The sequence below is a fragment of the Hemitrygon akajei genome, chromosome 9 (assembly GCF_048418815.1).
Source record: "Hemitrygon akajei chromosome 9, sHemAka1.3, whole genome shotgun sequence".
NCBI classification, from domain to species: Eukaryota; Metazoa; Chordata; class Chondrichthyes; order Myliobatiformes; family Dasyatidae; genus Hemitrygon; species Hemitrygon akajei.
Genome location: NC_133132.1, coordinates 162,576,483 through 162,720,661, shown reverse-complemented (window position 1 = coordinate 162,720,661; position 144,179 = coordinate 162,576,483).

The following is a 144,179-nucleotide window of genomic DNA, read 5'->3' as shown; positions in this document are numbered from 1 at the left end:
GTGTTTTCTTTATTAGCTACCTCCCATTCCTAATAAAGTGCCAACTGAGTGTATGCTCATGGTCTTCTGCTGCTGTAGCCCATCTACGTCAAGGTTTGATGTGTTGTGTGTTCAATGTTGTTCTTCTGTACGCCACTGTTGTGAGTGAGTATGTGAGGCCTCCATCGGTCAGGGTCAACCATGGATGTTGCGTCCTCGCTGTTTAGATACAGAAGCTAGGGCAGTAAGATATGGAGAACAAGCTGTTGCCCGTGTAGCAAGCTCCACCTCTCCATGCATCTGATGAACCCAAAGGAACGGCAGAGACTGATACAGTTTGGTACCAGCAGCATCACAGGAGTCACCAGTCGGTGTTGAACTCAATGTAGGACTGCCTTAGGGAATTCAGCTATGGATTTTTTCTTCAGGGTTTACTCCCAAAGCCTTCCCCATGAGTGGGTATAGCTGCCAGACAGTGGTGGTTTGAGATCAGAGTTTTCCTTCTTCTAGATGAGCTGCCAACCATGGCTGAATAACCCCATCTGCACGAAGTGACTGGTTTTAAGGCCCCAGTAACCACCGTCACCCTTTCTCCTGTCAGTAGAAATGACTTTGCTGGGCTTAGTAGATAAAGCTACAAGTGAAGGCCAGGAGCTGGACTTGGTTGTCAGGGGCTATTTAAGTTGCACACCATTGGAAGCTTTTATTTGGTAACTGGAGCTTATCCCCATTACCACCCACAGCTGTAACAACCTTAAGGAACCAACCACTGTTGTAACGCATGGTTATTTGAGTTACTGTCACCTCCTTGTCAGCTTGAACCAATTTGGCCATTCTCCTATGCCCTCTCTCAGAACTGCTGCTCACTGGTCATTTTTGGTTGATTTACTCACCATTCTCTGTTACCTCCAGAGAGTGTTGTGTGTGAAAATCCCAAGAAAGCAGCAGTTTCTGAGATACTCAAATCACCCTGTCTGGTACCAACAAACTATTGCACGGTTCAAGTCATATAGATCACATTTCTTCCCCGTTCTAATGTTTGGTCTGAACAACAACTGAACCTCTTGACCATGTCTGCACGATTTTATGCACTGAGTTGCTGCCACATGATTGGCTCATTAGATATTGGCATTAACAAGCAGGTTCACCTAAGAAATTGGTCACTGAGTGTAGGTAGTAATATAGAGGATCATTATAGTATGTGAGAGAATTGATGTTTCAAATAATATTTACAAAGTAGTCAAATTGAAGCAAAACAATCTAAATTAACTTCTGCATTTGCTGCTTATATTAAGGCAGACTAGATGAAATTTATAAGACAAAGCAGATGGTTTAATTTAAAGGAATATTATGATAAGTTTTTGATCTGTCATACTGTAAAGGGCAAAATGCTTCTTTGTCATTTGTCCAAAGTAATTATAACTGTGACTTAAACATGTCAAGCTGCACATATTTCTTGATTAGTTGTCTGCATGCTGCAAAATTGTTTTCCAAAGACATCATTCAATAGTTATCTGGGAATTGACGTATGAATACAGGGTAACTATGATATACCTCCATGCCCAGATTTTCTCTGAAGCTTCCTAAAATGCCATGAAAATCACTTAATTTGTGACAACTAAAATCAACTCCCAGAGCTATATTTTCTTTAACATTGAGATGAAAGGTGCAGTGAAAAGAAATAATTTCCTAACCCAGTTATCCGAGTTATGTGGTGATGCTGCTTCAAAGAATCTCACAAATGCAAAGAATTAAAGCTTTTTTTTCCCCATGAAGGGAGCTTTCAGTAGTGTGTAGGTATTGAAGGCAGAGCTTAAACAGGAGAGATTAATAGCTGAGATGAAAATAGAAATGAATAACATGAATATATTTATTTTTCCTTTAATTTGAATTTAGGATGATTGGAGGTGGATTTCGCCTGTCAATAACATAAGAGATTCTGGAAATCCAGAATAACAAAACGCTGAAGGAACTCAATAGGTTACGCAACATCCATGAAGAGCAATAAACATTGATTTCTTTAACTTCCAGTAATTTCTCCCCTCTCCCCCTTCTCTCATTTTCTATTCCCCATTCTGACTCCCCTCTTGGTTCCCCTTCTCTTCTCATCATCTGCCTATCATCTATTCCCCACTAACAAGAGAAATTCTGCAGATGCTGGAAACACGCACAAAATGCTGGAGGAACTCAACAGGCCAGGCAGCATCTATGGAAAAAAAGTACAGTCAAGGTTTCGGCCTGAAATATCGACTGTTCGTTTTTCCATAGATGCTGCCTGGCCTGCTGAGTCCCTGCAGCATTTTGTATCTATTCTCCACCCTGGCCTCTTATCTTTTCTTCTCACCTGCTTATCACCTCCCTCTGTTTCCCCTCCTCCTTCCCTTTCTTCCATGGTCCACTCTCCTCTCCTGTCACAGTCCTTCTTGTTCAGCCATTTACCCTTTCAGCTTCTTACTTCATTCCCCCCTCCCCCACCCACTCACCTTCCTTATCACCATCCAGTTTGTACACCTTGAACTCTCACCACCTTCAAATTCTGACTTCTTTCACCTTCCTTTCCAGTCCTGATGAAGGTTCTCGGTTGGAAATGCTGATTGTAGATGCTGCCTGAGTTGGCTGAATTCATCCAGCATTTTACATGTGTAACTTTGCTATTCAGTGCAGTGCTCAGTGCTCAGGGTGAAGTTAGAATATAATGCTGGAAGGCAACAGGTTATCAAACTCTTGACATCTCATGAAATATAAAACTGAGGACAAAATTTGCTCTAATTTACAAGCTCGAAACAGGCAACTGTTTCTCGTGGGCCATGAATTCCTGCCAACTGCAATTTCAGTATTTGTGTGCTGTGCATACTTCTGCTGTGGTTCATTGAGATTTCAGAATGTGCAAAATAATGTTTGAAAGCATGCTAAAATTGCAAGATTTGTTCTATAATATTATGTAGAGTAATGACTCATGTTGGGAGTTCTATAATATCCCCTTCCTGCATTACATTCTAACTTTACTTTTAATATTAGTCAAAATCCAGCTACCATTGTCGCACATTCAAAGAGGGAAACACGTCTATTCCTGAATTCCTAATGAGATTTTGTTGTACTATCAAATGTATTTTCAGACCTTAGTACACCTAATGAAAAATGACGACGACTTTTCCCTGACATTTGCTCTTAAGTCAAATCAAGTCAAGTTTATTGGCATTTAACTATATATATGTATATAAAGTATATAATCATATAATGTATATAGAAACAAGACAACATTTCTTCGGACCAGAGTGTAAAGCACAGTAGTACACATAACACGCAATAACTTATGAAGGTACGTTATGAACCCAATTTCCCTCGGGATCAATAAAGTACGTCTGTCTGTCTGTCTGTAAGGATAACATCTACAGATGAATCACACATAAATAACTAACTAAAGTGCATTAATATTAAATATTTTAGGGTATGGAACAGATTAACTAGGGACACTTCGAATACGATGCTGCAGGGAGTTCAGAAGCCTAATGGCCTGTGGGAAGGAATCATTTCTCACCTTGACCGTTCTTGTTTTTATATATTGTAGTCTCCTGCTGATGACAGAAAGTCAAAGAGGATGCTGGATGGATGGATGGGATCCTTAATAATAGAGATTAGTATTCCAAGAACATCCTTCAAGAGGACCACAATCTTGTGGTTTGGAGGCTTGAGAATCTCAATGACCCAGAGAGCTTGTTTGGCTGGGATCAGGGCTTTATGCTTTGGCTCTTGGGAGGGTCAGCCATGCCAAACAGGCCAAAAGGCAGAGGCCAGACTAAGAGTGGTCTACTGGTCCTCCAGGTTTGGGGGTCCAGCTCAGGGTTAACAACTCTGACTGGTAAAAACAGAATTGTTACAGGAACAGCAATGAAGAGGCCTTCTACATCTGAGTGTGATGATTTTGCTGAGTCTCCACCCGGGTTGCATGACTGACTGTTGGGAAAACTGAGAGGAAGCTACAGACACAATGAAGGAAGCCCTGAACACTGCTAGAGATGGACGACCTTCATTGCTGTCCTAGATGCCAGTGGTGTAACAAGCAGTAAGTAAGTAAGTATTCCATGAACATAAATGTGATGTGCTCTTGTTAGCAGATTGGCTGTCAATATTGCGGAACATGTGTTGAATGGAACTCCTATTGCAGATTAACATTGCCACTCAAGTTTTAAAAAATGCACTGAATATGTTATCTCAAAAGATCGCCTCTCATATGTTCAATACAATAGAATTTACCTGAAAACCAATTGCTTATCATGGTTGGCTTTCTTTAGAAAATGGTTCAAGAATCTTCATTGTTATGCAAGAAGTCCACTGGGACCGCAACAAGGATGTCAATCCAACTCGAATGTAAGATTGGTGTCAGGATATACGTCTCTACCAAAGGAGGTGTAAGGCGCTCCTTCCCTCTGCTAGTCTGCAGATCACCCTGAGGCATATCACAAGTCCTGGTTATGTAACCACTGACACCAGGCAGACAACCACCAAAGTGTATTGGTAATGGCTTGTCTTGTGAAGACACTGCCCAGAAGAAACCAATGGCGAACTACTTCTGTAGAAAAATTTGCAAAATCAATCATGATCATAGATTGCCCATATCAAATGACACAGCACATAACAAATAAATGAAAATTGGGGTGGTTACTACAAAATTATAGTATGAGACTGCATTTTGCCTCAAATACCTCAGATTACGCCTTACCAAAAGAAACGTCTGTTATAAAATAGTGTAAACCCTACCTGCAAGAATTCAGCAGGTCGGGCAGCATCAATGGAGGGAAATGAACAGTGTATAGATGGGGTTGAGACCATATATCCAGACCAGGTGAAGGGTCTTGACCCAAGACATTTCCCTCCAGGCCTGAGCTTGACCTGCTGATTACCTGTGACATTGTGTGTGTTCCACCACCTTCGATCTCTTGTGTCTCCATTCCTACCTAGGCCACTGCTGGGAGAAAATGGTTTAAGACCAGAAGACTATAAGCCATAGGAGCAGAATTAGGCTGTTCGGCCTATTGAGCCAGCTCCACCATTCTATCATGGCTGATTTATTATCCTTCTCAACCCATCTTCCTGCCTTCTAGCCATAGTTTTGGCACCCTGACTAATTAAGAAATTATAAACCTTGGCTTTATTCACAAAGCGCACAAAGGCTCTGCTTATTTGTTTCGGATAGCACTGTTTTGATTGCTCACTTGACCAGTATGCACCTCCAGAAACATAACGAGTCATTAGCTTCCTCGGACACAACACTCTCTCCCTCCTCAGGACAGTGCCACCTGAAAGTGGTCCTACAGACTGAAGTTCAGTTTGAAGTTTTTTCCACCACTCTGCTGGAACAAAGTTGTGCCTCTCATGTGGTTTTTGCAGCTGATACAAGATTTATAAATGATGACTGGAACCTGTAACACTAACGTGCACAATGAGTTACACTTTGTATGTGCGACAGGGCGGGCTTCCCCATGAACTGAAACAAAACTTGTATGAGTTTCACTGGTAAGGAAGGCAAATGCAATGTTAATATGCATTTCAAGAGGACTAGAATACAAAAGCAAGGAGGTAATGCTGAGGTTTTATAAGGCATTGGTCGGACCGCACTTGGAGTATTGTGAGCAGTTTTGGGCCCCTGATCTAAGAAACGTTGTTCTGTCATTGGAAAGAGTCTAGTGGAGGTTCACAGGAATGAAAAGGTTAATGTATGAGGAGCATTTGACGGCTCTGGGACTGTACTCACAGGAGTTCAGAAGAATAAGGAGAGATCTCATTGAAACCTACCAGATATTGAAAAACCTAGATAGAGTGGATGTGGAGAGGATGTTTCCTATACTGTGAGAGTATTCTGAGGGAACAGCCTCAGAATAGACACAGTCCCAGTGCCACAGTAGCATAGCAGTTACAGCTCGCAGCTCGGGGTACTGGAGACTAGAGTTCAATTCCGACATTATGTGTAAGGAGTCTGAACGTCCTCCTTGTGGAATGTGCGCATTTCCTCCCACAGTCCAAAGACACACCAGTTAGCAGGTCATTGTAAATTGCCCCATGATTAGGCTAGGGTCAGATCGGAGTTTGCTGGGCAGCTTGGCTCAAAGAGCCAGAAGGGCCTACTCCATGCCGTATCTCAATAAATAAAAATCAATAGAGGGAAATGAGGAGGAATTTCCTTAGCCAGAGGGTGGTGAATCATTGCCACAGATGGTTGTGGGGGACAAGACATTAGGTATATTTTTAAAGTGAAAGTTGATAGGTTCTAGTAAGGTTACGGGGAGAAGGTAAGAGAATGGAGGTGAGAGGGATAATAAATCAGCCAAGATGAAATGGTGGAGTAGACTCAATGGGCTGAATGGCCTGATTCTGCTGCTATGTCTAATGATCTTATGGAATACCATACGTAACACAGCTCTAACATGCTGAAGAACTGCATTTCCGTACAGTGTGAAAATTTTTAATTGACGATTTGTTTGTGTGGAGGAGCCATATCCTTGGAATGATGTGTCTGATCATCTTGCCGTAGTAAGAATATTTTTGTTTTTCAGCTTATACGCTTGTAGTTAAAGAAAATAAAATGGAAGTATTATTTGGTGAGGTCAATAGCCGGGGAGCTGTGTGGTCTCAGGTCACTGTGCGGCGGCCACCTGTTACAGTCACCCAGTGGAGGAGGAGGAGGCACCTGAGGCAGTGTGGGAGAGAACAGTGCTGCGTTGGGGGCTGGCCCCAGCAGGCCAGATCTCCTGTCTTTACTGCTCTCCGGTGTTTGGTCCCTGGAGGATAAGACGGATTGTCTGAGTCTGAGACTGGTCCAGCATGAGATGAGGAGATGCTGCATGCTTGTTCATGCAGAAATGTGGCTTCAGGATAATATCCATGCACTATCAATTTTCAGGCCATGACACTCAGGGACTTGTGCTAATATTATTTTGTGACTGTATGTGCTATCATATCTATATGTGCTGTGTGTGACTGTGTGTATTGTGATTTGCACCTTGACCCTGGATGGATGATGTTTTGTTCAGCTGTACACAAGCATATGGCTGAATGACAATTAAACTGGAAGTTGAACTATTATTGATGCAGCCTGCTGGAAAAAGCAAAGCAAACAAAGGAATGAAGTTCATGCTTCTCCCTCCGATTTCTACTGTCAACATTTCTACAGCAATACGACGGATAGAACTAAATAAGGAAAATCAAAGTTGACAACTTATAGGAAATGTATTATGTTTGAAAATGATTATAATAATTTTCTCTGACTTCACTACAAGAAAAAATTCCACGGCTGTTAGATATATTCTGACCACATTTTCAACTGAGAGATAGGAGTAGAGTCAAGCCATTTGACCCATTGAGTCTCCTCAACCACTTCTTCCTGGCTGATCCATTTCTCCACTGTCTTACCTTCTCCTTGTAACCTTTCATACTCTAACTAATCAAGGACCTATCAACCTTTGCCTTAAATACACCCAATGACTTAGCTTCCACGGCCACCTGTTGCAACGAATTCCATGGATTCACCACCCTCTGACTAAAGAAATTCCTCCTCATCTCCATTCTAAATGGACTGAGGCTGTGCCCTCTGGCCCTAGACTCCCCCACCATAGGAAACATCCTGTCCATATCCACTCTATCTAGGCCTTTCAACGTTCAGTAGAGTTCAATGAGATCACCCCTCATTCTTCTAAATTCCAGCAAGTGTATGCCTAGAGCCATCAATTGCTCCTCGAATGATGATCCTTTCATACCCGAGACCATTCTCATGAACCTCCCCTGAACCCTCTCCAATGCGAGCGCTGCTTTTCTTAAACAAGAGGCCCACAACTGCTCTCAGTACTCCAAGTGAGGCCTCACCAATGCCTTATTAAGCCTCAGCTACATTTTTAAACCTACACAGTAAAAGTAATTTATTTTATTTTTATCTTATTTGGAGATAACAGCACAGTTACAGGCCCTTCTGGCCCAATGGCCCCAAGCTGCCCAGTTACCCCCTTGTGACCTATTGGGCAATCTGTACATTTTTGGAATGTAGGAGGTATCCACAGTACCCAGAGGAAGCACACAGTCATGGGAAGGGTGGTTAAACCCCTTACAGAGTGTGGCAGGGACTGAACCCACATTGCAGACATTGTAAAGTGTTACGTTAACCACTAGACTACTGTGCCACCCCTAATTCATGATAAAACACCATATACAACTTACTTAACAATGTAAATTATTGAATAGGTGCAATAAATTGCAGTTGTATGCCACAGAAATGGTTCCAGGATTGAATATGAAGAGTGTTTAATGGCTCTGGGCCTGTATTCACTAGAATTCTGAAGAATGAGACAAGGTGACCTCTTTGAAACCTATCAACTGTTGAAAGGCCTTCATAGAATGGATGTGAAGAGGATGCTTCCTCTGGTGTGGCAGTCCAAGTCAAAAGGACACAGCCTCAGAATAGAGGGGCATCTATCTAGACTGGAGATGAGAAGCAATCTCTTTAGCCAGAGGGTGGTGAATCTATGGAATTCTTTCCACAGGCAGCTGTGGAAGCCAAGTCTTTATGTATATTTAAGGCAGAAGTTAATAGATTCATGATTGGTCAGGGCACGCAGGAATAGGTGGAGAAGACAGGAGATTGGGGCTGAGAGGGAAAAAGGATCAGTGATGACTCACTGGGCCAAAAGGTCTAATTCTGCTCCTATATCTTATGAATTTTATAATAGGTTATTTTCAAATCACTTGACTTCAATTCTGTCACAATAGGGCAGGGTTAAAGCTGGGCCTTAGGTCTTATATTCTTTCTAATTGACCTTTCTTATTAAATTTTGTGGCTAAATGCCATGATTATGATGTGGAGAAGTTTACAAAAGCCTCACTGTGAAGCCCCAGTGTATCCATGATTCAGAGCTACAAGGTCACCCGCAATCACCTCATAAGCTTCACTGCTCATATTGTGCCATTGTCTGCTTTGTGGAAAACAGCGTGAGCTAATTTATATCTCTGGCTCAACCTTTGATATCTGGAGATATCATCCCCCACGCCTATGCACAACATGGTAAGCTTTATATACTTCACAATTTAATTCTTCAGTAGCATTACTACAGTAACGTTTAAACATAGTGTTGGTTCAGTAATTACCTTGCATAAATTATTTTACTGTCCTGATAAGAGGAGCCATGTTCCATATTGGAGATTTAAGCGGATACTCTCCACAAATATAACATAAAGTATTGTGGCTGTGGCAACACTGGGGAGGCCTTTTGCTATCACAAGTACTCCTGAAAAACAATCATTTTTTTATACGGAGTACTCACAATACGCTATGCGCTAAGAGCATGTGCATCAACATGCGCAAACCGATGTACATGTAAGCACAATGCACGGAGCGGTGTGTACGTGATGCTTTTATAGCCTTTCTAAAACCTGTCCTGCCGCGCAGTATCCACCCTGCCTAAGCACGGCCAGGCACACCTGGACAAGATAGAAAACTTCACAGCTTACACGGCAACATTTTAATTGACTTGAATTATGAATCGAAATAACAAATATAGGTGACTTTTTTTTAAAAAATGGTATGTGATAGGGACATCGCATGGTGATTTTCATGATCAGCAGCCCAGAATTCATAAGGTACACCCAAAAATATTCATTGTTGTTCAGTGTTATGGAATCAATCTGACACCAGCTACTGCCTTGGATTGTAATACAATTCTGCTTATGTGTCTTATGATTCAAAGAAATTAATTGGGTAGAGAGGCCATTTTGTTCATTGTGTTCATCATGGTGCAAGAGAACTGGTTAATAATTCCCATTTCCCATCTCTCAATCTACAGGTGTATAAGATGATGAGAGGCATTGATCGTGTGGATAGCAAGAGGCTTTTTCCCAGGGCTGAAAGGCTAACATGAGAGGGCACAGTTTTAAGGTGCTTGGAAGTAGGTACAGAGGAGATGTCACGGGGTAAGTTTTTTACACAGAGAGCAGTGAGTGCGTGAAATGGGCTGATGGCAATGATTGTGGAGGTGGATACAATAGGGTCTTTTAAGCGATTCCTGGATAGGTACATGGAGCTTAGAAGAATAGAGGGCAATAGGTAACCCTAGGTAATTTCTAAAGCAAGTACATGCTCGGCACAGCATTTGGGGCTGAAGGACCTGTATTATGCTGTAGGTTTTCTACGTTTCTATGTTTCTGAAAGCTAAGATTAGCAAGAGTTCTTTCATGTGAGCTTTTCAGTGAAGATATCTGTCACCAGCACCAATTTGGATTGTAAATCCAGGATGCACTGAAGAAGATGGTGGGCCACAGCTTCATGGCACTTGAGCCAAGGGTTTAGTACTGAGGCAAAACGCACAAAGTGCTGGAGGAACTTAGCAGGTCAGGCAACATCTATGGAAATAAATAAGGAGTCAACATTCATCAGGATGAGAAACAAAAGATGGGAAGTCAAAGCAAGAACATGGGGGAAGTGGGGAGGAAGAAGTACACGAGGGAGGGGTTGAAATAAAGAGCTAGGATGTTGATTGGTGAAAGAGATAAAGGGCTGGAGGAGGGGGAATCTGATCGGAGATTATGGAAGAAAGGGGAGGAGAATGAACACCGAAGGGAGATCTGCCAGAGCAAAAGTGTTCATTCCTGACCTTGGGCATTCCTTGTGCAGTGATAACATATTCTCCATGTGAACCTGTGGGCTTCCTCCCACATCATAAAGACATGAGGGTTGGTAGGTTGTTTGGCCATTGTAACTTGCCCTGGTGTTTAGGTGAATGGTGGAATCCCCAGCATCCATCATTAAGGACCGTTGCCATCTGGAAAATGCCCTTTTCCCATTGCTTCAATTCAGCTGGGAGGTATAAGAGCCTGAAGACCTTAAATTATTATTTTGTGGAATAGTTTCTTCCCCTCTGCCATCAGATTTCTGAAAGGTCCACGATCCCATGAACATTAGTTCAGTATTGCCCTCTCTTTTTGCACCATTTATTTATAGTTTGTATATTTCTTATTGTAACTTCTAGTAATTTCACATGTCCTGCACTGTATTGTTGCTGCAAGACAACAAGTTTTATGCCAGTGATTATAATCCTGATTAAGAATTTAGGGGAGTGTGATGAGAGTGTGGGGAAGTTAAGAAAGGAATTAAGATAGGATAGTGTATGCGAGAGGCTGATGTTCAGGAGGCCAAAGAGCCTACCTCCCTTCTGCATCTCTTTATGATTCTACACCAACAATCCTAGCATGAAAAGGATTTCCCTCAACTCCTCAAAATATGTTCTTTCAATTAATTTCTATCTCTGTCTACAAATAATGTTGTTCTTAGGGAAATTAGTCCTTCTCATGAGACTTTCTACAAATCCATGCATCTCGATTAAATCTCCTGACAAACTCCATTGTTCCATGAATATTCCCTCCTGATAATTAGAATTCTCCAGCTCTGGCAATACTTCTATAAATGTAACATTATTACAGTTTTCTCCTGAAATGTACTAAGTAGAATATCATACAGTATTCTAGCAATGACCTAACTATTGTTTATTTCAGTCAGCTATGTTTCTGAAGTCAGAGAGTGATCAGGAGTGACTTGTATGGTTAAAATATGACAGTTTTTAAAAGCACCACTATTTAATTCCAATGCTATTCTTTTTGAAAAGCTTTCTGTCATCAAGAAAGACTGTTGACTAACAAAGCAGGTGCACTGTGCATGTGGACTTATGTTTGCCTACACTCAATGTTTCATTCATGTTGTTGATTGAAACTACTTAACACCTAATGGTGAATTTTAAGTCACTGAGGCCCTCCTTTGGTCAGGGTTGACCATGGATGCTGTGCGTTACCTGTCTATGTGATATACAAGCCAACACACAAGCAAGCCAGCGCAGTACGATATGGAGAGAGAGCTGTTGCCCATGCTGCAGACTTCCCCTCTCCATGCAGCTGATAAATCCAAAGGAATGGCAGAGACTGGTACAGTTTGGCACCAGCGGTGTCACAGGAGCTGCCAATCATCGCTGAGCTCAACATAACACTGCCTTAGGGACTCCAGCTACGGATTTTTCCTTGGGTTTTACTCCCAAAGCCTTCTCCATGATAGCCACAAGGCAGAAAAGGTTTGAGACTAGAGTTTCTCTTCTGCTATAGATGAGCTGCCAACCATGGCTAATGGGCCCCATCTGCCCAAAGCGACTGGTTTTAAGGCACCGGTAACCCGCCTTTGCCCCTTCTCCTATTGGTAGAAATGGATCCACCAGGCTTAGTAGCTAATCCACACGTGAAGGCTAGGATCTGGGCTTGGTTGTCAGAGGCTGTTTGAGGCGCATGCCTTTGGGAGCATTTAAAAGGTTGTAGGAGCTTATTTCCCACTACCACCCTTGGCTATAACAACCTTAAGGAACCCAAACTTCAAATATTAGAAAAGTAATGACATTTGCAGTGAAAATTGAAAGTGTTGACAAGACTCTGCTACAAATGTAAAAGTGTTTCAAGCTGAAAACACGTTTGTAACTGCAATAATGAAGTAACTACTGAGCATTTAATCTGATTCTATCTTGCAAAGAGATCTTTCTATTTATATCATGATAACACCCTTCAGTATCTATGGTGATCTTAACCCCACAGCTCCTGATACACCTACGCAACAAAAGCAACAAAATTCACAGCAGGTCTGATTTTTAAAATTAGCTAATGTGTGCTATTGTGACGAGCAAAATAGAGGCAAAAGGTTTACACCCATAACACCCATCATGGTTAAAGCCCTCCCCACTACTGAGCACATCTACATGGAACCTTGTCACAGGAAAGTCCATTAAAAGAGATCACCACCACCCAGTCCATGCCTGTTTCTCACTGCTGCCATCAGGAATGAGGTACAGGAGCCTCAGGACCCACACCATCAGGTTCACGGTCAATTATTACCCCTTGACCATCAGGCTCTTGATCAACTGAGGTTAACTTCACTCTACATCACTTGCTCCGTCACTGAACTGTTCCCACAACCTACGGACACACTCACAAGGATTCTTTGCCTTATTTTTCTCATATTTATAGCCTTTTTTTCTTTTGTATTTGTACAGTTTGTTGATTTTTGCACACTACTTCCTTGCCCGTCCTATTGGGTACAATCTTTCATTGATACTATTACGGTTCTTGGATTTACTGAGTACGTGCACAAGAAAACAAATCTCAGGGCTGTATATGGTGACATATATGTACTATGAGAAAAAAAATTACTTTGAACTTTGCAAATAGGTTTGCTGGGTTGTCATGGCCATTGAATAATAATGTAAATTCCACATAAAACACATATCATGACTCGGAGACAGAAATCAGAATACAACCTTTAAGGAGTCTTCAGACTAGTTCCTTCAGAAGCATTCTGGAACTAACCATTCAAGGAAGGAGACATGTTTGGCACATACACTTGACTTTTTGATGATTTCACTGCATGTCTCATCAATCTTCTCACCCCAGTCTACAGCAAGACCCTCTGGATAAAGCAGACAAGCAATACAGCAAACCATGGAAATGATGCACAGAGAAAAAAACACATGAAGAGAACTTTTTTTTTTGTCTTTCAGACTTCCTTATGAAATTAACCTTTCACCACACACACTGGTTATATTGAAATCTAACTCCAGAAACACAGAAATCTAACATCCTACCAGATGCAATACTTTATTTTTCTCGATAATAAGACCTATATGCTCTTGAAAGTTCAGCTTCTATATTCCTGAACTTCCTCCCCTTATTAGATTTTGTGAAATGTTGAGATCATAAGGCCATAACAGCACAAGACATAGAGCAGATAGGCCACTCAGCCCATCGAGTCTGCTTCGCTATTTCATCATGGCTGCTTTATTAATCCTCTCAACCCCATTCACCTGCTTTTTCCCTGCCACATTTGACACCCTTACTAATCAAAGACCTATCAACCTCCGCTTTAATACCTAATGACTTGACTTCAACAACCATCTGTGGCAATGAATTCCACAGATTCACCACCCTCTGATGAAAGAAGTTCCTCCCCATCTCTGCTTTAAAGGGATGTCCTTCTATTCTGAAGCTGTGCCCCCTGATCCGAGACTCCTCCAATATAGGAGGCATCCTTTCTACATCCACTCTATCTAGGCCTTTCAATATTCAATATGTTTCAATGAGATTACCCTTATTTTTCTAAACTCCAGAGTCATGAAACACCATTACAGCCAGCAATGAGTTGCAGAGACTTGTTAAGAAAAGGCTTTGTAATTTTAATCCCCATTATAAATAAATGTAAGTACCAGTCCATAATGTATTTACAGTCATAAACAATCTACATCAGATTTTGCAGATGTTGACATGATAATAATCTTTCTTACTCCCACACATAATTCCAGTGGTCCGCAATGAGAGCTCTGTTTAAAGGGAGTATGGGAACACTGCGTGGCTGCAATGTTTAGAATCAATTATTTTTAGAAGAGATTCTACAGATTCTGGAGTTCCAGAGCAACACGCATAAAGAACTGGAGGAACTCAACACGTCAGGCAGCAGAAATGCAGGGGAGACCCCTTCATCAGGACTGGAAAGGAAGGGGGAAGAAGCCAGCATAAGAAAGTGGAGGAGGTGAAGAGGTGAGAAGCTGGGAGGTGATAGGTGGAAGAGGTAAATGGTTGAAGAAGAAAGAATTTGATTGGACAAGAGAGTGGACCATGGGAGAAAGGGAGGGAGGAGGGGAACCAGAGGGAGGTGATAGGTAGGTGAGGAGAAAAGAAGGCGTAAGGTGGAATGGAAAAAGAGAAAAGGGGGGGGGGGGAGAAAATACCAGAAGTTAGAGAAATCAGTGTTCCTGCTGTCAGGTTGGAGCTATCCAGATGGAATATGAGGTGTTGCTTCTCCGTCCTGAGAGGGCAGTACAGGAGATCATGGACTGACTTGTCAAAATGGGAAAAGGAAGTAGAATTAAAATTGGTTGTCACTGTGTTACTCTGGATTTCCAGCATTCCATAGGTTGTGCTATCAGTTTAGACTTAAGGTGAGTGAAGTTCTTCATGCTGGTTCAGGAGCCTGATGGCTAAACTGTTCCTGAACCTTTTGGTGTTCGAGCTAAGACAGCAATACTTCCTGCCCAATGATGGTAGTGAGAATAGTCTAGATGGTGGGGGTCGTGGATGCTGGATGCTGATTTCTCGTGGCAGTGCTCCGTGTAAATTTGCTCATTGGTGGCAAGGGCTTTCCCTGTGGTGGCCTGGGCTGTGTCCACCACTTTGTGGCCTTTTCCATTCCTAGGCATGGGTGTTTCCGTACCAGGCTGCGATGCAACCAGTTAGGATATTCTCCACTGGGTATCTATAGAAGTTTGTCAGAGTTTTAGAAGACATGCCAAATCTATGCAAATTTCTAAGAAAGTAGAGACACTGTCATGTCTTCTTTGTGATAGCACTTCAGCGCTGGTCCCAGAAGAGAATGGTAATAAGACAATATTTAATAAGATACTGTAATATAATGGATATTTTATCAAATATTCACCAAGCAGTGTGAGCACTGATAAAGTAGCTGCCTTAATATAGGTACTGTACACTTTTTTTTGCTCTGTAGTTTTGGCTTGATATATTATATCTTCAAATTTTGAAGAATATTTACTACCTTAAAGTATTGTTGTATTGTGACAATTTATATTTTAACTAATAATCACCAATCCTGTAATGTCATATTGCTTTTAGTCGGAGGCAAATATTTTCAACAAATGAGGCAGAGAAAGTTAGGAAGTCTTTGCAACTTTATGATCAGTTCGTCATAGACAAATAATACACCAGAATACTTCCATTTCCAGTTTGTCCTGGAATAACAGCTGCTGCCAAGGTCATTTTAAATGCAACTGCCTGGCAAAAGATTTTAATAAATCAAGACATAAAATCATTAATTTTGCAGACAAGTCAGAAGCTAGTGGGAAATTATCAACTTAGAAGCCATACGACTGTAGCTTTGTAGAGAACCAATGGGCATTTGAAATCACAGCCTGTCAGATCAGGTTTTTGTCAGGCCTGTAATGTCCCCTTTGCGGAATTGAGGACTTGTCAAATGCTGCAAGAACTACACTTGAAAAGACAACTTTAAAATCTTAAAGACAGAAGATGCAGTCAACTAAAGTTTATATGCCAAGGCTTGAGGGACAATGGGACGACATTGCATTCAGTTGGAAATCAGGTGCTTTATCTTGAGGCATGATGGGCCCCATGCCAGTGGGAGCCAGAGCACCATAGATATAAACTTCATGCTCTAAGGTCACTATCATGATTTCAGCACGATTATATTTTTTAAGTAAAGTTTGAATGGGTGGTGCTGATTATGAGATCACAGAATGATTACAACACAGAATAGAGCCATTCAGCCCATCAAGTCCATGCAGGTCCTATCTCAGTCAGGGGTTCCCAAACTTTTATATACCATGAAGCAAGGAGTCCATGGATCACAGGTTGGGAACTTCTGCTCAAAGTGGTGATGCAGGGTCTTGGCCCATAATATCAACTGTTTAATCTTTTCCATTGATGCTGCCTGGTCTGCTGAGTTCCTCCAGCATTTTGTGTGTATTCAGGGTTCAATGCTGACTGGTCAAATAAAACTGTAACAGAAACAGCAGTGAAGAAGCTTTCTCCATCTGAGTCCAATGGTATTCCTGAGTCTGCACCAAGGATTTGCATGACTGACAGCAGTGAAAACCGAGAGGAAGCTACTAACATGATGAAGGAAGCCCTGAACACCGCCAGAGATGGACATCCTTTATTGCTACTCTAAATGCCGTAATGGTTGTCAGTGAGTAAGTGATTACTGTCTGCAATTTGCATTAAGAACTGAAGCCTGGTTCTTGTTTGCAACAAGACACTGAGCCAGGAATATTGTTTACAAGTTTTACTTTTTCACAAACAACTCTGACCCTTTAGAAGGACCATATTGCTGGGTTAGAAAGCTGAGGTTAGCAATAAACCTTTTGAGCCCTGTAAAGTGAATATCCATCACACAATACCCATGCCCTTTCATAGCAGGAATGTAATGGAATACTTGTCACTTGCCTAGTGGTGTATGTGATGAAATGTGCTCTTAAAGAGGCGAGGGGATCAGACAAGTAATTAGCAAGCATTAACCCAGGGGCTTCCAACCTGAGCTCCCTGGACCCCTTTCTTAATGGTACAAAAAATTGGCAACCCCAGGTGTAGAGGAAGACAAACAAGATGATGGAATTTGCAATAAATGTGAAGCACTGAGGAACAGAGGCAATCTTTGGCTACGTGGCAACAGATTACATTAGACGACAAGGCAGATAAGTGTGCACTTGCTTGTCATCAGTCACCGCACTGCAATCAGTTCAGAACCTCTTGTGCCCAGATGACAGGTGCTAAAGAGGCAGATTCTGCAGCCTAATTCTTGTTACTTGTCTGGCCTTTTAGGATTACGTTATCGTAAATTAACAATTGACTAGCATTCAATCATCGTTACTTTTGACATGAATCATCTGGCTGGCGAGCACACTGACTGCTTTGTTTCCAGATATGCCCATTTCTGAATATTGTTCACGGGCAGGATTCAGTTCAACTTTAAATGGGAAGTTTAAAATAAATCTCAGGCACGTAAGCCAATGTTAGGCCATTAATCAACTTTCACTGTCAGAAGTTTCATGAGCAGTTAGAAATGAGTGATCAGGGTTCTTTGTTTGTGTTTGAATGCTTGAATATTGAGGGCTGCTTTCTTCTGCACAACAGTAATGCAGGCATAGCAACAAGTATGTCTCTTCACGTCTGTGTTAAAATGGATTGACTGACAGTGAAATTGCAAACAGGGAAAAATAATGTGAAAGACACTTTTCTACCCCATGAATGAAGCCTTTTAACCAATTCACATGACTGATAGCTAGAAAAAAAATGCTGTCTTTAAAAATGCAAAGTGATGAGTTAGTCTTGTTTCCTCTTAACCTTCGATAGTATAAAAAATACAAATATCTCTAAAGCATATAGGTTTATATTTAATTTGATTTTTTTCCTGAACATTAATTACATTGGAAAAGTAAATGATATTTGGAAAGGGTAAACCATTTATCTAAGCTCCCACTGTTGATTAAATGTCTTTAACTGAACATTTGAAGAGAGCAGAGATGAGAAATGATCTTTCGTATGAAACAATAAGTTGTGGAGAAACAACACTATATATTCTGTTTGGGTAGCCTCCAACCTAATGGCATGAACATCAATTTCTCGAACTTCCAGTAATTTCTCCCCCTTCTCCCTTCTCTCTTCTTCTGTTCCCCTTACACCTTCTCTTTTCTTCACCTGCCAATCAGCTCCCTCTGATGCCCTTTCTCCCACAGTCAACTGTCCTCTCCTATCAGATTCCTTCCTTGTCAGCCCTTTAACTTTTCTGCCTATCACCTCCAAGCTTCTCACTTCATGTTCTCTCCCCAGCCACCTAAGTACCTTCACCCTCACTTGGCTTCATCAATCACCTTCTAGCGTGTACTCCTTCCCCTCCACCCAGTTTCTTATTATAGCTTCTTCCCCCTTCCTTTTCAGTCCCAAAGAAAGGTCCCAGCTTGAAACGTTGATGGTTTACTCATTTCCATAGATGCTATCTCTTCTGCTGAGTTCCTCTAGCATTTTATGGGTGTTACTCTAGATCTCCATTATCTGCAGAATCCTTTACATCTATGACAAATGGAGATAAATAATTGTTTTCCTTGGCCAGTCTTTACCAGTGATGTCTCACTTGTTTGACCAGGATGACAGTAAGTGACAGAGAGAAGGCTGGTCAACAACTTTACAGATGAAAGAGATGCAGCAGTTACCCAGTTAGTGGTGTAAAATGGTGTCAGTGAAGAAGACAAAATGTGAATGACAAACTATTTCACCACTTCTCGCTAATTAAAATGTCAAACAAGATTGAAATCACTGAGGACGGGAGTGGAAGTCAAGTGGGTGTTTAACGCCATCTTCCTTCATTTGACCATTCTCTCTCTTCCTCACACTCTTGCTCACTGCTCCTCGAGGAAGATGCCTGTCCGTATTTGACTGATCTGCCTCTCTCTCTCTCTCTCTCTCCATCTTGCTTGATGCTGCTGGAGGATGGTGCCAGAGTCTTGGGTCTTGGACACTTTTGTTTGGGGCAGACTGGCTCTGCGGCCTGCAGTCAACAAACAGCGCAGTGTTAAATTGGACTGAACTGAATTAACCTGACCATACCATGACTATTTTATATGATGTTTTTATACACTGTTTTTTGCTCAGTTTTTCCCATTTGTGTGTTATTTTTGTACTTTGGGTGTTTGATGTTTTTCTTTTAACAGGTTCCATGGTGTTTCTTTGTTTTATGGTTGTCTGTGGGAAGACAAATCTCAGGGTTGTATACTGCATACATACTTTGATAATAAATTGACTTTGAAACTTTGCTACTTGCAAGATGCAGATTGGAATTTTGAGCACACTCTGTTTTCTGTCTCCCTCAGGTCTTGGTGTCTTATGGAACTCTCAATCTTGGTCTGTCTTCCCCAGATTGAATGATTAGGGGAAAGGTTCTCCCACTTTCCAGTAAGTAGGCTGAATTTCTTGATGTCTTGCTTGATTTTGTCATTTTGTTCTAAGCTATGGCCATTCCCAATGCAGTAGGCTGATCTTGAGTTGGATGTTACTAATGCATGTAAGACATCTGCATATGCCTGCAATATCAGGTGTGGCTGACAAACACTCTAGGTCAGCTTTCTCAAAGATCTTGTCGGTGGTAATTCTTACTTACTTACTGCCCATTACACAACTGGCTTTTTGGGCAGCATTGAAGGTCCTCACTCTGGTGGCACTTAGGGCTTTCTTCTTCACGTCTGTAGCTTCCTCTTGGTTTTCAGTACGATCAGTCATGCAAGTTCCAGGTGGAAACTCCAGAATACCATTGCACTCAGATGTAGAAGGATTCTTCATTGCTGTTTCCATAATAATGTTGTTTTACTGGTCAAGGTTGTTAGCCCTGAGCCAAACTTTTGAACCTGGAGGACCAGTGGACCACTCTTAGTCTGGCCACACCCATTGACCTATTTGGTATGGGTGACCATCCTAAGAGCCAAAACATAAAGCCCTGACTCCAGCCAACATAGATCTCAGGGTCACTGAGGAAAACAAGTCTCCAAACCCAATGACAAGGTTGTGCTCCTTTTGGAGGGGTACTGATGAACTGGTCCCAAATTATTTCAAGGAATTTACTCAGAGATTGAAGGTGGAAGCTGTTCATTTTCTACTTCTGCAAAACCCACCTATCACAGCTGTGAAGAAGCATGATCCTCATGCTCAGGTTTAGAGCTATATTTACCAAGGTAACAGGCTTAGCTTGTTTTTGCTGTGGCCAAAATTTGTACAGAAATTTTCACATCTGATACACATTTTGAAGAATATGAATTTGGTGACATACATTTTGCTCTCAAATTGTTGACTTAATTTCTGTTCATTCTCATTTCAATTAGTAATTCTAATAGATTCAAGACTCAAAACTGGTTATTGACATTCTTCAGTCAACATCATCATCATGTGCCGTGTTGTATGACATGGGCGATCATAGTGAATGACCATGATTCTGCTTGGCAAATCTTTCCACAGAACAGATTTACCATTGCCTTCTTCTGGGCAGTGTCTTCTTGAGCAAGAATCTGCCATTCTGCAGTACATGAGTGTAAAGGAGAACAAAAGGATTGTTCTTCTTCAGCATTAAAAAAACAGTGACCATAAATAAAAAACACAAAAAATATAATAAATATGAATATAAAGGCAATCTTAAAAACAAAATGTGCAAGTAGCTGTTATATACGTAGTCTAGATGTATGCACATAGAATGACGCAAGGTGACATATACGTAGTGATGACGAGTTTAGTGGGATTGACCATGATTGCAAAGAATAGTTCAGAGCTAACATTATTCTGTTGGTTTTGAAGTATTCAATACTTACTTATTTTTGCAAATCATAAATTCTAATTTCCTCTCATTTGTGCGTGTAAATTGTTAATACAGCTCAGTTTATTTTTAATCTAAATGTAATGAGAAACAGGAATGAAATTTAATCACATACAACTTCCTAACTTTGAATGTAATTCCCTTTAAATTAAAGGGCAAATCCATTCATTGTTAGCTATAAAATATTTTCTCGATCATTTATTTTTCTTTAATTGTGGTACTTTGAGAAAGACTGTAATTCAAAATTGTATGAACTGTAGATGTATCAACTCCTTCCACTTCTGAATCAGAATTTTATTTATGTCAGTTTATTATCACTGACATATGTCGTGAAATCAACAGTCCAGCACAAGACATAATAAAATTACTAAAGTTACAGTAAGAGATATATAAAAAGATAAGTAGAGCAAAAAAAAAGAGCATAAAGTGAGGTAATGTTCATGTGTTCATTGTTCATTCAGAAATCTGATGGCAGAGGGGAAGAAGCCATTCCTAAAACATTGAGTGTGTGTCTTCAGGCTCCTGTACCTCCTCTTTGATGGAAGCAATGAGAAGAGGGATGTCCTGAATGGTGAGGGTGCTTAATGATGGATGCCACCTACTTGAGACATTCCCTGTTGAAGATGTCCTCAATTACTTCAATTAACTATTCACTAGTTATTGTTCTCTCAGTTGAGAGATGATTCCTTTCTATTCACTCTGTCGCAGCCTCACATAGATTTCTGTTTGCAATGCTTTAGCCATTGAGAGTGGAGATTTTTGGACAATTCCACTATTAATTATGTCTGATAGCCACAATGATGGAAGTATCTGAGATTAATTATTTTTACACATAAGTAGATGACATCCTCTATCCAGTCACTGTTCGGTTATTAGGAGACAGTTTTAAACTTGTCACTGGAGTTTAGAAGTATGAGAGGGATCTCACTGAAACCTAAAGAATAGTGAAAGACTGAGATAGAGTAGATGTAGAGAAGATGTTTCCTATCGTAGCACAATCTAGGATTAGAGGGCACAGCTTCAGAATCCAAGGAATGAATTCTTTTAAATTAGAAATGAAGAGGAATTTCTTCAGGTAGATGCTGGTGAATCTGTGAATTCATTGCACAGACAACTGTGGAGGCCACGTCATTTGGTATATTTAAATTTGAGGTTGATCGGTTCTTGAATGGTAAGGGTGTCAAATGTAATGGGGAGAAGGCAGGAGAATGGGGTTGAGCAGAATAATAACTGAGTCATGGTGACATGGTTGTTACTGATTGTTACCAGCTTATCAATTAGAACTGAATAAAAATGCTTGCGCCTTAGGCTGCAACTCTCCTTAACTTGCTTTGCTTTACAGAAAAGTACATCTAACCCTTTCTCCAAGATTTTTGTTTCCATCCCATAAAATTCCCCTGTAACCTTTCTCTGGAGTTATCACATTGTCTGGTGACAGGGCAAACAACATGTAGCCTCGGTTGTAGCAGGGACAAGGCCTTAAGCCTCAGGCTTGCCTGTGGCTGCGGACCAGGGTGGAAGACATGGAAGCGTTTACAGTGTGGCGTCTGAGCTTGGCTGGGGCCTGGAGTCTCCCATCAGTACAGCCCTTCCGTGTTCGATGTTGGAATTACAGGCTGGATTGCGTGTGTCTACACACTGTTCCATCGATCGCTGGACATTGTCACTCTGAACCTTGGTCTATATATTTTTTTTTAAGTGAATATGCTTCTTTTATCGCTATTTTGAATTATGTAAGCTGCTAGTTTGAATGTTACTTACTATTTTTGAACGTTTGTTTACTACTTTGAATGTTTTCCACCTAATATCCAGAGGAACACTGTATCTGTGTATGCTTTGGAAGGTAATTAAACTTGGTTTGATTTGATTTGATACTTCCTGCAAGTACTGGTCACAACTATAAGGAGTACTTGAGCTGTGGTCCCACTAATATTTTATATAGTTTTAGCAAAACCTTCATTCTGATGTACAGTTTTCCTCAGAGAACAAAGCATGTATACATATTGTCTCATCTTATCTACCTGTCCTTTCGTCTTTAGTGATTTACAGCTGGGCTTTTCCTCTGCACATTTCTGTATCCTGCCGTTCATTCCCTGTTTTGTATTTCCAAATATATTACCATGCTCTGCTCACACTAAGATTACATTTGCCACTATTCCTTACAGCTAACCTGTCAGAATCAGAATCAAGTTTAATATCACCATCATATGTCGTGAAACTTATTAACTTTGCAACAATACATAACAATAGACAGAAAAAAAACCTGTGAATTACAGTAAATATATATATTAAACAGTTACATTAAATAAGTAGTGCAACAAACAGAAATAAAAAATGTAGTCAGGTAGTGTTCATGCCCATTTAGAAATTGAATGACGGAGGAGAAGAAGCTGTTCCTGAATTGTTGAGTGTGTGCCTTCAGGCTTCTGTGTCTCCTTCCTGGTGGTAGCAATGAGAACAGAGCATGTCCTGGGGTCCTTAATGATGGATGCCGCCTTTTTGAGGCAGTACTCCTTGAAGATGTCCTGGATATACAGAGGCTAGTGCTCGTGATGGAGCCGACATAAGTTTACAATTCTCTGCAGTTTACTTTGATCCACACACCATTCCCCACCCCGACCAAATACCAGACGGTACTGCAGCCAGTTAGAATGGTCTCCACAATACATCTGTAGAAATTGGTGACATACCAAATCTTCTCTAACTCCTAATGAAATATAGATGTTGTTTTGTCTTCTTTATGGCTGCATCGATATGTTGAATTCAGGTTAGGTCCTCAGAGATACTCATATTCTACTAAATCTAGATTTCATCCTCACTACAAATCACAGAACCAATTTCCAAGTGTATTGCAATGTGCCCATGCAATATGGGTACGAATCACAGAGAAATGATGAAATGGGAATTGGAAGTGAAATTGTTTTATTATGGTCATATGTACCGAGATAAAGGAAAAACTTGTCTTGCATGTTGTTCATACAGATCAGATCATTGAGAAGAACAAGATAAAACAATTACAAAATGCAGAATAAAGTGTAATAGTTCAGAGAACATGATATGCAGGTACGTAATAAGGTGTAGATCATACCATGCTTAATGGTGAGGTTAAGATGCCAACTTACCATATTAGGGAGCTAGTTAATATTTAGTAGTCATTAAATTTGGGTGGCACGGTAGTGTAGAACAATGCACTGCAGTACCAGCAACAGGGGTTCAATTCCTGCTGCTGCCTGTAAGGAGTTTGTCTGTACTCGCCGTGACCGTGTGGGTTTCCTCCTGGTGCTCCAGTATCCACGCACAGTCCAAACACGTACCAGTTAGAAGGTTAATTAGTCATTGTAAATTGTCCTGTGATTAGGCTAGGGTTAAATTGGGGGTTGCTGGCAGTGTGACTCAAGGGGTCAGAAGGTCCTTTTGTGTGCTGTATCTTAATAAACAATGGGTTAGAAGCTGTTTGTGATGTCTGTCTAGTGGTGTGTGTTTTCAGGGTTTTGATTCCTCTGCCAATTGGGAGAGGGGAGGAGAGAGAATGTCTGGGGTGGGTGTGGTATTGGAGCCATTTCACATTTCTTCTGCTTTGCGACTTTAATTCCATCCCAGCTTACAAACACCCAATTTATGGATGTGAATGAGCATTTGTGAGGCCAGTGGCACAGACTTGCCACAGGCATCTTCTGTCATGTGGGAACGCACTTCGAGGCATTTCCAACGTGACCGTTTGGGGTCACCGTCCAGCCACAACCTGGGGAGGAAGCTGGCTGACATGCTTCCTGTTCAGCTGGACCCAGTTGTGGATCCAACCCACCTCTTTCCCATCTTTCCCTTTGGTCTTCATTTTTTTGAATAGTTCAACAAACATCATGTTAAAATCCACGTATCATAAATTAAGAGTGCTACACTCATCCATTCTCTTAAAGCATCTCAATAATTTTAACATAGCTGTCAAGCAAGCTTCCTGTTTTAATAAATTCATGTTTATTGTCCTTGATTAAATATTATATCATTACAAATGACAATGTAAATAGTCCTCTGTTTGCTGACAGATAAATTGCTTTAAAAGAAATTTAGGTTTCTGGTCTATAGTTATTTAATTTATTTCATTTTCCTTCTTTGTATCATGCAGCACAACACATGGATATGATTTCATTTTTTAAGAAACTTCATTTTTAATACTTTTGCAACTTAAGATAACATCTTTGAGAAATTACAATTTTCTTTCAGCTAAAGCTTTGTGAATTAAATTGCAGAAACTGATGTAACAGGCTGTAAGGTTTCACTGCTAATGTAATGGCTTCTCTGCAATGTTCCACTGCTGAGGTAATGGTTTCTCTGTAGCAGCAAAGTTTGGGTTATGACTAGAGATACGGGGCATGCTAGCCAATGAGTGGGATGTTGTTCTTTCTTGTGTGTCTGGGAGCTGGGAATTCATGGTCTTTTGCCGGGGAGAGATGAGGAGAGAAGACACGAATGGAGAGAGTTGGTAGACCTCGGACGGAGTGGACTTGGAGTGAGGGTCCAAAGGTCAGCGACGATCGGAGGAGGTCAATGGTGGATGAGCAGCCTTATCAGTGACCTCCAACATTGTGTATTAGACTGATTCATGAAAATGGGTCCTTTTTCTTATTTTTGTTTTCTTTACTAACCTTATAGACAAATTAAGAATTATAAAGCTTTCTCGTTTAATCACATATTGTGTACTATTTGTTATTTTGTGGTACTGATTTGTAATAGGGGACAAATCATGCAGCACCCACCCAAATGAGATTTCTTAAGTTTGGCCGGGCCAGGGCGGGGCTATCATCCCCTATATTAATCAGCTAGCCAAAGCAAGAGTTACACTGAATCAGAGTCAGAATCAGGTCTATTATTACAAACGTATCAATAGTTTCAATAGGTACATTAAATGTCAGAGAGATGTATACAAATATAATGGCAGAATATAGTATTAATGGTAAGACCCTTGGCAGTGTGGAGGATCAGTGAGATCTTGGGGTCCGAGTCCAGAGGACGCTCAAAGCAGCTGCAAAGGTTGACTGTGTGGTTAAGAATGTGTATGGTATATTGGCCTTCATCAATCGTGGAATTGAATTTAGGAGCCAAGAGATAATGTTGCAGCTATATAGGACCCTGGTCAGACCCCACTTGGAGTACTGTGCTGGTCACCTCACCACAGGAAGGATGTGGAAGCCATAGAAAGGGTGCAGAGGAGATTTACAAGGATGTTGCCTGGATTGGGGAGCATGGCTTATGAGAATAGGTTGAGTGAACTCGGCCTTTTCTCCTTGGAGCGACAGAGAATGAGGGGTGACCTGATAGAGGTGTACAAGATGATGAGAGGCATTGATCGTGTGGGTAGTCAGAGGCTTTTTCCCAGGGCTGAAATGGTTGCCACAAGAGGACACAGGTTTAAGGTGCTGGGGAGTAGGTACAGAGGAGATGTCAGGGGTAAGTTTTTTTACTCAGAGAGTGGTGAGTGCGTGGAATGAGCTGCCGGCAAAGGTGGTGGAGGTGGATATGATAGGGTCTTTTAAGAGGCTTTTGGATAGGTACATGGAGCTTAGAAAAATAGAGGGCCATGGGTAAGCCTAGTAATTTCTAAGGTAAGGACATGTTTGGCACAACTCTGTGGGCCGAAGGGCCTGTATTATGCTGTAGGTTTTCTATGTTTCTAATATACATCCTGAAATTCTTTTTCTTTACAAACATCCACAAAAACAGAGGAATACCCCAAGAATGAATGACAGTTAAACGTTAGAACCCCAAAGACCCCCCCACCAGTTCCCCCCATGCACAAGGTAATGATTCCCCCAAATGTCAAAAAATTAATTGTTTTGTGACTGCAGACAGTGCAATGCATAAAAGTACTTTAGATTACAGTAAGAAATGTATATTAAAAAATAAATTAGATAAGTAATGCAAAAGTAAACCAGGAATAGTGTTCATAGGTCATTGTCCATTCAGAAATGTGGTGGCAGAAGTGAAGAAGCTTTCTTTAAAATGTTGAGTGTGCATCTTCAAGCTCCTGTACCTCCTCCCTGATGGGGGTAATAAGAAGAGGTGGTGGTGCTTTTCCTGTCTTGGATACCACTGAATTGCTGGTTGCTTAATTCTACCAGGATGTATATTATGAACACAAGAGATTCTGTAGGTACTGGAAATCTAGAGTAACACACATAAGCTGTTAGAGGAACTCAGCAGATCAGGCAGCATCTATGGAGAGGAATAAGCAGTCAACATTTTGGGCTGAGACATTTTGTCAGTCCATGGCTTCTTTTATACTAGCCCCGATGAAGGATCTCTGCCTGAAATATTGACTGTTTATTCCTTTCCATAGATGCTGCCTGACCTGCTGGGGACATATCTTTGCATTATTTATATTCCTTTAGAAGATTTTAGTACCCTACTAATTGCCAGAATTCCCCAGTTTGGAAAATTTCTGACTTAACTAATTCACAAAGAAAATTTCTGTTCCTGTAAATTCCAATTATGCAGTTCATGTAGAGACGTTACTCTGTTTCAAAAAAATGCAAAGAATGAAGTTCCAAAGCATTTTATGTGGAAAGTAGTATGACTTGCTTAGACATTTCCTGTGGCATTAATATCTTTGCTATCTTGCAGCATTATCGACAAAACCATTTAGAATGATTCAATAAAGTAGACTCCAACAGAACAGAGGAACACCACATCCTCTTACATTTATTCATTTCTGAGTTCACCAGGATTAAAAGGGCTTTATGCTTCTCCACAAAGAGATTATGGAACGGAATCCAACATGTATGAACTCTGAGTTTGTCATTCAATATCTGTATATGGGTTTTTTTTGTAACCAGGAAGAAAACTGATGATGTATCTATTGCACAAACATAACTTGATTGTATCAAAGCGATTATTGCTCAAAATAAAATGGATTTCATTTAGTAAATGCCATCCCAGTTAAGGCATGAAGATATTTGCAGTGAAGTCTGTGTTATCAAGCAAAAAAAAATCCTGTCTTTGTGGAATTTTAGGATTAATGCATAATATTTTTTCATTATATGGTCGTGTAAAATTTTACACAATATGATAAGTTAATAGAGTCTCACACAATAGAATGATAGAACGAGGTGAATTAGCTGTTTTTGCGTTTATCAGATCTTTGAAAGAGGTGCATGTTGTGTGAAAATTAGAATATATTTAAAATGATTAGTCTTGTAACTTTTCTTTAGTTTGTCTTCTTTCCAGGCCATTCAGTTCAGGGATCCACCTTCAAGTCTGAATGTATAAGCCTCAGTTGTCACTGGCTTCATCAAAACCTTTGTGAATGAGTGTGTGCCTTCAAGAACATACTGAACATTCCCAAATCAAATGTCATGGCTAAACCAGGACATTTGTAGACTACGGAGGGCTAGACCTGTGGTATTCAAGACTGATGATCCAGAGCTATACAAGATCTCCAGGCTCGACCTATAGAAGGCTATCTTAAAAGTAAAAAAAACAATTCTGATTGAGGATAGAGAAGGAATCAGATGCACGTCAGGGTAGAGTTTGTGGGCCATTATTTCCTAACATCATGAGATGAGCTCTGAAAAGGGAGAGTAAAACTATACCCATGCAAATCCCTGAAGCACACGATCACCCTGTGATTTCTGTCCTGGAGGCTGATGTCAGAGCATCTTTCAAGAGGTTGAACCCTTGTAAGCCCTGACTGTGTACCCGGTAGGGCACTGAAAACCTTTGCCAACCAACTGGCAGAAATGTTCAAGGACATTTTCAGTCTCTCAATGTTGCAGTTAGAGGTTCCCACCAGCTTCAAAAGGAGCACAGTCTTACTAGTGCCGAAGAAGAGCAGGGTGAGCTGCCTCAATGACTATTGTCCAGTGGCACTCACATATACTGTGATGAAGTGCTTTGAGAAGTTGGCCATAGATCTACATCGGATGCAAAGGTACGTGCTCTCCATTCATCCTTGTATCACCTGGACAATAATAATAATTATGTCAGGTTGTTGTCTATTGACCACAGTTCAGCATTCAACACAACCATACCTTCAGTTCTAATCAAAAAGCTCCAAAGACTGGGCTCATCTGCAACTGAATCCTTGACTTTCTCATAGTCTTAGTGGATTGGAAATAACATCTCCTCCTCACAGACCATCAATACTGGTGCATCTCAAGGATGTGTGACCCCACTCCTCTATTCTCTCTACACCCACAACTGTGCGGATAGGCACAGTTCAAATGCCATCTATAAATTTGTCGATGACACAATTATTGTTGACAGAGTTTTAAAATTGACAAAGATAACATGACATTAGGACTTTGAGATGAATTGGTATGTCACCAAAATAACACTTGCAAGTTTCTACAAATATACCATGGAGAGAATTCTAATTGGTTACATCATTGTCTTGTGTAGAGAAGCCACTGCAAAGGATTAGAAAAAGCTGCAGAAAGTTGGAAACTCTAGCCAGCTCCATCATAGGCACTAGCCTCCCCAGCATCCAGGTAACCTTCAAAAGGCGATCCGTCCAAAAGGCAGCATCCATCATTAAGGACCTTCATAACCCAGGTCACCCTCTTCTCATTCCTACCATCTACTGTAGGAGGAGGTACAGGAGCCTGAAGACACACACTCAACATTTCAAAGGTTCAAAGGTCCAATTTAATGTCAGAGAAATGTATACAATATACATCCTGAAATGCTTTTCCTACACAAACATTCACGAAAGCACAGAAGTGCCCCAAAGAATGAACGACAGTTAAATGTGAGAACCCCAAAGTCCCCCCCACTCCCCCTTCCCGTGTGCAATCCCCGAGCAGCAGACCCCCACCGGCAAATAAAACAAGCATCAACACCACCCCCGAGCACGAGCATGAGCTAGGCAATAGCAAAGACATAGATTTGCAGTTACCCCAAAGACTTTGCATATCATCCGGCATCCGACAAACCACAGGTTCTCTCTCTCCCTAATAAGGAAAAGGGAGGTGTCCCCCGTTTCAGGAGCAGCTCCTTCCCCTTCACCGTCAGATTTCTGAATGAACAATGAATCCATGAACGATTTCTGTATTTTCTCCTTCTCTTTTTGCACTACTTATTTAATTTATTTTTAATATAAACTTCTTATTGAAATGTATAGATTGTATTACTATCTACTACACTCTACTGCTGCCACAAAACAGCATGTTTGACGACATAATTCCGGTGATATTAGACCTGATCCTGATTCCTTTCCTCAGGATCAAAATTATTTTGCCCTCTGGGGTTCTGTGGGTGACTTATGAGGATCCATGTAGGAACCACTGACTCTTCCAGAGGATGGGTGGCAGGTAGTTTGAGAAGTGAGTGGGAATAAAGGGGGCCTTTTCTGACTAGTGGCGCACCTCAGGCATTAGTATTGGGAACACTACTTTTCATACTGTTTGTCAATGATTTGGATAACGGAATTGATGGTTTTGTGTCAAAGTTTGCAGAATGATACATTTCCCAACACTGTATCCCATCTGTCACCTTATTGCCCATTCTTCCAAGTTGTCTAAGCCCTGCTGCATTTGCATTGCTTCCTCAACACTATCTACCCTTCCACCTATCTTCGTATCATCCGCAATCTTTGTCACAAAGCCATCAACTCTATTAAATAAATCATTGCCAAACAATGTGAAAAGTTGCAGACTCAGTACTGACCCCTGAGGAACTCCATTCATCATTGGCAGCCAACTGGAAAAGGCCCCCTCTATTCCTCTACCCATACTAGTATATTTCCTGTAATGCCATAGGATTTTACCTTGTTAAGCAACCTCATGTGTGGCAACTTATCAAATGCCTTCTGAAAATCCAATTTAATGACATCCACTACCTCTCCTTTGTCCATCCTGCTTGATACCTCCTCAAGGAACTCTAAACATGCTGGTTTCTGTAGTGGTGTGTATTAACAGTATAGGATTGAGAAAGGCCAGCATAGATTTATCAAAGAGAACAAAGAGAAGTAGTATTTGACATCTTGCTTTCAAATCTTTGAAAATATAGTACCACGCTAAAGTCTTGGGTATATACATGTGTGTATAGTTAGGGTGCCTAAGGACTTTTGCAAAATACTGTAATAATTTTATGTATTGCACTGTACCGTTGTCACAAAACACAAACAAATTTTGTGACATTTGTGAGTAATGATAAAGCTGATATTGGTCTGCATTGTGGATTGAGTGGGATGGGGCAGGGGGAGGAGAAACATGGTTGGGAAAAGGGGGAGGGAGAGAGAAAGGAGAGGGAAGCACTAGAGAGATGTTCTGCAATAATCAATAAACCAATTGTTTGGAATCAAATGACTTTGCCTGGTGTCTCAGGGCTGGGTGTGTCTACACCTGCATCAACCCCCCGCCCCTGGCCCTCCTTCTCTACCACCTGTCTCACACCCCTCCCACAGCTCTCCACCATTGCCATTCCCAACATCCTTTGCTCCTGTCAAATTTACAAACACGCACTCCACTCCATGTTGACAAATGCAGTATTGTGCAAAAGCCTTTAGGTACATATATATAGCTAGGGTGCCTAAGACTTTTGCACAGTACTGTACTTATAGCAGAATTGATAAAGAAAAGCCAGTGGATGCAATATTCATTTGGGACATTTTAAAAACTCTTGAATAGGCACATCATGAAAGAAAACTGGAGGGTTATGGGCTATGGAGGAGGAAAAGATTATGTTGATTGGAGTGTTTAAAGGTGGGCTGAAGGGCGTTTGTTGTGCTGTACTTTTCTATCCTCTATGTACTATGTTCTAATATTTCGGATTTGCACAGTAGCTTAATCAATAAGGTTGGAATACATATGACTAGAGGTAAAATACTGACACAGATTGAGAAATGTTTATCATAAAGAAAGTAAAATGCAATTGTGAATAGATTATTCTCAGATGACAGGCTGTGACAGGCTGTCTGCTATAAAACATAAAGTTTCACGTCATATGTCAGTAACAATAAATCTGATTGTGATTCTGATTGATGATATAGACATGAAAAGAAAAAAGAAGTTGAAATATCTAAGATTGGTCCCTGGCCCTTTGCTTTTCACTATTTATTATCGACTTTTAACACCAGTGCCCTTGAACCATTGAGCACGTCTACGTGAAACGCTGTCGTAGCAAGGCAGCATCCATCATCAGGGAGCCCCACCACCCAGAACATGCTCTCCTACTGCTGCTGCCATCAGGAAGAAGGTACAGGAGCCTCAGGACCCACAGCATCAGGTTCAGGAACAGTTATCAGCCCTCAAAGATCAGACTCTTGTACCAAAGGGGGATAACCACTCAACCTCACTTGCACCATCATTGAAATGTTTCTGCAACCTAGGGACTCTTCATCTCCCCTTCATGATACTTATTGCTTATTTACTTATTATTATCGTTTCTTCTTTTTGTACTTGCAGTTAGTTGTCTTCTGTACTCTGATCAAATGCCTAAGATTGGCAGACTTTCATAGATACTGTTATTCTACAGATTTATTGAGCATACCCACAAAAAATAAATTTCAGTGTTGTTTATAATGACATATATGTACTTTGATAATAAAATTTACTTAGACAATAGACAATAGGTGCAGAAGTAGACCATTCGGCCCTTCGAGCCTGCACCGCCATTCTGAGATCATGGCTGATCATCTACTATCAATACCCAGTTCCTCCCTTGTCCCCATATCCCTTGATTCCCCTATCCATAAGATACCTATCTAGCTCCTTCTTGAAAGCATCCAGAGAATTGGCCTCCACTACCTTCCGAGGCAGTGCATTCCAGACCCCCACAACTCTCTGGGAAAAGAAGTTTTTCCTTAACTCTGTCCTAAATGACCTACCCCTTATTCTCAAACCATGCCCTCTGGTACTGGACTCTCCCAGCATCTGGAACATATTTCCTGCCTCTATCTTGTCCAATCCTTAATAATCTTATATGTTGCAATCAGATCCCCTCTCAATCTCCTTAATTCCAGCGTGTACAAGCCCAGTCTCTCTAACATCTCTGAGTAAGACAGTCCGGACATCCCAGGAATTAACCTTGTGAATCTACGCTGCACTTCCTCTACAGCCAGGATGTCCTTCCTTAACCCTGGAGACCAAAACTGTACACAATACTCCAGGTGTGGTCTCACCAGGGCCCTGTACAAATGCATAAGGATTTCCTTGCTCTTATACTCAATTCCCTTTGTAATAAAGGCCAACATTTCATTAGCCTTCTTCACTGCCTGCTGCACTTGCTCATTCACCTTCAGTGACTGATGAACAAAGACTCCTAGATCTCTTTGTATTTCTCCCTTACCTAACTCTACACCGTTCAGATAATAATCTGCCTTCCTGTTCTTACTCCCAAAGTGGATAACCTCACACTTATTCACATTAAACGTCATCTGCCAAGTATCTGCCCACTCACTCAGCCTATCCAAGTCACCCTGAATTCTCCTAACATCCTCATCACATGTCACACTGCCACCCAGCTTAGTATCATCAGCAAACTTGCTGATTTTGTTCTCAATGCCTTCATCTAAATCGTTGATGTAAATTTTGATTTGGCTGAAGAAACCAAAATTATATTTGTTGACAGTACAACATTCGGTGGGATTATAAATTGGAGGAGGATGTAAGGAGCTTTTAATGGAAAAAAACAAGTTGAGAACATGATAAGTGGAATATCATGTGGAAAACGAGGTAATTGACGCTGGTGCAGAAAAATGAAGTATTTGTTTAAATGGTGAGAGATCATTGTTTAATGGCTTGTATTTGTTTGAGATGTGTAGAATGAGAGGAGCATTCATCAATACTGATTAAATTGCAGGGAAGCTTTTACTTCTAGCTTAAAGGTGTTGACTATTCATCAACTGACCTAGATTAGGCAATTAACTACACAATTCTTAATTAATCCAAGCTCGCACTTTATTGTCTCTGAACAAGCAACAATAGAACTATGTTGACCCCGGGCCAACAATTTCGAACATGAATTCTACTGTTCCCTCTGTACCATTACTCACTGAGACCACTTTTCCAATTTAGAAAACTGGAATAGAGATCTCCTGTTGGCTAGATGATCAATCCTTTCTTCTCCCAGCCCTGGGCGTGGCGTGGTAGGAGTTTCCAGAGTTCCCACTGCTTGCATTGGAAATTCCTTGCCTTTAAACACTTCTTATCAGTTCAAATGTTGTGCTTCAAGCTTGTTAGCTCTAGGTCATTTTTTAGTTTATTGAGATACAGTGCAGGACAGGCCCTTCTAGCAATTTGAAACATGCTGCTCAGGAATCACCCAATTTAAACTGAGCCTAATCACGGGACAATTTACAATGACCAATTAACCTACCAACCAGTACGTCTATGGACTGTGGGAGGAAACTGGAGCACCCGGAGGAAACCCATGTGGTCGTAAGGAGGACATACAAACTCCTTACTGGCAGCAGCGAGAGTCTGATTGTCCAATGTCAGAGTCCCATTGGATGTAGTCTAAGGATGACACAACTTTGTGCCTTAAGTGACTTGTTTTGTTCTATTCATCTCTGGTTCAAACCAACCACACCAGGTCACCCAGACATTGGGAGATAACGAGATTACTTCTGCAAACCTGCCATTGTACCCAATAAATGGTTTATCTGAGAATGCTCTCAGGTTTAGCAGATCAACAGCAGAAACTCCTTGTCTTCACATTCAATTGTGCTGATTTCGTTATCCCAGAACAAGAAACAGTTCATCAAACATTTCACAAAATGGAGGTTACAGAGCAGCTTCACAAAATAACATTGCAAGTACAAAGACAATTGGTTTGTCTACTTCTACTGACCTTGACTTATTTGAGTTCGATGTTTTCTTCCATGTATTCAGGGCCACTAGAGGTTCAGGGCCCAGGTACTGAGCGATAAGTCATTTAATACTGAGATCAGTAAAGTTAACCTTTGAGATTCTCTACCTGAGAAGGTTGCATTGGCTCAATCAAAATGCCGGAAGAATTCAGTGGGTTAAGCAGTATCTATGGAGAGGAATTAAGGGTCGACATTTCTGGGATGAGACCTTCCCAGGTGAGTTAGAACTCAGCAGAGATTTTATGAATGGCAAAACAAGTTCTGGAAGATGGATGGGCTACTCCTGCTCCTAGTTTTCCTGATCTTATCTAATCTCACGCTAAGGCTATGAGATGTCCCCAGCCGTTAGGTTTGTGTGTGTGAACTTTGTGGGTGATTTGCCCCTCTAATATGATGAACTGAGTACCGAGGCTTTGGGCCTACTCTGGGCTGCCCCAGGGACTTGGATTTAAGGACTCGTTTTAGTTCAGAATGCTGTTGTTGCTTGCTTCTATTGTTTGCATGATTTGCTGTGTGTTCTTTTTCTCTTTCCTTGTGGGCATTGGTGGGTGGGTGGGTGGGGGCAGGTCTTATTCTTTTTAATTGGGTTATTTTGCATTCCTTGCTTTGGGACTACCTATAAGCAAACAAATCTCAAGGTTGTATAATTTACACATTCTTTGATAATAAATGCACTTTGAAACTTTCAATCTTTAAATTCCTTGTCAGGGGTGAACTCCTTGCCATTTATCATTGAAGGACTGCAAAATAATACATTGAAAAATCCCAGTCACCAAGCAACTTAAATAAAGGGTATGTGGTGGATTTCCAATGTGTGCTATGCACAAATTTAAGAGAATAACATTTTAAATCTCTCACCAAATAGCAAATCTGTAATTCATTTATTGAATAATAGTTTACTGGAAACATTTTAAATAGATTTTTTAAATAATGATCAGGTGAATTTTATTTAATATAATGAAGCATGTGCTTTTAATTAGTAATTCCAGTTTTGTGACCTAAGTTTCTCCCCTTCTCAGCTTGCAGGTAAATTAACTATTTAACTATTCTTGGAGTGGAGCCAAGCTTAAAAGCTGTAGAAGTCAGTAATTTTGTGTTTTTAGTCTCCTAAGCCTGTTTTTGACCTAAGATGGCAGCCCCTCTCATGTGAACATATCATTTGTGAAATCAAGCCTTTATTTTTATTTTACTCTGCTCTCTTTCTTTCACACGCTTATTACAACATAACTGCTGGATGTAATACTGTAAATAGATATAAATCTGATTAAAAGATTCTTGGCAGCCGAGAATTAATTCCTGTGAGAAATAAGAAAGCAATGTTGATTGAAAAATGCTCTTTTCTTTGCTCACTCAATAGAAAACTGTTCTGGGATGACAAGCTGCTACTCAACTATGCTACCCAACATATTTTAATTTTTATTTAGAGATATTTATATTTATTTGGAGATACAACACAGCAACAGGCCCTCCTGGCCCAATGAGGCCGACTGCACAATTACTCCCATGTGATCAGTTAGCATACTAACCCACACATCTTTGGAACATGGAAACAAACCGGAGCACCCGGAGGAAACCCACACAGTCACATGGAGAACACATGAACTCCTTACAGGCAGTGGCAGGAATCAAACCTGTATTGCTGGCACTGTAATAGCTTTATGCTGATGTGCCTCCCCAAAGGGTTGCAGATGGTTAAGATTTAGAGTTATATTCATACAGTCATAGAGTATATACATCATAGAGTTATACATCTGAGAAGCAGGTATCTTGGCCCAATTTGTCCGTGCCCATCAAGAACTCTATCCAAGTTAGTCGCACTTCTCTTGTTTTTGCCATGAAGGTATACCAACATGCTGATACTCTGAGTGAAAAGTGACCCAGTGGAAGTGGCTTTTTTACAAAAGCAGGTTTGAGGAGTTTCAACAGAGAGCAGAAGCTAACTCAACAAGAATGAATCAAGGGTAGGCCTGACTTTGGTTTTGCTCCCAGCCCACTTTTATAATTCATGGGTTGGTGGGGTGGAGATACGACAATCTAAGGAGGTATAAAGTGCTCCTTCCTTCCACTAGCCTACAGGTCACCTTTGGGCAAGGTGTAGCACCTGCTTAGTCAGTGGTGGATGGTTGCCTGAGTAGCTGGTGCGTATCACAAGTCCTGGTTATGCGACCACTGATGCCAGGCAGACAATCTCCAAAGGGTATTGATAATGGCTGAGGTCACCTATCTTGTAAAGACACTGCCCAGAAGGAGGCAATGGTAAACCACTCATGTAGAAAAATTTGCCAAGAGCAATCATGGTCATTAGACAAGGCACATAATGGAGTCAGAATTAGGTCTTGTATCTCAAAACTAGGATCAGTAAGTGTGAAAAATTGGAATTTTATACTCATATTCTCTAGGTGTTACAGTTGGTGTCAAGAATTAGGCTTGATAGGGATGTAAGCTGTAATCCTGTGGAGTTTAACATGGTCTTCCTCTGGGAATGGAGGTAATTAGTTCCTGACAGTGAATTCCAATGTCAGCAGTGGGTAAGTGAGGTTGTTGACTGAACGTGAATGAAGTACATTTTCTGGGATTGCATCCAATAAAAGAGGATCATATTGCAGTTTCTGTTCCTGAGGCAGCATTTATTTCTGTCATTTAGAATCGTAATACCAAGCAAGAACACTTAGCTCTCTCTCCTGTTGGACTGTCCATTATCCTGCCAAATGAAAATCAGGTGCCTAATTCAGAGAAGACTGGAGCTGCAGTTTACTTAGATTATAAAACTTCAGGGAAAATGCAGAGCCAGTGAGCTGGTGGGAACATCTGATACATTTTTACAAACTCCCTTAGAGATGCATTATCATCATAAGCTGATTTCCCTTCACTTGTAAGATGCTGGTACGATAATAAAGGAAACACAAACCTTGTGGCATTTTTAATAGTTAACATCTGGAAAACATTTCACGATTCGTCTATTTGCACAGAACCAATTCCTGCTTTCTTCAATGAGGCCTTCATTTGAAGGGAGTGAACTTCAGCCTACTTTATTTATTTACTTATTTATTTATTAACATACAACTTGGAACAGGTCTTCCCCGTCCCTTCAAGCCATGCCACCCAGCATCCCCTGATTTAACCCTAGGCTAATCACAGGACAATTTACAATGACCAATCAACCTACAAATTGGTACGTCTCTGGACTGTGGGAGGAAACCGGAGCACCCGGATGAAACCCACATGGTCACAGGGAGAACGTACAAACTCCTTACAGGTAGCAGTGGCAATTGAACCTGTGCCACTGGTACTGTAAAGCGTTGTGCTAACCACTACACTACTGTGCCGCCCATTGAAGAATGTGGACACAATAATACTCTTGATACATGTCACCCTCTTTCAAGAGGGGATTTGTTTCAGAGTAGAAAGTATCTACTGAATATTGAAAGCATAGATTGAATGGAGGAACAAAGAATGTTTCCAATAATGGGAGATTCTGAGGCACAGTCTCAGGCTACATCCACACGAGACTGGATAATTTTGAAAAGGCTGGTTTTGCATAAAAACAATAGGCGTCCACACCAAGCGTTTTTGAAAATACCTCCGCCCACATTAAAATGGGTATTTGGGCGATCTCTTCCTACGGGCATGCGCAGGACACATCTACAGAAAACAAGCGACATGTTTGGTGTCGAATCTCGCAGTGAAAGTGTGTGTTTGTCCAGTTACAGACTAGAAAAACTTAAAAGGAAATTGCCAAATGATGGATAGCTGTTGGCTCTCGCGCAGGACTTAAAACTGATAAAAGTAAATACTGGAGCGTATGGAAGCAACTGACAGGGAGTTCACGGACAGTATGACCCAGCTGACAACGAACATTGAAAAACTGACTAACTCTGTCGCATTAATAAAGCACCTTGTTAAATGTATAAAACATGTCTGCATCAGTGTTATCTTGTATTTCCATACAATGTTACATTAGGCTGTTACACATCTATTGTCAGAGAAGTCCTTGCACAAATAGGTAAACCACCTTCATATGAGCAAGGACAGAAAACAGGGCAAAGTGAGTATACTTATTTATTCAGTAAGTTATGGGTCAAAGTATTTGGTGAGTACGTTTCTAACTCTTCTGGCTTCAGTCTTGTTGCCATCTGTTCTGAAATTGTTAGGTTGTGTGGGGGGGGGGGTTGCGTTCAGGAAAACAATGAAATGCTGCCATCTGTTCTGGCACGTCATGACACCGTTTCTAGAAATCTCTGGTTACCCCATCCACACTGCTCCTGCCCAAGCGGTGTTTTCAAGTTTACACACTCTGGAGGGCGTTTTAGAAAACCTCTGTTTTCGGTGGAGGAAAACGTTGTTTCAGTCCAGATTTATCTGGTCTAGTGTGGATGTAGCCTCAGAATAAAAAAGCATTCCTTTTGAAAAGAGCATGGTGAATCTTTGCAATTTATTGTCACAGACAGCCATGAAGCCATGAAGGCCAAGTCATTGGTTATATTAAAACCGGAGGTTGATGTGTACTTGATTAGTAAGGGCATAAAAAGTTGGCTCCTTCAGGTTCTCATCACCAGGGAGAAGGGTTTGTGGAGATAAGCTGTAATTAAATTCTCCCAATGGTGCGCGTCTCAAATAGAATCTGACTACCAGGTCCAGCACCTGACCTTCATATGTGTCTTCGTTACTTAGCGCAGAGGAACCGTTTCTACTGACAGGACAAAGGCAGGTTACTGGGGTCTCAAAACCAGTCACTTCAGCCAGATGCGGCTTGTCAGCCATGATTGGCAGTCAGTCTAGGAAAAGGAAAACTCTCATCTTGAATCTCAGCTGCCTTGTGGCTAAACCCTCAGGGGAAAGGCTTCAGGTGTAAACCCCAGGAAAGCATCCAGAGATGGAGTCCCTAAGGCAGTCCGAGGTTGAGTTCACTACTGACTGCCAACCCCCATGACCCTGCTGGTGCAAAACTGTGTCAGTCGCCGCCATTCCTTTGGGTTCATCAGTTGCATGGAGAAAGGGAGCTTGCTGCATGTGCAACAAATTTCTCTCCATATTCTACTGCCCTAGCTTCTGTACTCGTGGCGCAGTTAGAGATTGTGGGCATCACTGAGTTATGGCTGAAAGGTCATGGTTAGGACCTTAGCATCAAAGGATATACTTTGTAGTGAAAGGAGAGGCAGGAGGGCACAGGCGGTGGTGTGACTCTGTTGGTAAGAGATGGAATTACATCTTTAGAAAGAAGTGACACGGGGTCAGAGAGTGCTGAGTCTTTGTGGGTGGAGTTAAGAAACTGCGAGGGGAAAAAAACATTATGGAAATCATATATAAGCCTACAAGTAGTAACAATGATGTGGGGTTGAGATTAAAAGGGGAGCTGGAAAGGGCGTGTAATAAGGGTAGTAACACAATTGTAATGGGGGACTTCAATTTGCAAGGGGGTTGGGAAAATCAGGTTGGTGTCAGATCGCAAGAAAGGGAATTTGTTGAATGCCTACGAGATGGTTTTTTAGAGCAGCTTGTGCTTGAGCCTACTCAGGGAAAGGCTATTTTAGATTGGGTGTTGTGTAATAACCCAGATCGTATTAGTCAGCTTAAGGTAAAGGAGAGAGTGTTCATAATATGATTGGATTCATACTGCAGTTTGACAGGGATAAGCATAAGCAATGTGTATCAGTATCACAATGGAATAAAGGGAATTACAGAGGCATGAGAGAGGAGCTTGCCCAGGTGGATTGGAGGAGGATACTGGTGGGATGACAGCAGAGCAGAGATGGCTGAAGTTTCTGGGAACAGATCACAAGGCACAGGATAGATACGTCCCACAGAAGAAGAAGTTCTCCAATGGCAGGAGAAGGCTGACAAAGGAAGCTAAGGACTGTATAAAAGCCAAGGAAAGGGCATTTATAGTAGTAAAAGTGAGTGGGAAGTTGGATGATTGGGAAGCTTTTAAAATCCAACTAAACGCAACTAGAAAGTTATAAGAAGGGAAAAAACTGAAATGTGAGGGCAGACTGGCAAACAATATAAAGCAGGATACCAAAAGTTTTTTCAGTTACGTAAGGAGTACAAGGGAGGTGAGAGTTCATATTGAACCATTGGAAAATGATGCTGGTGAGGTAGTAATGGGGGACAAAGAAATGGCAGATGAACTTAATGGGTTCTTTACATCAGTCTTCACTGTGGAAGACACTAGCAGTGTGCCAGAGGTCCATGAGTGTCAGGGAACAGGAGAGAGCACCATTGCTATTACAAAGGAAAAAGTGCCAGGCAAACTTAAAGATCTTAAGGTAGATAAGTCACCTGGAGCAGATGGACTACATCCCAGAGTCCTGAGAGAGGTTGCTGAAGAAATAACCGATGCATTGGTCATGATCTTTCAAGAATTATTGGATTCTGATATGGTCCTGGAGGACTGGAAAATGGCAAAAGTCACTCCACTCTTCAACAGGGAAAGGAGGCAAAAGAAAGGAAATTATAGGCCAGTTAGCCTAACTTTAGTGGTTGGGAAAGTGTTGGAGTCTATTATTAAGGATGAGGTTTCGTGGCACTTGGAGACTAATGATAAAATACTTCAAAGTCAGCATGGTTTCTTTGAAGGGGAATCTTGCCTGACAAATCTGTTAGAATTCTTTGAGGAAGTAACAAGCAGGGTTGACAAAGGAGAGGCAGTGAATGTCGTTTACTTGTATTTTCAGAAGGCATTTGATAAGGTGACACACTATTTTGTTAAGGCTGCTTAACAAGATAAAGTCCTATGGCCTTACAGGAAAGATAATGGCATGGCTAGCGGATTGGCTGACAGGCAGAAGGAAGTGAATGCGAATAAAAGGAGCCTCTTCTGGTTGGCTGTCAGTGAGAAATGATGTTCCTCAGGGGTCAGTATTGGGACCCCTACTTTTCACATTGTTTGTCAATGATCTCAATAATGGAATTTATGACTTTGTACCAAAGATTGCAGATGATATTAAGATAGGCGGAGGGGAAGAAGTTTGATTGCAACCGGACTTAGGCAAATTGGAAGAATGGGCAAAAAAATAGCAGACTGGGAGATCAGTACACTGACCAGTGTCTCTCAGTCCCTCTCACTGACTGGGAGGTCAGTACACTGACCAGTGTCTCTCAGTCCCTCTCACTGACTGGGGTCAGTACACTGACCAGTGTCTCTCAGTCCCTCTCACTGACTGGGATCAGTACACTGACCAGTGTCTCTCAGTCCCTCTCACTGACTGGGAGATCAGTACACTGACCAGTGTCTCTCAGTCCCTCCCACTGACTGGGAGATCAGTACACTGACCAGTGTCTCTCAGTCCCTCTCACTGACTGGGAGATGAGTACATTGACCAGTGTCTCTCAGTCCCTCTCACTGACTGGGAGATCAGTACACTGACCAGTGTCTCTCAGTCCCTCTCACTGACTGGGAGGTCAGTACACTGACCAGTGTCTCTCAGTCCCTCTCACTGACTGGGGTCAGTACACTGACCAGTGTCTCTCAGTCCCTCTCACTGACTGGGAAGTCAGTACACTGACCAGTGTCTCTCAGTCCCTCTCACTGACTGGGATCAGTACACTGACCAGTGTCTCTCAGTCCCTCTCACTGACTGGGATCAGTACACTGACCAGTGTCTCTCAGTCCCTCTCACTGACTGAGAGATCAGTACACTGACCAGTGTCTCTCAGTCCCTCTCACTGACTGGGAGGTCAGTACACTGACCAGTGTCTCTCAGTCCCTCTCACTGACTGGGGTCAGTACACTGACCAGTGTCTCTCAGTCCCTCTCACTGACTGGGAAGTCAGTACACTGACCAGTGTCTCTCAGTCCCTCTCACTGACTGGGATCAGTACACTGACCAGTGTCTCTCAGTCCCTCTCACTGACTGGGGTCAGTACACTGACCAGCGTCTCTCAGTCCCTCTCACTGACTGGGAAGTCAGTACACTGACCAGTGTCTCTCAGTCCCTCTCACTGACTGGGATCAGTACACTGACCAGTGTCTCTCAGTCCCTCTCACTGACTGGGATCAGTACACTGACCAGTGTCTCTCAGTCCCTCTCACTGACTGAGAGATCAGTACACTGACCAGTGTCTCTCAGTCCCTCTCACTGACTGGGATCAGTACACTGACCAGTGTCTCTCAGTCCCTCTCACTGTCTGGGATCAGTACACTGACCAGTGTCTCTCAGTCCCTCTCACTGACTGGGAGATCAGTACACTGACCAGTGTCTCTCAGTCCCTCTCACTGACTGGGATCAGTACACTGACCAGTGTCTCTCAGTCCCTCTCACTGACTGGGATCAGTACACTGACCAGTGTCTCTCAGTCCCTCTCACTGACTGGGATCAGTACACTGACCAGTGTCTCTCAGTCCCTCTCACTGACTGGGAAGTCAGTACACTGACCAGTGTCTCTCAGTCCCTCTCACTGACTGGGATCAGTACACTGACCAGTGTCTCTCAGTCCCTCTCACTGACTGAGAGATCAGTACACTGACCAGTGTCTCTCAGTCCCTCTCACTGACTGAGAGATCAGTACACTGACCGGTGTCTCTCAGTCCCTCTCACTGACTGGGATCAGTACACTGACCAGTGTCTCTCAGTCCCTCTCACTGACTGGGATCAGTACACTGACCAGTGTCTCTCAGTCCCTCTCACTGACTGGGAGATCAGTACACTGACCAGTGTCTCTCAGTCCCTCTCACTGACTGGGATCAGTACACTGACCAGTGTCTCTCAGTCCCTCTCACTGACTGGGAGATCAGTACACTGACCAGTGTCTCTCAGTCCCTCTCACTGACTGGGATCAGTACACTGACCAGTGTCTCTCAGTCCCTCTCACTGACTGGGATCAGTACACTGACCAGTGTCTCTCAGTCCCTCTCACTGACTGGGAAGTCAGTACACTGACCAGTGTCTCTCAGTCCCTCTCACTGACTGGGATCAGTACACTGACCAGTGTCTCTCAGTCCCTCTCACTGACTGGGATCAGTACACTGACCAGTGTCTCTCAGTCCCTCTCACTGGCTGGGATCAGTACACTGACCAGTGTCTCTCAGTCCCTCTCACTGACTGAGAGATCAGTACACTGACCGGTGTCTCTCAGTCCCTCTCACTGACTGGGATCAGTACACTGACCAGTGTCTCTCAGTCCCTCTCACTGACTGGGATCAGTACACTGACCAGTGTCTCTCAGTCCCTCTCACTGACTGGGAGATCAGTACACTGACCAGTGTCTCTCAGTCCCTCTCACTGACTGGGATCAGTACACTGACCAGTGTCTCTCAGTCCCACTCACTGACTGGGATCAGTACACTGACCAGTGTCTCTCAGTCCCTCTCACTGACTGGGATCAGTACACTGACCAGTGTCTCTCAGTCCCTCTCACTGACTGGGATCAGTACACTGACCAGTGTCTCTCAGTCCCTCTCACTGACTGGGATCAGTACACTGACCAGTGTCTCTCAGTCCCTCTCACTGACTGGGAGATCAGTACACTGACCAGTGTCTCTCAGTCCCTCTCACTGACTGGGATCAGTACACTGACCAGTGTCTCTCAGTCCCTCTCACTGACTGGGATCAGTACACTGACCAGTGTCTCTCAGTCCCTCTCACTGACTGGGATCAGTACACTGACCAGTGTCTCTCAGTCCCTCTCACTGACTGGGATCAGTACACTGACCAGTGTCTCTCAGTCCCTCTCACTGACTGAGAGATCAGTACACTGACCAGTGTCTCTCAGTCCCTCTCACTGACTGAGAGATCAGTACACTGACCGGTGTCTCTCAGTCCCTCTCACTGACTGGGATCAGTACACTGACCAGTGTCTCTCAGTCCCTCTCACTGACTGGGAAGTCAGTACACTGACCAGTGTCTCTCAGTCCCTCTCACTGACTGGGATCAGTACACTGACCAGTGTCTCTCAGTCCCTCTCACTGACTGGGATCAGTACACTGACCAGTGTCTCTCAGTCCCTCTCACTGACTGGGAGATCAGTACACTGACCAGTGTCTCTCAGTCCCTCTCACTGACTGGGATCAGTACACTGACCAGTGTCTCTCAGTCCCACTCACTGACTGGGATCAGTACACTGACCAGTGTCTCTCAGTCCCTCTCACTGACTGGGATCAGTACACTGACCAGTGTCTCTCAGTCCCTCTCACTGACTGGGATCAGTACACTGACCAGTGTCTCTCAGTCCCTCTCACTGACTGGGATCAGTACACTGACCAGTGTCTCTCAGTCCCTCTCACTGACTGGGAGATCAGTACACTGACCAGTGTCTCTCAGTCCCTCTCACTGACTGGGATCAGTACACTGACCAGTGTCTCTCAGTCCCTCTCACTGACTGGGATCAGTACACTGACCAGTGTCTCTCAGTCCCTCTCACTGACTGGGATCAGTACACTGACCAGTGTCTCTCAGTCCCTCTCACTGACTGGGATCAGTACACTGACCAGTGTCTCTCAGTCCCTCTCACTGACTGAGAGATCAGTACACTGACCAGTGTCTCTCAGTCCCTCTCACTGACTGAGAGATCAGTACACTGACCGGTGTCTCTCAGTCCCTCTCACTGACTGGGATCAGTACACTGACCAGTGTCTCTCAGTCCCTCTCACTGACTGGGAAGTCAGTACACTGACCAGTGTCTCTCAGTCCCTCTCACTGACTGGGATCAGTACACTGACCAGTGTCTCTCAGTCCCTCTCACTGACTGAGAGATCAGTACACTGACCAGTGTCTCTCAGTCCCTCTCACTGACTGGGATCAGTACACTGACCAGTGTCTCTCAGTCCCTCTCACTGACTGGGAGATCAGTACACTGACCAGTGTCTCTCAGTCCCTCTCACTGACTGAGAGATCAGTACACTGACCAGTGTCTCTCAGTCCCTCTCACTGACTGGGATCAGTACACTGACCAGTGTCTCTCAGTCCCTCTCACTGACTGAGAGATCAGTACACTGACCGGTGTCTCTCAGTCCCTCTCACTGACTGGGATCAGTACACTGACCAGTGTCTCTCAGTCCCTCTCACTGACTGAGAGATCAGTACACTGACCAGTGTCTCCAAGTCTCCTCTCACTGACTGGGAGATCAGTACACTGACCAGTGTCTCTCAGTCCCTCTCACTGACTGAGAGATCAGTACACTGACCAGTGTCTCTCAGTCCCTCTCACTGACTGAGAGATCAGTACACTGACCGGTGTCTCTCAGTCCCTCTCACTGACTGGGAGATCAGTACACTGACCAGTGTCTCTCAGTCCCTCTCACTGACTGGGATCAGTACACTGACCAGTGTCTTTCAATTCCTCTCACTGACTGGGATCAGTACACTGACCAGTGTCTCCAAGTCTCCTCTCACTGACTGGGAGATCAGTACACTGACCAGTGTCTCTCAGTCCCTCTCACTGACTGGGAAGTCAGTACACTGACCAGTGTCTCTCAGTCCCTCTCACTGACTGGGAGATCAGTACACTGACCAGTGTCTCTCAGTCCCTCTCACTGACTGGGATCAGTACACTGACCAGTGTCTCTCAATTCCTCTCACTGACTGGGATCAGTACACTGACCAGTGTCTCCAAGTCTCCTCTCACTGACTGGGATCAGTACACTGACCAGTGTCTCTCAGTCCCTCTCACTGACTGGGAGATCAGTACACTGACCAGTGTCTCCAAGTCTCCTCTCACTGACTGGGATCAGTACACTGACCAGCGTCTCTGAGTCCTTCTCTCAGAGAGATACCTGTGCACTGACTGTGGTCTCCCAGTTCCTCTCTCTCAAACATTACAAAGGATGTAATGTTGTGGCTTTACAAAGCACTGCCAAGGCCTCAAATGGAGTATTGTAATTAGTTTTAGGCCTCCTATCAAAGAAAGGATGCACTGGCATTGGAGAGGGTTCAAAGGAGGTTCATAGAAATGATTCTGAGATTGAAAGGCTTGTCATATGGGGAGGCTCTGATGACTCTGGGCCTCTACTCACTGGAATTCAGAAGCATGATGGGGATGTCATTGAAATTCCTCGATTTTTGAAAGATTCTCATGATGAGAATATTAATGCCTGCTGTTAAACATTTACTGAAATTTTGTCTGTCTGAACATTGGATCTATTCTCATTCCAACATGTCGGTCCCTGACCTCCTCTACTTCCATGATGAGGCTTCTCTCAGGATGGAGGTGCAACACTTCATATTCTGTCTGTGTACTCTACAACCCAATAGCATGAAAATCAATTTCTCTAAGTTCTGGTAACTCTCTTCTCCTTCCCCATCCCTCTTCCTCCATTCATCACTCTGGCTCCCCTCTCACCTCTCTTGTCCTCCTCACCTAACTATCACCTCCTCCTGATCACCATCTCATCCTACACTTTCTCCAATGGTCCCGTCTCCTGCCAAGTTCCTGCTTCTCTAGCCCTTTACCTTTTCTACCTGTCACATCCCTGCTTCTTACATCCTCCAGTGCCCAACTGACTTCACCTACCTCCTTCAAGCTAGTACTCCTTCCCCTCTCGCCACCTTCTTATTCCGCTTTCCTCCTCCTTTCATTACAGTCGTGAGGAAGGGTCTCGGCCCAAAATGTCGGCTGCTTATTCATTTCCATAGGTGCTGCCTGACCTTCTGCGATCCTCCTGCATTTTGTTGCTCAGGATTTCCAGCGTCTGCATAACCTTTTGTGTTTATGAACATTGATCTGATGCGCTCAGGACGATTAACTCTGCAACCGATGATTAGAGAGACAAACCAGGGGCAAAACTTGGTGATACACCGATCACACAGAGTGATAAACACCTCAGGCAGATTCTTTTTATTTCTTCTTTCACTAACTGGGTTCGACCTCATTGAGGAAAAATGTGAATAATCCATCGAAATGGAATCGAAACATTACAATAACTTTAAGCATGTGATCTGCATAATATGCCTGTAATAAAACATGATGCAATATTGGCTGATTGTTTTGAAGCAAACTCTGAAGTACGAATCTATTTCAAACAAGCTCAGCGTGCCATTTCTCTGATTTTCTTATAGCTTGGTCCCTGGGGGCTGAGAAGAATTGGATGCAAAATCTGATGCTGCTTATTTCATGTACCTTCTATATAATCAGATGTTAGAGACAGACACAACAAACAAGATATTTATAGCAGCTCTCCTTTGGACTCCTGAAATATTTCATTTCAATGTAAGTTAGAAGTTAATGGACTATTTTTTGCTATGTCTTTAATTAAGACTGGTGCAATGTGGTCTCATAATCTGCTTAATTAATTACAATATTTTTACGTAGTAGTAAATTTGGCACTGATTCAGAATAGAATGCAAATTAATTGTAATGGCTTGTAGAGCCTTAATGATGGTGCTATTCACTAAAAGAACACCCTATGACCAGCTGGGATTCTGACTAAAAAGGAATAGTGTCAGCAACAGAAATCTCCATCAACTTGCAAAGGCACTCAAACTGTATCTGGTCATGATAACTATTGGGAGCACTGGTCAAGTGATGAAAGAGCATGTAAAATACTGGTTTATTGTTAGATGCAAGTTACATGAGAAGGAGCAGCATGGTAGCGTAGCGGCAGTGACCGGGGTTCAATACCTGCTGTTGTCTGTATGGAGTTTGTACGCTCTCCCCGTGACTGCTTGGGTTTCCTTCAGGGCCTTCAGTTTCCTCCCACTTTCCAATTATGTAAGGGTTAGTAGGTTAATGGTTGCATGGATGTAATTGTGTGCTGCGATCACATTGGGCCAGAAGGGCCTGTAACCATGCTCTAAGTAAAATAACTGAATAAAAATAAATAGGTCTATTTCTCTGATTAATATTGTTTCTATTTTGTCTTAGCTCAAGCAGGTAAAACCTGAGGTATGAGCATATCCAAGCACACTCATTTCTCAATCGCTAGGGACTTTCAGACAATTCTAGTAGTGTTTAGTGTCGTGGCTTTCTGGAAACTTACATAGATATTGCTGTGTAGGCCTAATTGTTTAATGCTATTGTGTATTACCTTTGGGCTGACACCAGTACTGGAGTACTGGAGAGTTTAACATCGGTAGCTGAGCGAAGGGCGCTGAGTAGGCTACGGTCAATTATGGAAAACTCTGAACATCCTCTACATAGCACCATCCAGAGACAGAGAAGCAGTTTCAGCGACAGGTTACTATCGATGCAATGCTCCTCAGACAGGATGAAGAGGTCAATACTCCCCAATGCCATTAGGCTTTACAATTCAACCGCCAGGACTTAAGAACTTTTTAAAAGCTATTATTAATGCTTTTTGAGATAGTGATCTAGATGCATATCATATTTTTTACTGAGTTAAGTATTGTATGTAATTAGTTTTGCTACAACAAGTGTATGGGACATTGGAAAAAAGTTGAATTTCCCCATGGGGATGAATAAAGTATCTATCTATCTATCTATCTATCTATCTATCTATCTATCTATCTATCTATCAGTTGCAGATATTACTATTGGAACAATGTATACCCTGTTAATGTTCCAAACTCTTTCAATTTTCAATTTTAATTCGGCATATTTCTGCTGTTTTTCAGATATTGATTTATGTATGTTGTGTGTGTTTGAAATGGCTATATCTATTAAATAAGTTGTTCTTGCTTCTTTATCCTGTAATATTATATCCAGATGGTTATTATGGATTGTCCTCTCTGTAATAATGGCTTGGTCGTAATATAATTTGTGGTATTCTGACTCTAAAACTGGATCAGACTTATAGTTATAGTAAGGTATGGTGAATTTTATGAGTTTGTATTTTAAAGCAAGATTTTGGTGAATGGTGTTTGCCACTTGATTGTGCCTGTGTAAGTAATCAGATTGAGTTAAACTGCTGCAGGATCCTGTAATATGTTGGATGTTTCTGGTTTCTCTTGGTATTTTCTGCATTTATCATCTTAAATTTGTTCTTTTGTTATGTATTTTTGATATTTTTGTGTAAACCACCAGATCCTGTATTATTACAAGGAACTTCTCTGCTTCTGGGAAGAGGTCCCCAACTTTGAACGCAGTGTTTGAAACTTCCTTGTTGACATCTAGTCCATCCATCCACCAATCCATTGAGCACATCTACATAGAGTGTTGTGCGGGAAAGCAGCATCCATCATCAGGGATCCCACCACCCAGGACATGCTTGATTCTCACTGCTACCATCAGGAAGAAGGTACAGAAGCCTTGGGATTATCACAACTAGGATCAGCTGCAGTTATCGCACCTCAACTATCAGGCTCTTGAACCAAAGGGGATAACTTCACTCAACTTCACTTGCCCCATCACGGAACAGTTTTCAAACCTAATGGTAGTGAGGGAAGAGGTGTAGGGGCAGGTGTAGCACCTGTTCCGCTTGCAAGGATAAGTGCCACAGGGAGATCAGTGGGGAGGGATGAATGGACAAGTGAGTCTTAGACTTTAACACTCCTCTCTCCTATTTCATCTTTACTCCTTCCAAATGCTCAGCTCTCCACTCCCTCCGTACTAATCCTAACCTCACCATCAAACCTGCAGATAAGGGAGGTGTTGTAGTAGTCAGGCGTACTGATCTCTACCTTGCTGAGGCCCATCACCAACTCTCAGACACCTCTTCTTACTTCCCCCTTGAACAGGACCCCACTAAGGAACACCAGACCATTGTCTCCCACACCATCATCACCAACCTTATTGACTCAGGGGATCTCCCATCCACTACCACCCACCTTATAGTCACTGCACCCTGCACCTCCTGTTTCTCCCTCCTACCCAAAATCCTGAAACCCACTTGTCCAGGTTGACACATTGTTTCAGCTTGCTCCTGCCCCACTGAACTCATATCTGCAATCCTCAACTCTGTTTCATCCCCCCTGGTTCAGTCCCACCCTACCTACATCCGTGACACTTCACACGCTCTTGATCTTCTCAAGGATTTCAGATTCACTGGCCCCCATCTTGTTTTCACTATGGATGTCCAGTCCCTATACATCTCCATCCCCCAGCAGGAAGGCCTCAGTGCTCTTTGTTTCTTTCTGCACACCAGACCCAACCAGTTCCCCTCCACCACCACTCTCCTCTGCCTAGCAGAATTTGTCCTTACTCTAAATAATTTCTCATTTGGCTTCTCCCACTTCCTTCAAACAAAAGGGGTAGTCATGGGCACTTGAATGGGTCCCAGCTATGCCTGCCTGTTTGTCGGCTATGTGGAATAGTCTATGTTGCAAAAGCCTACACTGGTGACCATCCCACACTACTCCTATGCTGCATCAATGACTGTACTGGTCCTGTTTTCCTGCACCCGTACTGAACTTGTCAATTTCATCCACTTTGCCTCCAACTTCCACCCAGCCCTCAAATTCACCTGGTCCATTTTCGACACTTCCCGTTCTTGATCTCACTGTCTCTATCTCTGGAGACAGCTTATCCACTAATGTCTATTATCAACCAACAAACTTTCACAGCTACCTGGACTAATATCTCATCCCACCCTGCTACTTATAAAAATGCCATCCCCTTCCCTCAATTCTTCCATCTCCGCTGCATCTGCTCTCAAGATGAGTTTTTTTTCATTCCAGAACAAAGAAGATGTCCTCCTTTTTCAAAGAAAGGGGTTTACTTTCCTTCATCATCAACACTGTCCTCAATCGTATCTCTTCCATTTCACACACGTCTGTTCTTACCCCATCCTCCAGCACCCTACCAGGAATAGGGTTCCTCTTGTCTTCACCTACCACCCCACCCACCTCTGTGTCCAGCACACAATCCTCCAAAACCTCTGTCACCTCTAAAAGGATTCCACCACCAAACACATCTTTCTCCTCCCCCCCCCCCAATTCTACAGGGATCGCTCCCTACCCGACTCCCTTATCCATTCATTCCTCCCCACTGATCTCCCTCCTGGCACTTAACCTTGCAAGTTGAACAAGTGCTACACCAGCCCCTACACCTCCTCCCTCACCACAATTCAGGGCCCCAGACAGTCCTTCCACATGAGGCAACATTTCACCTGTGAATCTGTTGGGGTCATGTACACCATCCAGTTTTCCCGGTGTGGCCTCCTGTATATTGGTGAGACCCAACATAGATTGGGAGACCTCTTCATCGAGCATCAACACCCCGTCCGCCAGAATAGGCAGGATCTCCCAGTGGCCACCCATTTTAATTTTACTTCCCATTCCCATTCCGATATGTCCATCCACGGCCTCCTCTACTGTCATATGTCATGAAACTGTGCCAGCTGTACAGTGTAATGCATAAAATTACTATAGTTCTGTGCAAAAGGCCCATGCATCCCAGCTTTATATATGTGCCTAAGACTTCTGCATGGTGCACTACATGACCAAATGTTGAAAGGAGTGTTCACTTTGGAGGTGGCATGGTAGCATAGCAGTTAGAGTAATGCTAATACAGATTCAGTGACCTGAGTTTACATAAATGATTCCATATACTATCCTGAGATTCAATTTTTGCAGACATTTCCTGCACCCGTACTGAACTTGTCAATTTCATCCACTTTGCCTCCAACTTCCACCCAGCCCTCAAATTCACCTGGTCCATTTTCGACACTTCCCTTTCTCGATCTCACTGTCTCTATCTCTGGAGACAGCTTATCCACCGATGTCTATTATCAACCAACAAAGTATTATAATAGAATCAATGAAAAACTACACACAAAGACTGGCCAGCAACCAATCTGCAAAAGAAGACAAACTGTGAAAATACAAAATAATAATAAATAAGTGAATAAATAATACAGAGAACAGGAGTTATCGAGTCCTTGAAAGTGAGTCTATAGGTTGTCTTCAGTGATTAGTTCAGTTCTCATGTGAGTGAAGTTCACTTTGAAGAGCCATGTCTTTCAATCACTAGTTTGTTGTCTGTACAAATTTGTCATTTTTATTGGCAGCTCAGCCTTGTTGATGACATCACTTCTGCTGTTCCCTTTATAGTAACGATGTCTTACAGCTAACCGCATTGGAAAAATGAGGTACTCACACTACTGAGATTGTATGCAAGGTCAGAGATGAATGTTCTGAGCTGCATTGTTCCTGCTTTACGGCTACTGATTGGCATGAATCAGTTAAGAGCATAAAAACAATACAAATATATTAGAGTCTTGAAGAAGGATTTTGTCCCAAAACATTGATTATCTATTCATTTCCCCACATGTTGCCTGGCCTGCTGAGTTCATCCAACATCTTGTGTGTGTTGCTTTGGATTTCGAGCATCTGCAGACTTCCTTGTGCTTACAAATATATTGTTTTAGCTGCTCATAAACAGATTAAAAGACAGATTAGCTTTATTTGTCACATATACATTGAAACAGTGAAATGATTTGTTTGAATCAATGCCAACACAGTTCAGCGATACACTGAGGGCAGCCCACAAGTGTCGCCACACTTCTTGTGCCAGCATAACACGCCCACAACTTACTAGTTTAACCCATATGCCTTTAGAATGTGGGATGAAACCAGAGCACCCAGAAAAAACGAACCTGATCATGGGGATAGTGCAGAATCTCCTTACAGGCAGTGGTAGGAATTACATAAAAACATAAGAAATAGGAGCAGGAGTAGGCCATCTGGCCTGTCGAGCCTTCTCCACCATTCAATGAGATCATGGCTGATCTGGCCATGGACTCATCTCCACCTACCTGCCTTTCCCCCATAATCCTTAATTCCACTACAATGCAAAATCTATCCAACCTTGTCTTACATATATCTACTGTGGTGGCCTCCACTGTTTCATTGGGCAGAGAATTCCACAGATTCACCACTCACTGAGAAAAGCAGTTCCTCCTCATCTCTGTCCTAAATCTACTCCCCTGAATTTCAAGGCTATGTCCCAACTTAGATGGAATTGAACCTAGATAGCTGGCACTGTAAAAACTTACCACTACACCACAATGCCATGGTTAGCTTTAGGAGTGGAGATATAAACTCTACAAACTTCTAAATTACAATAATTGTATATTTTATGCTTTATGTGTAAATTTATTTTAAATTTCTAAAATACATACTTTTTCACATTTTAAATAATTCAGGTAACTGTAAATAAAGAATAAATCTTTTAATGCTGCCTGATTAGTCATGTTCCTGAATGGATTAATGGATAATAATCTCATGTGGCAACATTTAAACACACATTTGAACATTCTATCATCTATCATCTCATCTACTATGGCACATTTGAAGGTGATGATAAGGATTAGCAGGCAGTGAAAATCTAAGCCAATTATAGATTTATATTCCGTCTCTTCATTCACATGTTTTCGATACAATTTGCATGATAATTTATTAGCTTTCTGAATGAGGCAGCTGACAGCAAGTGAATTACACAGTCGATGTATTGGCCAGAGTTGCTTAGCAATGCCCAACCGCTCACATCCTCTGTTCCCGTACCTCAAAGGTCCTCAGTTAGCTGGAACAGATTGTACAGTTGTGATTTCTTAACTAAAGCTGTTCCGAATTGGAAAGACCTGGAAAGTGTAGAGTATAATGTTTCCTTGTTAAAAAAAATACTCACCTACAAATGTACTTTGACAAAAGATTTCATACCGCATTCTCTAGAGTTTAAATGGTGGCCAAAACTGTCAAACAGTATCATATCATTAACTTTTTGAAAATTGGTACAGTTAAATACTTCAAACATTTCAAAATGTTAAAATACCCCACTTCAGTTACTTAAATATAAATGTTATTTCAATTAAGTCAAAAAATGTAAATTACTTGAAACTTACCTCTCTTTGTTGCTGCCATTCCTCTCCATTATAACAGAATTACAGGAGTGTGAGCAAATTCCTTAGCATAACTGCTGAGAAGCTGCAGGAAGTTGGTGTCTGCTGCTAGATATCATGAAGAATCAACACAAGGAACCAGTGAGGAATAGCCAGTTAACCCTCAGGATGTTCTGGACTTCCAAACATGGAACATAACACTGCCTCATTTGGCTGTATTCATGGGTATTCATGTCTGGTTGAATGGCAATTATGCTCGTTCGACTGTATCCTTGTATGTTCTGAATGATAATTAAATTTGATTTGAGGAGAAGGGATTGTGTTACCGGTGAGGAAAAATGTCGCGGCACTGCTCAGTCAGGGCAGACTGGAGAGCTAGTTTATTGAGGCATTATGGGTGGAACTGAGAAGTAAGGAAGGCATGACTACGTATGTTACTGAGGTTATATTACAGACTACCCAAAAGTCCAGGGGATTTAGCAGAACAATTTTGCGGAGATATTACAGTCTGTTGCAAGAAACAAATAAGGTTGTTACAATAGGTGATTTTAACTTTACTTTATACTTTACGTTATTGCCTCATTGTCGTCAAACAATCGATACTAGGGCGTACAATCATCACAGCGATATTTGATTCTGCGCTTCGTGCTCCCTGTAGTACAAATCAATAATAAATATAATAAAAATTAAAATTATAAATCATAAATTTAAAAAATAGAAAAGGGAAAGTAAGGTAGTGCAAGCCAGGTCCGGATATTTGGAAGGTATGGCCCAGATCCGGGTCAGGATCCGTTCAGCAGTCTTATCACAGTTGGAAAGAAGCTGCTCCCAAATCTGGCCGTACGAATCTTCATGCTCCTGAACCTTCTCCCGGAGGGAAGAGGGACAAAAAGTGTTTTGGCTGGGTGGGTCGTGTCCTTGATTATCCTGACAGCACTGCTCCGACAGCGTGCGGTGTAAAGTGAGTCCAAGGATGGAAGACATCATGAAGAATGATGAAGATGTTAAACTTTGTGTGATGTGCTGGGCTGTGTTCACGATCTTCTGCAGCTTCTTCTGGTCTTGGACAGGACAACTTCCATACCAGGTTGTGATGCACCCTAGAAGAATGCTTTCTACGGTGCATCTATAAAAATTAGTGAGGGTTTTAGGGGACAGGCCAAATTTCTTCAGCTTTCTCAGGAAGTAAAGGCGCTGGTTGGCCTTCTTGGCAGTGGACTCTGTTTGGTTAGACCAAGTCAATTCATTTGTGATATTGACCCTGAGGAACTTAAAGCTTTTGACCTGTTCCACCTGTGCACCACCGATGGAGATGGGGGTTTGCGGTCCGCTACTCCTTCTGAAGTCAACAACCAATTCCTTCATCTTGCTGACATTGAGGGATAGGTTATTGTCTTCGCACCATGCCACCAGGTTTTTAATTTCCTTTCTGTACTCAAACTCATCATTACCCGAGATACGGCCTACAATTGTGGTGTCATCAGCAAACTTATATATTGAGTTCGATGGAAACTTGGCTACACAATCATGGTTGGACAGTGAGTACAGCAGGGGGCTGAGTACACAGCCTTGTGGGGCACCGGTGCTCAGAGTGATTGTGGAGGAGAGCTTGTCCCCTATTTTTACAGCCTGGGTCCTGTCTGTGAGGAAGTTGAAGATCCAGCTGCAGATCTGAGTGCTAAGACCCAGGTTCCGGAGCTTAAGAATCAGTTTATTTGGAATGATGGTATTAAAGGCAGAGCTGTATTCAATGAAAAGGAGCCTTACATATGCATCTTTATTCTCCAGGTGTTCCAAGGAGGAATGTAGTGCCAGAGAGATGGCATCTGCCGTTGACCTGTTGCTCCGGTAGGCGAATTGCAAAGCGTCGAGGTTGACCGGCAGGTTATGGTTGATGTGTGCCATAACCAATCGCTTGAAGCACTTCATAGCAATTGACGTCAGAGCCAAAGATCGATAGTCATTCAGGCATGCCACCTTACTCTTCTTTATCATTTATAAAGAATTATCGTTGTCTTCTTAAAACACGAGGGGATCTTAGACTGAAGCAGGGAGCATTTGAAGATGTCAGCAAGCACTCCAGCTAGCTCGATTGCACAGGCCTGGGGAACCCATCTCGGGATGCCATCTGGGCCCATCGCCTTCCTTGGATTTATTTTCAGGAAGGCTCTTCTAATGTCCTCCTCGGTGACGATGAATCTCAATGCCACCAGGTCCGGTTCATCCAGAGGAGGCAGGACGCTCCTCTTCTTTTCGAATCTTGCATAGAATACGTTAAGTTCGTCAGGAAGATGAACTTAACATATTGACTGGGAATCCCATACGAGATGAGATACTGTTTGACAAATGTGTTCAGGGAAGTTTTCTTAATGGGTACATAGAAGTCCCAATGACAGAGTGTGCAATACCCGATCCGTTACTAAGGAACGAGGCAGGGCAGGTGACAGAGGCTTGCATAGACACTCTGCATCTAGTGATCACAAGGCCATTAGTCTAAAAGTGAATATACAAAAAGATAGGTCTCATCAGTGAGTTGAGTTTCTAATTTGGAGAGAGGCCAGTTTTGATGGCATCAGAAAGGATCTGGCAAGTGTGGATCAGGACTGGCTATTTCTGGCAAAAGGGTACTTGGTAAGTGGAAGGCTTTCAGAAGAGAAATTTTGAGAGTACAAATCTTGTATGTGCCTATCAGAATAAAATGCAAAGTTAACAGATTCAGGGAGCCTTGGTCCTCAAGAGATATTGAGGGGAAAAAAAGCAGGTAGGAACAAATGAATTGCTTTTGGAGTATAAGAAATTCAAGAGAACACTTAAGAAAGAAAGCAGGAGGGTTAAAAGAAGGCATGAGGTTTCTTAGCAGACAATGTGGAGGAGAATCCTCAGGGATTTGGCAGGTAAGTTAAGAGCAAAAGGATTACAAGGGCCAAAATTGGTCCTCAAGAAGATCAGAATCCACATGTGGAGCCAAAAGAGAAGTGGGGAGATTGTAAATGAATTTTTTGCACAGAGTGTCTGCCTTCAGGCTTCTGTACCTCCTTCCTGATGGTAGCAATGAGACCAGGGCATGTCCAGGGTTGTGGGGGTCATTAATGATGGACGCTGCCTTTTTGAGGTGCTGCTCCTTGAAGATGTCTTGCATACTACAGAGGCTAGGACCCAAGATGGAGCTGACCAATTTTGCAAATCTTTGCAGCCTACTTTGATCCCCTCCCCCCCCCCCAATACCAGATGGTGATGCAGCCAGTCAGAAGACTCTCCATGGTACATCTGTAGAAATTTTCAAGTGCTTTACTTGACATATCAAAGCTCCTCAAACTCCTAATTAAATTATGCCACTGTCTAGCCTTCTTCACAGCTGCATCAATATGTTGGGACCAGGTTAGGTTCTCAAATATATTAACACCCAGGAACTTGAAATTGTTCACCCTCTCCACTTCCAATCGCTCCACAAGGATTGGTTTGTGCTCCCTCGTCTTACCCTTTCTGAAGTCCACAATCAGCTCTTTAGTCTTACTGACTTGGAGTGTATGGTTGTTGTTGTGACACCACTCAACTAGCTGTATTGAGTATGGGAGATGAGGTGGTATGTTGAAGTTGCATACAAAGTTGGTGAAGCCTCATTTGGAGTATTGTGTGCAGTTTTAGTCACCTACCTACAGGAAAGATGTAAATAAGGTTGAAAGAGTACAGAGAAAATTTACAAGGATGTTGCTGGTTTGGGAGTATCTGAGGTATAAGGAAAGACAAAATAAGGAAGGATTTATTCCTTGGAATGTGGAAGATTGATAGAAGATTTGATAGAAGTATACAAAATTATGAGCGGTATAGGGTAAATACAAGCAGATTTTTTCCACTGAGATTGAATGGGACCAGTGGTCATGGGTTAAGGGAGCAAAGTTTATTTCAGGGAAACATGAGGGGAAACCTCTTCATTGAGTGGGTCGTGTAAGTATGGAATGAGCTGCCAGCACAAGTGGTGCATGCAAGCTTAATTTCAGCGTTTTAGAGCAGTTTGGATATGCACATGGATGGCAAGGGTATGGAGGGCTATGGACCCAGTCAATGGGAGAAACCAAGTTTAAATGGTTCAGCATGGACTAGATGTACTGAAAGGCCTTTTTCTATGCTGTACTAGTCTATGACTCTAAAACAGTACAGCACATAAACAGGTCCCCTGGCCCATAAGTGAGATAATAATGTCTAATTATACTAATCCTTTCTGTCTGCACATGATTCAGTTCCCTCCATTTTCTGCATATTTATTATCTGTGCATGATGCTCTATATGGGTTGCACTACCCATCTTCTGTGAACTTACTTCCCCTCATCTTCCATACGAGGCCTCTAGTATTAGATAATTTGACCCTGGGAAACAGAAACCAGCTGTCCACATTATCCATACCGCCCATAAATTCATAAACTTCTATTTGGTCTGACTTCAGCCTCCTGCGCTTAGGGAAAACAATCCAAATTTATCCAGTCTCTCAAAGTCAAGTTCAAAAGAAATTTATTGTTGATGTACGTATATATCGCCATAAAGAGCTTGAGATTCATTTTCCTGCAGGAATTTACAGGAAAATAAAAGAAACATGATAGAATTTATGCAAAAAAAAACTATATATGAATAAAGGCTGGCAAGTTGTGCAAAAAATAAATGAAAAAATAATAAATAATACTGAGGACAGGAATTGCGGATTCTTCGAAAGTGAATATGAAGGTTGTGGAATTAGTTTGGAATTGATATGAGTGAAGTTATCTGTGCTATTTCAGGATGCTGACAGTTCTAGGGGGAAAACAGTTCCTGAACCTGATGGTGAGGGACCCGAGGCTCCTGTACATCCTACCCAAAGGTAAGAGTGAAGAGAGAGCATGGATGGCCTGGATTGTGGTGGATCTTGATTATGAATGATGTTTCCTCGAGGCAGCATTCCTTGTAAATGTTCCCAATGGGGGTGGGGCTTTTCCTGAGATGGACAGGACTGCATCCATCACTCTCTTAGCCTTTTGAATTCTGGGGGATTGATAGTTCCAGGTAGGATGTTATACAACCACTTAAGATACTCTAAGCTGTGCATCGATAGAGGTTTGTCAAGATTTTTGGTGACATGCCAAATCCGCGCAGACATTCCAAGGGAGTAGAGACACTGTCCTGTTGACACTTACACTTGGTGGCCACTTTATGAAGTACCTCCTTTATCTAATAAAGTGGCCAATGAGTGTATGTTTGTGGTGTTCCCCTGCTGTTGTCCATCTATTTTAAGGTTTGAATTATTCTGCCTTCATAAATGCTCTTCTGCATACCACTGTTGCTAAGCATGGTTAATTGAGTTACTGTTAGCTTCTTTGTCAGTTTGAACAAGTCTGGCCATTCTCCCCGATCAAGGCGTTAACAAGGCATTTTTGCCTCAGAACTGCCACTCACTGGATTTCTTTTTGTGCTTTTCACACTATTCTTTGTAAACTCTAGAGATTGTTGTACATGAAAATCCTAGGAGATCAGCAATTTCTGAGATCCTTAAAACCATCCCATCTGGTACCAACAATCATTCCACAGTCAAAGTCACTTACATCACATTTCTTTTCCATTCTGATGTTTGGCCTGAACAACAACTGAACCTCTTGACCAGGTCTGCATGCTTTTGTGCATTATCACATGATTGGCTGATTAAATCTGTTCGTTAATGAACAGGTGTACCTAATAGAGTAGCCACTGACTATACATGCTGGTCCCAGGACAGATCCTATGAAATATTAACACCAACAAGTTTAAAGCTATTGACCCTCTCCACTTCTGATCATCTAGTGAAGACTGACTCCAGCTTCTTCCTGTAATCTATTATCATCTCTTTGATTTTAATGCCATTGAGGTTGTTGTTGTGACACCATTCAAACACATTTTCATCCTCCCTCTTATATGTCAATTCAGTAACACTTTTGATTCGGCCAACAACAGAAGTGTCATCAGCAACCTCTCATTATAACACATGCCCTCTAATATAGGCAGTATCTCGGTAACTCTTATGTACCCTTTCCAAAATCTCATCATCCTTCCTATAACAGGATAATGAGAGTTTTATACAATATCCCACGCAGAGTTTGATAAAGCTGCAACGTAACTTCCTCATTCCTGCCATGCACGATCTTCACCACCCTATTAGCCTGTGCAACCACTTTCAAGGAGCTCACTACATCAACACTGTAAAAGGCCCTGCCATTAACTGTGAGTGCAAAATGACCCTATGTTTGGATGATTTAAACACTGGGCCAGATGGATTGAAAAGTCCCGGTGTCAGGAAGAGAGGCCAGGGTCAGTCCGGCTGTCAGGAACAGAGGCCAGGGTCGGGCCGGCTCTGCTCTCTGCTCCACGGTGTGCTGAACCGCAGCTGGGGCTGTGAGTCTGTTTGCTGCTCTGGGCTTCGTGTCTGTTGACTCGCTTTCCTTCTAAATGCTACTTATTCCGTTTTATTGTTCACACAATTTTTTTATCTCTCCCCTCTGCACATTGGATGTTTGTCAGTCTTCTTTTTATGGGTTCTTTTGGGTCACTTGTTTTGTGGCTGCCTGTAAGGAGACGAACCTCAAGGTTGTATATATCATACATACTTTGATAATAAGTATACTTTGAACTTCCCTTTACAGTTGATCTGCCAAAGTACAACACCTCATGCTTGCCTGGACTAAAGTCCATCTTGTATTTCTCTGCCCAAAACAGCAATTGATGTATACACTATTCTTTGGTAGTCTTTTACCCTATCCACAATACCACCAAACTTTGAAACATCTGCAGACTTACGAATCTACACATCCACATTTTCACTCAAGTCATTTATAGTCTGTATATCATAAACAACAAGGATCTGAGTGTGGATTCCTGTGAAACACCACTAGTTACGGACCTCCCTCCAGAGTAAGACCCATCGACCACTGAACTCTGTTGTCTGTGGCGAGCTAATTCTGAGTTCAAATTGTCAAATTGTTCTGATGAAGGGTCTGAGCCTGAAACATTGACTTTTTGCTCTTCACAAACAAGACAATCTGTAGGTGCTGGAAATCAGTCCTGCCGAAGAGTTTTGGCACGAAACGTCGACTGTATTGTTTCCATAGATGTTACCTGGCCTGCTGAGTTCCTCCAGCATTTTGTGTGTTTTGCTTGGATTTCTAGCATTTGCAGATTGTTTCATGTTCAAATTGTCAAGTTGCTATGGATACCATACATTTTAGCCTTTATAGCTCAACTGCGACAATATTCAAAATAAAATATGCTATTTGTAACACCTGGCATCTCTCCCCATATTATTAGGGATATACTGCTCTGTAAGGCCGTCATACTAAAATATCTGTAGAATTACTTAGATCAATAGATGTAAAGATGTTTGTTGTGCTAATAGGGTAGTCCAGTTAATTAGACTGAATTTAATACATTTATTTGATTATGCAACGTAAGCATTGATTAGATACAACTTTGCTGTCCACTGGTAACACAGCTTACACTAGCTTCCTTCAATTTGATATATGGTGTTTGAAAACTGCGAGAAGGACACCTTAATGAACGTGCAAGGTGATGCTCATCTGAGCAAGAAGTTTGGAGACAATAAAATTGGGAAGTATTCCTTGAGAGATGCCTACTAGGGACTCTGGTCATTCAGTATGGCTGCAGCCACCAAAATAAAGGTAGCGCTTTAACAAAAGTGGGCAAGTTACAATCCCAGATCACGCAAACATTTCTCAGTAATTGCACTGTTCATAGCATCACAATCTTAGCAAATGTTATACGCCATTCAGTTATACAGTGATGTTCACAAACCTCACACATAAGCATCTTGGCATGCTCATAGATAGACAATCCATATAACATTAAAATAAATTGCTGTTTGTAATTGTGATACATTGCATTCTCATTACCTGGAAAACAATTACATACCATAGAGAAAATTCTGACTGGTGCGAAGGTTCCAAAAGTGGCTGCAGGGGATTGTGGACTCAGCCATCTGCATTATGGGCACAAACCTCGCCCATCGAGGACATCATCAGAAGGCGGTGCCTCAAGAGGTAGCCTCCATCATGGAGGAGCCTTGCCAACCAGGAGATTGCCTCTTTTTATTACAGGGAGGAGGTGTAGAGGCCTGAGGATGAACACTCACGTTTAGAGGAGCAGCTTCTTCATCAGATTTCCGAACAGCCCATGAAATCACAAGCACTACCTCACTATCCCTCTTTTGCACTGTTTATTTTTATGTTTTGATTTGTAACTTGTAATAATTTGTCATGTCTGGCACTGCTCTGCTGTCACAAAACAACAAATTTTATGACATATGTCAGCTAACCTAATTCTGTTTCCTAACAAGGGGAAGAATTACAACCTACTGAAGACATTCCCTGAGGAGATAGAGTTGGCTGCAAACCAATACGGATTATAAGGTGACATGCAGGAGACAGATCACTAAAAGATATATGGACACTTGAGCTTTCTAGTCACTTATGCTACTTTGACCTTGGCAGATATAAATCACAGATTTTGGGGGAAAGCGTAGATTCATCATACACTTGTCATTGGACAGTGTTTCTAGATAAACAGATCCTCCTGTTCAATGTCTCTCTGCCCTCCTGCCCCCACTCCTTTCCTTTCTCCAACAGCAGCTTTACTCATCTGGTTAGTTTTACTTATTTCTCCAATTCTTTCCACAATCATGAATTCCCTTTCTCCTGGTGACGACTGAATTTTGTTCAAAGAGATCTAGCAGCAGAGTGCGTGCCCTTTTTAGGTGAATTCAAAGTACAAAATACAACGTAAACTTTATTATCAAAATACATTTAAGATGAGTGAAGTTATTTCTTTTGTTCTAGAGCCTGATGGTTGAGGGGCAGTAACTGTTCATAAACCTACTGGCTTGAGTCCTGAGGCTCTTGTATCTTTTTCCAGATTCCAGACAAACTATTCACAAAATGCTGGAAGAATGCAATAGATCAGGTGGCATTCATGAAAAAAAATGTAGAGTTGACATTTCAGGCCGAGTACCTTCGTCATTTTTCATCCATGAGTCCCAACAGAGAGTCTCGGCCCAAAATGTCCACTCTCTTCATTCCTGCCCATAGATGTTGCCCGACCAGATGAGTCCCTCCAGCATTTTGTGTGTGTTATTCTGGATTTCCAGCATCTGCAGAATCTCTGGTGTTTATATTGAGAAAAGCAATGGAGTATTAAGTCTTGACAAAGTTTTCCCAAAGTGTCTCAAGAGTTCTCATCAAAAGCAACATAGTCAGTCACTCTGAACGGTGAAAGCCGACCATGGGTTATCTTTATGAATCACTTGTTTACTCCTATTTGCTGGCTACTATTAAAAGTGGCTATTAAGTGAAGAATGTGCAGCTTTATCAGTGAGCTGTAGCAAGCAATTTAATTGTCAATCAGCTTTTTACTCTTCCCCCGGGTTTTCATTCACTACAGGCATTACTACTTCATTCAAATATGCAAACTCCTGTAATAAAATTGAACTATTAAGTTCCACTTAACTTGTGCCATGAAAATAATGTTTTTGGGAAATGGACACACACTCTGAAGTTAAATGCTGGTGTCTCCAAGCTACTAGAAACTGGAAGAGGTGGGGAAGTTGGTAATGACTAAGTTTAAATAGACTAGGCCATCCATTGAGATGTTCCCACAACCAATGATCTCACTTTAAGGACTCTTTATCTTTTGTTTCATTTTATTGCTCTTCATTTATATTTGCATTTGCACAGTTTGTTGTCTTCTGCACTCTACTTGATCTTCCATTGATCCTTTTATAGTTAATATTGTATAAATTTGCTGCGTAGACATGAAGAAAAATGAACCTCAGAGTTGTATGTGGTGACATATATGTACCTAATAATAATATTTATTTTGAACTGTGAACTTTAAATATTTTTTCACTTTCCTTTAACAAATCTATAACGAGAAAACTAAGGGAAGAATGAAAATGGAAATCAACACTAAAACAAAGCTGCCTCTCTGTTTAGAAAACACCTATCCATCTGTAACAACATTGTCCATTTGAAAACCTGCATTCACAATACCCTGATGAGATTCCCATTCAGATTTTTTTATTTATCACACAAGAGAAGGGGGTGTGATAAACAAGGTGTTTGCCTGGCTTGCTTGTGGAGTGGTTGTTCTAGAGCAACAAATTGCTGTATGGGGAATGGGGTGGGGGGCCCTTGAGTTGGTGTGCTGTAGAGGGATTTTTAGTGGGAAATGTACAGGGCTGTATATGAATTCAAAGAAAACATACCTTCCCTTTTCGGCCCGAAATGTCGTCACTACCTCCTCCCATAGATGCTGTCTGGCCTGCTGAGTTCTGCCAGCATTTTGTGTTTTTATTTATTTCCAGCATCTGCAGATTCACTCGTGTGCCTTCCCTACTTTGTGCTGTTTTTGGTGATATCTTTTGTATCAGAGTGAGTCCCCACTCTGGATTAACAAGGTTCACAAGGTTAATTCCTGGGATGTCAGGACTGTCTTACGCAGAGAGGTTAGAGAGACTGGGCTTGTACACGCTGGAATTAAGGAGATTGAGAGGGGATCTGATTGCAACATATAAGATTATTAAGGGATTGGACAAGATAGAGGCAGGAAATATGTTCCAGATGCTGGGAGAGTCCAGTACCAGAGGGCATGGTTTGAGAATAAGGGGTAGGTCATTTAGGATAGAGTTAAGGAAAAACTTCTCCCAGAGAGTTGCGGGGGTCTGGAATGCACGGCCTCAGAAGGCAGTGGAGGCCAATTCTCCTAATGCTTTCAAGAAGGAGCTAGATAGGTATCTTATGGATAGGGAAATCAAGGGATATGGGGACAAGGCAGGAACCGGGTATTGATAGTAGATGATCAGCCATGATCTCAAAATGGCAGTGCAGGCTCAAAGGGCCGAATGGTCTACTTCTGCATCTATTGTCTATTGTCTATTAAACTAATAGAGAACAGTCCTATTCCTAATGCTCTGATTTTATAGATCCAATCAGCACCTTTAGGCCCAGTTATTAGGCTTAGATTCAACTATTCGGGAAGTTGGTTGCATTCATACTTTGATATAGCAGGGGCTCTGACAGAAATATTTCAAATGTCATTAGAAACGGGGATGGTGCTGGATGATTGGCGTATTGCTCATGTGGTTCCATTGTTTAAAAAGGGTTCTAAGAGTAAACCTAGCAATTATAGGCCTGTCAGTTTGACGTCAGTGGTGGGTAAATTAATGGAAAGTATTCTTAGAGATGGTATATATAATTATCTGGATAGACAGGATCTGATTAGGAATAGTCAGGATGGATTTGTGCATGGAAGGTCATGTTTGACAAATCTTATTGAATTTTTTGAAGAGGTTACGAGGAAAATTGACGAGGGTAAAGCAGTGGATGTTGTCTATATGGACTTCAGTAAGGCCTTTGACAAGGTTCCACACGGAAGGTTAGTTAGGAAGGTTCAACCATTAGGTATTAATATTGAAGTAGTAAAATGGATTCAACAGTGGCAAGATGGGAGATGCCAGAGAGTAGTGGTGGATAACTGTTTGTCAGGTTGGGGGCTGGTGACTAGTGGTGTGCCTCAGGGATCTGTACTGGGTCCAGTGTTGTTTGTCATATACAATAATGATCTGGATGATAGGGTGGTAAATTGGATTAGTAAGTATGCAGATGAAACTAAGGTAGGTGGCATTGTGGATAATGAAGTAGGTTTTCAAAGTTTGCAGAGAGATTTAGGCCAGTTAGAAGAGTGGGCTGAAAGATGGCAGATGGAGTTTAATGCTGATAAGTGTGAGGTGCTACATTTTGGTAGGAATAATCTAAATAGGACATACATAGTAAATGGTAGGGCATTGAAGAATGCAGTAGAACAGAGTGATCTAGGAATAAAGGTGCATTGTTCCCTAAAGGTGGAATCTCATGTGGATAGGGTGGTGAAGAAAGCTTTTGGTATGTTGGCCTTTATAAATCAGAGCATTGAGTATAGGAGTTGGGATGTAATGTTAAAATTGAACAAGGCATTGGTAAGGCCGAATTTGAAGTATTGTGTTCAGTTCTGGTCACCGAATTATAGGAAAGATGTCAACAAAATAGAGAGAGTACAGAGAAGATTTACTAGAACGTTACCTGGGTTTCAGCACCTAAGTTACATGGAAAGATTGAAGAAGTTAGGTCTTTATTCTTTGGAGCGTAGAAGGTTGAGGGGGGACTTGATAGAGGTATTTAAAATTATGAGGGGAATAGATAGAGTTGACGTGATAAGCTTTTTCCATTGAGAGTAGGGGAGATTCAAACAAGAGGACATGAGTTGAGACTTAGGGGGCAAAAGTTTAAGGGTAACATGAGGGGGAATTTCTTTACTCAGAGAGTGGTAGCTGTGTGGAACGAGCTTCCAGTAGAAGTGGTAGAGGCAGGTTCGGTATTGTCATTTAAAGCAAAATTGGATAGGTATATGGACAGGAAAGGAATGGAAAGTTATGGGCTAAGTGCGGGTCAGTGGGATTAGGTGAGAGTAAGCGTTCGGCACGGACTAGAAGGGCTCAGATGGCCTGTTTCCAACTGTAATTGTTATATGGTTATATAATAAATGTACATTAAATCTTTGAATCAACATTGAAATGCAATGTTCGCATTAACAACCCGCACAATCTAAGGATATGCTGGATGCCAGCCGCCAAGTGTCACCACACATTCCAGATCCAACCTAGCATGCTCACATTGTTCAGTAGAACACCAGAGAACACAACAGCAGTGAAACAAGTCCTTTCCTCCCAATATTAATGATGCAATTATACTCACCTGAAGCACTTCGCTGGCAGTTCATTCCAGGTACTTGTAAAGAAGTTGCCTTTAAGCAATCTTTTAAATTTCTCCTCCCTTATCTTGTCTTTGTACCTTGCAGTTTTGGACTCCCCAACCCTGGAGAAAAGATTATGTCTGTCCACCTTATCTATACAGCTCATGATCTTATAGACTTCCATGGTCACCCCTCATTCTCCTGCACTCCAAAGAAGAAATATCCAGCTTGACCAACTTCTGCCTATAATTCAAACCTTCTATTTCAAGTAGCATTTTTTGCAAATTGCTTTTGCACATTCTCCAGCTTGACAATTTCCTTAATATACCACGGTGACCAAAACCGTACATTGTACTCCAAGTAAAGCATCCTCACGAAAGGCTGATGTAACTGTAACATAATGTCCGTACTCAGAAGCTTGATGTCCTGATTGACAAATGCTAGTATTTTAACCCCTTATTCATCACCCTGCCAGTTTGTGTGAACTATTTAGAATCATGCAGAGTTATGGTCACTATCTCCAAAACGATTCCCTGCTGACTGTCCCCCCATTTGAACAGCTACATTCTTCAATAATGCTCCCTCACTTGTTGATCTATCTGCACACTGTATCAAAAAGCTCTCCTAAACAAACTGCAAAAGTTCTGATCCTCTGAGCCTTTAATACTGAGGCAATCCCATTTAATGTATCAAAACTGAAATCCCCAGATACAATAGCACTAGTTTTATTGTGCCCCCCCAGATATTGTTAACATATCTGATGCTCTGTTTCTTGGTGATTGTTGGGATGCTTCTAATACACCCCAGCAAAACTGCAATACTCATTTTGTTTCTAATCTATCCATTTGGCCTTATTTCAGGAGCGTTCTGCGATATTTCAGAATGCAATCTCTGACTAACTTGTGCCATGCTTCCACTCTCTTGACATTTTTGCAGGTGTCACTTAGAGGCCCACGTGGAATTGTCTGAATTTTTCACTAGGCTTCATGAGATAATTTTTCAAAGCATGTACCTGCACGATTTTCCGTTTTGGGTGGCAGGATGGAGATATGTCTCTGCCAAAGGAGGTGTAAGAGACTCTGTCCCTCTGCCAGCATGCAGTCCACCCTCAGGTATGGTACACCATCTGTTTAGCCCCTCTCTCCCCCTGATCAAGGTCATGTGAAGCCATGGGAGTAGGTGGTGGATAGTCGTATGAGCAGCCGGTGCACATCACAAGTCATGCTTATGTGACCACTGATGCAAGGTAGACAGTCACTGAAGGTATTGATAATGGCTGGGGTCACTCATCCTGAAAAGACACTGCCCAGAAGAAAGCAATGACAAAACACTTCTGCAGAAAAATTTGCCATGAACAAGCACGAGCAAAGGCCATAGCTACCTACATCATATGACATGGCACATAATGAAGATGATGATTTTCCCGTGGTCGACTCTTCGTCTAATTGTTGTGAAGTTTCATGACATAAAATCCACTTAGGAAACTGAAGCTCTTCTTGCAGCTGATGTTGTGATATTTTCTGTTGGTTACATTTAGGCAGTACAACAGCCAGAGTCCTCTTAATGAGTCATCTTAAACACCAGCATTTCCACTGGAAAGTGTTGATGTCATGTATGTGGCATTGTTTTCAGGTTTGGAAGACTCTTCAAGGATTGTCTGCCTGACATCAGTGGTTGCATAACCTGGGCTTCAGATATCCACTAACTGTTCATGCAGCCATCCAGTACCTGCTTCCATGGCTTCACCTGACCCTGATCAGGGGCTAAGCAGGTGCTACACCTTGTCTAAGAGTGACCTGCAGGCTAGAAGAGGGGAGGAGCGTTGTACACCTCCTTTGGTAGAGGCATATTTCCACTCTGTCACCCATACATGTGGTGAATAAAGTTGATCCTTGACCTTTTCTTTATCCTTTGTTTCCTTGTCACTTCACCCACAGCTTAAGGACAAATGAAATAGTGCTTCATTCTCCTGTTCCTCAGATAATTCTGAAATCTACCAAGGACATTTACTTAGTGACCCATGCAATAAGTTCATAATTTTCTCTAACAAAAATGTTTTTCGTGGAAACTGTATTACATTGTAAACTGAAAACTCAAAGTGCATTATCTGAGTTCATACATATCACTACATTGAACCCTGAGATTCTTTTTCCAGCGGGCATATCTATAGAACAGTGACTGTAAACTATATAAATTCTGTGCATTACCATGAATTTTGCACAGTACCACCCTATAACGTAAATTCACAATGATCTTCATCTATCATACTGCATTTTAGTTCAAGCCAAGTAAATCAGTTATTAAATTGTTTCAGAGAATCCAAATTAAACAATAATGTGTTGAAGGCAGCTGTTACAACTCACTTATCTTGTGCCAGGAAAATTTTCATGCAATGTTATCACTGTTCTAAGCATTTATTTATTTATCCACAACTTCGAGGTTCAGAAAACAACATAATTCTATTGTAGTTAAACTGCATTAAAGCAATTTAAATCAGTAGAGCGATTTATTTGACCACCCCGATCCCTGAAGTAATATTAATCCATTTTAAGTTTCTGTAACTTGCTCCTAAAAACTCTCTTTTGTAAAAAGAGCATCAGAATCGGAATGAGGTTTGATATCACTGGTTTATGTCATGGCGTTTGTTGTTTAGTGGCAGCTGTACATTGCAATACAGAATTATAAAGACTATAAGTTACAATAAGTAGTGCTCAGATCCAAACCAACTTGACTGTTGAGGAAACATGTTAATAAATATAGAGGCACAACAAATTAACTTAAGCCTAATTTTTTATTGTTAAACAGAATGCACAAATGAACCACACTAAATGCTACATAGTAAGTTACAAAGATTTCCACGATTCTCAGCTGGTACTTGATTGTTGCCATTGATGGAGGGTGCTCCGAGTCCCAGCTTGTGAAATCACCCTTGGTCCATCCTAGGCACCTAACAATCGTAGGTGAAATCCCAAGAACTGAGTGAAAGGTGCCTCAATAAATAGGGATTCAATCCACAAGCATTGAGAGACACGCAGAGACAGATAAATTATTTGGTAAATAAAAACACAAAAAGCTGGCAGAACTCAGCAGGCCAGACAGCATCTATGGAAGGAGGTAGTGATGAAGTTTCGGGCCGAAACCCTTCATCAACCCTCCTGATGAAGGGTTTCGGCCTGAAACGTCATCACTACCTCCTCCCATAGATGCTGTCTGGCCTGCTGAGTTCTGCCAGCATTTTGTGTTTTTATTTATTTCCAGCATCTGCAGATTCACTCGTGTTGCCTTTAAATTATTTGGTCTTTTGTTCTCATGCCACTGGTGTCTGAGGCCAGGAAAGGATCTGGAGGTTAATAGTAAACATTTACCAAACGTATAATGTAAGAATACAGCTAATATTAACAAGCATTTGACAAACCTACTTTTTTTTTAAACTTGTACAGATGCCTTATATACTGTAGGCTCACAGGGAGCTAAAGTGTCACTTCAGCTTTAAATTCTGAAGGTATTCAGGATTTCATTTAAGATTTTTACAAATATTTGATACACCACAACATACCATATATATGTGTATGTATGTATGTGTGTGCATATGAATACACACACACACATATATATATACATATATTACATATATACATACACACACATTATATATATATATATAAAATTAAATAAAATCAAAAAGAGGGTAAAAATACTGAGGTATTCACAGGTTCATTGTCCATTTGGAAATGTGGGTAGAAATCTGGGATGGAGAGCATATAAAAGGTGGAAACTTTACAATAAGTTGAAACAAAGAGACAACACTGGCTTGATAATGCTGGACTTCTCTTTCCTTTCATCTCTGGAGGTATCGGCTTCATTTAATGGGTAAGCTAGGGAAAAAACAACAGTGAAAATGGACACAGAGATCCATCACCACAACTTTGCCGACAATAATTATCAAGTCATTTATTCCTTACACTGTGGTAGTAAAGCTGAAGGTACAAGAATGATTTATGAATGAGCATTCAGGAGGGATTTTCAGAAAAATGACCTGATGTGTTTTATTTATACAAGTTCAAAGTAAATTTATTATCAAAGTATGTTTGTATCACCCTATACTATCCAGAGATCCATTTTCTTGCAAGCATTCACAGTAAAACAAGAAATACAATAGAATCAATGAAGAACTACATGCAAAGACTGACAAATGACCAATGTGCAAAAGACAAACTACATATAAAATAATAACAAATAAATAATACTGAGAACAGAAGTAGTAGAGTACTTAAAAGTGAGTCCATAGGTTATGGAATCAGTTTGTTGCTGAGGTGAGTGACGTTATCTATGCTAGTTTTGGAGCCTGATGTTTGAATGATAATAACTTTTCCTGAACCTGGTGGTGTGGAACCTAAGGCTCCTGAACCTTCTTCCTGACGTCAGCAGTGAGAAGAGAGCATGGCCTGGTGAGCGTCCTTGTTGATGGATGCTACTTTCTCATGGCAGCACTCCTTCTAGGTGCGCTCAGGGGTGAGAAGTGCTTTGCTCAAAGCTGGGAAGGGCTGTATTCATCACTTTCTGTAGGCTTTTCCATTCTTGGGCATTGGTGTCTCCATACCAGGCCATGATGTAAACAGTCAAGACACTCATCTGCTTGTATTCAAATCACCTTGCTGGTTGAACCTCAAATGTATTTTAAAACCATCACTCTCAGTTGGAGTGTGGGATCTCTGACAAGCCAGAGGCTCAATTTAGGAGAATCACTGAGAAAAAAGTGCAACTTTCTAACAGAGCAGCTACCTGACACAATACTAGTCATGCTTGTGGAGCAGACGTGAAGATGCAGAAAGGCCTACTGATTGCTCTCAGATTGAAGGAAAATGCCAGGTCGCTGCAGATCCCTGAAGTTAATGAACCAACAACGTCAACCCTTGTAACCTGTGTCAACAACTCTGGAATTCTATCAAGGGCCCAACTTATTGATGCAATTTGAAGAAAGCACGCCAGCACCTATACTACATTGGGAGTTTGAAGAGATTTTGTATGTCACTAATTATAAAGTTAAATCAAGTAAGTTGTGTAAAAAGAGAAAAATAGTAGTGAGGGTGTGTTTATGAGGTTAATGGGTCAGAACCAAGGATGCCTTAATCATGGACACAACCTTCTAGAGGGATCCGTCTATTGAAGATGTCCTCGATGGTAGGGAGGCTAGTGCATATCAGACGGTGATGCAACCAGTCAGACACAACTAAACAAGCCTCCTCTTGCATCTCCCTCCTGTACACCTCCTTTTCACCATCTGAGATTCTGCCAACAATAGTCACTTTATCGGCGAATTTATAGATACCTTTTGAGCTGTGCGTAGCCACGCAGTCACATGTGTGGAGAGAGTAGAGCAGTGGGATAAGCACGCTTCCTTGAGTTGTGCCTGTGTTGATTGTCAGTGAGGAGGAGACGCCTAATATAGATACTGGAGGTACCTAATAAAATGACCACTGTGTGTACTTTTTAAAGAAAAACAGAAAACATCTTCCTTAATTTGGATTGTACTGTTCTGTTCTAATACAAAGAAAAGTGCAATTAAAGTTCAAAGTTAATTTATTGTCAAAGGATATACATGTCACCATATACAACCTTGAGATTCATTTTCTTACAGTCATACTCAATAAATCCAAGAACTATAATAGAATCATTGAAAGACTACACCTAACAGGACTGACAAAAACTAATGTGTAAAAGACAACAAACTGTGCAAATACAAAAGGCAAAAAATTATATTAAATAATAATAAAAAATAAGCAATAAATATCAAGAATAAGCAATAACGAGTCCTTGAAAGTAAGTCCATACATTGTAGGAACATTTTAGTGAAAGGGCGAGTGAAGTTAGGTGAAGTTATACCCACTGGTTCAAGAGCCTGGGTGATGCCTCTCCTGAATGAAGAGACATCCTCCCTTCCAGTTCTTCAAGTTTTGGTTCACTCACTCTGGCTCCATTAAATATGACATTTATTTGAGTGTCTTTTGACAAATGGTTTTCAAATCTTTCGGAGAAAAGAACATTCAATGTCATTCTGCTTAATTTGACATCAATTAATGGATTTATAGAGCCATAGTGTCATAGAAAAATACAGCACAGAAACAGGCCCTTTGGCCCATCTAGTCCATGCTGAACCATTTAAACTGCCTACTCCCATTGACTCCTCAATGAAAGGGTAGCTCTCGGTATCCCTACCATCCACGTACCTATCCGAACGTCTCTTAAATGATGGAATCGAGCTGGCATGCACCGCTTGCACTGGCAACCTGTTCCATACTCTCACGACCCTCTGAGTGAAGAAGTTTCCCCTCATGTTCCCCTTACACTTTTCACCTTGTACCCTTAACTCATAACCTGAATGTGCTCCTATCCACCCTCAGTAGAAAAAGCTTGCTTGCATTTAACCTGTCGATATCGCTCAGAATTTTGTATACCTGTCAAATCTCCTCTCAATCTTCTACATTCCAAGGAATAAAGTCCTAAACTATTCAATCTTTCCTTATAATTCCTTGGTATTCTTGGTATTCTGTCAAATTATTTACATCTTTCCTGTAGGCAGGTGACCAAAAGTGCACATAACTCTTCAAATTAGGCCTCACAAATTAGTCATGAACATTTTGCTAAAAGAGCAAAACCCAGAGAATTATATTACAAGTTTTATGGCTGACATGTTGTGAAAAACTAATTATTTCATGTGGTATTATGTTTTGGTGCATTATATTAAATACTTCTTTCAAATACTTGCTGTTTTAACTGTGTGGGCTATGAAGCTGTGAGGTACAATAAGTACTAATAAATATTTTGGTCAACACTACTTCTCTGAAGTTCCACTATGAGAATCTCACAGGAATAGAGAATAGCAATTGCTAAGCAATTCAACCTCAGATTAATCTGTGAACAGTCAAGTCTCTCAGCGTAAAGTTTGAGAAACAAATTTACATTCCCCTTGCACTGTTCAGTCTTTACAGGGACTTCTCTCTGTTCCTATTTGACTTCATCTGCATCTGTTTTATTCTCATTGGTTTTAGCTTTTCTCTCGAGTTCAATTCATATTAGCTTATAAATAAACTGAACAGCTCTTCATTGTTCACTGCAAAGTACTTCACACATGCTTCGGCTATTAACTGTATGATTGTGTATTCCTGGTACAATCTCCTCCTTTGGAAGAAATTATTGTCTCAACCCTGTTGTATTTGTTGTATTCATAAACAATTAATTTCATAGGCAATGTAGCTACTCATAAACAATTAAATTGTCAGATTGGTTCCACAAAATCAATAAACAGGTGAGAAGGATTTGCAAAATTACCCACCCAATGAGGAAACCATCGAGACTGGCCGATGCAAATACACAAATTCATGAGATGAGCAGACGAAAATTCCATGTAGACCTCAGTGGGGCATATTGTATGACCTTGCAGAGAGGTATATAAAATTATGAGGGCTTAAATGAGGTGAAAGGAATGCGGTCTGCTGCTTTACCAGTCCCCTCTACCTTGCCCATCCAACTGGCTTCACCTATCACCTTCTGCCTCTTCACCCACCTTTTTATTCTGGCTTCCCCCTTCCTTTCCAGAAGGGTCTCAGCACAAAATTTTGACAGTTTATTCCTCTCTATAGACGCTGCTTGACCTGCTGAGTTCCTCCAGCAATTTGTGTGTGTTGCTTTGGATTTCCAGCATCTGTAGAACCTCTTGTGATTTTGATCCATTGTTATAGCTACTCAGTCTTTGATTTGGCATCCATTTCTAGCAATGCTTTTGTGAAGGGGTTTTCAACAACAAAGGTAGTATATGATGATAAGTTATTGCTGCTTGTCCTACTTTATGTTTCAATCAGCAAATGATTTTCAAGTAGATTTTAATGCCTTCAAAGGGAGATAATCTTGTAGGCAGAGAGAGGAATTTAATGGTACTCTGGATTTAGTACAGAGGTTGCAAAGTATTTACTCTGTTTGCTTCCACAAACTTCAGCAAACCTTAAGAGTCACTTTAACATGCATTGCATAGTTGCTAATATTGACTTTTCTTTAATTACTTAATAAGCCTGTTTGCCAAGTAAAACTCAAGTTGAATCTGCTACAATGGCTGCAGCCTTGCTATAGGAAACCACTTGGGTTTCCTCCAGGTGCTCCAGTTTCCTCCCACTGTCCAAAGATGTACCAGTGGGTAAGTTAATTGGTCATTGTAATTGTCCCCTTGATTAGGCTTGGATTAACTTGGGGGATTGCTGAGCAGCACAACTAAAAGGGCCCATTCTGCACTGTATGTTAATATATAAATAACATATTACATCAAAAACACCATCAAATACATAGCATCTAGAATCAAGTTGAGGTTCTGCTGTTCATTCCCTTAAGTAAATGAAATTTTATTGAGTCATTTATTGACATATATCGCAGAATAGGCCCCTCTGGCCCTCAAGTCGTGGTGCCCAGCAACCTTCCTGGCCTAATCATGGCACAATTAACAATGATCAATTATCCTACCAACTGGTACATCTTTGGACTGTCAGAGGTCCTAGAAGAAACCCACGCAGTCGTGGAGAGAACATACAAGCTCCTTACAGGCAGCGGCAGGATTTACACCCCAGTCACTGGAACAGTAAAACGTTGTGCTAGCCATTACGCTACTGTGCTGCCTTACTGACTTTAGATTTGTGGGCTCCAAAGATGCTAAAAGCAACAGTTTTACCATGAAAATAGCCCGAGAAATGAATCAAAACTACTGATGACATAGTAGAGAAAAGGTATCGCAAAACTATAGCCAATTAAAGGAAAATGCTATTATTTGAAAAGAATAAAGTTGACAAGCAGTGTAAATTAATAACAGAATAATTGCCATCTAGAATGATTTAAAATGTTTATCAGAGCTCAAATATGTGTACAACAGGATAGAATTGGCTTAACTAGCAGATGAGGGGATTAGATAGTGTTCACTCCTGCTGATTAAACTTGAATTTGAACTTGATATCAAATAGACTACTAGACGGGTATATGGAGGAATTTAAGTTGGGGGGTTATATGGGAGGCAGGGTTTAAGGGTCAGCACAACATTGTGGGCTGAAGGGCCTGTACTGTGCTGTATTGTTCTATGTTCTATAGTGATATTGGAGATCAGAGAAACCCCCACAAAACTTATGGGCTTCAATATTGGAGAGTTATAAATATTTCATCTTGATAAGTTCTTTTCCCTCAGTGAATAAAGGAACTTCTGTTGGAGGCTAATCTAAATGTTCGAATGTTACTGGCAAGAATCCCTTGTTAATGAGAGAATGGCCGGATTAGTTCAAGCTGATTGGAAGGTGACAGTAACACAAATAATCACATGTTACAACAGTGGTGTGCAGAAGAGCATCTCTCTGAACTCACAACACACCAAACCTTGAAGTGGGTGGGAAAAAGCAGCCGAAACCACGAGCAGACATCTAGTGGCCATTTTATTAGATACAGAAGGTACCTAATATATTGGACATTGAGAATATAAAAGTATAGGAATTCTTTGTTTTAGGAGAATACAATACAACTGGGACTGCAGAAACTGAAAACAAAAATCACCCTGATCCTAGTACTACACCATTCCATTCATAATTCACTGTCAGAACTCATTTGGAAAATTAACCTTACAAAGGCACGGGACAGATGAAGGCTGTAACTGTTTCACTGACAGATGTTTCCTTTGGAATATTACCCACAAATTACAATAAATAAATCAATCCATTGATAAACAGCACTTGCCAAGTTGAATACAAAAGCAATATCACCTTTGAACGCAAAAGTGAATGAAAGGACAAAGACGTAACTCAGAAATTAGCAGTAATTGCTTTGTAGAAATAATTAAAATGCAACTGTTTTCTGTAAAAAATAGAAATTGAAATTATGCTTTCAGAGTCTAGTAAACATCTTTTTAATGAACTTGTCCTCAATTCTTCATTCCTTTATGATAGTGGGAATAATAAGCTATTTATTTTGTTTAGAAGCATTTCATAGCATAGTTTCAGTGTCATAAATAGAGGTATAGAAAAGTACATCACAGAAACAGGCCTTTTAACCCACCTAGTCCAGGACAAACCATTTACTCCCATCGACTTATGCTGGGACCATAGTCCTTCCTATACCTACCCTCCAAACTTCTCTTCAATGTTGAAATCAAGCTCACATGCACCATTTGTGCTGGCAGCTGATTCCACACTCTCAATACCCTTTGAGTAAAGAAGTTTCTCCTTATATTCCTATGAGGTTGTGGCCATTACAGAGACTTGGATGGCTCAGGGGCAGGAATGGCTGCTGAGTGTGTTGGGCTTTAGATGGTTCAAAAAGGACAGGGATGGAGGCAAGAGGTGGGGGAGTGGCGCTGCTTATCAGGGATAGTGTCACGGCTACAGAAAAGGAGGAATTCATGGAGGGATTGTCTAACTGATTAATTGTCGGTGGAAGTCAGAAACAGGAAGGGACAATAACTCTACTGGGTGTTTTTATAGAGCCCCCAATAGTAATAGAGACATCAAGGAGCAGATAGGGAGGCAGATTCTGGAGCAGTGCAATAATAATAGGTTTGTTATCATGGACAATTTTAACTTGCCTAATATGGACTGACATCTCCTTAGAGCGAGGGGTTTAGATGGGGTGGAGTTTGTTAGCTGTGTTCAGGAAGGTTTCTTGATGCAATATGTAGATAAGCCAACGAGAGGAGAGGCTGTACTTGATCTGGTATTGGGAAATGAACCTGGTCAGGTGTCAGATCTCTTGGTGAGAGAGCATTTTGGAATGATCACAACTCTTTCTTCTTTACCATAGCGCTGGAGAGGGATAGGAACAGAAAATTTGGGAAAACATTTAATTGGGGTAATGGGAAACATGATGCTATTAGGCAGGAACTTGGGAACATAAATTGGGAGCAGATGTTCTCGGGGAAATGCACGGCCGAAATGTGGCAAATGTTCAGGGAATATTTGCACGGCATTCTGCATTGGTGTGTTCCATTGAGGCAGGGAAAGGATGGTAGGGTAAAAGAACCATGGTGTACAAAGGATGTCGAAAATCTAGTTAAGAAGAAAAGAAAAGCTTATGAAAGGTTCAAGAAACTAGATACTGTTAGAGTTCTAATAAAATTACAAAGGTACCAGGAAGGAGCTCAAGAATGAAATTAGGAGAGTTAGAAAGGGCCATGAAAAGGTCTTGGCGAGCAGGATTAAGGAAAACCCCAAAGTATACTACTATTAGGTGAAGAGCAAGAGGATGAGCTGTGTGAGAATAGGATCAATCAGGAGTGAAAGTGGAAACATGTACATGGAGTCGGAGGAGGTAGCGCAGGTACTTAATGAATGCTTTGCTTCAGTATTCACCAGTGAAAAGGACCTTGGCAATTGTGGGGATGACTCAAAGCGGACTGAAACTCTTGAGTGTATAGACATTTTAAAAAAAGAGGATGTGCTGGAGCTTTTGAAAGGTATTAAGTTAGATAAGTCACTGGGACCGGATGAGATATACCCGAGGCTCCTGTGGGAAGAGCGGGAGGAGAGTGCTGAGCCTCTGGTGTTGATCTTTGCATCAACAATAGGGTTGGGAGAAGTACCAGAGGATTGGAAGGTTGCAAACATTGTTCCCTTGTTCAAGAAAGGGAGTAGAGATAACCCAGGAAATTATAGACCAGTCAGTCGTACTTCAGTGGTGGGCAGGTTGTTGGAGAAGATCCTGAGAGGCAGGATTCATGAGCATTTGGAAAGACATAATCTGATTAAGGATAGTGAGCATGGCTTTGTCAAGGGCATGTCTTATGAACATGATTGAATTCTTTCAGGATGTAACAAAATATATTGATGAAGGTAGAGCAGTGGATATAGTGTATATAGAAACATAGAAAACATACAGCACAATACAGGCCCTTCGGCCCACAAAGCTGTGCCAAACATGTCCTTACAGTAGAACTACTTAGGCTTTACCCATAGTCCTCTATTCTTCTAAGGTCCATGTAGCCATCCAGGAGTTTCTTAAAAGATCCTATCGTTTTTGCCTCCACCACCACTGCCAGCAGCCCATTCCACGCACTCACCACTCTCTGCGTAAAAAACTTATCTCTGACATCTCCATACCCACTTCCAAGCACCTTAAAACTATGAACTCTCATGCTAGCCATTTCAGCCCTGGGGAAAAGCCTCTGACTATCCACATGATCAATGCCTCTCATTATCTTGGACACCTCTATCAAGTCACCTCTCATCCTCTGTTGCTCCAAGGAGAAAAGGCTGAGTTCATTCAACCTATTCTCATAAGGCATGCTCCCCAATCCAGGCAACATCCTTGTAAATCTCCTCTGCACCCTTTCTATGGTTTCCACATCCTTTCTGTAGTGAAGCAACCAGAACTGAGCACAGTACTCCAAGTGGGGTCTGACCAGGGTCCTATATAGCTGCAGCATTACCTCTCGACTCTGAAACTCAATCCCACATTTGATGAAGGCCAATGCACCCTATCCACAACAGACCCAACCTTTGTGTCATCAGCAAATTTACCAACCCATCCCACCACTTCCTCATCCAGGTCATTTATAAAAATCACAATGAGTAGGGGTCCCAAAACAGAAAACCTAAGCCACACCACTGGTCACCAGCCTCCATACAGAATATGACCTGTCTACAACCATTCTTTTCCTTCTGTGAGCAAGCCAGTTCTGGATCCACAAAGCAATGCCCCCTTGGATTCCATGCCTCCTTACTTTCTCAATAAACCTTGCATGGGGTACCTTATCAAATGCCTTGCTAAAATCCATATACACTACATCTACTGCTCTACCTCCATCAATGTGCTTAGTCACGTTCTCAAAAACTTCAATCAGACTCGTAAGGCATTACCATGACAAAGCCATGCTGACTATTCCTAATCATATTATACCTCCCCAAATGTTCATAAATCCTGCCTCTCAGGATCTTCTCCATCAACTTACCAACCACTGAACTTAAGACTCACTGGTCAATAATTTTCTGGGGTGTCTCTACTCCATTTCTTGAATAAGGGAACAACATTCACAATCCTCCAATCCTCTGGATCCTCGCCCATCCTCATTGATGATGCAAAGATCATTGCCAGAGGCTCAGCAATCTCCTCCCTTGCTTCCCACAGTAGCCTGGGTCCGGTCCCGGTGACTTATCCAACTTGATGCTTTCCTCCGGTTCCATACACACTTTTCCATTGTCACACTTGATAGGTCCTATTCTGTCACATCCTATCCTCTTGCTCTTCACATAGTTGTAGAATGCCTTGGGGATTTCCTTAATCCTGTCTGTGAAGGCCTTCTCATGGCCTCTTCTGGCTCTCCTAATTTCATTCTTTAGCTCCTTCCTGCTAGCCTTATAATCTTCTAGATTCATATCATTACCTAGTTTTTTGAACCTTTCATACACTCTTCTTTTCTTCTTGACTAGATTTACAACAGCCTTTGCGCACCACGGATCTTGTACCCTATCATCCTTTCCATGTCTCATTGGAATGTACCTACTCAGAACCCCATGCAAATATCCCCTGAACATTTGTCACATTTCTTCTGTACGTTTTCCTGAGAAGATCTGTTCCCAATTTATGCTTCCAAGTTCCTGTCTGATAGCCTCATAGTTCCCCTTCCTCCAAGTAATTGTTTCCCTAACTTGTCTGTTCCTATCCCTCTCCAATGCTGTGGTAAAGGAGATAGAATTGTGATTACTATCTCCAAAATGCTCTCCCACTGAGAGACCTGACACCTGACCAGGTTCATTTCCCAATACCAGATCAAGAACAGTCTCTACTCTTGTAGGCTCATCTACATATTGTGTAAAGAAACTTTCCTGAACACACCTAACAAACTCTGCCCCATCTAAACCCCTCACTGAAAGGAGATACCAATCAATATTTGGGAAATTAAAATCTTCCACCACAGCAACCTTGTTATTATTAGTCCTTTCCAGAATCTGTCTCCCTATCTGCTCCTTGATGTCCCTGTTACTATTGGGTGGCCTATAAAAAACACCCAGTAGAGTTATTGACCCTTTTCTATTCCTAATTTCCACCCACAGAGACTCCATAGACTTCCTCCTTTTCTGCAACCATGACAGTATCCCTGATCAACAGTGCCATGCCCCCACCTCTTTTTCCTCCCTCCCTATCCTTTCTGAAACATCTAAAGCCCGACACTTGAAGTGGCCATTCCTGCCCCTGCACCATCCAAGTCTCTGTAATGGCCACAACATCGTAGCTCCAAGTGCTGATCCACACTCTAAGCTCATCCATTTTATTCATGATACTCCTCACATTAAAATAGACACTTCTCAAACCATCAGACTGAACACCCCCTTCTCTATCACCTGCCTATCCTCCCTTTCGCACTGTCTCCAAACTTCCTCTCCATTTGTGAGCCAACCTCCCTTTCCTCTGTCACTTCAGTTCGGTTCCCACCCCCCAGCAATTCTAGTTTAAACTCTCCCCTACAGCATTTACAAACCCTCCCAGCAGGATATTTGTCCCCCTCACATTCTAGTGCAACCCGTCCTTTTTCTACAGATCACACCTGGCCCAGAAGAGGTCCCAGTGATCCAGAAATCTGAATCCCTGCTCCCTGCTCCAATCCCTCAACCACTCATTTATCCTCCACCTCATTCCATTCCTATACTCACTCTCACGTGGCACAGGCAGTAATCCCGAGATCACTACCTTTGAGGTCCTGCTCCTCAACTTCCTCCCTGTAGTCTTTTTTCAGGACCTCCTCCCTTTTCCTACCTATGTCGTTGACACCAATATGTACCACGACCTCTGGCTGTTCTCCTTCCCATTTCAAGATATCGTGGACGCGAGCAGAAACATCCCGGACCCTGGCACAACCTACCATCCACATTTCTTTCCTGCATCCACAGAATCACCTATCTGACCCCCTAACTATAGAGTCCCCTATCTCTTCTGCCATCCTCTTGCTTTCCCTGCTCTTCTGAGTCACAAGGCCAGTCTCTGTGCCAGAGGTGCGACCACTATTGCTTCCCCCAGGTAGGCCATCCCCCCCCCCCCCCCCCCACCGACATTACTCAACCAGGAATGCTTATTGTTAAGGGGGACTGCCATTGGGGTACTCTCTAGTACCTGCTTCTTGCCCTTCCCTCTCCAGACTGTTACCCACTTCTCTGTCTCCTGTGGTCCCAGGGTGACTACCTGCCGATAGCTCCTTTCTATCACCTCCTCACTCTCCCTGACCAGATAAAGGTCATCGAGCTGCAGCTCCAGGTCCCTAACACGGTCTCTAAGGAGCTGCAGCTCGATGCACCTGGTGCAGATGCGGCCATCGGGGAGGCTGGGAGTCTCTAGGACTTCCCACATATGACACCGAGCACAGAAAACTGGCCTCACACACATACTCTGTCTTCATTTTAAACTGATAACCTACCTTGCCTCAACCCTTTATTGCTGAAGCCCCATTGAGCCAAAGCCTTCCTACTCTGTTTCCCACTTCTCCGATGCCCGCTCTGTAAATCTGTCTTCCTTTGAAACTCTTCCCGCTGTTCTCAGTGGCTGACCTCCATGTGCTTGCGCAGCCATGTCCCGTTTAAACTGCCGAAGAAATAAGAATGGATTTCCATAAGGCATTTGATAAGGTTCCCCAGGCAAGGCTCATTCAGAAAGTAATGAGGCATGGGATCCAAGTAGACCTTGCTTTGGGGATCCAGAATTGGCTTGATCACAGAAGGCAGATTGTGGTTGTGGATGTTCAGTTCTGGTCACCTCATTACAGGAAGGATGTGGATGCTATAGAGAGAGTGCAGAGGAAATTTACAAGGATGTTGCCTGGACTGGAGAGCATGACTTATGAGAATAGGTTGAGTGAACTTGGCCTTTTCTCCTTGGGGTGACTGAGGATAAGAAGTGACCTGATAGAGGTGTATAGGATGATGAGAGGCATTGATTATGTGAATAGCCAGATTCTTTTCCCAGGGCTGAAGTGGCTAACATGAGGGGTCATAGCTTTAAGGTGCTTGGAAGTAGGTACAAGGGGGATATAACCATATAACCATATAACAATCCAGCACGGAAACAGGCCATCTCAGCCCTCCTAGTCCGTGCCGAACTCTTAATCTCACCTAGTCCCACCTACCCGCACTCAGCCCATAACCCTCCACTCCTTTCCTGCCCATATACCTATCCAATTTTACCTTAAATGACACAACTGAACTGGCCTCTACTACTTCTACAGGAAGCTCATTCCACACAGCTATCACTCTCTGAGTAAAGAAATACCCCCTCGTGTTTCCCTTAAACTTTTGCCCCCTAACTCTCAAATCATGTCCTCTCGTTTGAATCTCCCCTACTCTCAATGGAAACAGCCTATTCACGTCAACTCTATCTATCCCTCTCAAAATTTTAAATACCTCGATCAAATCCCCCCTCAACCTTCTACGCTCCAATGAATGTCAAGGGTTAGTTTTCACACAAGTGTTGGGTGCATGGATTGTACTGTCAGGGAAGATGGTAGAGGCAAATACAATAAGGTCTTTTAAGAGACTCTTAGATAGGTACATGGAGCTTAGAAAAACACAGGGCCATGCGGTAAGGAAATTCTAGAGTAGGTTCCATGGTCAGCACAACATTGTGGGCCGAAGGGCCTGTAATGTGCTGTAGATTTTCTATATTCTTTCTATGTTCTAACCTTTTCACCTTTCACCCTTAGCCCATGACATCTAGTCCCACACAACCTCAATGGGAAAGAGCTTGTTTGTATTTACCCTATCTATACCCCTTTTTTTTGTATACATCTCATCCGTTTTTATATAAAAATATTCAAATGATGATATTATTATTGGTTTATTATTCTCATATGTCATGAAGTAGAGTGAAAAAACTTGTTTGACATGCTGTTCATACCGATCAATGGATTACAACAGTACATTGAGATAGTACAAGATCAAACCATAATTGAGTGTAGAATAAAGTAAGAATAAATAGAGAAACATGCAGGTAGACAATAAGATGCAAGGTCATGGTGAGGTATAGTGTGAGGTCAAGAGTCTATCTTATATTAGGGTACATTCAATAGTCTTATAATAGTGGGGTAGAAACTGCCCTTGAGCAGGTAGTACATGATTTCAGGCTTTTTTTAAATCTTCTACTCAGTGGGAAGGAAGAGAAGAATGTCCAGGATGGATCTTTAGACTGTAAGACTTAGAAACAGGAGTAGGCCATTCAGCCTATCGAGTCTGCTCCGCCAGTCCATCATGGCTGATCGCAGGTCCCACTCAACCCCATACACCTGCCTTCTCGCCATATCCTTTGATGCCCTGACCAATCAAGAATCAACCAACTTCTGCCTTAAATATACCCACGGACTTGGCCTCCACTGCAGTCTTTGATAGGGCATTCCACAGATTCACTAGTCCAGCTAAAAAAAAAATTCCTCCTCACCTCAGTTCAAAAATAGTTGCCCCTCAATTTTGAAGCTGTGCTCTCTTGGATAACCTCACCATAGGAAACATCCTCTCCACATCCACCTTATCTAGTCTTTCAACATTCAGTAGGTTTCAATGAGGTCTCCCCTCATTCCTGTATATTTCAGTGAGTACAAGCCCAAAGTTGCCATCTACTCCTCATATGCTAACTCTTTCATTCCTGGAATCATCCTCGTGAACCTCCTTTGGACCCTCTCCAATGACAACACATCCCTTTTGAGATATGGGGCCCAAAACTGTTGACAATACTCCAAGTGCAGCCTGACTAGTGTCTTATAAAGGCTCAGCATTATCTCCTTGCTTTTATATTCTATTCTCCTTGAAATAAATGACAACATGGCATTTGCCTTCTTTACCACAGACTCAAGCTGTAAATTAATCTTCTGGGAGTTTTGCATGAAGACTCCTAAATCCCTTTGCACCTCTGATGTTTGAACCTTCTCCCCATTTAGATACTAGTCTGCACTATTGTTCCTTTTACCAAAATACATTATCATACATTTTCCATTACTGTATTCCATCTGCCACTTTTTTGCCCATTCTTCCAATTTGTCTAAGTCCAGCTGTATTCGCATTACTTCCTCAGCACTACCTACCCCTCCACTTATCCTTGTATCATCTGCAAACTTTGCCACAGAGCCATCAATTCCATTATCTAAATCACTGACAAAGCGTGTGAAAAGAAGCCGACCGAATACTGACCCCTGGGGAACACCACTGGTCACCTGCAGCCAACCAGAAAACTTTGGGGTCTCATTATGCTGGATGATTTATCGAGGCAGTGGGTAGTATGGGCAGAGTCTATGGAGGTGAGGCTGTTTCTTGTGCTGTGCTGAGCTGTGCCCAGAACTCTGCAGTTTCTTGCAGTCATAGACAGAGCAGTTGCCTTACCAAGCAGCGATGCATCTGGATAGGACGTTTCTATAGCGTATTGATAAAAATTGGCAAGCATCAAAGACAATATGTCAAACTCCCTGAGCCTCCTGAGGAAGAAGAGGCACTGGTGAGATTTTTTGGCCATTACATCAATATGGCTGCTTCAGGACTACAGGCAATATTCACTCCTAGGAATTTGAAGCTGTCAACCCATTGACGTAAAGAGGACCAGCCTCTCTCCCTTCCCAATGTCAACAACCAGCTGTTCTGCTTTGCTGACAATGAGCAGTAAGTTTTTGTCATGGCAACATGTCACCAGGCTATCACCTTCTTGTACTCTGACTCAATGTTATGCCCTGCTACTGTGGTATTATCTGAAAATTTGTAAATGGATTTTGAGAACAATCTGGCCACAACAATTGTGAGTGCATAGGGGGTAGAGTGGGAGCTGAGGATGTAGTTTTATGGGGCACCAGTGCTGAGAATAATCATGGGAGTGGTGTTGCTGCTTATTTTACTGTTTGCTGTCAGAAAGTCAATGATTCAGTTCCAAAGGGAGAAGTTGTTTGAAAAAGGTGTTTCATTAATTCTGTGCACAGTGCTTTAGTTATCCCTTACCTCCCTCTTCGCTTTACTTGAACACGAGACCTCAGCCAGCTTCATCATGGCAACTGTATTGAAAGGTTGTTGAAAGCCAGTATTGCAAAGAAATTGTCTTTTTCTTCTGTTTGGTGAGATTACAGTAGAAGAGCTGCTGGAAAATTAGGATGTTTTATTTTACATTTTATATGCAATGTCTGAAAAGATGAAGTATAAAAGAATTGTAAAAAATGAGTGAAAAGTGTACATTTTGCAGCTGTTAAAATACGTCCTCCCAATTCGTCTTTCTGTGTAAGTATTTTTCATGCATTTTAAAAATTCGTTGTTCAAAGTAATTTTTATTATGAAAGTAAATAAATCTCACCTAACTCCAACATGGACAGTCCCAAGCTCATCTGTGAAAGGAGGAGGGTCGGACATGGGGCTAGCAGATAGATAGATAGATAGATAGATACTTTATTCATCCCCATGGGGAAATTCAACATTTTTTCCAATGTCCCATACACTTATTGTAGCAAAGCTAATTACATACAATACTTAACTCAGTAAAAATATGATATGCATCTAAAATCACCCTCTCAAAAAGCATTAATAATAGCTTTTAAAAAAGTTCTTAAGTAGTTTACTTAAATACATTGAGCAACCCTATCTCGTAAAGCCCAGAACTGCAGAAACACTAGCAGGAGCCTCAAAGTCTTCATGCTGGGAGAGGAAGGATACACCAAGATAGGATACACTTAGCAAAATTTGAAAGACTGGTCCAGGCTAGAGGATGCCGGTGATCTGCTGTTGGCAGCCTATGCCCCAGTAGGTGTTTACAGGCTTAAGAAGACATATGTACAACAGAGATTCAATTTCTTGTGGGCATACCCAATAAATATAGAGAATATTAACCATAACAGAATCAATGAAAGACCACCCAACTAGGACATTCAACCAGAGTACAGAAGACAACAAACTGTGCAAATGTAAAAGAAGCAAAAAAAACAATAAATATTGAGAACGTCAGATGAATAGTTCTTGAAATTGTGTTCATTGGTTGTGGAAACATTTCAATGATGGGGCAAGTAAAGTTCATTGAAGTTATCCCCTTTGGTTCAAAAACCTGATGGTTGAAGGATAGTAACTGTTCATAAACCTGGTTGTGTGAGTCCTGAGACTCTTGTAGCTTCTTCCTGATAGCAGCAGTGAGAAAAAAGCACGGCCTGGGTGATGATGTCCCTGATGATGGATGTTCCTTTCCTGCGACAGCATTTCATGTAGATGTGCTTAATGGTTGAGAGGGTTTACCTGTGATGGACTGGGCCGTATCCACTACTTTTGTAGGATTTTTTGTTCAAGGGAAATGGTATTTCAATACCAGGCTGTGTTGCAGCCAGTCAACATACTCTCTACATCACGAGTGAAAATGAAATCCCGTGACACTATCCATTACTTTATATAAAATAGGCAGATATTAGAAGTGAAAAGGGCATTGTTTGGATTCTCCACCAGGTAGGGTAGGCTCTTGGTTCACCAGAGTGTGTCTGTTTTGACTGAATGAAGCACTATCAGTATCAACAGATTCAGAACAGGATAATTTGATTTTACATTTACCGGTAAGTCTTTTCAAATATCCAGTTTACTCTGCAAGTGCTTGGGTGAGGCAACGACTGTATTTTCTTTTAAATCTCCATTCTCCTACCTACCTTGGCTGTAGGAAATGCTGCAAAGGCACAAGAAATTCTGCAGTTGTATGAAATCTTGAGCAACGTACAGAAAAGTCAGCAGGTCAGCAGGATCCACGGAGGGAAACGGACTGTCGACACGTCACGCTGAGACATTTCATGACTTTGAGGGGGTCCTGCAGCTCCCATGTGCCTCTCTCTTCCTGTTGAGAAACGTTATCAGTTTGGGAAATGTTAATGGAGTAACTAGGCGAGCAACATACACCACAGGGAACACGATAGAGCAGAGCACGAGCTGTTCAAACAATGATTCTACTGTCTGAGCTACAAAATATACAATCTAAAACTCAAATAGTTCACAACTGAAGAAAGGTTGCAGGAAGGAGGCAGAAGAATGGGGTTGAGAGGGAAAATAAATCAGCCATGATTGAATTGAGGAGCAAATTAGATGGCCTGAATGGCCTGATTCTGCTCCTATACCTTATGGTCTCCAAAAGTCTTGTATACTTACATACTTACTGCCACTGATTTATTATTTTTAAAAATATTTATCATGTATTCTTTGGAGTGACAGAGGATGAGAGGTGACCTGTTAGGGGTGTATAAGATGATGAGAGGCATTGATCATGTGGACAAGCAGAGGCTTTTTCCCAGGACTGAAATGGCTAACATGAGTGGGCACAGTTTTAAGGTGCTTGGAAGTAGGTACAGAGGAGATGTCAGGGGCAAGTTTTTTTACACAGAGAGTGGTGAGTGCATGGAATGGGCTGCTGGTGACGGTGGTGGAGGCGGATACGATAGGGTCTTTTAAGAGACTCCTGGACAGGTATATAGAGCTCACAAAAATAGAGGGCTATGGGTAACCCTAGCTAATTTCTCAGGTAAAGACGTGTTCGGCACAGCTTTGTGGGCCGAAGAGCCTGTATTGTGCTGTAGGCTTTCTATGTTTCTGTGTTTTTATGTATTGTACTGTACTGCTGCTGCTAAGTTAATACATTTCACATCATATGCCAGTGATATTAAACACGATTCTGAGTCTAATCTTACCAGGAGTAGAAGGGAGGAGGGCAGAAGTTGTCGACTGTCCATTTCCCTTTTGATCACATTGCACTGACTTTTTTTTTACTCTGTGTCAATTCAAGTAAAAAGTGTTTGTTTCCTTTATGCTTTTCTTTTGAATGCTACTTATATGGTGCTACATGTCGATGATGTTGCTTCAAGATTTTCATTGCACCAGTGCAAACGTGCTTGTGCATATGACAGTAAACTTGACTTTGCAGCTTTGATTAGAAAATTAATTGGTGACATTCAAGAATATGTATAAGACTTAATGTTGGAAGACACATTAATCATTTTACAATGCGATGAGGCCATCCTCAGGGTGGAGGAGTAAAACCATATATTCCGTCTTGGTACTCCCCAACCTGATGGCATGAATATCATCTTCTCCTTCCGGTAAACAAATTCTACACCCCCACCCCACCTCCTTTTATTCCCCATTTTGACCTTTTACTTCTTTCTCCCACCTATCACCTGCCCCTGGGTTCCGTCCCCCTTCCCTTTCTCCTATTGGCCACTCTCCTCTCCTATTACATTTCTTCTTCTCCAGCCTGGCTTCACCTATCACCGTCCAGCTAGTCCCTTTCCCCTCACCCCACCTTTTTTTAATTCTGGCATCTTCCCCCTATCTTCTCGTTCTGAAGAAGGGTCTCGGCCTAAAACGTCGACTATTCATTCATTTCCATAGGTCTACCTGACCTGCTGAGTTCCTCCAGCATTTTGTGTGTGTTGCTCTGGATTTCCAGCAACCACAGACTTCCTCGTGTTTATGACTTTACAGTCATTTCTAAAAGGTTTCTTGTTTTCAACACCTATTCTATCTATTGTAAAGATTTTGAAAGTAATATAAAACGCCAATATTTAAGTATATATGATTTCTCTGAAGGAAATATTCAAATCCCAGAAAATAAATGTATATCTAAATATGTTTTAAGAACTATATTTTGACAAAAGATAGTAGAGCAGTAAAGTTAAAGACATGGAGGTCTTCTAGGTATTTTTATAAAGCCAGTTGTTTTTCATGTATAGATTTATTCACACCTGCAGGCAACAGTGCTAACAATCACATTCACTTTATTGATGCTAACTGGAAAACACATTATTTGCTTTCGTATTTTTCCTTGTTATTAATAGGTACAGATTAAAGTCCAACATTAGAGGAGAGAATTGTATAATTTAAGCTTGGATATTAGAAAATTCTGGTTCAGTGTTTGAACCCCATTCCGTCACAAGCAACGCCCTACTCACTATTGAGCACACTTACACGGAGTGCTGCCACGCCAAAGCAGCAACCATAATTTTTTAAGATTTCTTAACTTATTTTATTTATTGAGATACAGTCCTTCCGGCCCTTTGAGCAGCACTGGCCAGCAACCTCTGATTTAATCCTAACCTAATTACAGGACAATTTACAATGACCAATTAACTTGCCAACTGGTAAATCTTTGGACTGTGGGAGGAAACTGGAGCACCCGGAGGAAACACACACGATCACGGGGAGAATGTACAAACTCCTTACAAACAATGTTGGGAATTGAACCTGGGTTACTGGTACTGTAAAGTATTGTGCTAACCACTATGCTACCATTCCACCTATTATCAAGAACCTCCAATACCAGATCATTCTCTCTTCTTGCTCCTGAACTGATTCCACAATCTACAGACACACTTTCAAAGACTCATGATCTCAGTATTATTTTCTTTTATTTGCATATTGCTAGTTTGTCAGTCTTTGTTTATGGAGAGCTTTTCAAAAATTCCATTGTACTTCTGTATTTTCCAGTAAATGCCTGCAAAAAATGAATCCCAAGGTAATATATGATAACACAAATGTACTTTGATAATAACTTTCACTTTGACTTTGAATTGACAGTTTGGTAATGTAGACTTAGAAGTGGGTCACGTTACTGAGGAGAAATTTAGTAGCCTAGCAATGATAGATATTGGAATAAAAATTAGATGTCACAGGCTTCAGAGAGATTTGTCAGGCAGGGTCTATCTCTTCTGAAGGCATGTTGATTGTTAGTTACTAAGATATATTAAGGATTACTCCTGATTATTAGTCATTTATTATATATAATTGCAGTGAGGTGAATGGGTTTATTCATTTGCAGTCTAGTAATGTCTCCCCCAGTGACCACTGACCCTCTTGAAAGGATTGCTGATGCTTCGCAAATGTCTTCCCCAGTTACATGCATCTTGGAGGTCACACACACCAGATCACATGGGCGGGAATTATTGCAGCTTCATAACTCATACAACCTCTAATAGTCACCAGTAATGAAATCTATTCTCAGCAGTAAATTTTCAAATGATCCGTCTCATTTTATCCAGACTTGCTCTGCAGTGTTAGTGTTCCTGTACAGATTGCATCTGTGCCCTGTTATATTTATATAGAACATGGCTGCATCATGTTTGGAAATAATGCAGAATTCTGTTCCACTCAGCATACAAGCTGTTATATTCTGTAACTTCAAAGCATTAGACTAATTCAAAGGATGACACAGGAGTACAAAATGTGGGTCTAAATTTGAAGCGCGCATGTATCACTTGGTAGTGTGATGACAGATGCAGTCAATGTATTTTTACATATAACCCATAAAGAATTATTTAAACAAACAAGAATGTATTTAAACAAACAAGAATGCCTATTCAAATATATATATATATATATATATATATATATATATATATATATATATACACATATCTACATACTCACACATACAAACACACACCCACTCATATATACGCAGAAGATTACACAAATCTTATTGAAATATTAAATACACTGCACAACCTATGATGTTCTGCGCTAAACAGAGACTAATTCATATGTTCAGGAAGCTGTTCTTGTGCCTCATCTTCTTAGGAATGTTAATTAGTGTCTTTTTATTCCCTACTAATCCTCTCTTTTAGTTTCTCTTGGGCCTTCTTTCCTTATATTTCCTTGGCTGTGGTCATAGGGCTCTTGGGCTTTAGCTTCATAATCTGTGATAGCACTTGCTTGAGGGTGTTATTCATGTGTGAGCCTTGAAAATTAATGTCAATGAAAATATAACATCAAAGCTGAGCCCACTCATATCCTACCCTGTTCCGAGACAGTCACTATTACTGAAACCTGTTCTCAGCAGTAAATTTGCAACCGTTTCATGATGTCTATGCCAGAGAAACTCCTGTAAAATTTGCCCTGATGTCCTGTTTTTTTGTCTTCAGTGCTAAAGAATTATCTATTTTCTTATTAATAGGATAGAATTAGCCATTCCCGTTGGAAATTTTATAAGTACAAGAGGTAAATCAATTTCTCATCACACACAATTATGTGTATATGATTAGAAGTTGGTTTGAACCCATTTAGGTTCACTACACGCAACACACACAAAAAGCTAAACTCAAAGTACACTGCAGATGCTGTGGTCAAATCAACACGTACAAACAAGCTGGATGAACTCAGCAGGTCGGGCAGCATCCGTTGAAATGAGCAGTCCCTTTGTCTGGACACACAAAAAGCTGATGGAACGTAGCAGGCCAGGCAGCATCTATAGGAAGAAGCACTGTCGACGTTTCGGGCCGAAACCCTTCGTCAGGACTAACTGGAAGAAAAGATATTAGGAGATTTGAAAGTAGGAGGGGGAGGGGGAAATGCAAAATGATAGGAGAAGACCGGAGGGGGTGGGGTGAAGCTGAGAGCCGGAAAGGTGATTGGCAAAAGTGATACAGAGCTGGAGAAGGGAAAGGATCATGGGATGGGAGGCCTACGGAGAAAGAAAGGGGGAGGGGAGCACCAGAGGGAGATGGAGAACAGGCAGTGATGGGCAGAGAGAGAGAAAAAAAAGAGGAGGGGGAAAAATAAATAAATCAGGGATGGGGTAAGAAGGGGAGGAGGGGTATTAACGGAAGTTAGAGAAGTCAAGGTTCATGCCATCAGGTTGGAGGCTACCCAGATGGTATATAGGGTGTTGTTCCTCCAACCTGAGTGTGGCTTCATCTTGACAGTAGAGGAGGCCATGGATAGATATATCAGAATGGGAATGGGACGTGGAATTAAAATGTGTGGCCACTGGGAGATCCTGCTTTCTCTGGCGGACAGAGCATAGGTGTCAGTGAAACAGTCTCCCAGTCTGCGTCGGGTCTCACCAATATATAAAAGACCACACCGGGAACAATGGACACAGTATATCACACCAGCCGACTCACAGGTGAAGTGTCGCCTCACCTGGAAGGACTGTCTGGGGCCCTGAATGGAGGTGAGCGAGGAAGTGTAAGGGCAGGTGTAGCACTTATTCCACTTATAAGAATAAGTGCCAGGAGGGAGATCGGTGGGAAGGGTTGGGGGGGGGAACAGATGGGCAAGGGAGTCGCGTAGGGAGCGATCCCTGCAGAAAGCAGAAAGAGGGGGGAGGGAAAGATGTACTTGGTAGTGGGATCCCGTTGGAGGTGATGGAAGTTACAGAGAATTATAAGTTGGACCCGGAGGCTGGTGGGGTGGTAGATGAGGACAAGGGGAACCCTATCCCGAGTGGGGTGGCGGGAGGATGGGGTGAGGGCAGATGTGCGGGAAATGGGAGAGATGTGTTTGAGAGCAGAGTTGATAGTGGAGGAAGGGAAGCCCCTTTGTTTGAAAAAGGAAGACATCTCCTTCATCCTGGAATGAAAAGCCTCATCCTGAGAGCAGATGTGGTGGAGACGGAGGAGTTGCGAGAAGGGGATGGCATTTTTGCAAGAGACAGGGTGGGAAGAAGAATAGTTCAGGTAGCTGTGAGAGTCAGTGGGCTTATAGTAGATATCAGTAGATATCAAAGTTCAAGAAAGGGTAGGGAGGTGTCGGAAAAGGACCAGGTACATTTGAGGGCAGGGTGAAAGTTAGAGGCAAAGTTAATGAAGTCAACGAGCTCAGCATGTGTGCAGGAGGCAGCAGCAATGCAATTGTTGATGTAGCAAACTAAAAGTGGGGGACGGACACCTGTATAGGCTTGGAACATGGACTGTTCCACAAAGCCAGCAAAAAGGCAGGCATAGCTGTGACCCATGCGGGTGCCCATGGCTACACCTTTGGTTTGGAGGAAGTGGGAGGAGACAAAGGAGAAATTATTGAGAGTAAGAACTAATTCCGCTAGACAGAGGAGAGTGGTGGTAGAGGGGAATTGGTTAGGTCTGCAATCCAAAAAAAAGCAGAGAGCTTTGAGACCTTCCTGGTGAGGGATGGAGGTATATAAGGACTGTACGTCCATGGTGAAAATAAGGCGGTGGGGACCAGGGAACTTAAAATCATTGAAAAAATTCAAAGCATGAGAAGTGTCACAAACATAGGTGGGAAGGGATTGAACAAGGGGGGATAAAACAATGTCAAGGTATGCAGAAATGAGTTCTGTGGGGCAGGAGCAAGCTGAGACAATGGGTTTACCTGGACAGGCAGGTTTGTGGATCTTGGGTAGGAGGTAGAAACGGAAAGTGCGAGGTGTGGGAACTATGAGGTTGGTGGCAGTGGATGGGAGATCCCCAGAGCTGATAAGGTTGGTGATGGTGTGGGAGACAGGTTCACTATGATGTTGATGTATTCAATGCTGACACCAGTTTTAAATACAAATTTTCGTTTAAGGTAAATTGGACATACAGATTTTTCAACATTAAGGTAAAATGTCCCTTGTAAAGTCAGCTATCGAAACCACTGAAATTGTGTTGTCATTGCTCCTTCTGTGAACGAAGTGGCAAATCCCGAGATATACATAGCAGGAAACTATCTTGGCACTGTACTTTTTGTGCAAGCGGGAGGCACAAGATTGCAGCTTTATAATACTAGTTGTAAGTTCAGGATTCAATTCCTGACTGTCTGTAAAGAGTTTGGATATTCTCCCCATGACCACGTGGTTCCATACCCCCAGTACTCCAGTTTCCTTCAACATTCCAAGGAAGTGGTTCAGTAGTTCCATTTAATACCAAACAAATGTATACATGATGCTAGGAGCCACACTCACGTCCCCAGCTACATCAACAGAGCTGTAGTGGTGCATGTATCAAACTTCTTTTAGGCAGAAAATGGTGTTGGGTAGACTGATAGGACTGAGGCTGATAAATCCCCAAGGCCTGATGGTCTGCATCCCAGGGTACATAAGGAGGTGGCTCTAGAAATTGTGGATGCATTGGTAATCATTTTCCACTGTTCTATAGATTCAGGATCAGTTCCTGAGGATTAGAGGGTAGCTAATGTTATTCCACTTTTTAAGAAAGGAGGGAGAGAGAAAACAGGGAATTATAGACCAGTTAGCCTGACATCAGTGGTGGACGCTGGAGTCAATCATAAAAGATGAAATAACGGCACATTTAGATAGCAGTAACAGGATCAGTCTGAGTCAGCATGGATTTACGAAGGGGAAATCATGCTTGGCTAATCTTCTGGAATTTTTTGAGGATGTAACTATGAAAATGGACAAGGGAGAGCCAGTGGATGTAGTGTACCTGGACTTTCAGAAAGCTTTTGATAAAGTCCCACATAGGAGATTAGTGGGCAAGATTAGAGCACATTGTATTGGGGGTAGGGTACTAACAGATAGAAAATTGGTTGGCAGACAGGAAACAAAGAGTAGGGATTAACAGGTCCTTTTCAGAATAGCAGGCAGTGACTAGTGGGGTACCGCAAGGCTAGGTTCTGGGACCACAGCTATTTACAATATACATTAATGATTTAGATGAAGGGATTAAAAGTAACATTAGCAAACTTGCAGATGACACAAAGCTGGGTGGCAATGTGAAATATGAGGAGGATGTTGGGACAATGCAGGGTGACTTGGACAGGTTGGGTGAGTGGGCAGATGCATGGCAGATGCAGTTTAATGTGGATAATTGTGAGGTTATCCACTTTGGTGGCAAGAACAGGAAGGCAGATTACTATCTGAATGGTGTCAAGTTAGGAAAAGGGGAAGTACAAGATCTAGGTGTTCTTGTACATCAGTCACTGAAAGTAAGCATGCAGATACAGCAGGCAGTGAAGAAAGCTAATGGCATGTTGGCCTTCATAACAAGGGGAGTGAGTATAGGAGCAAAGAGGTCCTTCTGCAGTTGTACAGGGCCCTGGTAAGACCACACCTGGAGTATTGTGTTCAGTTTTGGTCTCCAAATTTGAGGAAGGACATTCTTGCTATTGAAGGAGTGCAGTGTAGATTCACAAGGTTAATTCCCGAGATGGCGGGACTGTCATATGTTGAAAGATTGGAGTGACTGGGCTTGTATACACTGGAATTTAGAAGGATGAGAGGGGATCTGATTGAAACATATAAGATTATTAAGAGATTGGACACGCTAGAGGCAGGAAACATGTTCCCGATGTTGGGGGAGTCCAGAACCAGAGGCCACAGTTTAAGAGTAAGGGGTAGGCCATTTAGAATGGAGTTGAGGAGAAACTTTTTCACCCAGAGAGTTGTGGATCTATGGAATGCTCTGCCTCAGAAGGGCAGTGGAGGCCAATTCTCCGAATGCTTTCAAGAAAGAGTTAGATAGAGCTCTTAAAGATAGCGGAGTCAAGGGATATGGGGAGAAGGCAGGAACGGGGTACTGATTGTGGATGATCAGCCATGATCACATTGAATGGCAGTGCTGGCTCGAAGGGCCGAATGGCCTACTCCTGCACCTATTGTCTATTGTCTATTCAAATTCCTTGGTGTCCACATTTTTGAGGATCTCAACTGGTCCCTGAACTCCTCCATCCTGATCAAAAAAGTGCAACAGTGCCTTTATTTCCTGCGGAGCATCAAGAAAGCTCACCTCTGTCCCAGGATACTGTCCCAGGATACTTTACCGCTGTACCATTGAGAGCATACTCACCAACTGCATCTCAGTGTGGGATGGCAATTGTCTCATATTGGACTGCAAAGCACTCCAACGGGTGGTGAAAACTGCCCAGCTGATTTTCGGCACCCAATTGCCCACCATTAAGAACATCTACCATAAATGCTGCCTGGGCAGGGCGAAAAGCATTATCAAGGATGCATCTCACCCTAACCATGGACTTTTTACTCTCCTCCCATCCGGTAGGTGCTACAGGAGCCTCCGCTCCCACACCAGCAGGCACAGGAAGAGCTTCTTCCCTGAGGCTGTGACTCTGCTGAACCTCACATCACAGCGCTAAGCAGTATTGCACCCATACTGTACTGTCTCAGTACTTTTAAATTTGTGAGCTGTAGCACTTACTTTTTATTCAGTTATTTTGTAAATAACACTATTCTTTGCATTTTTGGTTAAATGCTAACTGCATTTCATTGGCTTTGTATCTCTACTCGGCACAATGACAATAAAATTAAATCTAATCTAATCTAATCTAAAATTCTTGTTCCAGATTGGTCCAAAAAGAGTGATAGCAAAAACATTGGAACCCCAAAGCCGCCTCTACTCCCCACCTCCGATGCACATGCCGCAACAAATCATCGACAGGCCTCCTCCCTCACTTCAGCAAAAAAAATCAGCAGCACCCTCCACCCATTTGCTTGAAGCTATTATTAAAGAAGAAATAGCGAGGCATCTGGAAAGAAATGGATCCATCAGGCATTTGCAGCATGCATTCAGCAAAGGTAAGACCTGTTTGACAAACTTAATGAAGTTATTTGAGGATATAATGAGTGCAGCAGATAGAGGGTAACAGATGGACGTTAGTTACTTGGATTTCCAGAAGGCGTTCAATAAGGTGCCACGTAAAAGATTTATCCATAAGATAAGGATGCATAGAGTTGGGGGTGATGTATTAGCATGGATAGAGGATTGGTTAACCAATAGAAAGCAGGGAGTTGGGATACATGGGTGTTACTCTGGTTGACAATCAGTGGTGAGTGGTGTACCGCAGGGGTCGGTTCTGGGCCCACAACTGTTCGCGATATACATTAATGATCTTTAAGAGTGGGCCTAATGTAGTGTATCAAAGTTTGCTCATGATACTAAATTGACTGGAAAAGCAAATTATGTAGAAGATACAGCGAGTCTGCAGAAAGTTATGGATAGATTGTGAGCTGGCAAGGGCCTGGCAGATGGAATACAATGTTGGTAAAATTGGGGTCATCCACTTTAGAAGGAAAAATGAAAGAGCAGATTATTATTTAATTGGTAAAAAATTTCAGCATGCTGCTGTGAGAGGGACTTGGGAGTCCTTATACGTGAATCATAAAAGGTTAGTTTGCAGGGGCAGCAGGCGATCAAGAAGGCAAATAGAATGTTGGCCTTCATTGCTAGAGGGATTGAATTTAAGAGCAGGGAGGTTATGCTGCAACTGTACAAGGTACTGGTGAGGCCACACCCTGGAGTATTGTGTGCAGTTCTGGTTTCCTTACTTGAAGAAGGATATACTGGCTTTGGAGGTGGTGCAGGGGAGTTCACCAGGCTGATTCCAGAGATGTGACTTTGAGGAGAGATCGAGTTGCCTGGGACTGAACTCACTGCAATTCAGAAGAATGAGAGGAGATCTTATAGAAACACAAGATTATGAAAGGGATAGATGAGATAGAGGCAAGAAAGTTCTTTCCACTGGTAGGCGAGACTAAAACTAGGGGGCATAACCTCAAGATTCGGGGGAGTAGATTTAGGACGGAGATGAGGAGGAACTGCTTTTCCCAGAGGGTGGTGAATCTGTGGAATTCTCTGCCCAATGAAGCAGTGGAGGCTGCCTCAGTAAAAGTATTAAAGACAAGGCTGGGTAGATTTTGGCATAGTAAGGGAATTAAGGGTTCTGGGGAAAAGACAAGTAGGTGGAGATGAGTTTATGGCCAGATCAGCCACGATCTTATTGAATGGCGGAGCAGGCTCGATGGGTCAGATGGCCTACTCCTGCTCCTATTTCTTATGTTCTTATATTTTGAGTTGGTGAGCTGAACACCCTAATTCTGTTCTTATGTCTTGTGGGCTTTATATGTTAAAGAAATGGAATATTTTAAAAACAATTAAATTTAAAATATATCTCATTTTGTTTCGATCAGTTGGCAAATCGCTTTTTTGACATCTTATTAGTCAGGCATGGCAGTGGGACAGAGTCAGGAGTACACTCATCAATGACTCATCCATAGTTCCTAATGGAGATGCTGCCTGCCTTATCATCACAAGACCATAAGACATTGGAACAGAATTAGGCCTTTCATCCAATTCAGTATTCTCCATCATTCCATCTTGGATAATTTACTACCCCTCAACATCAACCTCCTGCCTTCTCCCCATAACCTTTCACAACCTTACTGATCAGGAATATATCAACATCCACTTTAAATATATCCAATGACCGGCCTCCATCGCCATCTGTGGCAAAGAATTCCACAGATTCACCAACCCCCTGGCCAAAAGTTGTCCAAGATAACTTTACCCTAGTTCTTGCCTCTCAGGAAAAGTTATCACCAGGATTCTCCACAGTGGCTCCTTTTGGCTGAAGAGCTGCTCTCTGAAGCAAAATATGGATTCTGTCCATCTCAAGGTACAGTGGGCATGAGGTTCAAAGAAAAATGGTGGAAAAAAGTAAAATGCAAGAGGCAGCATCGAAAGTTATATTTTCTGTTTCACCTCAAGAAACTTTTTGACTATCAATTGATGGGACTGGATCTCAGAAATTTGTCTTCAATTTGCATCCACAGTGACATGCAATCTGTGATTATTCTAAGACCTGGCTTACCTACTGAAATCCAGACATTGGATGCAACTTAATCCACTTTGCTGGATAAGTATAGCAATCAAATCCTTGAGCTTGACTAAGACTGCAGCACTGCCAATGATAAATGTAACCAGGAGAAACTCACTCAGGAGCAGTTTGACCATTATCTAGGCCAGTTGTTGTTATTGTCCAAAATAAACAGCCTTAGAGGTCAGAGGAAGCTGATTCAACAATCATTTTCAAAAGGTGAATGAGTACATGCCTGAAAACAAAATGGCTGAGGTAAGGGACTGAGCTCTTTCACAGGCAAAATGGGCCGAATGGTATTCTTTTCTGTTGACATTTAGACCACAAGGCATAGAAGCAGAATTAGATCATTCAGAGTCTGCCACTCAAACCCATTCTATCGTCTTTTACTTAATTGCTTTGATGAGGTCTTTATTAACATTTAGGATGTGTCTGCATTTTTTAATATGTGGACTAAAGTATATGTAGACCACAATGTAGTCCATATTCTCTCCAAGGATCATTACCCTGTCGTGGCTGCCTTGCGAGTTCCTGAGATCCCAGAGTCTGGAGTTAAGCCATCTGACACTTCGCTGCTGGTAAGGTCACCCATGGCGGTAATGCTAAGAGGAAGGTTTCAGACAAACGGTAATCCAACCAAGACCTCTTGGTGGAACTGGTGTAGAATGATGGCAAATCTCAATGGAAATGAAGGTTAGGGAAGGCTGTAGCAATGAAGGGTCCCCGGTCATCTTGCATTCCACGCCAAGATCCTGGATCCTTTATATTCACCTGAAGATCCATCAATAGGCAACCTCTCAGGAGAACATCATAACAGATTTGCATGATCACACTACTTCTATAGTCCGTACAAGATAACAGTGTAACTACAAGTTTCATCAATATTTATATAAAAATGTCTTTACACTGGTGTTCAGATTACGTTGTGGGCATAGCGTAGTGGTTAGTGAGACGTATTACAGCTTGGAGTGTTCCAGAGTTCAATTCCGGTGCCATCTCTAAGGAATTTGTACATTCTCCCCATGACCGCATGTGTTTCCTTTGGCTGCCCTGGTTTCCTCCCACAATCCAAAGACATATCGGTTAGTAGGTAAATTGATCATTGCAAGTTGTCCCGTGATTAGGCTAGGGTTAAATACACAAACACAAGAAAATTTGCAGGTGCTGGAAATCCAAGCAACAAAACAAAAAAATTGTTGTAAGAACTCAGTCCTGATGAAGGATCTCAGCCCAAAATGTTGACTGTTTAGTCTTTTCCATAGATGCTGCCTGACCTGCTGAGCTCCTCCACAATCTTGTGTGTGTTGCTAGGGTTAAATAGATGGGTTGCTGGGCAGTGTGGCTCGTTGGGCTGGTGTGGTCCATTCCACACTGTATCTCCAAATCAAATAAAATAAATAAAAATTATTGTTGCCAGAATCTTGTGGATTGCAGTTAAAAATAGGATAAGTGAGCAGCAGAATTTGTCTGACCACGTCTCCTTAAATTGTACAAATAGAATTAGCAATAATTCAGCTGACTCAGTTCAGCCACATAATTCTCTGCTATTGAATCTCTGTTGAAACTCAGCGGTATAAACAACAACCATCCATTTTCCTTAATTGGATTGATATTAGGATGCTTGTCACAAAATCATGGTACACAAAATGATGTTCCAGGAAAACATTGCTCCAGAAATCAAACATATTATATAACCTTGTTCATCAGTGTTATATCCACCCTACTCTGAATTTAACTGTCAATGAGATGATTTCAGCTGGTTATTACAATAGCAGCAGATTGCATTACAGAATTAACCAGCTCCCTGTGCACTAAAAAGCAACCAACTGCCTTGTTTTCAAGCCTAATGAACATTTCTCAATTTACATTACGCTGAAATGTATCAATATCATCAGGAACTCGTACAATAATGTGACATGCAAAGTCACACATGCGGGAAAACAGTCAAAAGGCTTTAATGTCAACACTGGGGTGAAGCAGGATGTTTGATGGCTCCTTTCATATTCCTGTTGGCAATAGACTGGATTATGTAACAGGCAAGAAGTTAAAAATGAAATGGAATCCAGTGGACTATGTGAAGGCAACTTGATGACCTAGAGTTTGCAGATGACATCGCCCACTGTTTAGTTTTAACCTGCAGGTTCAAGAGAAATTAACACTCATGACCGCTAACTCCACCATGCTGGGTCTAAGACCAAGTGTAGGTAAAACAAAAGTGATGAAGGTAAACTGCACCAGCATTAGACCCAGAGAGATGAGAGAGACAACTCCGGAAGAAGTGACATCCTTTGTCTATCATGGAAACATTGTGGGTATATATCGTGCAATGGATGAGAATGTCAACACCAAGATCAACAAGCCTGAATAGTTTACAACATCTTGAAAGAAGTGTGGACATCCAGAGTCATATCAAGGAAAACCAGAATCAGAATCTTCAACTCAAATGTTAAAACAGTGCTCCAATATGGCTCTGAAACCTGGGAACAAGAAAGAAGATGCTATGAATGTGGAATGAGCTTCCTGTAGAAGTAGTAGAGGCCAGTTCAGTTGAGTCATTTAAGGTAAAATTGGATAGGTATATGGACAGGAAAGGAGTGGAGGGTTATGGGCTGAGTGCGGGTAGGTGGGACTAGGTGAGATTAAGAGTTCGGCACGGACTAGGAGGGCCGGAATGGTCTGTTTCCGTGCTGTGATTGTTATATGGTTATATGGTTATGAAAACTGCAAGCTTTCAACAACCAGTGCCTGAAAAGGATCCTAAACATCAGATGGACTGAGAAAGTAACCAACCAGTCACCATGGGAAAACATCAATGATGAAACCATAAAGATACAAACACACAAAGAGAAATGGAGGTGGATTGGTCACACCTTGAGGAAGCCAGACAACAACATCACCACACAGTTGTTAAAATGGATACCTAAGGAAAGAGGAAAAAGGGACACTAGGAGGAGAGATGTTGAAGCTGAAATTAGACAATGTGGGCACTCCTGATCCACTCTCAAGGAACTAGCTCAGAACAGAGGATGATTGAGATGGGTGGTCATCGATGGGCTATACCGCACTAAGACGCAAGGGCCCAAGAAGAAGACACATTTCTCAAAATGTGATGGAGGGAAGATCTTAGTAATTTGATGATGCTGTTCAGAATGTCACAATGTTGATATCACACTTCTTTTGTATCATTCATTCATTTTAAATTATTGAGTATCTATTTATTGAAATACAGCACAATTTACAATGACCAAGTAACCTACCAACCATTATGGCTTTGGAATGAGGGAGGACACCACAGCACCTGGAGGAAACCTCTATGGTAAGGGAGAAGGTACAAGCTCCTTTGAGGTGGCACCAGAATTGAACTCCAAACTCAGACGCCCCGAGTTGTAGTAGTGTTGGGCTAACTACTATGCTGTTCTGGTGCCCGCACCATCATTATAGAGTCATAGAGAAGTACAACACAGAAACAGGCCCTTCATCCCTTCTAGTCCATGCCAAACTATTTAAACTGCCTACTCCCAACAACCTGCACTGGGACCATGGCCCTTCGTATCCCTACTATCTATGTACAGACAGACATACTTTATTGATCCCGAGGGAAATTGGGTACCTATCCAAACTGCTCTTAAACATTGAAATCAAGCTCACATGCACCACTTGCGCTGTCAGTTCATTCCACACTCTCACGGCCCTCTGAGTGAAGAAGTTTCCCCTCATGTTCCCCTTAAGCTTCTCACCTTTCACCCTTAACCTATGACCTCTGGTTGTAGCCCCACCCAACCTCAGTGGAAAAAGCCTGCTTGCATTTACCCTATTTGCATTTACCCTCTCTATATCCCTCTTAATTTTGTATACCTCTATCAAATCTCATTTCTATCTTTTATGTTCCAACGAATAAAGTCCTAACCTATTTAATCTTTCCTTATAACTCACGTCCTCAGGTCCTACAAACCCTTCGACCCTTGTAAATTTTCTCTGCACTCTTCAACCTTGTGCACCGCTTTCCTGTTGGTAAATGACCAAAACTGCACACAATACTCCAGATGAGGCCTCACCAACTTCGTATACATCAACACAACATCTCATCTCTATTACTCAATACATTGATTTATGAAGGCCAATATGCTGAAAGCTTTCTTTATAAGCCTATCTATCTGTGATGCCCCTTTCAACAAATTATGTACCTGTATTCCCAGATCCCTTTGTTCTACCCTATGTTCACTGTACAAGACCTACCACAGTTGGTCCTACCAATGTGCAAATCCTCATACTTCTCTCTATTAAATGCCATCTCCCATTTTTCCAGCCGATACAGGTCCTTCTGCAAGCCATGATAGCCTTCCTCACTGTCCACTACACTTCTAGTTTTTGTGTCATCTGCAAATTTGCTGATCCAGTTCTCCACGTTATCATCCAGATCATTGATATAGATGGCAAACAACAATGTACACAGCATTGACCCCTGCGGCACACCACTAGTCACAGGGCTCCAGTCAGACAGGCAACCCTCAACTACCACTCTCTGGCTTCTCCCACAAAGCCAGTGTCTAATCCAATATACTACCTCATCTTGAATGCTGAGCGACTGAACCTTCTTAACCAACCTCCCATGCGAAACCTTGTCAAACGCTTTCTAAAGTCCGCCTTGCCTTCACCCACTTTCCTGGTAACTTCCTCAAAAACCTCTATAAGATTGGTTAAAGCCATGACCTGCTATTTACAAAGCTATTAGGAAAGACTACTAGCTGGGCATTGTAAGTCTGTGTGCAAATGAAGTGATGATTTTGGATCTTTATTGCTATTTCATAATTATTAAGTTTCTTTGAGCTTGATTCACCTGATATTTTTGTGTGCAGAATTCAGTCAAAGGCACCCTGGGCCTGCCTGCTGCATGAGGCAGAGATTACAATCCATAACAGCATCTATATTTTTTATCTTTCCCTCGAGTTACTTCTACAATCTAGGCCATCTCATGAAGGCCAGTATCTGTGACCATGCCAATTGCACAATTGACCTCAACAAAGTGGAGACAAACTTCGCTCTGGATGTCAGAAACCAGGATACGAGAAGGATCTTGCAGGCAAGGTGAGGCGAAATCCCAAGAGACTCTATAGGTATATTAAGACTAGAAGGGTAGCTCAGAAGGAATAGGTTCCCATAAAGATCAGCATGGCCATCTGTCTATGGAATCAGAGAAAATTGGAGAGAATTTTAGTGAATATTTCTCTTAAGTTTTTACTGTGGAGAAAATGATGAAATCTAAGGAAACTGAGGAAATGAGAAGTAATGCCTTGTATTACTGTGTATACAGATTAGCAGGAAGGAGTCATTGGAAGCCTTCAAGGACATTAAGGTGGATAAATCTCCAGGCACTCCTGAGACTTGCAGGAAGTTAAAGAAGTAATTGTGGATCCCTTTTCAGAGATAATTGCTTCATCTCTGCCCACAGGCAAGATTCCAGAGGAATGAATAGTGGCTAATGCAGTATTTTTTAAAAATATGGTAGAATCAACAAGCCAGGGAATTACAGGCTGGTGAGTCTGACATTACTGGTGGGTAACTTGCTGGAAGGGAGGCAAAGGAAAATTATCTACCACCATTTGGAGAGATAGGGTCTGATCTGGGATAACACAGTTCTGTGCATAGGAGATTATGCCTCACAAATCTCTTGGAATTCTTAGAGGAGATAACTGTGAGGGTAGATGACGGTAGAGCAGTGGGTATTTTGTACAGTACTGTGCAAAAGTCTTAGGCACATATACTGTAGTACAAAGTACTATAGTAATTTTGTGTATTGCACTGTATTGCTGGCTCAAAAAAGAAACAAATTTCATGACATACTGAATGATGATAAACCTGAGTCTGATATGGGTCTTTATTGTGGACTGAGAGTGGGAAAAGAGCAAGGAGAGGAGCATCATGGTTGTGAATGGTGGAAGGGAGAGGGGAGGGAGTGGGAAGCACCAAAGATACATTCTGTAATGGTCAATAAACCAATTGTTTGGAATAAAGTAACCTTGCCTTGTGTCTCAGACCTGGGTGTGAATGCACCCACACCAACCACACCCCCGGTCCCACCCACCCCCAGCACTCCTCGTCTGCCACCTGTCCCACACGCCTCCTGCTGCATTTCACCCTCGCCATTCCTACCATTCAAACTCCCTCTCCGCTCCACGTAAACAAATACAGTACTGTACAAAAATCTTAGACACCCTAGCTATATATTTGGACCTGAGGCTTTTGCACAGTACCGTACATAAACAACATAGCAAGGCCTTTGATAAGGTCCCTCATGGTAGGTTAGTCAGGAAGGGTGGATCACAGGAGATCGAGTGAAGGATAGAGGATTGGCTCAATGGTAAGAAGCAGAGGGTGGAATTCATTGGGTATTTCTTGGACTGGAGGCCCGTACTTATGGTGTGCTACAGGGGCTGATGCTGGGACATTTCTTGTTGCTAATTTATAAAGACAATTTGGATGGGAATGCACAGGTATAATTAGTACATTTGAGGATGATACTAAAATAGGTGACATTGTAGACAATGTAGAAGTTATGAAAAATTACAGGGGAATGTTAATTAGCTAGATATGTGAGCTGAGGATTAGCAAATGGCTTTCAAACTTGACAAATGTGTGGTATTTCATTTTGGGATATCAAACCAACGTAGAACTTATACAGTGAGTGATAGGCCCCTGGGGAGTGTTATGAAACAGAGGGATCTAGGGGTGCAAGTGCATCGTTCAGTGAAAGCGGAATTACAGGTGGACAGGATGATAAATCGGCAATTGGCAAACCAGCTTTCATCAGGTGGGTCACTAAATTTAGGAGATGCAAAGTTACATTGTGGTTATATAAGACATTGGTGAGGTCACACTTGGAGTATTATGTGCAGTTTTGGTCACCCTCTTATCGGAAAGATACTATCAAACTAGAAGCAGTCCGGAAGAGATTTACCAGGATGCTGCCCAGGTCTGAAGAGGTTGTGTAGACTAGGACTTTATCTCTAGGAATGTAGGAGATCAAAATCAAGTTTATATCACTGACATATGCTACAAAATTTGTTGTTTTGTCACAGAAGTACAATGCCAGGCATAAAAACTACTGTTACAAAAAATAAAGAAAGAGTGAAAAAGACAAATAGTGAGGTAATGTTCATGGGTTCAAGAACCATCCAGAAAACTGATGGCAGAAGGGAAGAAGCTGTTTTCAAAATGGTGAATGTGTGCCTTCATATCTGCCTGATAAAGGTATATATGATCATGTGGGTATAGACACAATGAAAACCCATAGTCCTTTATTTTACCAGGGAGGGGATGCTAAAAACTAGAGGCAATAGATCAGAGAGGTGAGAGATTAATGAAGGTAGACTGATTGGACAATAGTTATGCAAATTAGATTTGTCCTGCTTTTCGAATACAGGACACATCTAGGCAATTTGCACACTTTTGAGCTGATGTCAGGGTTGTAGCTACTGGAACAGCTTGGCTAGAGACACAGCTAGTTCTGGAGCGCAAGTCTTCTATACTAGCACTGGAAATATTGTTTGATCCATGGTTTTTCTTCAATCCATTTATTTCAGTCATTTCAATTCACTGAAAACTTGGAAGGTGGGGTCTCAGGACGAAATCAAGAGGCTGTTCAGTGCATTTGCTCAGCACTTCCAGCTGCGAATGTTTCAAACGTTGGGACTTTATTCCTTACACATAGGAAAATAAGGGGAGATTGACAGGGGTATGCAAAATTAGAGGGGTACAGCTTAATATGATCTACGCAGGCTTTTTCCACTGAGGTTGGGTGAGTCTAGAACTGGAGGTGATGAATTAATGGTGAAAGGTGAAATGCTTAAGGGAAACAGGAGGGGGGGACTTCTCCACTCAGAGAGTGGTGAGGTTGTGGAATGTTCTGCTAGAGGAAGTGATGGATATGGGTTTGATTTCAACATTTAAGAGATATTTGGATAGGAGGGGTATGGAAGATTGTGATTCAAGTGCAGGTCAATAGGATTAGGCAGAATAATAATTTGGCATGGGCGTGATGGACCAAAAGGCCTAGTTCTGTGTTGTAGTTTTATATTCTATACCATTGTTCAGTATGTATATGCTAGGCTTTGCCATTGATAAATGGGGATATTCTGAGAGCCTTCCCCTCCTCCTCCTATTAGCTACTTAATTGTTCCTACCAATCATAGTCAAATGCGAGAAGACTACAGGGCTTCAGTCTGAGCCAATTCTCATGCAATAGCTCCACTCTCACTACTGCAAGCTTTTTTGTTGCTTAGCATTCATCTTGGACAGTTCTGATCTGCTAAACAGCCAAAAATGATGTTCTGGGGTTTATTAAATAATGCCCAATGTACTTATAAGCAATAATCCGAAACAACTACATTTAAATGTTCAAAGACCAATATTCTTTCAAGGCGCAGGGATGCACTAGAAATAAAAAAAACTGATAAAATTGCTTCCAGTTATAATATTCCTCAGTCCCAGGATTGCCATTTTAATGTTCCTGAATTGTAGATCTGTCTTCATGAAATATTTGCAGAGCATAGTACATGAATTTAGTAAAAAGACTTGGACTGGTTGTACACAATAACTAACCAGCATCTTATCTCAGACTACATCACTAAACCATTTCTCAATATGTATCTGATGTTATTTTATGGTACTCAGGTTATATTTTTATTTTGCAAGCAGCTTCACATTATAAGATAATCTTTTCTCGCGTATCCTTATGAAGCTGTGGAGAGCGCGTCTAACCCCTAACAGTAAATATACTCACAAAGAATGTACAGAATGGAGATATCATCTCATGTCACTATATAAAATCCTGACGGTAAATTTGTGATTGAAGCTGTGAAATGTAAGCAGAGTTAAAAGGGTAGCACTATCATGAAGAACCCCACCCACTTTGTTTATGGACTGTCTGTCCCACTCCCATCAGGGAGCAGGCTACGGATCATCCATGCCAGGACCACAAGACTCAAAAACAGTTATTCTTGCTTTATTTTATTTATTTACCAATAAAGCAGGGAGTAGGCCTTTCAGGCCCTTTAGGCCATGCAACCCCCCAATTAACCCTAATCACAGGACAACTTACAATGACCAATTAACCCACCCGGTACACCTTTAGACATTGGAGGACTCAGAGAAAAACTATGCATTCCACAGGGAGGACATGGAAATACTCCTCGCAGAACAGCGCTGGAATTAAGTTCCAAACTCCGAGATACCCCAAGCCGTAATAGCGTTGTGCTAATCACTACACTACAATGGTGCCCGAGTCATCAGGTTAATTAACAACTCCACCCACTAACTCACCCCACTACAGCTAAATATGCATCGCCTAGCATCAGTCTATGTACATAACACATCTCTGTACATTGTTTTATAGCATTACTTTAATATTAATATTTATTTTGGGATTTTTTTTGTTTTTTTGATTGTGTTCTTCGTGTTTATTGTGTTTTTTTTAACGCTGCATCAGATTCTGAGTAGCAATCATTTCATTCTCCTTTACACTCGTGTACTAAACACTGGCAATAAACAATCTTGAATCTTGAATCCTGATGAAGTGTCTCGGCCTGAAATGTTGACTACATGTCTTTACTCTTTTCCATACATGCTGCCTGACCTGCTGAGTCCTCCAGTATTTTGTGTGCGTTGCCTTGAATCTTGAATTTTCAATTCCACTCTGAGTAATCAAAGTCAAAGTCTGATAATGTATTATGCAAAGCTAGAGTAAACCCTTTTGCTCTGTACAACAATGTAGCTCGATTAATAGTTTTGTGGAGCTTTGTTGCATCAGTCAAGTGAACTATTTTTCCAGTTCACTAAATACCCCTACAATTCTTGTGGCTAAGTTTGTGACAAGAGAGCTATGGATGGTGGTGAACCCAAGTGAAGAGCAGGGTCTCAAAGTAAACAAGGTGACACAAACAAAATCCACAAGCAATAGTACTAGATATGGAACTCCTACAATTGAGCACTGAGTGCTCAGCATGAGGCCTTTAAGTACAGTCTTTCCATGAAGGAATATGGCAGGAAATAATTGATAGTCTGAGTCTTAAAGGAGCAGCTAATGATACTCCAGGGAATTGGAGTGCCAAAGCTTGGATGCCTGCCGGTGTTCAGCTGGAACCATGACAAAATTTAATTGCTACTACCTATTGGTCAATTGTGCCTTGAAATTAAATAGCGAATTCATTTTGCCCGGGATGGCTAAATAGAATTTACCTTCCAATTTCAACACCTACAACAGAAAATAGTCAACCCAAGATGGATTTGAAATCAGAGGGGAAAATGAATTAATTCCAAAGAAAAACCCACAGACAGAAGAAAAGACAAGGAATGAAGGGTGAAGAACAGGAGAGATGACAGAAAATAGGAGGAAGAGAGAAAAAACAAAACTGAAGCAGATGTCTAAGTACAAAGGCATGTTGAGCTTTTCTGGCATTGTGTAATGTTGTTAATGTCTGCATCACTATCAGCCTGAAAGTGCAAGAATTACTGAGGCTACATCCACACTAGACCAAATAATTTTGAAAATGCCGGTTTCATGTAAAAACGATAGGCGTCCACACTATGCATTTTTGAAAATATCTCTATCCACATTGAAATGGAGATTTTGGCGAATCTCCTCCTCCTGTGCATGCGCAGGACACATCTCCCGAAAACAAGCAACATGTTTGGTGTCGAATCTCACCGTAAAAGTGCACGTTTGTGTAGTTACAGACTAGAAAAACTAAAACGATGGACAGCTGTTGGCTCTCACGTAGGAGAACTTAAAAGTAAAAAAAAAAATACTGGAGCATATGGAGGCAACCGACAGGGAGTACATGGACAAATTGACCCGGTTGACAACGAACATTGAAAAACTGACTAACTCTGTGGCATTAATAAAGCACCTTGTTAAATGTATAAAACATGCCTGCATCAGTGTTATCTTGTATTTCCATACAACGTTACATGAGGCTGTTACACATCTATTGTCAGAGAAGTACTTGTATAAATAGGTAAACCACCTTCGTATGAGCAAGGACAGAAAACAGAGCAAAGTGAGTATACTTATTTATTCAGTAAGTTATGGGTCAAAGTATTTGGTGAGTATATTTCTAACTCTTCTTGCTTCAGTCTCGTTGCTGTCTGTTTTGAAATTGTTAGGTTGCATTCAAGAAAACAATGAAATGGTGCGCTGCCGCCTGATAGCGTTTTCAGATTTCTCCGGTTACCCCGTCCACACTGATCTGCCTGAGCAGTGTTTTCAAAAATACCCACCCTGGAAAGCGTTTCTGAAAAGCTCTGGTTTTGGGGGGGCCAAAATGCGGTTTTAGTGTGGACGGAGGGTAAAGACGAAGAGAAAAAGCTTCGGTTACAGATTTATCCGGTGTAACGTAGCCTGATGTGGACCGTAGCCGGTGTGGACGTAGCCTGAGAAGAACCTGGCCAAGCTAGTCAACTCCCTTAATTGTGTTTCTGGACAAAAGGGTGAATAAGAAGTTAGAAATCCCTTAAGGTGAAATGCAGCTTCTGGATTTTTTGTGAAGCTTTTTTAGATCATTCACTGTAACCTTCTGCGGTAATCAGATGGGTTTGAGGATAATTTACTTACATTTCAGGGAGTATCTTCTTCCCAGGGTAGGAATATCTAATACCAGATGGCATGCATTGAAGGTGAAAGGGGTTAGGTTCAAAGGGAATGTGGTGGGTATGTTTTTTACTCAAAGTGTTGGATACCTGGAAGGTGCTGCCTGGTTTGGAGGTGGAGGCAAATTCATTAGAGGCTCTTATGAGTTGTGAATATGAGGAAGATTGAGGGATATGGGCATTGTGTAGGTAGGAGGGTTTAGTTTCTGGGGGTTTTAGATTTATTTTTTAGATGGTTCAGCACAACATTGTGGGCCGAAGGGCCTGTTCCTGTGCTGTACGGTTCTATGTTATATTTCATTTTCATGTATTTTGTGGGGACAAGTGAAGCCAGTGTAGGAACTGTAGACACGAGAAGGCTAACAGGGAATCTGAATCAGACTTATTATCACTGTCTTATATGATGTGAGATTTGCTATTTTGCAGCAACTGTACAGTGCCAAGGCATAAAATTACTATAAACTGAAAAATAACTAAAGAGGCAAAAGAGGGAACAGTGAGGAAGTAAACCATAAACACGAGGAGGTCTGCAGATTCTGGAAGTCCAGAGCAACACACACAAAATGCTGGAGGAACTCGGCAGTCAGGCAGCATCCATGGAAATGAATGAACAGCCAATGTTTCTGGCCGAGACCCTTCTTCAGGACTGAGAAGGTAGGGGGAGGGGGGGGGAAGATGCCATAATAAAAAAAATGGGTGGGGGGAGGTGGTGAGGGGGAAGCGGAAAGAGGCTAGCTGGGAGGTAATAGATAAAGTGATGTGGGTGGGAAAGGTCAAGGGCTGGAGAAGAAGGTATCCGATAGGAGAGGAGGGTGGAAGTGTTATTATTTCATAGACAGTTTAGGAATCCGATGGCAGAGGGGAAGAAGCTGCTGCTGAAACAATGAGTGTGTACCTTCACACTCCTGTGTCTTCTCCCTGATAGTTAGCAGATATGTCATTTATAAGGTTGCCCCTTCTTCTGTCATTGTGCTCCGCATGCACGCTCTTGAGGTTCATAGTGCCACCTCAAATGCTTCTTCTCCACTGCAAAGGCTTTTCAAGGAGGTTTGGATATGGTGATTTTATCTTTTTTTTTCCCTTCTGTCCATCCAGTTATCTCCCAGAAAGGAACCAGGGATAGGATATCAGTTTTGGGAGATCGGTGTCAGAAAAACACAGCAGAACATCTATGCCTCAGAGTAACTAGGGCCACAAGCTTGTCCACAATTTACTAATCGTAACCCTAATTGTAAATCTTTGGAATGTGGGAGGAAACGGGAGCAGTCGGTGGAACCCCACGAGGTCCCATGGGATCATGGGAGAATGTACAAACTCCTTACAGACAATGACAGGAACTGAACCCTGATCGGTGATCGTTAGTACTGTAAAGTGACTGCCCATGCCCCAGTATTCATTTTATTTATTCTATTTTTATGTGATTTACCCTGTTCCATTAAAGAAAATTGGGAAAACTTCCTCTGAAATACATTTACCAAGGTACCAGTAAAGACAACCAACAAAATCAATGTGGTATAGAGGATCACCTGTGGAGAATGCAACAAGAACTTGTTTAGGGGCCACAAACTGGAGGTACAGAGACATGATCCACTGTTGCCGATCTCAGTCCATGAAGACTGAGAAGGGCATCACTTTAACTGGGACAAGGTGGAGTTTCTGGTACAGGCAAAGACGAAGCAGGCATAATAATTTTTAGAAGCATAACTCCAAAAACTCCATCAACAAACATATCGATATAGATGTCATCTACGTGGCCCTATGAGCCAAAGAAACGTGAGCCAATAGAATTAAAGATCAAGTGAAGTGTAGCCAATCAGGACCAACGCAAGCAAATGGTTGGGGGGGTGGGGGGGGGGTGAGGCTATATAAATGCAAGCACTCAGAGAGAAACACCAACAACTACAACATTAAAAACATTTGCAAACTCAAGCATAAAACTGGCAACCAACAGTATGATTAGTAGTGATTTTCTCCATGGAGAAAATCGCTGGTGCTAAAAGAATAAATAAGATTGAGGGTTTAAAGTTCAATGTGCAAGTTCATTGCTGTCCTTGCATACTTTTTATTGAGAAAAGAAAACATAACCGTGAATCAAATCTTTAAGCACCATTAGGATTTATCATTATCTCCCAAACAATTAAATATTTTCAGGCATCTGTTAATCTATATAAAATGTGAGATGTATGAATGGATAGCTTGAAATGCTGGAATAATTAGACCATTCCAGGGTGACTGCAGGTCAGTGTGCATCTAAAAGAGAGATTTCATGGCCCTCAGTAGAATGCTTGCTTTGTATCTGGTCTTGAACAACTGACTCGAACAATGGATGTGTGTTCAGTCCAGAATGCGTAATGTTAGAAATAAACTGGAAATGATGAATAATTCACTTACACCACAGCTTCTTGGTTAGCTTTTGAAATGTTAAACATGGGCTGCCGCTTGAAAGCATTATCTGTTTGGGAATATTAGTGCCAGAAAGCGACTTTCTGAGCTTCAGGGAAGCATGATCAGATAAGGAGACATTTTAGTGCACTTAGGTCGGTAACTATATCTGTGTTCAGATGTAAGCAGCCAAAATCAGATTGTGTAGCATTAATAGTTACAAGCCACAACCAGCCTTCAAACTAATTCCACTGAATGTATTGGTTTTGAAATCAATAGCTCCTACTGTGTAAATTAAGACATTCTTTATTAGGACAGCAGATACAGTGTTTCAGGCAGTTAATTGTCACTAAAACAATATCCATTCAGACAATGATTGGTTGCTCAATAGACATATTTGTACAATGTTGTGAAAAAAGTAAATGTAACATAGCCACGGGGCTTTCTGGATTGTTGGTCAAATAATGGAAAATAACAAGCTGCATGGAGACGGATGATAAAAAGAGCTGTGTTTCCAATCAATTCCTTGTGAGACATAGCAAAACTCCGAGTCGTGAGATATTGATGAAATCATAAGGGAGATGAAGGAACTTCAGAGAGGTATGAGGTGTACTGTCATTCTGTGCGGTGTCATATGACATGGTCTTCCATCTGTTTTTAATCTGAGAAGTTCTAATAAGCTTTTCAAAACTTTTGCCTATCTATCCCTTGATGTAACTCATGAATATCACATGCCATCGACAACGACTTCTTCTTCTGTCAATTTTTCCCGTCACTGCAAGATGTTCGAACATCTCTTTCTTCAGTAAATGTCCCAGAAATTCCAGCTGCCGTTTCCCTATTGGTGATATCAGCTCTCTTCTTATCCCGGCTTTCTGCAGCACTTCCTCATTTGTTACTAAAGGATGACACAATTTCTATAAGTGTCGCGGTGCTACATTCATTCCACAAACATGGAAGCAAACGTTGGACAATATCAAGGCAAAGTGAGGGAAGACTTGAAGCTGCAGGAATGTGGTTTTGGAGAAGAATTATGACATTCACCACATGGCTAAAAAAAAGCCTCCAGTAAAGGGAAACAGCACTGAATGAACCAGACATTTGAATCGCACTTTAGAGTTAAGCTACAGTATATGCCCCATTGCAATATAAATGCTGTCTTCAACTTACGGATAGGACCATATGAGGTCCCAGAAGGCATTCATGTTTGACTGAGTGAATGTGATACACACCATTATGTACAATTTTAACGCATGGTCTATGTACAGAGGGGATAATAATGCTACCTCTGCATAACCCTCCAAATCCACGGGAGAACCAGTGTCAGCATCTTTTCCCATCAACATTAAGTAGGCTATGTTATTTAGGCTCCCAAGACCACATTGCTATTACAGAGTCTTCTCTCTGAGCTACAACAAGATAAGAACAGGAAGGCAGAGGGAATTGATTATTACTTATTTAGAGATACAGCACAGTAACTGGGTGGCAGGGTGGAGATAAAGCTCTACCAAAGGAGGTCTGAGGTGGACCTTCCCTCTGCCAGCCTGGTCACCCTTGGACAAGGTGTAGCACCTGCTCATCACCCCCCCCCCCCTCCCGATCAGGGTCACCTGAAGCCCTGGGAGCAGGCGGTGGATGGTCGGATGAACAGCTGGTGCATATCACAAATCCTGGTTATGTGATTACTGATGCCAGGCAGACAATCTCTGAAGAGTCTTGATAATGCCTGGGGTCACCCATCTTGTAAAGACACTGCCCATAAGGCAGCAACGGCAAGCCACTTCTATAAAAAAATCTGCCCAAGACAATCATGGTCATGGGACCATGATCACCTGTGTCATACGACGGGCAAATAGTGACGACGATGATAAATTATAAAAGCATTGCTAACTTCAATATAACTTTCTGTCCAATAAAAATACCTAAAATGCAATTCAAATCTTGGTAATATTAAATAAAAATGTGATTTTTTTAAAGTAGATGACCATGATCGCCTATGACACAGCACATAATAATGCTGAGCTCAGTTCTGGCCCAAAGGTCTCATGCCACGCATTTATACCCACGAGACAAATTAACCTACCACAAGACACAAGAGCAGAATTAGGCCATTGAGTTCATCACGTCTGCTGCACGACTCCGTCATGACTGATTTATTATCCCTCTCGCCCCATTCTCCTGCCTTCCCCCCGTAACCTTTGACTAACCAAGAACCTCTCAACCTCAATCCAGCTCAGTTCAGTTCAGATTCAGTTTATTGTCATTTAGAAACCACAAATGCAATGCAGTTAAAAAATGAAACAACGTTCCTCCAGAATGATATCACAAAAACATATGACAAAATAGACTGCACCAGAAAATCCACATAACGTTTGGCAATCCCCAATCCAGTGTCTAGAGAGGCTGCTGCGTATTAATATCGCACTACCATCTTAGCGCGTTCCCCGGAAAGGAGCTCCAAATCCACTAAACAAAAACAAGACCAAAAACTAAAGCTACAAGACCTGCACAAAACCACATTGTTACAACATATAGTTATAACAGTGCAACAATAGCATAATTTGATTAAAAAAAACAGACCATGGGCACAGTAAAAATAGTCCAAAGATGTTAAAAGACTGTAAGTTCGAAAGAAACCACCACACAGTTTCCACAAGTCCTCAGGGTCCCGATAGACTCGTCATCCCATGCAGGCGGCAGAAGGGAATATCCCCGCAATGAACTTCCACGGTGCCGCCGGACTCAGCCTTGCAGACACAGCACACAGTGAAAGCGCCCCAACCGCAGCGGACTCCAAGTCCGTCGAACCTCTGAGCCTCCAACCATCCCCTCTGGCACAGATTCTCCGAGCACCATCCTCTGCCAAGCGTATTAAGATGCCCCCGCCAACAGCCACCGGCAACGCGACCCCGAGGACTGGGGGCCTGTTCTTCTCAGCAGAGACCCGGACTTCACAGCAGCAGCAGCAACAAAGAGGGCCCTCCTGGAGATTTCCAGATGTTCCTCTGTGCTCCCACGTCCGTTCTTCATCAGATTAGGATTGTGCACGTCACTCCGCTTAACAAATAACAGATATCAGCTCTGGAGTGGCTGCTGCAAGCTGTGTCGCGCCACCTCTACAGCTGCCCATGGCAATTAATTCCACAGATTCACTAGCCTCTAGTTAAAGAAATTCCTCTGCATTTCTGTTCTAACTGGATGTCTCTCTAGTCTGAGGCTGTGCCCTCTGGTCCTGGACTCACCCACATTCACTCTATATGGACTTTTCAATATTCAATAGGTTTCAATGTGATTCCCCCACCCCTCAATATTCTCCTAAACTTCAGTAAGTGCTAACCAATATATGTTTGGAATGTGGGAGGAAACCAGAGAACCCTGAGGAGACCTACGCAGTCACGGAAAAACACACAATCATCTTACAGACGGTGGTGGAACTGAACATGTGTCTAGTGCTATAATAGCATTACACTAACTTCTACACTACCATTACATCCCATTACACTAACCACTATGCTACCATTACAACCCATAACGCTAACCACTACGCTACCACTACATCCCATTACACTAACCACTACACTACTATTACATCCCATTACACTAACCACTATGCTACCATTACATCCCATTACGCTAACCACTACGCTACCATTACATCCCATTACACTAACCACTACACTACTATTACATCCCATTACACTAACCACTATGCTACCATTACATCCTATTAAAAATGTAACATTGTCACTCACTTGGGAATTACTTACTGTTTTCAGTAATCTATTTATTTTTAATTTCTTATTGTGTCTGATGATGACAGGAAAACCTGTGTGGGAGAGCTTGTAGAATGGAAAAGCTGTCGCACTGGAGCAGTTCCACTCTCTCAACCTCAGAAGTGGTACAAATAAGTGTTACAAACCGGGGTCTTCCTCGGTTGCAGTGGGTGACCATGACGTCTTCTGTGCCTTGTCATGCCCAGAGCGTTGCTCTCCCACCTTCCCAGCTGTTGGATCTCACTGTAGATCTCACCCACCCAGTCCACCAGAGTTGACTTCACATGCTAGGACAGGCATGTCTCTACTTCACCAGGGTATGAGGCTGCTGGCTATCCTCATCTGGTTTAGCCTGCCTGTCAAAGTGATGTACCAGGATGTGGGCACTATTGCATGCAGACGGATATTTGGAGCCACAGGTGAGAGCTAGGTGTCCGGAGGGGACCAAAGGTAAATGAGCTTCTCCAGAATGGACACAACCAACCCGTTCACCAGAGGTGCTACCCCATACCCCAAGATTGCATTGTACTGCAGCTCAAAACAACAAATTTCACAACATATTATAGACCAAAAGACCATAATATCTAGGAGCAGAAATAGGCCATTTGGCCCATCGACTCTACTGTATCATTTCATCACAGCTGATCCATATTCTACTCAGCCCCAATCACCTGCCTTCTCCCAGTATCCCTTCATGCCCTGACCAATCAAGAATCTATCAACCTCTGCCTTAAATACACATTAAAAACTTGGCCTCCCCAGACACCTGTGGCAACAAATTCCAGATTCACCACTTTCTGGCTAAAGATGTCAGTGATAGTAAACCTGATTCCGATTCCTAAACCATTGCCCTGAAATCTCCAATAAAACCAGACTGCATAATCCAGTAAGCAATTCTCTATTATACTCAGAGACACAAGAGATGCTGGAAGTCTTGAGCAACACACACAAAATGCTGGAGAAACTCAGCAGGTCAGGCAGCATCTATGGAGGGAAATGAATAGTTGTCTCTTCAGGCTGAGGCCTTCCATCGAGACTCATGAGACTTGATGCACCATCAATAACTCTCGGAGATGGGAGGCGAACGATAGGCTTTTATTAGCAGCAAGAGACCACGATTAGCAGCAAGAGACCACCACACAACATCCTGGAGACTGAGGGAGGAGCAGTGCCTCCAATCGCCCTTATACAGGGGTCTGTGGTAGGAGCCACAGAGCAGTCAGCAGAGGGGCGTGTTCAGACAGGTATATGTAGTTCACCACAAGACTATTCAGTCTTGATGAAGTGTTGTGGTGTGAAACATCAGCTGGTTATTTCCCTCCGCAGAAGCTGCCTAGCTTGCTGAGCACCTCTCGCAGTTTTGTGTACGTGGCTCTCCTTTGCACTGCTGGGTCCCAGCAAGACCAACTCTGCCCCTGGATTCCATGTGAGTCACAAGAATCTAAAAGGCACTTGTATCAAAATGCCCTTAACTGCTTGTTAAGCCCTGGATATTTGCTTTTGACAGTGTGCACCAGATAAAGTCCTGCACTGACTAGAGTTTCAGCAGCTCAACATTGGAATTATGAGGGGTATAGATAGGGTAAATGCAAGCAGGCTTTTTCCACTGAGGTTGGGTGGGATTACAACCAGAGGTCATGGGTTAAGGGTGCAAGGTGAAATGTTTAAGAGGAACTTGGGGGAAAACTTCTTCAGTCAGTGTGTGGAATGAGCTGCCAACACAAGTGGTGCATGTGAGCTTGATTTCAACATTTAAGAGACGATTGGATAGATACTTGGATGGTAGGGGTATGGAGGGCTATAGTCGTGGTACAGGTTAATGGGAGTAGGCAGCTTAAATGGTTTTGAAATGAACTAGATGGACCACAGGGCCTGCTTCTGTGCTATACTTCTCTATGACTATATAACCATTGACTACAGTCACTTCAATTCAGTCCAGTACATTTACTGTTTTATTTTAAAAGTAGAGATTTTTTCTAATTTATTCACAACTGAATAAATGAGTTTGTGAACAATTAACTAGAATCCCTTTGCCAAAGTTGACTAACAGATGTGAATTTTTTTGTGAAAGGACTATTTAATTTCACCTCTTACTATCTGTTTATAGTTCAAACTCTAAAGCTATTTATCACCAATGTTTTTTATTTAATTGTCACTATCATTGCTCTTCTTCCGTTATACAGCATTGTGAACTGTTCACCGTTTTCCGTGGTGATGTTTGACAGTAAACTTTCCCAGCTGATCAATGCCTGGATGTGAATGTAGGAGGTATGATTACTGTTTTCAGATGACATGAGAATAGATAGTGGATAGTTAGAAATGTTGTCATAGACTACAGCTGGATATAAATCAGATGGAAATTTGGGTGGAATGATGACAGGTGGAATTTAATCCAGATGAGTATGAAATAATGCATTTTGGGAAGTCAGCTAGGGTTTAGACATATACAGATAAATGGTAGCGTGTGAAGAAATGTGAATGAACTGAGGGATCTTGGAGTTCAAGTCTATAGTTCCATGAAAGTGGTACAGAGAGAGAGAGGTTTATAAAGACATATTTTAATTACATTATTTATTACAGAGACAGTGTACAGCATGGTAACAGGATCTTCTGGGCCCATAACGCCCAATTACATGCTTGCCTTCAGAGTTCAGAATATGAGAGCTGGGCCACTACGTTGCAACTTGTCAAAGCACGGCTTAGGACACATTTGTATACACATTACTGTGCAAAAGTCTGAGGCACATATACACAGATAGGGTGTCCAAGACCTTTGCACAGTACTGTAATAATTTTATGTATTGCACTGTACTGCTGTCTCAAAAAGAAAAACAAATATCATGACATATGTGAGTGATGACAAACCTGATCCTGATACGAGTTTCTGTTGTGAAGTGGGAAGGGGGATGGGAGAAGTGAATCATGGTTGGGAAAAGGGGAAGGGAGAGGGGAGGGAGCAGGAAGCACCAGAGACATTCTGTAATGATCAATAAACCAATTAGTTGGAATCAAAATTCCTTGCCTGGTGTCTGCACCCGCAAGATTTTAAAACTTGCTCTCTGTTCCACGTTGACAAATTCAATACTGTGCTAAAGTCTTAAGCACCCCAGCTATATATATATATACATGTTCCCAAGACTTTTGCACAGTACTGTAGTTCTGGCCACCACACTATAGGAAGAATGTGATTACTCTTGAGAGAATGCAGAGGAGATTCCGCAGGATGTTGCTTGGATTAGTTGGATTTCCCAGAAGCAAAGAAGGGTGAGGGTGACCTGATTATCATCATCATGTGCCATGTCATATGATGTGGGTGATCATGGTCTTTTGATCACGATTGTTCGTGGCAATGGAGCTAAAAGGATACAGTCCAAATGCAGGCAAGTAGAATTAGTATCATCATTATCACTATGTGCCATGTCGTATAACGTAAGTGATCATGGAGACCATGATTGTTTTCAGCAATCATTTCTACAGAAGTGGTTTGCTATTGCCTTCTTCTGAGCAGTGTCTTTTCAAAACAGGTGTCCCCAGACATTATCAATACCCTTCAAAGATTGTCTGCCTGGCGACAGTGGTAACATAACCAGGACTTGTGATATGAACCGGCTGCTCGTATGACCATCCACCACCTGCTCCCATTGCTTCATATGACCCTGATCTGGGAGCTAAGCAGGTGCTACACCTTGTCCAAGGGTGACCTGCAGGCTAGCGGAGGGACAGAGTGCCTTATATGTCCTTTTGTAGAGATGCATCTCCACCCCACCTCCAATGACCTGATAGAGCTGTATAAAATTACAAGAGACATAGTTGGTGTAGTTAGTCAGAATATGCTTTCTCATGGTAGAGGTATCAAAAACAAGAGGATATATGTTTGATTTGAAAAGAAGGAATTTTAAAGGGGATCTGAACAGAAAGATTTTTTTTGTACTTTGAGGGTCAAAATCTGGAACTCGATTTGGAGAGCAATGGAATTGCTTTTAATACGTTTAAGATGGGGATTCCCAACCTGGGTTCCATGCACCTCTTGCTTAATGGCATTAGTCCATGGCATAAGAAAAAAGGTTGGGAATCTTTTGTTTAGGAGATACTTAGACAGGCACTTAAATTGGGAAGGTATAGTACGGTACAGCAAAAAAAGAACCTTCAGGTGTATGAATCTGGAAAGAAAGCAGAACACCGGAAGAACTCAGCTTCTGTGATGGAGAAAATCACATCATTCAACATTCTGAGTCGTTCAAAAGGGAAGAAGATTCAAAGGATTTAAAGAACATTTATTGTTAAAATATATAAGCAGTATACAACCCTGAGATTCATCTTCCCCACAGACAGCCACGAAACAAACAACACCATGAACCTGTTCAGAGAAAAACATCAAACCACCCCCATGCACAAAAAATAAAAACAATTGTGCAAACGGCAACAAGAAGGAACGAGTGGCAGCTCAGAATATAAAACGCAACAATCGATGAACCCACATTCATTTCAGTTCAGTGTTCATACTCTGCAGGCAGCTCTGATGTTGACTGTGGGAACGTTGTACACAGGTGCCATCTTGACTGACATTAATATTAACATTGGGGTACTTTTGTAGGCACAGCAGTTAGCTTGACACTATTACAGCTTGGGCAGTTCAGGGTTCCATTCTGGCACCATCTAATGTACTGGTTAGTAGGGACTTGAGGGTAGGGCCAGCTGATGGAGTCTCAGTGACAACTATTTTTGAGATTCTCGCTGCTAACTTTGGGAAGGAGGTACAAGAGCATTAGGTCCCACACCACCAAGTTTAGGAACAGTTATTACCCTTCAACCATCAGGCTTCTGAACCAGTGCAGATAACTTCACTCACCTCAACACTGAACGGATTCCACAAACTTTTACTTTTAAGGATTCTGCAACTCATGTTCACAATGTTATTTGTTTACTTATTTTTTATTATTATTTGTTTTTTATATTTGGTTTATCTTCTATTGCACATTGGTTGCATGTCAGTCATTGAAATTTGTTCTATTGATTTTATTGCATTTCTTTGTTGTACTGTGAATGCCTGCAAGAAAATGAATCTCAGGGTAGTATTTGATGATATTTACATACTTCGATAATAAATTTATTTTGAACTTTTCCAGCCTTTTGTCTCTGGTGAAATGTATTGCACTTGCTGTTGCTACATCAGACTTAGTGGGTAGATTTCCAGGGGAATTGTAGGCAATTCTACACTTTGACACTGGCCCTTTATTACAGCTGTTCAAAATCAGACAGAAGTCCATGAATAGCTGGCGAAGAGCAACCAGCAAGTTTGGGACTTTGACTTTTGTGCTGGGTACTTGCACTTAATGGCTTTGCAGAGAGAAATGCTGGCAGATCTGGACAGTACCACTGGTGTTTCCCAGCCAGTCCTGGCCTATTAACAGAACATTCATCTAATTAGTATGTGTTTGATCTCGCTGAATGCAAAAATGTCTGCTGCATTTACTGCATGTTAACAATCATTGCAATTCATTATATGTAAAGTGTTTAGAGCTAAATCACTCTCTGTGTAGACTGCAGTAAATTTCCATCTATCACTGGCAAACCCACCAGGGTTCAATTTACCCTTGCTAGATTCATTTAAATACTTCAAATGTAGTTTGCATTTTAGTTAGACCAGCTGTGTACTGACTTAGAACTGTCAGAGCTGAATATAAGCTTTTAAGGCCTATATTCTTTGAGCTGTACTATATACTGCATAAAATTTGATTTATACTTTCAACAGGATCACAGCATTGACTATGAAAGAAAGGAGGATATTTATTCACTCTGAAATGATTCCAGGTTTATGTCAATGTTGCCTTGGACTACACAACCAGAAATTTATATCGGTCTTGTAAATCTCAGCTGGAAGTGATAGCTCAGAGCAAGACTCTGACAATGAAAGCAATAATTCCTGATGGGTACATGATCTGTTCAATGAGCCTTCAAAATTAACTTCAAAAAATTTGAGTTATCTTCACTTAAGTAAATACAATTTGTATACAATTTGGAAAGCATAGATATTCTTCAGACTGAGGTCTCTCCTTACTCATTCATCCAAGCCAACATTGCAAGCTGAGGTGAATCCAAGTGCAGCATTTAAGTCTCCCCATTAAAGCTGCCTGACCTGCTGAGTTCTGCCAGCTTTTTGTGTGTTTTGTTCCCAGTTTCTGAAGGGAGACTCCCTGAAATTCTATTAGGTGATGTTTCATTCTTTATTTTTGTTTGAAGTAGTCATCGTTTTTTGGGATCTTCATCATTCAACCATAGACTTCAACTTAAAATGTGAATAAAAAATTAAAACTATAATGAAGGTACTTCTTAAGTGTCAGAAAGATTACTTCCCAGAGTAGTTACTAGCCACTGTGGCAGTGAATTGCATCAAATCAGTTTTTCAAGCACCTCTTTTGCAATGATCATGGTTGACATGTGAAGTATTATGCTCAAAAATGCTGAATTAATTACATATATTTTTTATTTCGAGATACTGTCTTTTGATTGCTCTGCTGTGGAGAGGGAAAGGGCTGCTGGAGAGTGTTGTCCAGGTTTTCTACATTTATATTCTGCATTTTTCACCCAAACTTTCTTTGTTTTCTGTGCAGGAAGGACAATTTGGAGATCAATGTGTGTTTGTTTTTTTTTCTGTGGGTTCAGAGATTTGTGGGTTGATGCGCCTCTTCTGTTTTTGTTCATTTTTTTATGCAGGAGGAAGGATTTAGGGATTGAGGTGCCTGTTCCGTTGATCATTTCTTGTGTGGGGTGGGGGGAATTTGGAGGATTTGCTGTTCTTTGCTCGGTTTCACGGCTACCTAGGAAAGAAGAATTTCAAGTTGCATAGTTTTTTAACAAGTTAACCTTTGAGCATGGAACAAGACTTTCTGCCCCAATGAGCCACACTGCCCAGCAACCCGATAATAGCCACACTAGCCTATTTTACATGACCAATTAAACTACCAACTGGCAGGTCTTTAGAACTTTGGGTGAAGCTGGAGAAAATCCATGAGTTCACAGGGAGGAACATACAAACTCCTTACAGACAACAGCAGGAACTGAAACCAGATCACCGGTACTGTAATGCGTTGCGCTAACCACTACACTACTGTGCTACCCCTTGCCGCCGTACCATCCTTGTTAGTTGTCACGTTAGCTCATCTGTCTGAATAGTTTCTTAGGAAGGAGAAATAGGTTAGAAATTGAGTCAAGACCTCGCCGATCTACATTTGGGTTGCTTGTAAAGTAACCTCCAATAGGAGCATTGGACAGAAGATTAGCTGACTGGCAACAGGCAAAGAGTGCCAATAAAGGGAGCCTTTCCTGGTTGGCTGCTGGTGACTAGCAGTATTCCACAGGGGTCAATGTTGGGAATGATTTTTTTTCACGCTAATGAGAATTGATGTATTTGTGGCCAAGTTTGTGGACATCACAGTTCCACAAATATTGGCTCATATTTCCAGGAAATCATAGAAGACAAATGTAAAGACCAGCTCCTTAACTATAAATTATAGTCTTAAACCATCTCTTGTCTCTTTTTTACCCTCACCTCCAAGTGCGAGAATCTCAAAAATAGTTGTCACTGAGACTCCATCAGCTGGCCCTACCCTCAAGTCCCTACTAACCAGTACATTAGATGGTGCCGGAATGGAACCCTGAACTCCCCAAGCTGTAATAGTGTCAAGCTAACTGCTGTGCCTACAAAAGTACCCCAATGTTAATATTAATGTCAGTCAAGATGGCACATGTGTACAACGTTCCCACAGTCAACATCGTCTGGATAGATCACAAAACTATTTATTTCACTTCTTTTACGTCTGCTTATCATCTTGAGTGTGTTGTGAAACTGTTGGAGCCGGTGATTTGTAGTTTGGAGACCTTTTGGATAATCCAGCACTTGGCAAGAGGATTCTGGAAGGCAATGAGCTTCAAGGTGAGGACGCTGTGGGGGGAGGAGAGCTCGCCGATGTTCGACTCCATTCTGCCAATTAAAGCGATGAGAGAGATTGAAACATCAAGGTGAATGCAGAGGGTGAGTGCCAGCTGCCTGCCTTCTGATTGCTGGTGTGATCGCCATGCTGCAAGAAGGGGGACACTGCGTGGCCTGTCGCTGTGCCCAAAGGATATTACCTAGGTTTTCTGCCTTTTGTATTCAGATTTGGACTATGGACTTCTTTTTCCCCCAGTGAGGAACAGGATTTGGGGGAGTCGATGTTTTTGTGGCGTTTTGTACAGGGGAAGGGGTGGTCCTTTGAACAGACTTGCCGTTGCTCTCCCTCCGCTGCAGTTTGGGCAGGACTTTGCCTTGTTCAGCTTCTAGATGCATACATGTTCACTGTCAACAAGGAATAGGAAAAGGCTAGCTTGTCCTTCCAAGCTGCTCCACCATTCCTTAAAACCTCTGCTGATACTCTAACTCTTCCTCATTTTTCAGAACTATCACCACAATCCTCGATTCACGCCTATCAAGAAATCTCAAGCACTTGTGTCTCTTCCCAAATATGTACGAAGATTTGGGTGAAACAAATGTTAAATGTCTCCAAATATCTTCCTTCTTCCCCCATTATCACTTTCTCCTTATTTTGTTTAGAGATACAGTACCTCAACAGGCGTTTCCAACTCAGTGAGCCCATGTCATCCAGTTATACCCTTGCGGCCAATGGCCCAGTCCATCGTGTGTAAAGCCTTCCCCACGTTGAGCACATCTATGCAAAACACTGTCACAGGAAAGCAGCATCCATCATCAGGGACCCCAACCACAGGCACTCTTCTCACTGCTAGTCATCAGGAAGGTGGTACAGGAGCCTTAGGACTCATATCACCTGGTTCAGGAACAGTTACTACCCCTTAACCATTAGGCTGTTGAACCAACAGAGATAACTTTACTTGCCCCATCATTGAAATGTTCCCATAACCAATGCACTCACATTCAAGGACTCTTCATCTCATATTCTTGATATTTATTGTTTATTTATTTTATATTTGCAGAGATTGTTGTCGTTTGCACACTAGTTGATGCCCAAACTGGTGCAGTCTTTCATTGATTTATGTTGGTTATTATATATATTATTATATTATTTACTGAGTATGCCCACAGGAAAATGACTCTTAGGGCTGTCAATGCTGACATCTATGTACTTTGTTAATAAATTTACTTTGCTCTTTTGAATCTACTCACCCATATGTCTTTGGAACGTGGGAGGAAACCCACACGGTCAGGGAGAGAACATTAAAAACTCCTTGTGGAATTGAACCCAGTTCACAGGCTCTGTAACCGTGTTACACTAACTGCCATTGTATCATGCCACCCACCTCTTGTTCAATGAGTATATTGACTGAATTTTCACCTGCCTTCAAGGTAGAGAAACCCAAGAGTACACCATCCTCTGAGTGAAAAGTTTCTCTTCATATCAGCCCCAAGTGCTGTATGCCTTATTCTCAAACTCTGTTGATCACCCTAGACTCTTCATTCTAGAGAAATACCTTCACTGCATCTAGCCACTCAAGCCCATTATGAGAACTTGTCTTTCTTCCAAGCTCTTGGGCAGGAGTTCCCAACCTTTTTTAATGCCAAGGACCCCTACCATTAACCAAGGGGCCTGTGGACCCCAGGTTGAGAAACCCAGCTCTAGGGAATACAGCTCCACTCTGTACAGTAAGCCCACTATCCCTGGGACAGTCTAGTGCACATTATAAGATGAGCAAGAATCCAAACGTTGATGATTGCATTTGGGTGATATTTTTTGGTGGGGAGAATGGGAGGAGGAAATGAAGGGAAGGTCATTTATTTAGAGACACAGCCTGGAACAGGCCCTTCAGGCCCAACGAGCAGTGCCGCACATGACAACTTACAATGACCAGCAGACCTACTTTGCGGGTGATGGAGCAAATTCCTTACAGAAAACTCCACAAATTGAAGTCCAATGCCTTTGAACTGTAATAGCATTGCACTAAATGTTGTACTACCTCCAGACCAGATAAGATTCTTGTATATTTTATCTGCACTCTTTCAACCTTATTTACATCCTTCTTGTAGATGGGTGACCAAAACTGCACACAGTGCTCCAATTTAGGCCTTAGCAATGTCTTATACAACTTCAACATAACATCTCATCTGCTGCACTCAATACATTGACTTATGAAGGCAAATGTGCTGAAAATTTTCTTTACAACCCTATCTACCTGTGATGGCACTTTCAATAAATTATGGACCTGTCTTAACAGATCCCTTTTCTTTACCACACTCCTCAGTGCCCTACTGCTCACCCTGACTGTTTCTACTGAAGTGCAGGAACCTCACACTTGACTGCTTAAATACAATCCACCGTTTCTCAGCCCATTATTCCAGCTGGCGCAGATGCCTCTGCAAGCCACGATGGTCTTCTTTACTGTCCACTCCACACCCCAGTTTTTGTGCCATCCACAAAACTGCTGATTCAGTTAACCACATTATCATCCGGATCATTGATACAGAAATGGGAGAGATATTAAATGGGTTTTTTGCATCTGTATTTACTAAGGAAACTGGAATGGAGTCTAAGGAAACAAGGCAAACAAGTAGGGAGGTCATGGAACTTATACAGATTAAGGAGGAGGAGGTGCTTGCTGTCTTGAGGCAAATCAGAGTAGATAAATCCCCAGGACCTGACAGGGTATTCCCTCAGACCCTGAGGGAGACTAGTGTTGAAATTGCAGAGGCCCTGGCAGAAATATTTAAAATGTCGGTATCCACGGGTGAGGTGCCAGAGGATTGGAGGATAGCTCATGTAGTTCTGTTGTTTAAAAAAGGCTCAAAAAGTAAGCCGGGAAATTATAGGCCGGTAAGTTTAACATCGGTAGTAGGTAAATTATTGGAAGGAATACTAAGAGATAGGATCTACAAGTATTTGGATAGACAGGGACTTATAGAAAAAGTCAGCATGGCTTTGTGTGTGGTAGGTCATGTTTAACCAATCTATTAGAGTTTTTCGAGGAAATTACCAGGAAAGTGGATGTTGTATACATGGACTTTAGTAAGGCCTTTGACAAGGTCCCGCATGGGAGGTTAGTTAGGAAGATTCAGTCGCTAGGTGTACATGGAAAGGTAGTAAATTGGATTAGACATTGGCTCAATGGAAGAAGCCAGAGAGTGATAATGGAGGATTGCTACTCTGAGTGGAGGCCTGTGACGAGTGGTGTGCCACAGGGATCAGTGCTGGGTCCATTGTTATTTGGCATCTGTATCAATGATCTGGATGATAATGTGGCAAATTGGATCAACAAATTTGCTGATGATACAAAGATTAGAGGTGTAGTGGACAGTGAGGAAGGTTTTCAAAGCTTGCAGAGGGATTTGGACCAGTTGGAGGAATGGGCTGAAAAATGGCAGATGGAGTTTAATGCGGACAAGTATGAGGTATCGCACTTCAGAAGGTCAAACTAAGGTAGAATATACAAGGTAAATGGTAGGACACTGAGGAGTGCAGTAGAACAGAGGGATCTGGGAGTACAGATACATAATTCCCTAAAAGTGGCATCATAGGTGGATAGGGTCGTAAAGAGAGCTTTTGGTACATTGGCCTTTATAAATCAAAGTATTGAGTATAAGAGTTGGAATGTAATGGTGAGGTTGTATAAGACATTGATGAGGCTGAATTTGGAGTATTGTGTGCAGTTGTGGTCACCTAATTACAGGGAGGATATTAATAAGGTTGAAAGAGTGCAGAGAAGGTTTAGAAAGATGTTACTGGGACTTGAGAAACTGAGTTACAGAGAAAGGTTGAATAGGTTAGGACTTTATTCCCTGGAGCATAGGAGAATGAGGGGTGATTTGATAGAGGTGTATAAAATAATGATAGGTATAGATAGAGTGAATGCAAGCAGGCTTTTTCCATTGAGGCTAGGGAAGAGAAAAAAAAGGTCATGAGTTAAGGGGGAAAAGGGTGAAGGGGGAAAAGTTTAAAGGTAACATGGAGGGGCTTCTTCACGCAGAGAGTGGTGGGAGTGTGGAATGAGCTGCTAGATGAAGTGGAGAATGCGGGCTCACTTTTGACATTTAAGAAAAACGTGGACAGGTACATGGATGAGAGGCGTTTGGAGGGATATGGCCCAGGTGCAGGTCAGTGGGACTAGGCAGAAAAATGGTTCGGCACAGCCAAGAAGTGCCAAAAGGCCTGCTTCTGTGCTGTAATGTTGTATGGTTCTATGTCAAACAACAATGGACCCAGCACTGATCTCTGCGGCACACCACTAGTCACAGGCCGCCAGTCAGAGAGGCAATCATCTACTACCACTCCCTGGCTTCTCACCCAAACCAATGTTTAATCCAATTTACTACCTCATCTTGAATGTCAAGGGACTGAACTTCCTTGTCCAACCTCCCATGTAGGATCTTGTGAAATGCCTTTCTAAAAGTTCACTTAGACAACACTTAATGCCTTGTTTTTGATTCAGCATGCCTCTGACTTTGCACTTATCTAGAGACACCAGTTCTTCCAATAGCTGAAAACATTAAGCAACCAGAAGGAAACATTTTTCACACTGACACATTTTCCATGACACATGTTGACAAAGCAAATGCCTTCTGTTTAATCTCTATCACTGCACACATACAAAAACGACTTCCTTTGTGCATTATTCATGCATGTATGCATTCTTAAGCAACATGTTATTACTTTCCACTCAGAAACTCAACATACCTACACAGTTTATGACCACCCACTAGACTAACTGCTATTCCACTTAACTGCTGGCCTTTGAGAACTTCCAGGTGCAGTACTTATGAAGTGGTTTGCCCAATTTGTTTCTCATTTGCATAATTGTCCAAGGTTAATTTATAAATGATTAAGCATCTGCTGAATACCATTGCTAGTTTTAGTCATTGCATTTTCTTCTGCAAAGCATTCCCCTTATTTAATCTGGAAAGACAAATGACTGCTATTTAGTTCAAATTTCACTTTGAAAAACATGTTCAGTTTCCCAGACAGGAAGAAGTTTTTTTTTTTTGCTTTTCTGTGCACTTTTGAAATCTGACCTGTTAGGAATAATACCTTGAAAGGCACTCATGCACTGGGCATAAAGAGAAAAGGGAGAGTAAAAAAAACATGGATCCTATAAAACAGATTTCTGAAGAAACAGAACTCTAAGGCAGGGTATTGAATTCACTGTTTCATCAATACTCTTTTGGGTAGTTTTGCTGTGCAACAAAGATTAAAGAAAGGAACATATCATTTGAAACATACTTCACTCCTTTTCAGGTATAATGATTATATTAAAGTACTGTGTCTACAATGCCTTTTTTAAATTCTGTTGGCTCACATACAACTGTCTCAATGGATTTGATTTCTGCTTCAACTCAGGAGGACTGCTGGAGTTCACAGAAATGGAAGGCAAGCAGACCGGTTGTCCAATCCAGAATGCAAGAAGGTTTTTTTTGGGACTGAACTCTTGCAGTATCAACTTAGTCACATATGTAGTGAAAACATACCACACAATGCCATTTTTTTAAAAGAACAAGTAAGGGAGTTAGCTTCTTGCAAATGATTAGTTAAGTGAGGCAGCCTCTCTGGTTCTTTAAAGCTTTAAGTATGTAATTAACTCAATGGCTACTGAAGTGCAGAGCCAATGAAAATAAAGAAAAAACATTTAAATGTTATTCTATAAATAGACATGCTTGGATTTTAGTGAGAGATTTAAGCAGTTGTAATTGAGTGTAAAATAAAGCTAAGGAACAACTTGGTGATTAGACAAAACCATTCATGCATCAAGCAAAGATAATGTATGAACAGGGCCATCCAATTGACACAGAAGTTTAGACTTCCACATCAGGCAAGAAGTAAATCTTGCTTGAGGCTAGGGGAGGAAAAAACCAGAGGACATAGGTTAAGAGTGAAGGGGGAGAAGTTTAAAGGGAACATTAGGGGGGAGCTTCTTCACACAGAGAGTGGTGGGAGTGTGAAGTGCCAGATGAAGTGGTAAATGCAGGCTCACTTTTAACATCTAAGAAAAACTTGGACAGGTACATGGATGAGAGGTGTATGGAGGGATATGGGACAGGTGCAGGTCAGTGGGACTAGGCAGAAAAATGGTTTGGCACAGTCAAGAATGGCCAAAAGACCTGTTTCTGTGCTGTAATTTTCTAAGGTTCTATGGTTTAAGTACACCTGTCAGAATGGGCAGTACATATGCAATAGAATGTGGTATTACCTGTCAAACATCATCCTCCTTCCCACCTTCTCCACCATACAACATCTCCCACTTACTTCCTGTATCTCCTCTCCAATCGCAGCTCCAGAACTTAATCTCTTCTCACAAAGTTCATTCAAATTGACAGGCAGTACCATTCAGTTATCAAAAGTCTGAACTCCAGACCCCAACTACTGTCCTCCAATGAAATGTAATACCCTCAGTAGTACTTTATTTGGTACACCTATATACCTGCTCGTTAATTCAAATATCTAATCATCCAATCACATGGCAGAAACTCTATATATAAAAGCATGCAGACATGGTGAAGAAATTGAGTTGTTGTTTAGGCTAAGAATCAGAATGGTGGGAAAAAATGGTATTTAAGTGGCTCTGACAGTGTTGCCAGATGGGATGGTTCGAGTATCTTTGAAACTGCTGATCTCCTGGGATTTACACGTTCAACAGTCTCTAGAGTTTACAGAGAATGGTGTAAAAAGTAAAAACATCCAGTGAGCCATGAACACAAAACAAATCTGCAGATGCTGAAAATCCGAGGCAACACTTTGAAATGCTGAAGGAACTCAGCAGGTCAGGCGAAGTCATGTTGTTTGCTGGTATTTATGTCCAAGGGAGAGCTATACTATTCAGGGCTGTGGCAGATGCTGTGTGCTTCTTTACCAGTGATCCAGTGGCTGGCAGAGAGCACAGAACTCCATCTACATTTGAAACTTGCATTGCATAGGTCTGACAGAGCTTTCATTGTGTGCTGCGTCTACGAGGCTGAGTCCGGCAGTGCCTTGGAAGTCCATAGTGGGGGTATCATCCAAGGCACAAGATGGAGTTGTGCCTGTGTGGGATGATGAGTCTATCGGGACCCTGAGGACTTGCGGAAACTGTGTGGTTGTTTCTCTTGAACTTATAATCTTTTAACATCTTTTTACTGTGCCCATAGTCTTTTTTCTTATTAATTATGGTATTGTCTGCACTGTTGTAACTATATGTTAACTATAACTATATGTAACTATGTGGTTTTGTGTAGGTCTTGTAGCTTTAGTTTTTGGTTTGTTGGGTGGTAGAGTTGGTCTCCTGACTTGGTGTGTCTGGGTAGTCTTGTTTTGTCTGGTGGATTTGGAGCTCCTTTCTAGGGAACGTGCTAAGATGGTAGCATGATATTAATACGCAGCATCCTCTCCAGACTCTGGATTTGGGGATTACCAAACGTTATGTGGATTTTCTGGTGTAGTCTGTTTTGTTGTGTGCTTTTGTGATATCATTCTGGAGGAACGTTGTCTCATTTTTTTAAACTGCTTTGCATTTGTGATTTCTAAATGACAATAAACTGAAACTGAAGGCATCAGGTAGAGTGGAGATGAGTCCATGTTTCCAGTGGGTAGAAAGGAGTGGGAACACTATACTTAATATCAGAATTTCTGCTGAATCAGTTCTACAGCTCGGAGTGGCTCCAAGGGGATCATTTTGAGCAGTGGTTCTGTGGGAGAAAATGGCTTGCTAATGAGAGGGGTCAGAGGAGAATGACTAGACAGGTTCAAGCTGCCATGATGGTGACAGTAACTCGAATGAGCACCCAGTGCAACAGTAGTGTGCAGAAGAGCATCTCTGAATACATGACACGTTGAGCCTTGAAGCGGATGGGTTAGAGCAGCAGAAGACAACAAACATACACTCAGCGGCTATTTTATTAGGTACAGGAGGTACTGAGTAAAGTATCCACTGAGGGAATGTTTGGAATAATTTCCATTTTTTATACTTATCTGAAAGTACAAATATTGTATCCTAGAGGTAGAAACTGTGAAATAAGAGAACAGGGTTATATAAATATAATTCTTAAGGCTTTATGCCAGGAAATTTAATAAAGAGTGGCTTCTTCAGCACTTTATATAACCATCACAAAAGGTTTGTCCCCCTTTTTCCCCTTTTTCCCTTTTTTCCATGTTTCCCTTTTGTTCTGATTTTTTTTCCCTCTGAATTTGCATCTTCAGACAGATCAGCTGCAGTTGGAAGGCCTTCGTCTCCATCTCCCAGCTAACATGAATACCATACTCTTTAAGATTAAACTTTATTTATCACACATACATTGAACCGCACAGCGGAATGTGTTCTTTGCATCAAGGAGGCACTGGGGGCAGCCCACAGGTGTCGCCAAGCTTCTGGCACCAACATTGCACGCCCACAGCTTAAAAACCCTAACATGGCCATCTACGTAATGTGGCAGGAAGCTGGAGCACCCGGAGGAAATCCACACTGTCACAAGAAGAACGTAGAAATGCCTTACAGCTGTGAGCGGGAATTGAACCCTGATCATACAGGCGGCACTGTAAAGTGCTATGCTAACTGCTACTCTACCATGCCTCCCTCTTTGTTGCCTCTCTCACAGACCCTCTATCCCCTCCGTTGATTGGGGTTGACCATGTTGTGTCTCAGCTGTTTTACATGACACACCAGCCAGGGCAGTACGATATGGGGAGAAAAAGCCTCTTTAAGATTCCAGTCCCTTCACCACTCCTCCCTCTGATATTTGACATTTCCACCCTGGATAAAAGAATCCAACAACCTATCCAATTGTTATCTCTTGTAGAGTGCAGAAGGGATTTACCAGAGCATTAAGCGACAGACAATCTGCTTGAGGAACTCTGCAGGCAGAACAGCATCAAAATTCCAGTGAGTTGTGTTGTGATCGGTGAGGCAGAGATTGCAATATGCAGCTCTGAGTATATATGATCGGTGAGGCAGAGATTGCAATATGCAGCTCTGAGTATATATGATCGGTGAGGCAGAGATTGCAATATGCAGCTCTGAGTATATATGATCGGTGAGGCAGAGATTGCAATATGCAGCTCTGAGTATATATGATCGGTGAGGCAGAGATTGCAATATGCAGCTCTGAGTATATATGATCGGTGAGGCAGAGATTGCAATATGCAGCTCTGAGTATATATGATCGGTGAGGCAGAGATTGCAATATGCAGCTCTGAGTATATATGATCGGTGAGGCAGAGATTGCAATATGCAGCTCTGAGTATATATGATCGGTGAGGCAGAGATTGCAATATGCAGCTCTGAGTATATATGATCGGTGAGGCAGAGATTGCAATATGCAGCTCTGAGTATACAATATAGGCAGTCAGTAATGGAGCAGCCAATGACAAAAAGTCTAATGCCCTAAAAAGTGAAAAATTGAGACTGGCAGATGCTGACTATAATATATTGATATCAGAATGAAGATACTTTGATTGACATTTTATCAATGACAAAAGCATAATATATTAACATTTTTTGTGACTGCCCTGCCAACGTTTATTCTGATTGTGCTGCCGACTTTAAATTTGAAAGTCAGTTGGATCACGAGGCCAGCCATTTTGTTTTGGCATTTATTTTTACCAGACTGAACCACCTGTCATTCCTTTGTTTGCACCATCGTAAATCATTACCTAAGTGTTAGTTCAGTTCATGAAGGAGAACATTATCTGAGCAATGTTTGTGTTAATATTACGTAAATGTTTATTCCCAGTTATTGGTAGTGTGATCGACCAGCCTTGGTAATTTAATCAATGCTTACATGGTATTAATCTTGCATACTTCAAAACTTTGTTTTCTCATGTTATGTGTAATTTTTGGATATTTTACATGTAAGTCTAGATTCATATATTCCTAATTTCTTATGAATGTGTGACTTAATTGTCATGAGTTTGCTGCATTAAGAACCTCTGGTGTTTGTCTGGTCTGTTCCCACTTTTACTCAGTTGTACATGTGCCAGCTACCCAATTAAAGCACCTGGAGCTTGGACACTATGTCCTGACTCCTGTGTTTGGTTGAGAGGAGTTTGGCTCATTGCTGAATTGAGTATTTCCTACTTCATACACAAGTAGAGCAGTACAGTATGTATACATTAAAAAAACCTCCAATTTATGAATCAGACTTATTATCATTGTCATGTGATATGAAATTTGTTAGCAGCAGCAGTTCTATGCGATACATAATATAGAAGAGAAAAAAGTAACAAATAAATTGCTTACCGTATACATATATGAATAGATTAAAAACAGAAATACTGTATATTTTTTTTAAAAAGTGAGGCAGTGTCCAAAGATTCAACGTCCATTTAGGAATCAGATGGCAGAGGGGAAGAAGCTGTTCCTGAATCACTGAGTGTGTACTTTCAGGCTTCTGTACCTCCTATTTGATGGTAACAGTGAGAACAGGGCATGCCCTGGGTGCTGGAGGCCAATAATGGATGCTGTCTTTCTGAGACACCGTCCCTAAAGATGTCCTGGGTACTTTGTAGGATAGTACCCAAGATGGAGCTGACTAGATTTACAACCTTCTGCAGCTTCAAAACTACCGTGTGTGATTTTGACATGAGCTACATGACTGATGCCTGGAAACGATTAGATGAATTGTGCTTGGGAGTGCCTATGCCAGTTTGTAGCTTATGATATCTAATCTGGGTGAAAAGGCTTGCACTAATTGTGCTTTTGTTGGGAAGTGGTTATTATTGACAAGGTTTTCTTCCTTTCATAATTATCATCCCGAAATATTCGCTTTCTTCATGGCCCCTGCAGTCCTCCTGCTGAGGACGATTTTACAGTGCTGTTGGAGAGTGAGTTTCAGAATACAGGCACGGCAACCATGAGGTGAGGATTGCACGCACTGCTGGTAGTTGCTTTGAATGCTCTGAGGGAACTTGCAGCGGCACATGCAGACTCTTATGTTCCCCTGTGTCTGCATCCCCTCTTCTTCTTGGTGGTCCAGGTTACAGGTTTGGGGAATGTTAAGAGTCCTACAGCTTGGAAGCAGGTTATTTAACTCCCAAAATCAGCACCACCCAATAGCCACTGATAATTACACTAATCCCCCACTGATCCCATTTATTTCATCATAAATTCCTCTTAAACTCTGCACTAGGAGTAACTCATTAATGTACCAGTCCACATGCCTTTGATATATGTGCAGGAGTTATGTATCTATTTTCATCTGTATTATTTTCTGTGTTGCATGTTTATTATGGGTAGTTAGTCATGTGGGTAAAGCAAAGAATTTAGCTACATTTTCATGCTCTTTCACTGGGATCAGTCTGGATTGGGTAGAACTAAGGGAGTGAGCAAGGGAGTGATATTTTTATATAGTTGACTGCTTAATTACACTTAACTATGTAAGGAAAGCTTGAAAACATTTAAATACACTTAAGTACCTTTTAATATTCTTGAATACATTTAAGAATGCTCCCCTTAAATATGTTTAATATGTTAAGACAATTTATTTAGTTATTTTGCTAGTTTTAGTTTCTTTAGTTTTATCGCTTCAAGATTGTTTGCTAATTTCTTAATAAAACGTATTCTTCTACTTTGCAAACTGTTATTGGATTGGAAGATCCCCCCCCCCCACCCCTTTGCTTAGTCTGTAGGTGGTAATGGTTTGTTTGAGTACCTCTACAATCTAAGTGGAGCCTAGAGGCAGCACACAGTCACAGGGCAAATGTGAAAGTGGAACACAGCCAACACAAGAAGTCAGGATTGAACCCAGATGGCCAGAGTTACCCAGCATCTCTCCCACCTTGTCTATGTGATGGGGATGAGTTAACTGCAGTGCACATTGTATGCAGCTAGGTGCGGAAGAATTGAGTAAAATGAATGTTTAGGATGGTGGATAGTTACCCCTGAACCCGAGCAGTCCAATATCCTTGCAGGCAGGTTGGCTAGAGCTGTTCAGATGGGTTTAAACTAGTTTGGCAGAGGAAAGATGAAGTAGTTGGTTTATAAACAGAGGTATTGAGACTCCTAGAAAGGAGAGACTGAGTATAGGGCATAATTGCAGTCAGTAGGATGAGTTGCAACGTAAAAGGTAGACAAAGGTAAAAGGGGGACTTGAATGTGCACAGTATATGGAATAAGGTGAACTTAACAGCGCCGTTACACATTGGCAGGTATGATGTTGTAAGCATCACTGAATCATGACTGAAAGAAGATTATGGCTGGGAGCTTAATGTCCGAGGATACACTTTGCATCGAAAGGACAGGCAGGAAGGCAGAGGGGGTGGTGTTGCTCTGTTGGCAATAAATGAAATCAAACCATTAGAAAGAGGTAACACAGGATCAGAAGTTGTAAGGATAAAATTACCCTGATGGGAGTTACTTACAGATGCCAAAGCAAAGCTAAGGATGTGGTCTACAAATTACAACAGGGGATAGACAATGCATGCCAGTGGTCATGGGGGACTTTAATATGCAAGTAGATTGGAAAAATCAGGTTGGTACTGAATTCTGAGAGAGAGCATTTTTAGAATTCCTATAAGATAGCTTTTTGGAGCAGCTCATGTTGAGCCCACTAGGGGATCAGCTATTCTCGGTTGGGTGTTGTGCAACAAACCAGAATTGATTACAGAACTTAAGGTAAAATAACCCTTGGGGGCTCGTAAATACGATTGAATTCACCTTGAAATTTGAGAAGCAGAAACTAAGTTCAGATGTGTCAGTATTACAGTGGAGTAAAGGGAATTACAGAGGCATACGGGAGGAGTTGGTCAGAATTGATTGGAGAAGAACACTGACAGGGATGACAGCAGAGCAGCAATGGCTGGAATTCATGGAAGCAATTTGGAAGACAAAATATATATTTGCCAAAGAAGAAGTATTCTAAAGGCAAGATGACTCAACAGTGGCTAACAAGGGAAGTCAAAGCCGAAAGAGAAGGCATAATTGAAGAAAAATTAGTGGGAAGTTAGAGAATTGGGATGCTTGCAAATACCAACAAAAGACAACTAAAAAAAGTCATTAAAAAGGTTAATAACACACACAAAATGTTGGAGGAACTCAGCAGGCCAGGCAGCATTAATGGAAAAGAGCAAACAGTCGACGTTTCGGGGTGAGTCCCTTCCTTCCTGATGAAGGGTCTCAGTCTGAAACATTGACTATTTACTCTTTTCTATAGATGCTGCCTGACCTGCTGAGTTCCTCCAACATTTTGTGTGTGTGTGTAGCTTGGATTTCCAGCATCTGCAGATTTTCCGTTGTTTGTGATTTTTTTTTAAAGTAAAAGAAGGAATATGAAAGTAAGCTAGCCGATATTATGAAAGAGGATATCAAAAGTTTCTTCAGATACATAAAGTGTAAAAAAAGAGGTCAGAGTGGATATCAGACCACTAGAAAGCAATGCTGGGAGGCAAGGAAATGGCGGACAAATTGAATAGATAGATAGACAGATAGATAGATACTTTATTCATCCCCATGGGGAAATTCAACATTTTTTCCAATGTCCCATACACTTGTTGTAGCAAAACTAATTACATACAATACTTAACTCAGTAAAAATATGATATGCCTCTAAATCACTCTCTCAAAAAGCATTAATAATAGCTTTTAAAAAGTTCTTAAGTAGTTTACTTAAATACCTTAAATACAATCAACCCCGGCACTTTAACATATCTTACTCCTGGCGGTTGAATTGTAAAGCCTAATGGCATTGGGGAGTATTGACCTCTTCATCCTGTCTGAGGAGCATTGCATCGATAGCAACCTGTCGCTGAAACTGCTTCTCTGTCTCTGGATGGTGCTATGTAGAGGATGTTCAGGGTTTTCCATAATTGACCGAAGCCTACTCAGCACCCTTCGCTCAGCTACTGATGTTAAACTCTCCAGTACTTTGCCCACGACAGAGCCCACCTTCCTTACCAGCTTATTAAGACGTGAGGCGTCCCTCTTCTTAATGCTGCCTCCCCAACACGCCACCACAAAGAAGAGGACGCTCTCCACAACTGACCTATAGAACATCTTCAGCATCTCACTACAGACATTGAATGACGCCAACCTTTCCATCTATCTTCACTGTGGAAGATACGAGCACTATGGTGGAAGACCTTATCGAAGTCATGAATTGTGTGAAATTATCAATACTAGAGAAAAGGTTCTTGAGAAACTGAAAGGTCTGAAGGTAGATATGTCAACTGAACCAGATGGTGTACAGCCTATGATTCTGATGGAGGTGGCTGTAGAGTCTGTGGAGGCATTAGTAATGATCTTTCAAGAATCACTAGATTCTGGACTTGTTCCAGAAAAACTGGAAAATTACAAATGTCACTGCACTCTTCAAGATGGGTGAGAGGCAGGAGAAGTCATAGGCCAGTTAACCTAACATCAGTGCTTGGGACAATGTTGGAATCGATTGCTAGGGATGCCGTTTCAGAGCACTTGGAGGCACGTGATAAAGTAGGCTATAGTCAGCATGGTTTCCTCAAGGGAAAGTCTTGCCTGTTGGAATTCTTTGAAGAAATAACAAGCAGTATAGATGAAGGAGAATTGGTTGATGTTGTGCATATGGATTTTAAGAAGGCCTTTGATAAGATGCCACACATGATGCTGCTTAACAAGCTGCAAACCTGTGGTATTACTGGAAATATTCTAGCATGGATAAAGCAGTGGCTGACTGGCAGGAGGCAAAGAGTGGGAATAAAGGTAGCCTTTTCTGGCTGGCTGCCTGGGACTAGTGGTGTTCCACAGGGGTCTGTATTGGGACTGATACTTTTTAAGTTAAATGTTAATGATTTGGATGATAAAAGTGATGCCTTTGTTGCAAAGTTTGCAGATGATACCAAGATATGTGGTGGGGCAGGTGGTTTTGAGGAAGTAGAGAGGCGACAGAAAATTTTAGACAGATTAGGAGAAAGGGCAAAGAAGTGGTAGATGGAATACAGTGTCAGAAATTTTATTGTCAAGCACTTTGCTAGAAGAAATGAAAAGGTTAACTATTTTCTAATAATATAGGTACAGAAAACTGGGGTGAAAAGGGACCTGGGAGGACTTGTGCAGGATTCTCTAAAGGTTAACTTGCAGGTTGAGTATGTAGTGAAGAAGGCAAATGTTATGTTAGCATTAACTTCAAGAGGATTAGAACAACAGGATTAGAATATAGGAGTTGGGATATAATGTTAAAATTGTACAAGACATTGGTAAGGCCGAATTTGGAGTATTTTGTACAGTTCTGGTCACCAAATGATAGGAAAGATGTCAACAAAATAGAGAGAGTACAGAGAAGATTTACTAGAATGTTACCTGGGTTTCAGCACCTAAGTTACAGGGAAAGGTTGAACAAGTTAGGTCTTTATTCTTTGGAGCGTAGAAGGTTGAGGGGGGACTTGATAGAGGTATTTAGAATTATGAGGGGGATAGATAGAGTTGACATGGATAGGCTTTTTCCATTGAGAGTAGGGGAGATTCAAACGAGGTCATGAGTTGAGAGTTAGGGGGCAAAAGTTTAGGGGTAACACAAGGGGGAACTTCTTTAGTCAGAGAGTGGTAGCTGTGTGGAATGAGCTTCCAGTAGAAGTGGTGGAGGCAGGTTCAGTATTGTCATTTAAAGTAAAATTGGATAGGTATATGGACAGGAAAGAAATGGAGGTTTATGGGCTGAGTGCGGGCCAGTGGGACTAGGTGAGAGTAAGTGTCCAGCACGGACGAGAAGGGCGGAGATGGCCTGTTTCCGTGTTGTAATCATTATATAACAAACGGCAAGGATGTAATGTTGAGACTTTATAAAGCACTGGTGAGGCCTCACTTGGAGTATTGTGAGTAGTTTTGGGTCCTTTATCTTAGAAAGAATGTGCTGAAGCTGGAGAGGATTCGAAAGAGGCTCATGGAAATGATTCCAGGAATGAATGGCCTGTCATATGATGAGTGTTTGATGACTCTGGGACTGTCTTCACCAGAATTCAGAAGAATGAGGGGTGATCTCATTGAAACTTATTGAGTGGTGAAAGGCCTCGATAGAGTGGATGTGGAGAGGATATTACCTATGGTGGAAAGGTCTAAGACCAGAGGATGCAGCTTCAGAATAGTTAGTGGAGCACCGAGGGGCAGGCTTTTAGAATGGAGATGAGGAGGAATTTCTTTAGCCATAGAGTGATGAATCTATGTAATTTATTGCCAAAGACAGCTGTGGAGGCCTAGTCTGAATATTTAAGACAGAGGTTGATAGATGCTTGATTGGTCAGGGCATGAAAGGATATGGGGAGAAGGCAGGATATTGGAGCTGAGAGGTAAAATGGATCAACCATTATGAAATGGCAGTGTAGACTCAATGGACCAAATGAAATAATTCTATTCCTATGCTTTATGGTCTTTTGGGATTCAAATCAATCTTTTTTTGTTTCCTATGGTGAAATAAACTTGCATAGTCATAAGATGAATCACTTCAGGTCAAGTCACTTTTATTGTCATTTTGACCATAACTGCTATGGAAAAATGAGACTGTTTTTCAGGACCATGGTGTTACATGACACAGTACAAAAACTAGACTGAACTACATAAAAAAAGCAACACAGAGGAAAAAAAACAACTACACTAGACTACAGACCTACCCAGGACTGCATAAAGTGCACAAAACAGTGCAGGCATTGCAATAAATAATAAACAGGACAATAGGGCAGTAAGATGTCAGTCCAGGCTCTGGGTATTGAGGAGTCTGATAGCTTGGGGGAACTTGCTTCCAAGAAACCTAACCTTTTACTTGGTCATGACCTGAAGCATGAACAATTTATTCTCTTCCACAGATGCTGACTGACCTGCTCTATTCTTCCAGTATTGTGTGTGTGTGTGTTTCCCTAGACTTCCAGCACAATCAGAATCTCTATATTTATCTTTTACTTGAACTTGCAGCCATAGTATTTATGAATATTTGTTGGAGTGACTGGTCAGTCTTTCTGTCTAATGCTTAAACAGTTTGATTTCTTTTCTAAACTCTGTTCCTGTAAAACTGCCAAAACAAATTTGTATACAAATTGTGAAAGTCGTTCCCATATAAATATTTCACCAAAGAATATGAGTCAGTTTGGGCACTGCTATAATGGTATATATAGTGTTTTGGAAGTAATAAAAATATTGTCATCTTCTTACTGATATTACGATTCCTCTGTGTAACATGGGAGCTCTCTAATGTTCTAGGTTGAATTGAAGCTTCCTGTTGGATAAGGCAGAGCTATTTTATTTAACTTCATCTTTTAAAAAATGGTAAAGTAATTGCCAAGATTGACGGAGATGTTTGATGGCTCCAGGTGTGTAAAATGGGAAGAACAAACAATTTGCAGGAGGGCTTCAATGGATCGAGCAGCATCTACGGGAGGAAGGAACAGTCGCTTCTTGGTGTTGGAATTCTACATCAGGTCTACAGATCATTCCCATTCCATTCAGTTCCTCCCATAAATTACTGCTCTAGACTCCAGCATCTGCAGTTTTTTTGTGCCTCTTGTATATAATGGGAGGAGACTCTTTATCAGGACTAGAAAGCAAGGGGGAAGAAGTTATGATGAGAATTCGAGGGGAGAAGGAGTACAAGCTAGAAAGTGATAGGTGAAGCCAGGAAAGGTGAAGGAGAGGTGGATGAGTTCAGGAGGAGTCTTGGTAAGAAGCTGGGAGGTATTGGGTGGAAAATGGGCTGAAGAGAAGGAATCTGCCAGGAGAGGAGAGTGGACCATTAAAAAAAAAAGGGATTGAGGAGGGACACTGAAGGGAGGCGATAGGAGGGGAAGGAGAAGAGAAGGGCAAGGGTAGAACCAGAATGGAGAACAGGAGTCTAATGTGCTGAGTTCCTCTAGGATTTTATGCGTGTTACTCTAGATGTTCAACATCTGCAGAATCTCTGTTTTGTATAATAAAGTCTATTTTTGATGCAAGCAACATAATTTTCATTTCTATTTGGGAGAGAACGTGAAGTCAGGTGAGGAATCTTGCTGACTACCACTTGTCTTGCAGATCTACCAAAGCCAATCTTTAAGCTCACACATTAACTTAAATATTCATGTTCTGTCTATTCAGTTTTTAAATATTTATAACATAATTAAAGTTGTTCTTAAAATTGTTTTAATATTTCTACATTTTGGCAGAATGACTTTTAAGACTCAATGATATCAAGCCAGTTTTCTAATTCCCTTTTCATGATGACCCTGAAGTATACAGGTAGTTGATACAAAAATATCTGACATTTATGTCAAAGCAATACTTCAATAATTGATTGAATAAGAAGATCTAGTAAGAATAAAGTGAACGTTAATCAGGGAGAAAATTCTTCCCTATCAGTGTTCGCTATCAGCACAAAGTTTATGGTTACTGGATGGCATCTCATCTCTCCTCACATGCTGTACTATTGCAAGAATTTCTCGGAACATCAATGACATTACAAGGTCAGAGGTGGTTTGCTCACCAACGAATGCATGAAGTTCAGTTCCTTTCACTGTTGAGGTAATGAAGCAGGTCCCATGACAAACACATGCAATATGTATGTATTTATAAATAAATAAATAAGCATGCAGTATTTATTTTTAATATTAGGTGTTTTGGATCATCCTGTACATATAGAAGATGCTTTATAAATTGTTAACTTGGAAAGGTACTTCCTTACAGCCTGTTATGCTATTTGCACTTAGGGCAGCAATGGAGGTCCTCCATCTCTGTCTATCCTTGGACATCTTCTCTGTTGTACCCCTGGGTCCTCATTTCTGCCTCTACAATATGGCACCAAGTTGCCTTTGGTCTCCCTCATTTCCTCTGCCCTTCAGGGGTCCAATGAAGTGCTGTCTTGATGATTGAGGCTTCTCTTCTGATCACGTGCCCAATCCATCTCCAAAGTTTTCTTATTATGACTGTGGCCATGTCCTCTTAACGGCGCTAAAGAAGTGGGGTGTGGTTGGAGATCTTTCTCGGCCAGAAAATATGGAGGATC